Source organism: Eretmochelys imbricata, chromosome 14, assembly GCF_965152235.1.
Source record: "Eretmochelys imbricata isolate rEreImb1 chromosome 14, rEreImb1.hap1, whole genome shotgun sequence".
In the NCBI taxonomy this organism is placed as follows: Eukaryota; Metazoa; Chordata; order Testudines; family Cheloniidae; genus Eretmochelys; species Eretmochelys imbricata.
Window position 1 is genome coordinate 29,361,432 of NC_135585.1, and position 118,147 is coordinate 29,479,578.

General features: G+C 51.3%; 1 protein-coding gene and 1 pseudogene across 1 annotated transcript; one reads left to right on the forward strand and one right to left on the reverse strand.

The window, feature by feature from the left end:
* LOC144274974 (olfactory receptor 10C1-like) overlaps nt 1-7,599 on the forward strand; it is a 16,597-nt pseudogene extending 8,998 nt beyond the window's left edge.
* A 5,217-nt stretch (nt 7,600-12,816) lies between these two features.
* On the reverse strand, nt 12,817-85,873 carry LOC144274975 (zinc finger protein RFP-like). The gene is given in 10 exon segments (XM_077834063.1): nt 12,817-13,088; nt 67,155-67,658; nt 69,791-69,946; nt 72,373-72,423; nt 74,667-74,782; nt 75,341-75,363; nt 78,042-78,272; nt 81,003-81,098; nt 85,467-85,609; nt 85,612-85,873. Coding segments are annotated over 10 exon segments (1,854 nt in total).
* Between the last annotated feature and the right edge of the window lie 32,274 nt (nt 85,874-118,147).

Consider the following 118,147-nt stretch of genomic DNA (forward strand, 5'->3'; position numbering starts at 1 on the left):
GTGTAATGAGGAGAACACAGAATTAAATGTTAATACATTGGCACCACTTAATTCTAGACTTGTTCTAAAACCTGCCTCCTCCTTTTGGCCAGCAGTGTAAGGACTAGCTGGAGAATCCAGACCAGGGCTTCAAACTGGATTTGATATTTTGGAAAGTGGATTAGATTCTACTTCAGGTAAAATGATAATCATAGAACCATGCACTCCAGCCTAAACCCTAAGAAATATTGAAATCCTAGGCATGAAATAAAACCAGTATAAACCTCTCTTCTCCGCCATCTTTTCATGCACAGTTTGGGACATTGCAATCCTAATCCGCATCCCCATCCTCCGCCACCCTAGATTGCCCTGCAAGTTAAGCATGTGCTCAAGTATTGTGGGGAATTGGGGTCTAAATTGCTAGCAGTCTCCTGGGGGCAGCTACCATTTTGTGCTCACTTCTAAAACAAAATTACTGAGGCGATACACACACTGTGCTCTCTGTCATGGATACTTTATTTTTATTCCTTCTGTTGCTGTTTGCCTTTAATATAAAATAAAAAAAGTCATTGAGGCTGAGATTTTCAAAGCTGTCTAAGGAATTCAGTCATCCAATTCACAATAAAACTAGTGGGAACGGTGTGTTCAAATCCCCTAGACAGCTTTAAAAGGCTCAGCTGGAAAGTATATGCTTACTCTTTGTGTATGGGAAACAAAAGAAGTCAAAGTCTTAGACAGAACTTCAAGATCACAGGTCAAGGCAGGGGAATTAGGGGCAGGATTGCTGCTGTGGTTGGTGAGCTTTGGGAAATGTTTTTAATTATGATTTTAGTTTTGTCTTTTATATATCTTTACAACAGACAGTAGCTTCATGGAGCAGTGGAACATGTTCTGCTTTGTGGACAAGTAGTTGATAAATTGAAGAGGTTCAGAGAAGAGCCACAAGAATGATTAAAGGATTAGAAAACCTGCCTTATAGTGATAGACTCAAGGAGCTCAATCGATTTATCTTAACAAAGAGAAGGTGAAGGGGTGACTTCCATACAGTCTGAGTACCTATATGGGAACCAATATTTAATAATGGGCTCTTCAATCTGGCAGAGAAAGGTACAACATGGTCCAATGGCTGGAAGTTGAAGCTAGACAAATTCAGACTGGAAATAAGGCATACATTTGTAACAGTGAGGGTGATTACCCATAGAACAATTTACCAAGGGTCATGGTGGATTCTCCCTCACTGACAATTTATAAATCAAGATTCAATATTTTTCTAAAAGTTCTGCTGTAAGAATTATTTTGGGGGAAGTTCTCTGGCTTGTGTTATACAGGAGGTCAGACTAGATGCAGTGGGGGAGTTGCAGTTTCAAGTTGCAGTGGGGGAGGTTTAGATTGGATATTAGGAAAAACTTTTTCACTAAGAGGGTGGTGAAACACTGGAATGGGTTACCTAGGGAGGTGGTAGAATCTCCTTCCTTAGAGGTTTTAAAGGTCAGGCTTGACAAAGCCCTGGCTGGGATGATTTAACTGGGAATTGGTCCTGCTTCGAGCAGGGGGTTGGACTAGATGACCTTCAGGGGTCCCTTCCAACCCTGATATTCTATGATCACCATGGTCCCTTCCGACCTTGGAATCTATGAAACCTGAGAGGTGGCAGATCTCTGTTCAAATCCTTTCTCCCCCTGAGCCAGAAGGGGGACTTGAACCAGTGTTATCCTACTACCCCAACTACATAGCCTAACCACTGGGTTAAAAGTTATGAGGGAGGTCCTCCTCTTGCCCCAACTCCAGCCATCCTTGCTTTGCATAAGATCGCCTAAAAGGGCCCAATCTGGTAGGTGAGCTCTGACCATGTTTACCAAATTGGGCCCCACAGACAAATGAGGCAGAGGACTGGTTATCTCCTCCCAGCTCGTACATCGCTCTGGGGCTCAGGTGTCTGTGTGGTTGGCATTGGGCTGCGGAGCACATGCCCAGAGGCACCTTGGGAACTTTTACTGCAAAAAAGCAGGAGCCCAGACTGCGTTTGACGGCAGCTCAGCAGCAGTTTTGTGAATCCCAGAGGGGGCCTGACTCTGGGATCTTCAGGGGCCTAAAGTGGTAGTTAGGTACCCAAGTTCCTTTGTGGATCTGGGCCTTTTGGATTTTGGCCCTTCCCTGTTTAGGCGATTTTGAAATCCCACATGGGACCTCTCTGCATCTTTAGGCTCTGAAATACCTTTGAAAAGCTGCCCCCTGTCTCTGGGTGTGTCTGCTCCCTGTTTGCAATATGGGGATCACAGCGCTGCCTACATCACAGGGGAGTTGTGAGGCTAAAGAAATTGTGTGAGGCGCTTACTCCAATGTAGGCCATAGAAGTACCTCAGAGAGAGCGAAATAATGAGGTTCCTCATGGGTAATAAGTTCAAAATCAGCGATTTAAGGACTTTAGTCCCATTTTCCAAAAAGTTTTGGGGATTCCTGTCTTCCAAAGCAGACACTTCTGTCTTCCATTGGAAACCCAGTTTTTTAGTGAAAAAAGTTTTGATGGAAAATTTTCCACTATCCCTTGTTCAAAACAGCTGTCCCTGGAAACTTTGACCCTGACTATCAAGCTGTATATTCTCCACCCCAAAGAGAGAAGAAAAAGTCTTTGTCTCATCTATGAGTCCCTTACGTTGCAAGGATTCAATGCATCAGGGAACCTGTCTCAATGGAGGCATAAAAGAACTTAAATACTCAGACTCCTCAAGGTGTGGCTTCTTCAGAGTTGCTCAACACGCTGCTCGCAAGCTTTAAAGCACATGATTATATTAGATTAAAATATTTTTTTAAAGTCAATGTTTTTTCTACACGTTTTTGCTTTTTAACCAAGCACATCGGTGCATATCTTTAGCTTGGTCCTTTTTCTCCACTGCTTTGTACCTTTGTGTAGTCATTTCTATGTGAGCAATGTGAGTGGTGACTGGGTATGGAAACACTCCTGCTAGTACAAGTGGGTAATTCTGATATGGAGTCATTTTGCACTCACCTTGCATCGGTATAAATGACTACACATGGTACAAGGGAGCAGGGAGTCAGCTGCTGGTGTGTTGTTCCTCTCCCCTTACCATTCTGTTATACTAAGGAATAATTTATAATTAATAGCTGGAATTTCCAGTGGAACCTAAGGGAGTTACCCACCCAACTCCCCTGAACTTCGAGTTCTGTGCCTGAAAAAAATGTAATCAGGATCTTGGCTGCTAAGTACAGTCTTACTGGGTCTCTAGGAAAGTGATTCATAGATACTAAGGTCAGAAGGGACCATTATGATCATCTAGTCCGACCTCCTGCACAAGGCAGGCCACAGAATCTCACCTCCAACTCCTGCAAAAACCTCTCACCTGTGTCTGCGCTATTGAAGTCCTCAAATCATAGATAGATGGATGGATGGATGCAGTGTTTGTCGAAGCCATGTCAGTCCCAGGATATGAGAGAGTCAAGGCGGGTGAGGTAATATTTTTTATTGGACCAACTTCTGTGGCAAGAGAGACAAGCTTCTGAGCGTCCACAGAGCTGCTCTTGATGGCTGGGAAATGAACGGAGGCTGGGTCTGCGCTACGGACCTCACAACGGCGCAGCCGTGCCGCTAAAGCTGTGCCGCAGCAAGGTCTCCCGCCCAGCCGCTCTTCTGCCGGCAAAATCAAACCACCCGAACAAGCGGCGGCCGCTTCGGCGGCAGGAGAGTGTCTCCCGCCGACATAGCGCTGTTCACACGGGCGCTCCGTAAAACTTTTGTCCGTCAGGCCTGGATATTGTTTTCACACCCCGACCGACAAAAGTTTTACCAACAAAAGTGCTAATGTAGACAAAGCCAGAGAGTGTCACAGATAAATACAAAGTGGAGCAGATTGTTCGGCATAAGCAGTTAACACACATTTCAAGGGACCATTCAAAGTGAAGTGGCTCGTTACTACCCCTCCAGTCACAGGGAGGAAAGGAAGGGGGTGGAAAAAAGCAGCTGGGGGGGTGGTGGTTAGTGGGGGTCACAGATTGTTGTAATAAGCCATACATCTAGTGTCTCTGTTCAGTCCATGATTTTGAGTGTCTAGTAAAGTTATGAATTTAAGCTCCCAGGATTGTCTTTTGAAAGTGTTGTGCAGGTTTCCTTTGAGGATGAGGACTGATAGCTTAGACACAGAGTGATCACTTTGTGAAAAGTGTTCTCCCACAGGGGATGGGGTGGTTTTGTCTTTGATCATTTTTGTTTTGACTTCATTAAATCACTAAATGCTCCATAGCGATCACTGTGCTCTCAGATGAGCTCTCACAGGAAAATGGTAGCAGGTGCGGCTGGAGCTCAGGATATGAAGTCTAGTGAGGTGGGTGGGCTAATTCTGCTGACCCGGGCTGGGAGACTCACTCCTGCTTGCTCCAAAATGCTGTGTAGACACATCCAATGTGGTCTGGCTGGTATCGGAGCCAGGGATATCAACCTCTGTAACCTGACCTGGGGAACAGGAAATAAAGCCTGGTCTACTTGGTGAGACAGAGCAATCCTCTCCTCGTTTTACAGAGCAGGGAGATTCAGGCTGACGTTCTCAAAACAGGCCACGTGCTTTAGATGCCTCCTGTTTTGGATGTCCAAGTTGTGACACATTGAGCCTGGCTTTCCAACTGAAGTCACTGGGAGCTGTGGGATCTTAGCGCCACTGCACATAAAGTACCAGATGTCCTACACTGGGCATCCACAAATGAAAACACCACTGAAAATTTGTTGTATCAGAGATTATGTATATATGTATATAAATTTCTTATACGATTCACCGATGTCACGGTGCGGGACTCACCCTGTGTCATTTCCTGCTGGTTGTCTTTGGGAATTAGCTCTTCCAGCCTCCGGAGCGCCCTCTGCAGGCCAGGGTCCCGCTTGCCACTGGCCCCCATGTCCCTCCCGGACCACGGTGCCCCTTTACCCGGGGTGCTGCCCCCTGCAGTACCCCACAGATTTGGGTCTCCCCTCCCCAGGGAACCCCCACCCTCTATCCCCACCTCATCTCCCCAGCTCCTCTGGCCTTTCCCCAGCCCTGCTCCACCTCAGGTACTGTGGTATGCTCCCCAGCAGCCAGGCCCATCTCTCTCTACAGCTAGAGGAGACTCTCTGCTCCTGGCCTACTGCCCTCTTATAAGGGCCAGCTGAGCCCTGATTGGGGTGTGGCCACAGCTGAGCCTGCTTCCCCCAGTCAGCCTGGGAACTGCTTGCTCCCAGCCACAGTCCTGGGCTGTTTTAAGCCCTTTAAGGCTGGAGCAGGTGACCACCCTGCTACAACCCAACTTAACCAGTTAATGAACCAACCTGATAGCTTTCTTTGACAGGGTAACAAGCCTTGTGGATAGGGGGGAAGCGATAGCTGTGGTATATCTTGGATTTTGTAAGGCTTTTGATACTGTCTCACGTGACCTTCTCATAAACAAACTAGGGAAATACAATCTAGATGGAGCTACTATAAGGTGGGTGCATAACTGGTTGGAAAACCATTCCCAGAGAGTAGTTATCTGTGGTTCACAGTCATGCTGGAGGTGCATAATGAGTGGGGTCCCACAGGGATTGGTTCTGGGTTGGGTTCTGTTCAATATCTTCATCAGTGATTTAGATAACGGTATAGAGAGTACTCTTATAAAGTTTGCAGACCACACCAAGATGAGAGTGGTTGCAAGTGCTTTGGAGGATAGGATTAAAATTCAAAATGATCTGGACAAACTGGAGAAATGATCTGAAGTAAATAGAATGAAATTCAATAATGACAAATGCAAAGTACTCCACTTAGGAAGGAACAATCAGTTGCACACATACAAAATGGGAAATGACTGCCTAGGAAGGAGCACTACGGAAAGGGATCTGGGGGCTCATAGTGGATCACAAACTAGATATGAGTCAACAGTGTAACACTGTTCCAAAAAAACCAAACCTCATTCTAGGATGTCTTAGCAGAAGTGTTGTAAGCAAGACATGAGAAGTAATTCTTCCACTCTACTCCCAGCTGATTAGACCTCAACTGGAGTATTCTGTTCAGTTCTGGGCGCCACATTTCAGGAGAGATGTGGACAAATTGGAGAAAGTCCAGAGAAGAACAAGAAAAATGATCAACGGTCTAGAAAACATGACCTATGAGGGAAGATTAAAAAAAACTGGGTTTGTTCAGTCTGGAGAAGAGAAGACTGATAGGGGACATAAAAGGTTGTTACAAGGAGGAGGGAGGAAAACTGTTCTCCTTAACCTTTGAGGATAGGACAAGAAGCAATGAGTTTAAATTGCAGCAAGGGTGGTTTAGGCTGGACATTAGGAAAAACTTCCTAACTGTCAGGGTGGTTAAGCATGGAATAAATTGCCTAGGGAGTTATGGAATCTCCATCATTGGAGATTTTTAAGAGCAGGTTAGACAAACACCTGTCAGGGATGGTCTAGATAATATTTAGTCCTGCCATGAGTGCAGGGGACTGGACTAGATGACCTCTCGAGGTCCCTTCCAGTCCTATGCCTCTGTGATTTTATTATCTCCACAGATAGAAAACAACTGTAGGACATGGCTAGCAGTAACCACACAGTTGTGATACAGTTCTTCTTTGTAAAAAGAAAAGGAGTACTTGTGGCACCTTAGAGACTAACCAATTTATTTGAGCATTGGTTAGTCTCTAAGGTGCCACAAGTACTCCTTTTCTTTTTGCGAATACAGACTAACACGGCTGTTACTCTGAAACCAGTTCTTCTTTGTGGCTTTTTCCAACATCCTGGAGCTCCAAGTTTCACTTTTTTTTTCTGGTGCTGCTGTTGTACCTCATCACCATGGTGGGCAACATCCTCCTCATCACGATCACGGTGGTGGACCCTGCCCTTCAGTCCCCCATGTATTTCTTCCTTTGGAATTTGTCCTTTCTGGAAATGGGTTATACTTCGTCCACTACCCCCAAGATGCTGGTGAACTTATTCTCCGAGGACAAGAGTATTTCCTTCCTGGGCTGTGCCACACAGATGTATTTCTTCTCCTTCCTGGGGATCACTGAGTGTTGCCTGCTGGCTGCCATGGCATATGACTGTTACATGGCCATATGTCACCCACTGCGCTACACGACCATGATGATCAGAGGTGTGTGTCTCCAGCTCTCAAGTGTGTCCTGGCTCATCAGGGTGCTGGTGGGAGTCGGGCAGACAACTTTCATATTCCCTCTGCCCTACTGTGGACCTATTAGCATCAACCACTTCTTCTGCAACCTGCCCCCGCTGCTGAAGTTGGCCTGCACGGATACCTACAGGAATGAAATAGCTGTTTACACCATCTTTGCCACCTTCATCATGGTCCCCTTCCTGCTCATCCTTGTATCCTACATCCGTATCCTCCACGCTATCCTCACTATTCCGTCAGTCGCGGGCAGGAGCAAAACTTTCTCCACCTGCTCCTCCCACCTCATCGTGGTGACCTTGTTTTTCGGGTCTGGCATCGTGAATATCTGAAGCCCAAATCCAGCTACTCACTCGGCAGCGACAAACTGCTTTCCCTGTTCTACTCAGTGGTGTCTCCAATGTTGAACCCTTTGATCTACAGCCTGAGGAACAAGGAGGTAAAGGAAGCCCTGAGAAGGGTGATGGCCAGAAAAATATTTATTTGAAAAGTGGGGGGAAAAATATTATTTTAATAGTCTTGTGATGGATTTGGAGTTGCCTGTTGTAGCCTGATCTATGAATCGTATATTAATTATATTGATTACTTAAGAATTCCCAGTTATCACTCTGAGGTATTGAAGGTTCTTGTCCCAGTATCAGGCCCAGTGTTATTAAAGTTACTGTTCAGTTGGGAACGCCGATGTCCACGGTTGCAACACTCACACTTTAGGAACCCTTCTGTCTTTGTAATCGTTTATTAATACATTCAGCAAAGTCACAAACACTCTAACCCAGCAAGGTAGACTGAAATAATACATACTGTACATCTGAACATCCATATACTCCCACCATCCCTTGCAGAACAACCAGAAATGTTAGCCATTATCTTCCTCATCACCATCACCTTTCTCATTAGCACCAGTGGCCATCATCCTGGCACCTCCCAAGGGCTACATCTCTCTCTCCCCCTGCACAGAGGCTGGGATACAACTTTTATAATATGTTATGTCAGGGGTAGTCAATAGGTGGACTGCGGGCCAAATTCGGACTGCCAGATTTTTTTGAATGGACTTCAAAATCTTTTAAATTACTTGTTGTTGTTATTATTGTTACTGTGGTGTGAAAAATGTTTCTCTGAAGTCTGGACCTTGACTATACCTTGACTAAGAAATTTGAACTTTGACAAAAAATAATTAACAATCCCAGTCTTAAGGATACAGGCCTGTAGGTTCCTTGCATTACTGCTGAATAAAATAAATGCTAAAGCGAGCTCTATGGGCTACACTGTAGAAGTCTGTGAATACTGTATGATGCTTGTCTGAATATTGTACAGATGTTTTTGTATGCACCTATTGGGTTAATTCAACAGCCGGGTGTTCAGGAAACGACCTAGGAAGATGGACAATAGCTCAGAGAAGAGCTCCTCTGCAAACACCAAGGACAATTAACGGTGACATGCTACCTCTGCCCACCCATGGTGGGCCTGCTAGCCCAGCTTTCCCAGGACTGCATCCCTCCTGAATAGAGGAGAGCCTGGTTTGTTGAGATGGTTTAGAGGGTGCAATTGCCTCCTGACCTCCAGAGGCTGGGGGGTTCTTCGAGGAAGCATAGCCTGCCTTGTCTCTTGCTGTGCTGTGTTCCTACTGTTAAGATTAAACAACACTGTTTTAAGAAGGCTGTTTTGGGTCACTGTTATCACCGCAGGTCACGGGTCCCCAAGTGGACATGCACTTGTACTGAGTCCAGTCAGACCTGCTGAGTAATGCTGGATGATTTTAAATTTGGTTTAGAAAGAGCTCAGCAGACCCTGGCTTGCCAGATCTCACCCACTGATTGTCAAATTTCTCAGACTTACTGTAAAAGAAAAATAATAATACAGCCAGCTCTTGGGGGGGGGCGGAGGGGGGGGGAGCAGCTTTGGGGGATGCCACAAAATGAGAGAATGATTTTGCAAGGTTTTGAGAAAGACATGGCTGAACAGAGATCAGCTTTCAGAAGAGCAAGGGAACCTGCCAAGCAGCGAGGGCTCAAATATTTGATAAAGTTTCCAGCTCCGTTTCATGTCAGGGCTCGTGAGGAAGTGCATCAGTTCCAAAAGCCACAAGGCTCGGAACATTTTGTAACTAGCCTAAAATGAATCAAGTCCCTGTTCTGTTCTAAACCACGTTTACTTGGCCTCCGTTGATGATATTGCAATCTTCAGAAATGCATGGACAGGGCATAAGGCTCACAGAGAAATTGTGCTGAAGAGACTCAAAGGGTTTGTCCACTGCAAAGAAAAACCCACGGCTGGCCCATGCCAGCTGACTCAGGCTCGCAGGGCTCGGCTTGTGGGGCTGTTTCATTGCAGTGTAGACTTCTGGGCTCGGGCTGGAGTCCAAGCTCTGGGACCCTCCAATCTTGCCGGGTCCTAGAGCCTGTGTTCTAGCCTGAGCCTGGAAGTCTACACTGCAATGAAACAGCCTCACAAGCCCGAGTCGGCTGGCATGGGCCAGCTGCGGGTGTCTAATTGCTGTATAGACATACCCAAAGGTGCCGGTCTCACAGTAAAAGTGTCAAAATGCAAGATAGGGGCGAAAGTCCCTTATCCAGGCCATTGGCAGGACGGGGCCAGATTTGCCAGAAACCCTTACAAGTGGACTCCATTGTTAACTGGCCTGTACCCTGAACCAAAAAGCAAATTCAGTCTTTTAAAGGCTTGCCGAATTATTACCAAAGACTCATGGAAGGTTTCAGCAACATTGCGACTGTGATGACAGATGTCTGCAAAAAGACACAGCCTGCCAAGGTGGTTTTGACTACAGCCTGTCAGAAGGGCTTTGCTCAAGTGAAAAGACTTCTGTCAGCGACACTGGCTCTAGCCGGTCCAAATTTCGATAAAATGTTTGAACTCTGCACAGATTCATCAAGTACAGGCCTGGGAGCCGCACTGATGCAAGCAGGCAAGGGCAATAATAAGTGTCCTATTGCTTTTTTTAAGTAAACAACTGACCCATCACTGAACAAAATTACTCAGTCATCAAAAGGAAATATGAAGTTGTGGGGCAACTAAGGCTATAGCTACTGCCCAGGAAGTTCAGAGTCCTAACAGACCATTCTCCACTGGCAGGGCTTCATGGAACAGAAGGTACCAGCTCCAGACTGCAACGCTGGAGTCCAGACATTCATGAGTACGGTATGGAAACTGCACACGTGAAGGGCAAGGAAAATGTGTGACAGAAGCACTGTCCAGGCATGAGGGTTCTGAGCCAATGCATGTGGATTAGCCAGTGGCTAACCCTACTGCCTCAGTGAGAGTGGGGGAGGTGTGAGCCAGGAATCCCATGGTGCCAAGCGGCAGAGGGGTTGCCTAGGGTTTTATGGGAAGCCCCTGGGTTGGATATCTGCATAACTCTTCACCCAATGGTGGCATGTGAGGTCTCTACCAAGAGCCGGCAGCCCACTAGGCATCCTAATCGGTGTGAAATGTGGGTGTGGATAATATTGAAGGAGTCGTGTGTCCATACTCAAAACAATGTCTTTAAGGTCTTGGCCTTAAGGCAGGTCATGTGGGTCGGAGGTGTTCCTACCAGGCAGGGGGTAACTGTGACCTTAAGAGCCCCTGAGTCAGCAAAGGGCCCTCTAGACTGTAACTCGCAACAGGCCTGACACACTCACTACACCCAACACACCGTTGTCGTCATGTGTATCTAAGCGGTGTCACGTTAGGTATCGTATGCAAAATGGTGACGCTGCTCCCGAAAATCCTTGTGTTCTGTGTGTACGGGTTGTGTATAGCAAGTTATGTATATGTGCGGGAAATATGTTCTTAAAATGGCATTTGGAGGCCGTACAGAATCCAGGTCTGCCCTAGACAAAGGAATATGGATTTACCTGTCTGATCGGCTTAATTACAGGGAGAGGACAATAAAAGGACATTTCCATATGAGGTAAACAAAGCAATCAAGCTAATGAGTGATGGAGGAAACAATGTAGTGAGCATACTGGGGGTCCGAATCTGCACCTCAAGGAAATCTTTCTAACTCGTGAGACAGACAATGGACTTTGGAAAATACAAGCAGGAGCAAAAAGCCATTCTAGTTATCCCTCAATTTGGGGACAAAGATAACAGCACCCTCTGATTCTGTGGAAGTTGGATCCCTGGCCTGGAGGGCTAAAGATGCTGGTAACTTGATGTGAGTGAGAAAACTGCTTAGGCAAAGATTGTAACTTACTAAGATTTAAGTTTTAGTCACTAGAAAGCATGGTTTGGTTTGTTCTGTTTGTAACCAGACCTGTATCTTTTTCTCTTGCTTAGTATCATTTACATTTCTGTTCTTTGTTAATAAACTTATCCTTAGTTTTACAATAAACCAATTCAGTGCTGTGATCTTGAAGTGAAGTGTGAGTCTTCAGCTAAACTAACAGTCTGGTGTGTGCGCTGCCTCTTTGGAATCAGTGAACTCAATAATTTCTGAGTGTGCAGTGACAGGGACTAGACACTGCAGGGATATGTCTTTGGGGAACTCAGGAACTGGAGGTCAGTGATGGCTACCTGCAAGGCAAGGTTAAGATTGGCAGAATCTTGAGGCGTTTACTATGAAGCAGTCAGATGGGTGTGGGAGGGAGCAACACACAGTCTAACCTCCAGCAAAGTTCACTCTTGCTAAAGCGGAGGGGTGACACAGTGGCTTATGGTTCTGGGTTCCCTGAGCAGACCCTTATCTCCCTGTCTGGACAGGCAGGCAATGTGTATTGTACGCTTCTCGGTGTAGGCCTATTTGCATACTGAGCCAGATGCAAATTGAGAGAGTGCAAAATCTACAAAGTAAATCTGCAGGGTGAAACAAAGAGTGGAGGGGGTGTCCTGTTTGTGAATAGGATCAAAGGATTGGGCTGGTGTATCAGGGAGTGCAAAGAAACTCACTGAGTCTTTCCCCTGGGAGAAAAAGTGACCGCGCATTTGTTTAATGAAAGCAGGGTCCCAGCCAGCCTGACTGTAAAGCGCTGCAAGGATTCAGGGTGAGAAACACTCTACAAGACACAAGAGTATCTTGGGAATTAAGTCTAGGCTCTAGAATGTATGTTATGTATATAACCCTTTGTTTCCATTACTTCTACTTTCTGCTCTTTGGATCTCTGTGCTTTGTTCAATTAACATCTACTTGTTTAAACTATAAACGTATCTAAGTGCTGTGTGTTAAGCGGAGTGGTGCTCTGAGGTGGAGCTGATAACCTGGGCTGCACTGATCCTTTGGGAGCAGCCAATCTGTGCCTACTGCAAGTGTCCAGTGGACAAGGGGCTGGATGCTCCAGGGAGATGCTCGGGGGTTGGAGAGTGTCTATCACTAACCTGCAGAGTGACAGTGGGGCCTGCATAGGCCTAGGGGGAGTGCATGTGTTGCCCTTGGTCGGTGGAGATGGGGCGTTGACCCCCGGCAGGCACAGTCAGGGTCAAGAGGTTGTGTCAGTTTTATTACGGTAGCACCTAGAAACTGTATTCACCCAAAATGACTTGCCCAAATTGTGGGAGTTGTGAAAAGAACTCAGCGCTCTACAGCGCAAGGTACCATCAGCAAGGATACTGGATGGTAGCACACTTTTTTTCTCCCCAACATTCTCCCCAAGGCCGCCTGCACCCCTTTGTTCCTCAGGCTGTAGATAACAGGGTTCAGCATGGGCGTGAGGACAATGTACACCAGGCCGAACGGCCTGTCTCTGCCCCCTCCATAACTTGACTTGGGTCAGAAATTGATAACACTCATGGATCCATAGAATACAGTCACCACCACGAGGTGTGAGGAGCAGGTGGAGAAAGCTTTGCCCCTTCCCTCAGCAGAAGACATCTTGAGGATGATGTGGGCATAAGACACAAGGATCAGCAGGCCAGGGGCCATGACCACCAACACGACCACCACAAATATCTCCACCTTGTTCTGGTAGATGTCGGCGCAGGCCAGCTTCAGAAGAGGGGGGGATGTAGCACAAGAAGTGGTGAATCTCAAATCACTAACATCTGGGTCAGAGGAGCAATGGGTCAGAGGAGACTTAAGTGTATAAAATAATTAATGGTTTAGAGGCAGTAGATTAGGCCCTTCTGTTCTCCCTGTCTCATAACACAGGAGCAAGGGGACTGTGACCCAGGAACCCCTTTGGTGCCAAGTGGCAGAGGGCATAGGTTTTTACAGGGATCCATTGGGTTGGATATCTGCATAATACCAAAGGGTGACATGTGAGATTACGAAGAGCCAGCTGTCCACTGGTCATCATAATCACTGCAAAATGTATGTACGGATAATATTTAAGGAGTTATGTATCTCTACTAGGCAAAGAAAAACACTAAATCCTTCACTTGGGAGGCAACTGACAGTGTATTTGCTTCAGGAAACCTGGGTCATGGCCAAGGCTAGCTGTAATGCTCTGCAAGCATTTTGGGGTCAGCAATATTCTGCAAGACATGAGAGTCTCCTGTTAATCAAGTCTGGGTTCCAGAACGCAGGGTATGATTTTGTTTTATATGTAACCATTTGTTCCCAATACTTTTACTTGCTGCTACTTGACTTTCTGTGGTTCGGTAAATAACGTTAGACTTCTTTTGACTGTAACCATATCTTAGTGCTGTGTGTCAAGCAGAGCCATGATCTGAGGTGGACCTGGCTCGGGTGTTGGAGTGAGCCTGTCGCTAACCTGTACAGTAACAGCGGGGCCTGCATAGGCCTAGAAGGGAGTGGTTGTGTCACCCATGACCAGTGGATTTGGGGAGCTGACCCCCGGCAGGCACAGACTTGGCTTTCCCACACTAAGGGCAGGTGGCAGTGGTAAAGTGCAGGTGGTAAAGTGCCACGGGATGGACAGTCAAGTTTTCCCACAGGGCATCACAAAGGGCTAGAACGGCTACCGCTGGGGAGGGTGCTAGGAAACCTGGCACAGGCTGGTTTGACTTAGGTTTGCGTAGTGCAGCACAGATGCCTGAGCACTGGCGTGAGGCCCGGGTCAAGAAATTCTAAACCTAAGCTTAATGTGCAGTGTGACGAAGTGGGACTGTTCTCAATGTTTCCTCTGAATAGTGTGGGGGTGCCTCAGTTTCCCCTATGCAGTTCTTAAGTATCTAGATGGTGGGATAAGGGTGTATGATCGTTGCAGAGCCCTAGAGGGCAGGTGTGTGCAGGGGTCTGGACATGGATGGACGGGCCCTTCCCCCCGCCCCCCCCAAGGTGAGAGCTAAAGGGTTGGAGAACAAAGGAATCAGGTGACCTCCTGGCCCAGGAAAGGAACAAAGCCCAGAGGAGGAGGGGCTGGAGGGAGTTTCAGTTTGGGGCTGCTGGGGAGTGGAGTGAAGTGCAGACGTGGTTGTCTGGCTCACTGCCTCCCAGAATGGACCCAGCTGAGGGGTCCTGGTCCCTGCACCTGCAAGCTCTGTTTTAGACCATGTTCCTGTCGTCTAATAAACCTCTGTTTTACTGGCTGGCTGAGCGTCACGTCTGACTTTGAAGTTGGGGTACAGGACCCTCTGGCTTCCCCAGGACCCCGCCTGGGCGGACTCGCTGTGGGAAGCGCACGGAGGGGCAGAGGATGCTGAATGCTCCGAGGTCAGACCCAGGAAGGTGGAAGCCATGTGAGCTGTGTGTCCTGCAGACAGTCTGCTCCCAGAAAGGAGACTTCCCCAGAGTCCTGACTGGCTTCATGGGGAGCAGTTCCAGAGCATCGCCCAGGGACTCCGTGAAGACTGGCGGCAGCGGTGGGATGTACTGCACCCCGTGGATGGCGCTTCCTGCAGTAAGTGACTGGGGAGCAGTAAAACGAAGGGGGATTGACGAGGACCAGGCGTGCTGAAGGCTCAGAGAGGAGCGGTTTCAGGGGGCGGTTAACCCCTGGGAGTGTGACCAGAGAGAAGGACTGTGCAGTAATGGGGTCCCCCTGGGGACTGCGGTGAGCAGTCTCCGGGGCGGAGGAGCCTGCGGCTTGGCCCTTGGAGAGAGAAGGACTTTTGCAGTAACAGGGTTCCCCTAGGGATTGCAGCGAGCAGTCCAAGGGGCGGAGGAGTCTGCAGCTCGACCCTGGCAAAGAGGTGGTGACCTGGAGAAGGGCTGGCACACTAGGGGTTCTCCCTGGAAACCATGGGGAGCTGAGAGCACACAGGCCTGTGAGTCCGCAACAACTTGGGAAGAGCGGAGTGATGGCCTGTCACTATCTCCTTAAGAAGGACATTGTAACCCTGTGCAGAAAGAGAAGGTTGAGCATTGGAAAGTTCACCAAAGCACAAAGAAAAGGAGTACTTGTGGCACCTTAGAGACTAACCAATTTGTTTGAGCATAAGCTTTCGTGAGCTATAGCTCACTTCATCGGATTTATACAGTATGCATCCGATGAAGTGAGCTGTAGCTCACGAAAGCTTATGCTCAAATAAATTGGTTAGTCTCTAAGGTGCCACAAGTCCTCCTTTTCTTTTTGCGAATACAGACTAACACGGCTGTTGCTCTGAAACCCACCAAAGCACAGTTAATCGTGCAGCTGGAGGAGGAGGATCACTCTAAGGGACAGATTCCTGACCCCAACTGGGGCTATAGCAGGATCTGGGAGCAGCTGGAGTAGTAGCCAGGCATCCTCAAGACTCCAGTCCCTGACCAGACGAGGGTCTTCATGATCGGGTTCCCCATCCGGGGATCGGAGACGGACGGGATTGGAGCTGAGTCTGAGAGAGCAAGAGGACTGTGAGAGACAGCGAGAGTCCAAGAAAGAGCTGCAGAAGCAGCAGCAGCATGAACTGGCGATGGTGGAGCAGAGAGGCAGAAGGGACCTCCCAGGGGTGGGTGGGGATAGACCCCGGGGTGCCAGTTCCGCAGGAAACCTTGAGATTCAATTGCTGCCCCTGGTTAAGGAGGGGGGGGATGTGGATGCCCACCTCACTGCCTTTGAGCAGGCTGGAGATTTGAACCAGGGGGACCCTGCGGAAAAGCCCCGGTGTCTAGCTCCCTTGCTGGGCCCCAAGGCCATAGGCTCCGTCAGCCAGATGAGTGGGGTGGTGGACAGGCTCCCACTCCTCACCCCAACCTATATGTCTGTGTGGAGTTTCCTGGGGCCAGGCCCCTCGGACCTCCAGTGGGAACGGAAGGTGATGGTCAGTGGAGAGACATTCCTGGAGTGGCGAGATCCTGGGGCAGAGAACTGTTGTCAGGCCCGTGGTGGTGCAGCCTCAGATGCTGAGGGGCTGTGTGAGGGTCCCAGGGATGAAGCCCCTCTCCCTCCCTATGGCCCAGATCCCTGTGCATACCTAGGAGGGGTGGGGCTGGCTGGTCGTTGGGGTTCCCCAGGATACCAGCTGCGAGACCCTGTTGTGGGGTGACTGTGTCTCTTTGGGACAGGATCCAGGCCCTGCTCCTGTAACTGCCAAGGGTTTGAATTTGAATCCAGGGAACCAATTGGTGGAGAGGGAAATGGTCAGTGAAAATGCAGATGACCTGGCTGGCAGCAGGGAGGAGCTGCTAGGCTCAGGCTACCTGCATTCCTGTAACCAGCCCCTGGGGCTGGGTGGGACCGAGAGATGCTCCCCGCCCCCTTGCACACTGGAGAGGGGGCTCACGCTGGCTCTGATGCAGTGAGGAAAGCAGCGAGCTTGCTGCCTACTCCACTGGGATGGCAAGGGCAGAGCTGAGCACAGTGGGAGCTGAGACCCCAGCTGAGTGGGGGGAGACACAGGCAGGGCAGGGTATCTGTTGGGAGTGGCAAGGTGCTTGGTAAGAAAAGTCTGGATGAGCCAAGGCAGCCTTGTGAGCTGATGGCTTTGTCTAGTCAGAAGTGTGGAAGCCGAGGAGAGTGGAAGATGAGTGTCCCTGGACCTTACCTGTTAGCTGCGTGGAGAAGTGTGACAGTGAAGGAAACGGTGCCTGTGTCTGTCAGGGGTATTGACTTGCCTATGGAGGGAGCTACCCTGATCTCCAAGCAGTTGTCTGTGACCAGCCTTGTGTGCTGGGACAAGGGGAATGAGATCCCAAGCTGTGTGTCTGGTAAAGGAGAAAGTGTGTCCGGCTCTTCTTTGTCTGTGGAGCAGACAGAAGGGGCCTTTCAGCCTGTGATGGTTGAGAATAGTGCAGTTGTCTCAGAGTTGGTTCTGGATTCAGCTAAAGCCCAGGAAGGGAATGGTCCTAAGTTTGTGTCTGCTCGGGAGAATGGCCCTGTAACTAGGTGGAATCCAGTCCGTGTCTATGTAAAATGCCAGAACCCAGACAATTCTGATGCTTGTATTCTACCTGTTGCTAGTGGGTGGCAAAGGGAAGGAGAATGCTTCTGATCTTTCATCTAGGAAGTCTGTAAGTTTGCCTGAAAGGGGATTGTGTCGGAATCCGCCTGACGGGCCAGAGGTAATTCTGGATGTAAGTGAGACCCAGAAAGAGTCTGTTGTTGCTCAGGAAAGTGTTCCTCTAGAGCAAGCCCTAGGTAAAGAGGGTAAGAGCAAAAAGAAAAGGAGTACTTGTGGCACCTTAGAGACTAACCAATTTATTTGAGCATGAGCTTTCGTGAGCTACAGCTCACTTCATCGGAATTTCTGTGGAGGGTGAATTGTTGCATAGAAAAGCCTCTAGGGAAAGGAGTCCTTATGGAGTCTTTGCAAGCAGTTTACTGCAGCTGAAGAGTGTGAAAGTGATTTAATCAAGAAAGTTTCAGTTCCTAACAGCCAGAAGTTTTCTGTTGTGAATGAAGCCCCTGACTTTCCTGTTGAAAGATCCAGTGTGGATAGCTTTGAGAAGGTCTCAGATGAAGTGAAAGCTGTTAAGAAAGTTAAACAGTCCTATAACCCAGTGGCTGTGTTTGGCCAGATTGTTGGGGGAGACAAGGTTGTTGAGAAAGGAATGTCTCCATGCTAGTTCTGTAAGTGAACAGTATGTGGCCCAGGTCAATATGGGGGCTCTTAACCAAGAGAGCCTGAATGGCAGCTCTCCAGACTGGAGCGCTGGGAGAAAACCCGATCCCAGTTTGACCCCAGGGGTTTTGGGGTGGCCAAAGGGCACAGGCCGCATAAACTTTCCCACATGCGGCCTGCGAGTGCTATCGTCCACCCCCGACCTAAGGGAGGGCGTGAAACTGGAAGGGCCTGGTGTAACTCCCACTAAGGAATGGGAGAGATGCTGGGGCATCTATGGGAACGTTGGTGGCTTCGAACTTCCCCAGGTCACCGGCTAAAGTGACCCCGCTCAGTTCGATCTCGAAGGGGGGAGAGATGTGACGAAGTGGGACTGTTCTTAATGGTTCCTCTGAATAGTGTGGGGGTGCCTCAGTTTCCCCTAGGCAGTTCTTAAGTGTCTAGGTGGTGGGATAAGGGTGTATGATCAGTGCAGAGCCCTAGAGGGCAGGTGTGTGCAGGGGTCTGGACACAGAGAATGTCTGACACCCTGTTTCCTGGCAACTGTTGGCCTGGGCCCTTCCCAACTGCAAGGTGAGAACTAAAGGGTTGGAGAACAAAAAAATCAGATGACCTCCTGGCCCGGGAAAGGAACAAAGCCCAGAGGAGGAGGGTCTGGAGGGAGTTTTCAGTTTTGATGCTGGCTGGGGACTTGGAGTGAAGTGCAGACGTGGTTGTCTGGCTCACTGACCCCCAGAATGGACCCAGCTGAGGGGTCCTGTTCTCTGCACCTACAAGCTCTGTTTTGGACCATGTTCCTGTCATCTAATAAACCTTCTGTTTTACTGGCTGGCTGAGAGTCATGTCTGACTGCGGAGTTGGGATGCGGGACCCTCTGGCTTCCCCAGGACAACGCCTGGGCGGACTCGCTGTGAGAAGCGCACGGAGGGGCAGGGGATGCTGAATGCTCCGAGGTCAGACCCAGGAAGGTGGAAGCTATGTGAGCTGCATGTCCTGCAGACAGTCTGCTCCCAGAAAGGAGACTTCCCCAGAGTCCTGACTGGCTTCATAGGGAGCAGTTCCAGAGCATCGCCCGGGGACTCAGTGACACCCTGTCCAAGGGATGGACCCCTTTCTCCAAGACCAGGGAGGTGGCAGAGCACAGACTGGTTTATGACATATACAAAACCTTTGCTGGTCAGCCCTGAACTCTGAATTCCATGATTCATCTTCTTCTGACACTTAATAGCTTTTCTATTTTAGCTGTAGCGATCCTTCAGACGCTCGGGCAAAAGGCAATCCCGCTTCCACATGGCACCTCAATTTCTCACTCTCTAAAGTGGGGATAATCCTGACCCACATTCAGAAAGTGGTTGATCTTCTCTCTTTCTTCCCAAGTCTCTGCCCTCCTTGCCCAGCCCCGGCCTCTGTCCTGTTCCCCAAACTTCCATGCCCATGTGAGTGCTTGTCTCACCCCCCTCCTCAACCTGCAAGGTCTCCTGCCAGCAAAGGAAAGGTGCATTCTGCAGATCTGGAGCTGCATTCGCATGTCCTGAGGGCTGTCCTGCACCACGGTCACCACGGGCAGGTAGGTCATCAACCTCCATCTGTGCCCCAGGTGCAGGCTGGCCTCTGGTTCCTGCTCCCTCAGGCACCTGGAGATGCTGAAATAGGGCTGGGGTTGGCGGAGCAGGAGAACACCCCATGAGGTTAAGAAAAGGCAGTGAGAGCCTTTTCCCTCCCTTGGAGATTAAGGTGTCCCTCTGTGGGGACTCCCTTCCTGGCAGATACTGTGCTTTCGTTCCTGGACACTGCCAGGAGGCTCAGCTCCCAACCCTAGCAGCTTGGCTGTTCCATTCCCTACTGTGTACCGAAACTGCCTTTAAAGGACTATCTGAGCCCCTCCCAGGCCTGCTCCCATTGCGGGTCTCTCTCCTGGCTGAGCACAGGCTGTCCTTATATCACCCACCAGGCATGGATCCTAGTTCCATGCTGCTCCTTCTCATGTGACCCCTGCACTTATTCCCTTCACCTGGGGATAGGTTCAGTTGAGCTACTACCCCTTTCATGGCCATCTCACCCTGGGACAGCCTGAAACTGGAAACCTGTGCTCCAACAGTAACTGTTTGCTAGGAAAGGTGCTGAAGACACAATGGAAGAGGAAATCCTTTGGACTGGATTGAAATTATATCAAAGGAAAGTGAATGAGAGAAAATGACCAGCATTATCCTCCGAGCGAAAGAAATAATTGAAAGTCAGAAAGGACCATTCTGTCCATCTTCTGTGTAACACAGGCCTTAGAACGGCACCGAGTGCTTCCTCCAGAAAACCCATGACATGGAACTGAGCCAGAGCACATCTTCTGGAAAGACATCGACATGCATTAGAACCAGCTGGTCAGAAACAATCTTTCTTCTGCAGCGATGTGAAGTTAAAGGGCAGGGAGAAGAAGAAAACCTCGACTCGGGTTGTTACTGGAGCTGAAGCAGAGAGGCCAGGACAAACACAGCTAGGGCCCAGGACTGACTATCAGAAGATCTGCCGTTTTCTCTTCCTGGCTCTTTGACCATGAGCAAAACTCTTTGCTTCTGTGTGCCTCAGTTTCCACAACTATAAATAAAGCTACTCAAGGTTATGGTTTTTTCCCTCCTGTTTTGCAAGCTGGGGCACTTAGATACATTTGGGGCCTGCTATGGTACCAGTCTAGAGTGTATCTCTATGCTGATGACCCCCACATGTAGATCAGACCCGATGGATAACACAAGCTCCTAATGACAGGCTTCAGAGTAGCAGCCATGTTAGTCTGTATTCGCAAAAAGAAAAGGAGTACTTGTGGCACCTTAGAGACTAACCAATTTATTTGAGCATAAGCTTTCGTGAGCTACAGATCACTTTATCGGATGCATAAAGTGAGCTGTAGCTCATGAAAGCTTATGCTCAAATAAATTGGTTAGTCTCTAAGGTGCCAAAAGTACTCCTTTTCTTTTTACAAGCTCCTAAGTTTGTTCTGTGCTTAGCCCCAGGGGAGCAGTTGGGCTGGGTGGCCTTTTCTCGCTGTGCAATGTGGAGCAGGTTCTGGGCACTAGGGATATAAAGAGACTCTCAGGGACTAATTCTTGAAAATAAATATCAATGAACTGCACCCCAGTATAAAATCACTGCTGCTAACATTGGTGGGTGATAAAATAGTAGCAGAGTGGTAATTAATGATGAGGAGAGGGCAGTGACACAGAGCAATCGGATCCCTTGATAAGCTGGACCCATTCAAAGAAAACAAGTTTGAAAAGAACCAATTGAAGGGTCCTATACCTACCAACAAAGCATGCAGGCCACACCTACAGAAGGGGGAAGTGTATCCAGGAAAGCACTGATTGTGAAGAGGATTTCGGGGCCATGCTGGGCAAGCCATTCAACATGATTACCCAGGGGGATACTGTGGTGGACAGGGCTAAAGCCATCATTAGATGTATGAAAAGAGCAGTGAGGAGCATAGGGAGGTGACACACTATGAGGAAGACTGATCATGGAATACTGCATCCAGTCTTGGCATCCACCTTTGAAAAAAGATTTGGAAATATTGGAGTTGGGGCAGCAAAAAGCAATGAAACATTTTGAGGGCTGGAGAAAAATGCCTGCCAGTGAGCTATTGAAAGAGCTCAGCCTGTTTAGATGATAAAAAAGATCGGGAGGTGACATCATTGAAGTGTTGAAGTGACTTCATGGAGAGAAAATATCGGGTATGAAAGGGCTCATTAATCTAGCCAAGAAAAGCATAACAAGACCCAGTGGCTGGAAACTTAAGAGACCAATTTGTATTCGAAAGAGGGCACACATATTCAACAGTGAAGATGAATCACCAAAGGAACAAACTAGAAAGGGATGTGGTGGGAATTCCCCACCTCTTGATGTCTTCTAATGAAGACGAGATGCCTTTCTGGAACGTCTGCAGTCAAAAACTAGCTCCTATGCTCTCCAGAAAGCATGTGATATGCAGGGGGTCAGATGGCATGCTCTAATTGTCTCTTCTGTCCATAAAGTCTGCTCATTTATGAAAAACTGAGCGTAGCATGGGGAGAAGCCTCTGATGTTTTACTGTGTTCGGCTTGAGCCCCGAACAATGAACGCTCATTGCGTGGGGTGATCCAGGGGAAGCGGCTGAAACATCCAGTGTGGCTGGACAGGGGCAGGACATCAACACTGCAAGGGAGGGGTGGGTGTGGCAGTGACATCACAAGGGCCTTTGGCAGGACCTCAGCCTATTGGACAAAGGTGGTGGGGAGGCGATGATCTCACAGAGAGATCTTGACATCAGCCAGGCAGGACAGGGGTGCAGGACAGGGGCAACCTCGGAGATCCCTGTGGCTTTGCTTCAGCACGTCTCCTTCTCGAGGTCTCTCCTGGAGGACTGAGAGAGCATTCACTTGCACGTTCGCGAGCGCAAGGAGGACCCTCTTCGGAGTTTTCTCCTTTTCTTTTAGTGGTTTTGCTCGAAAACAGACGTCCCTGTATAGAAGGTAAGAGCCTCGGAGAGGTTTGGAACCTGTTCAGTCTGATCCATCAGGAGCCGGCTGACTTTTAGGAAAGGAAAACACTAGATTGTGGGGGCAGCATTTTATTTCCGACCTAGGACTTTGTCCCTTCCAATTACTGGGACCATTGGGGTTTCTCCTTTTTGTTTTCTCTTTTCCTCTGTCCCTCCTACCTTTCTCTTCTTGCTTCCTTTGTGCTTTTCCTCTGCTCTCCTCCCACCACCAGGAGCTCTGTGTGTGGAGTGGGGGCCGGGGGGGGGGAAGCGGGTTGTGGGAGGCCCACACAGAGAGGTGAGACTGGAATAGTGCTTCGAGAGTGATCCCCTCGGTGTTAACCAGGGCCATTCTTTGGGCTATTTGATGAGAACCCTTAGCCTCCCACCCCTCAAAGTCTCAACCTTGATTGGCTGAGGAGGGGGCTATTGACAGGGAGGAGACTCTAGTCTTTGTTGTTCTCTTTTATGACCAAGCAAATAAGTCACAACCACTTAAATGTTTGACCAATGTGGATGCTGCTCTCCATTCATTGTCTCAGAGCAGTTCATGATCCTCTCCAACATTCCAATTCTTCTCAAATACTTGCTGAATAATTACTATGAACAATTGCTGGTCTGTAGCTCATTTGAGAGCAACTCTGCTACTGACTGGCTGCATCAGCTAAGACAAGTCCCTGCTCCTTTCTCAGCCTTCGTTTCTCCTTCTGTCAAGAACGAATAACAATCCTCTCCCACCTACCTCGCCATGGGTGGATGCTGGGGATCCACTGAAGAGTGTCACTCGGAGCAGTGCAGACTAGGGGTGTCCTATCACACTGAGCCATATCCGATTATGACCTAATATTCTATTGGTTTTGTATTTTATTCTTTTGAAATTGTGAAGAGCAGCAACTACTTAGCTCAGACTGAAGCATCTCATCTAATTTTCTAGATCATAGTTGGTTTCAGAGTAGCAGCCGTGTTAGTCTGTATTCGCAAAAAGAACAGGAGGACTTGTGGCACCTTAGAGACTAAGCAATTTATTTGAGCATAAGCTTTCGTGAGCTACAGCTGTCATGAGCTACAGATGCATCCGATGAAGTGAGCTGGAGCTCACAAAAGCTTATGTCAAATAAATTCGTTATTCTCTAAGGTGCCACTCCTTTTTCTTTTTGCTAGATCATAGTGTCTCCCCTTTGTGAACGACGAGACAGTTAAATGCATTGTGACAAACAGGAGATGCTCTTGTTTTGCAAGCAAATATTTTTGCAAAGAATTTTCATCCTACTTCTTATGATTTCAAGAAACAAAGTGGTATCGTCTGAATGGATTCTCTGACAGAAAACGGTTTCCATGAAAATGTTCACACCTCATTTCCTGCGCTTTATCCCTGCCTCCGGGGGGTTGTTGTCTGTTAGTTCGAACAGGAGTCAGGACTGTTGTCTTCTCTTTCTGGCTCCGTCACCGCTTTGCTGTGTGACACCTTGGGTAGGTCCAATGGGAATAGGGTCAATTCTCAAACTCCAGGCAGCAGGGAGCCTGGGTGAGATAAGGGATGTTAAGGCCGTCTGCGAAGGAGAAAGGGATGTTTCCAGGTGTTGAATGTCAAGAATTCTAAACTTTGCTCAAATAGCTAGTCTCGAGAAACAAGAACTAGTTGGGGCCAAACTTTAACCATTGTCTTTTTTAAAGCCCATTCAGGGATGTGAGTCCCAGAGAGCCATAGAGAGGGGGAGCAACTTGCCCAAAGTCCCACAGATCAATAGGCAGCAATGGAAGCAGGAGTGACACTCCCTCTCAAAGGCAGGGGGAGCAGACATTAGGGCCTGGTTGCAATTGCCAGCTGTGGGAGGGAGTGTGCGACAGTGGTTAGTGAAGGGGTCCATCCATGGCTCTGACACTCAGTGTGACCCTGAGCTGGTAGCTGAGGCCCGTTTGCCATCAGTAGGGTTGGGGTCCCATGGCTACAGCCCAGTGGGTTTGGGAGGCTCCAGGAAGGTGTGTAAAGTGCTGGGATGTCAGGATCCCGGAGGCACTGTCACCTCCGCCCTAGGGCAGTGTTCTGCACCCCCCTGCTGCTGGCTGAGTTTCTCTGTCCCTTGGCAATCAGACAGACTCTTGTTTTCACAGCCAGTGGATCGCCCTAGTGTCATCACCCTGCCTGCTGGCTGGGCAGGGTAACTCCTGAGGTCACCATCCTCTCCAGCCTGCCTTGGGCTTGGAGAGTGAGGAGGAGGACGAGGGACGTCTGCTGACCCTGAACATCCGCCATCCATTATCCCATCACTGAGAGCAAGTGAGTGGCGTTCGGGTTCCTCGGTGGCTTCCCCTGTCTGTCTGGGGAGAGGCAGAAACGGGGAGAGACTATCTCCAAAGGGGGATTTCCTTTGCAAACAGCCCCCAAGAGCCCCTCACTCTTAGGCCAGGCAGAGGCTTCTCCAGAGCCGTCTCCAGTGTGTTTGGAAAGGTTCCAGCAAGGGGGCTCCTAGTCCTTCCCTTGTGGGACACTGTTCCCCAGGCTGAGAGTCTCGGAGCTGGGCCAGACCCTGTGAGCTGCTGAGCCTGGAAATCAATGGGGAACGAGGAGGGCCCTGCTCTTCCTGTGCCGAGGGTCTTTGTGACTTTGACGTGGGGAATGGTTTCCCAGGAGAAGTCCGGACTCCTGGGTTCTCTTCCTTCTCTAGCCTAGGTGGGAGAGTGGCCTGGGATGACAGGAGGGGGCTGCTTGTCCAGAGGAACCGATGGTCTTTGGGACTGACCCCATTGCTGGAAAAGGATGAGACTTCCTGGATATTGCAGCAGCAGGGATTAGGAGGGGGAATGTTGGGAGCAGATCATGCAATGAACTCCTGCTAGTGTGTGTAGATGGCACGCCCTGCACTCCTGTAGGGGCAGAGGGGGCTGCTGTGGTTGGAGGAGGGAGGAGGAGGGACGGAAAAGGCCCATGAGTGAAAGGCTGCCTTGAGCCCAGACTCACACCTGCTCCCCGCTCTGTTCCAGGATGGCCAGGCTCCTGCGGATGTTCAGGAGGAAGGCTCTGCAGGTGGCCCCAGAGCCTGAGGGAAGCAGCTGCCGACTTCCCAAGGGGCAGAGCAAGCCCTGCGTCCCCGCTGGCGGGGAAGCAGGTCCCGTCCAGGCCAGACGGCGGAAGTGCCCAGCCTTCTGGAAAAGGAACCCGGCTCCCAGCGCAGGCGTCGAGCTGGGAGAGGCCCCGACCAGGCCCCAGTGGAGCTGGCCCACGCTGCGGTTTGGCAGAAAGGACCCAGCCCAGGAGGGGCGCCGGGCAGGGTGGCTCTGGGGCTTGTTGTGTGGGCAGCAGCGGCCCCAGGAGCCCAGCCCTCCTTCCCATCAGGGGGCATCGCCCTGCCCGCTCACTGAGGACCTTCCAGCCCCCGCCGGCCAGGAGGTGGAAGGTCCCTGTCCCAGCACCGGCAGCTCAGCAGGGGACAGCGGCAGCACCTGGGCCTCTGGCAGCAGCCAGGCCGATGGAGGCCACTGCTTTGTTCCAGGTGAGGAGCCGGGCTGGGCTCCAGGAGGGCTGAGGATGGGATGTGAACACCCTGGGCCCAGACACTCTCCCAGTGATATGGGTGGGAGGTCCCCAGCCCAGGTGTCTGGCCTGAGCCACGCGAACCCCACTGAGAGCAGCAGCCGTCACACAGCTGCCCCTTCCGCACGGGGACCTGGGGGTGGGGGTGTGAAGAGCTGCTTTGGTCCTTGCTGCTCCGGGGCCGGGGGAATCGGCACCTCCCCTGCAGTCCTGGCCAGTGGAGGGGGGCTCTGCTCTGGGCTTCTGAAGCTGTTGGGGGCTGAAGGCATCCCTGAGAGGGAGGTTTGGGGCCCAATCTGCCTTGGGTGCCTGAGGTGGGAAGGGGGGTCTTGAATCCTACTCTGCCCACCACGCCCCTGTCCTTCCCTCCCTGGTGCAGAGACCCCCCTGGATTCGGAGCAGGAGGAAGGGGTGGACATGGCCAAAGATGAAGCTGCTCTCAAGCTCATCCGAGAGCAGCTCCAGTGCAGAGATAAGGTACAAATGTTCCCCACCTGAGCTGGAACCAAGATTGCCCTGTCCCTTCCCAGCATCCCCACCCCCTGCCGAGGGTCTTGTCCCTCATGATCCACCACCCCTGATGGGGCCCTTTTAAATCCATGATGTGGGACCCCCAAGATGGGGGTGTTTGTCCCACAACAGCCCAGGTCGTCTCCCCCCACAGGCACTGTCCCAGTTCCTGATGCTGCTTGTGCAGGAGTGGTGGGGGATTTGGACAATAGGCGGGTCCCCACAATCCCCCATTGAGGTCTGAGCCTTGGAGCTGGTTTGGGTGGGGCAGGAAGGTCCCTAGCTAACAGGTTCTCTCTCACTATACCCCACTCCCTGTGGATCCAGGATGAGGGGCAGCAGCTCCTGTTCCTTCAGGCCATCTACCCCGCATGTCTGTCTGCATGGGAGAGAGGGCAGGACACGCTGGAGCCGCACTGCTGCAAGGCGGCTGTGGTGAAGAGGATTGTGGTGAGTGAGACACGCCATACAGCAGCTGGAGGGAGGAGAGAGACATGGGATTGGCAGGGGTATGGCCAGGCTAATGCGTGGGGGCTGGGTGGTGTTGGAGGGGGCAGCAGAGGACAAGGATTGCTGGGGCTGAAGACTTGGGAGAAGAGAAGGGAGAAATTGTGAGATTGGTCAGTAGTGGGCAGGGGGGGAATTGTGGGGCTGGAGGGCAGCTGAGAGTTGGGGAGAAGGAATCACATGGTTCCAGCTCGGTCGTTGGGATGGGGCTGAATGGGGGCAGTTTTGACAGGGAGGAGGAGAGAAGGGGATTGGGAGTGAGCTGGGCAGGAATCCGGGAAGGGGGACAAGTCTGATGGGCAGGAAGGAATTGGAGGAGCGGGATGTGGTGGGGGATCCTGCTGGCCATGTGGGGCACTGGCTGTGTCATCTTCTCACTCGGAGGTGTCAGTCGGCCTGAATCTCACACTCTCCTTTGTCTCCTTCGCGACTCACAGGAACTCATCGAGGAGCTTCCCGATGACTCGTCACCCAGCGCCGTCCTCGCCCACTCCCTGGCTGCAGTGGGCTACCTCTGGTACCGAGACAGCCCCACCCCGCTGGCTCCCCTCACCCCAGTGCTGCTCAGGCCCAAGGCTGGGAGTCACCGTCACTGTCCCTCCCAATTCACCTCCCCAGAGTGGCTCCTCTGGCAGAGATGGTGGGGTGGGAAGGTTCACTCTCTCCATGACAGGGACCTTTGGGAGGGGCTCACTCCTGGGCTCAGATACAGGAGGGGCAGCAGGCTCCAGGGAACAGGAGCTATTCCTGTCCTGCCACTGTCTGTCTGGGACGCCTTGGCCTTGTCATTCCCTAGCTAAGTGCCTTAGTTTCCTTTCTCACCAGCCTGTGCCTCTATCCCTGTGGCTTGGTGTCCGTGTTGGTGACAGTCCCACCCCTGTACTGCACAGTCTAATACCAGCTCCTCTCTCTTCCCAGCACCATGAAACCTGCCCTGGAGCCAGCCCTAGAGACCCACCTCTTGCGAGCTGCCCTTCACTCCGTCTTCACCCTGGGCAAGGAGAAGGACACCACCGGTATCCAGGTACCTCCTCCTCCTCCATCCTCCTCCTCTTCCAGAGTAGTCCTTGGTCCCTGCTCCCTTCATTCGCTGGAGCTCCAGCGTTAGGGGTGGGGTAGCGGAGATGGAACAAGCTGCAGGGTTGGATCCTTCCCTCCAGCAGGGAAGAGATTACCCCTCCCTGGGGGATTTCTTTCTTTCTTTCTTTCTTTCTTTCTTTCTTTCTTTCTTTCTTTCTTTCTTTCTTTCTTTCTTTCTTTCTTTCATAAGCTGTGTTTTTCCCAGAAGCCCAGCTTCCATCCATAGCAACTTGGCTGTTTCATACTCTTCTGCCTACAAGGCCCTCTGCAGAGACCTGCTAAGCTCATGAATCAAACGTCCAGGGGTCATCAATTCTTGCAAATTGCCTGCAGTGCAATGTGAAGGAGAGAGGCCGGGAGATGTTTTTGGGAGTCTCCCCAGTGCTTCCCAGAGAGCCCTCTTCCCATCCTGTGGCAGGTGTAGGCCCAGGTTCCCTAACTCTGACCCATGCTTTGCAGGCTCTGCACAAAGTCATCCCAGAGGTCCTGGATGCCATGCTGGGGAACCTGCTGGCAGAGTCCCCAGACACAGACAGGCTCCACTTCATCTTGGAGGTGAGCCCCATTTGACTGTAACTCTTTGGGGGACTGATAAGGAGAGACTGGAAGATGCATTTTCTACTCTGTCCTCCTAGCTGGGTCCCCAGTGGGCCGTCCTTGGTTGGGGAGGTCAGTGCAATGTAGTGTCAGGTCCTTTCTTCTTGAGGGACAGAGGAAGGAGCTGGGACTTCAAGCCAGAGCTCTGCCTGGTTCTGCTGAGCACTAAGCACCGGGCTCCTGGCTGTCTTGGGGAGTGAGAGTCTGAAAACCCACCTTTCCCCCACTCCTCCAACACACAGAGCCCATGAGATTCGGGAGATGGTTCTCAGAGAAGAGGCACATGCTCCTTCCTAGAGAAACAGGAGGAGCCCAGGGAATCAGCCCTTCCCTCTGATCTGCTCTGAAATTCCTGGGGGGGTTGTGCTCTCAGTCACTCCCTACATCCCCCCAAGGATTTGCGTAGCAGGGAAAGGCTGAGGGTTCAGTCTCCTTTCTGGTGAACTGTTCAGGAATCAGGAGTTCTGGGAGGATGGGACCAGCCCTGACCCCGAACATTGTCCCAATCTAGAGAGAAGCTGAGAAGTTGTGACCTGAAGGGTACAAGCTGCATCCTGGGGGAAAGAATCCCCTTCTAAAGCTCTGCCATCAAGGACTCAGCTATTCCCCCCTGTGCAGAATGTCTCAGGCCCCTGGGGCTGGGGGCAGGGGGCTCATTTGCAAAGCAGGTGCAGCTGGCCACTGAGTCTGACCTGCCTCCTTTCCCCACAGCATGTCAACCTCTGGGTCGTGTCCAGGGTGTCCCAGGAGCGAGCCAGGGCTATCAGGAGCAGCACAGCCCTGCTGAGATACACAGTCACCCTCCCTGAGTTTGACGTAAGTGAGCTCTGAGCCCAGCTTGCTGGCTCCAGGCGGAGGTGGGCTGGCTCCAGCGGGCTACAGGATCTGCTGCTGCTGCCAGGGCTGTGGCTTAGGAGGGTTCTTCATGGGGAGGCAGAGTCAGAGCAGGACTGAGCTAGGCTTGAGTCAAGTTCTTCTTGTCCTGGTTCAGTGTTGTCCCTGGGCCTTTAAGGGGACCATGCTCCAGCCCCTGCTTGGCATCCCAAAGCAGCTCTGGGCTCCCTTGGCAGCAGAGCAAATGAAGGGTCGATCTCACGCTCCTCTCCCCCAGCATCTCCTGCAGAGGGGCTAAGAGGAAGGAGCCCTCTGGCCCAGGGGGGACAAGGAGCTGACAGAAAAATGCTGATGGAGTCCCCTCTGCTCTCCCTTCCATTAGATCTCAGCCGAGTTCCCTCGGATGGGGCACCAAGTGGCCCAGCTGGCTCTATTTGTCAGCGATCCAGACAAGGACATCAGCCGGCAGGCCAGGGAGGGGACTTACCGGCTCTACCAACTGCTGCTCCAACAGAGGGGTAAGGAACCCAGCTGGGAGACAGACCCCAATAGGGGACGAAGAGTGACCACAGGTTGATAATGGGACCCCAGATCATTTCTCTCAGACTGACCCCATCCGGAGGACAAGTCTCTCTCTGCCTCTGTTCTTCTCCACTCCACTGTGCAGCCACCAATGGGATTGGAAGGACACAGAAACTGCCACCAGAATGAGGAGAAAAGTCTCTCTCTCTCTCTCTCTCCTCCAGGCCTGACCATAGATGAGGCGGAAGATCTCTGGTGCTATGACTGGCACCAGGACAGCAGGCTCTTGGGCTACAAGAACACAGCCAGAGTGGGGGAGGTAAGGGCACTGTGCCAGGGCATGAAACAGCTCAGGGAGTGTGGCTGGCTGGGTTCCCTGTAGTGGATGCCTCCTGGAGACAGGAAAAGAGCCCGCTCCTTATTTCCAGCTCAGAGATCCCCATCCAGCAACCAGTGGGACAGGCTGGTGCTAAAGGTCCCACATTGGAACCTCGCTAGTTGCCGTGATTTGAGGAGAATCCCCCGTGGGTGAGTTAAAATAGGATTGTGGCCCTGGGTGTCTCTCTGCTCCTTGTTCCCCTGGCTGATCCCCAAGTGTCTGAGAGGAGAGCACTGGCTCAGTCAGTCACGATTGCTTGATCAGACCCTTGTTGAATTCCCTGCACCCTGTAGAAGCAAAGAAAGGAGGTGGGGTTTGCCCAATTCCATTGCCAGTCAGGAAGCAGAATGTCCCAACCTGGGAACCGGGTAGGGGACATAGTGAGCTCCAGAGCCAATATGGACCACATGGGCCCCGCTCATGTCTCCAGACCTGGCCAGGGAATGGCAGAATATCTGGACCTCAGCCACTGTTCCAAAGAAGCACATTGTCACTGAGCCAAGTTGCGGCTACTTGCCGTACAAGTAGAAAATCAAAGACACCCCCCACCCCCGTCTCACAACTGTGGTGAGAATATCCAAACCTTCGAACACACTGTAACACAGTGCCCCCAGACTGGAGTCAAAGGTGAAATGGGTGATTTCCACAACATCACAGAGGAGGCCTTGGAATGGCTCCTGGATGGACAAGGGCATCTACAGAACGCTGCTCCACAGACGCCCTGTGAGAGACACTGTGTGAGCTTGTCCCGCCTCCCACAAGCTGAATTGCTGCAGCGGAAGAAAAGTCTCCGAGTAGCGTCTGGGATGGGGACTGGGCCATGAGTCTCCTTGTCCTTATCAGGCTGCAGGTTGGATTCCCCTTGAAGAAACCAAGGAGCTGCAGAGGCCATAGCCAGCAACTAGAGAAATCAGTTCGCTGGGGGAAGAGACCTTTGGTCTGTCAGCTCCAACCCCCTCCCCCCACAACAGCACACACAAACTCCTCTAGCCGCTGAGGTGCAGAAGATCTCTCTGCTGGAAGCAAGACAGGGTCCCCTGTGGTCTCTGTGCCCTGCACAGCAGAGTGGGCCTGCTCACACACGTTAGAGATCCATTTCCAGCTCCATCCTGGCCCCTGCCATAAATTGCCTTCCCGAAAGAGCCACTGGAGGCTTTGGTCCCTCAGCATCTGCCACCTTTTAATAAAGGGGCTTCCCTGAGCCCTGGGACCCTGAAAGCCTCCTGGGGAATGAAGTGCCTTGGCCACAGCAGCTCTCTTCCCCGCCCTTTGGGGCACTAGACGCCATTGTACTGCCAGGACTTGGAGGCTGGCTCTGGGCAATCTGCTCAAACCTCGTGTCCTCTTGGTTTTAGGTCTTTGGAAAATTCTTCTCCATCGAGCAGAGAAGATCCTTCCTCCGGACAGCAATGCTGGCCATCCACGACCCCATGCTGCGTGTCAGCCAGGCTGGGCTGGTGCTTGTCTACTCCCTCCTGGGGGAAACCCAGCAACTGATGGGGGACACGGTAAGCAGCTGCAATCAACTGAGGATCTTGGGGTGGGGCCCAGGGCCTCATTCCCATCCTATTGGCATTCGCTGGCATGGTAGCAAGGAGCCTAGTGGGGACTTCTGGACTTCATGGACTTCTGTTCTTAGGATGTGGTGCTCTGCTATCACTCCTGGGAAGGACAGGAGAGTCCCCTAAGTGCCCTCTGGGAACCTTTCCTGCCCCACAGAGCTGCACCCATTTCCCCATGGCCTAGTGTCCATGTCACCTGAGCCACCATCGAGAGTTGCTCCCATCCCTGGCAGCCTGGGAGGCCAAGGACTGACTGGTGATGGCGACTGAGCAAGAAGGGCTGAGGCACATGGGTGTGGGAAGCTGGTCGTGCTGCTGGTAGGGCTGGACCCGCTTTTGAGAGATTGGGAGGATTCAGTCAGCAGGGGATGCTGACCTGCCCCGTTCACCAGGGCTGCCATCAGCTTTCGTCACTGAGGTGACTTGGGGAAAGGTCTCAAGCTCTCCCCATCCCACTTCACTGCTGCCAGAATCCCTCCCGCCCCCCGCCACCCTTCTAGAGCCCCCTCTCTGCCCTACCTGGGTGGGGATGGAGGTGGCAGTGGAGGAGAGGGTTCTCTGAACTTGAGCGGTGTCCCCAGGTGGGTTGGAGGTGGAACAGCTGTCAGGGGCACTGATGGGGAGGTGGCAGGAGCTCACCCGACAAGGAGGGGGGTTGGCACTGGAGATCACTAGAGAGGACAGCAAGCCTCCATCCTGGGGGTCAGGAGGGTGAATCCACCACTCAGACATGAGCAGCTGCTGGGTGGAAATGATGGTGCTGGTTCCAGGTGCCCTTCATCCTCCCTGATTCCCGGGGAGTGTCTCAGTCTCTGACATGTTCTCCTTCCCCTGCAGCACGAGGATGTCACAGCCAAGGTCATGGGCCAGCTTCACATCATCCGGCACTTGCACCAGATGCCCGAGGCGCTGCAAGGGCTGTGGCTCATCTGATGCTCTTAAAGGTTCCCCTCCCTGTTCATCAAGTCCCGCTCCCTGCTGCAGGTACTGCTCTGTCTCACTGTAAATGGGGGGCTAGTGGAAGCGGATATGGAGGCCCCTGGCACTCACAGAAACTCTCTCTCCTCTCTGTGGAGCTGGGTCCTTCCCTCGGCCCCCTAATTCCTTCATCTGGGGCAGGAGCTCTTTCCCTCACACCCACATCCCTCCCCTCTTTCCTTGATGTCACCCCCATCCCATTCCCTGTGCTCCCAGGCAGAGATCTTCCTGTCCCATATGGCGCAGAAGGACCTTTGGGTCAGGGCTACAGACTGTCTGCCCAACTGAAGCTCAGGAAGCTCCACATTTGAGGAGGTGAGGATGGGACAGAGGCTCCGGGCTAGCTTCATCTCCTGCCCTTTATTCTTCCTTTGGCCCTTCTCTGGGCTCTCAGAGTCTGACATGAAGAGGAGCCTCCTCCCCCCCGTGTCTTCTAGGCCCTGGGGTGTGTGACAGCCTCCCAGATGGGTGCAGTCAGAAGCTGAACCACCTCAGGGAGCAGTGGGGACACTTTACCTTGTCCTAGGAAACCAAGCAGTGGTAGTTCTCAAAGAGGCTGAGAGGGAAAAGCCCGCTCCCTCATGGAGGTAAGAGCCATTGACTTCTTTGGGCATATGGATTTCTTGGGGGAGAAATAGGATCCCTGATGCATAGCCTGGCTGGGAGCTTCCCCCATCCCTGGGACAGAGACATCTCCATCAATGTGCCACCCTTGTTTTTTTATTAGCGAGAGGCTCCCCAAAGAACTCCTCAAACCTGTTCTCCTGGGAGCGTTTCTGGGAGGAGGTTCCCATCCCTCAGTCTCCAACTCCATCATGCAGTCTCTTTCACCTAACATCTCCGCTCTCCAGCTCCACTTCCCACAGCGGGACAAACAGACCTTCAGCTCCTAGAGAACAGACTCTGACCTCCTTCTGATCAGCAATGGGGTTTCACCATCCCCTCAGCAAACCTGTCAGCCAGGCTGGACCGGATTGGAAGGAGGAGGGTATCTAACAGGGTGGCTTGGCCTATGGCTGCCTAGCCTGGGGCTAGGCCAAATTGATGACCAAGTGAGCCCCACCTGAGAGGACACAAGGGAAAACAGCAGCAAAAGTACAGAAGCAGAGCGAGCTGTTCAGTAGACGGCCTTGGGCCAAATCCTGGAGTCCAGGGTAGGACTGGCTTCTCTCACCGTCCCTAAGGAAGGGGACATAGAAGACCCTAGAAACCCAAGAAGGGCAGGTCGAACCAAAATCAGGCTGAGGAAGAGCTCCCCACGAGGGCGGAAGGCCTTGTTTCTGTTCAAGACATTTTTGGACTTTGTTTGCAAGGAGCATGACCCAAGAAGGAGTGGAGTAAAGGACAGTCACCTGGTTGGAGAGCTGAGTTCCCAGCCAACAAACTGCAAGAGTGAGTATCAGCGGGGTTGCTAGCCCAGCTAGAAAGCGGTGACATGAGGCCTGGTCAGCATCTAGTGGTGAGTTAACTCTGGTACACACCCAAAGTGGCTGTGTCTGGAGTCTTGTGTAGCCTCTTCTGTGGAAAGTTGCCATGGGTCAGTGGGGCTGGAATCTCTCCTGCTCCTTTGGTCTCTTTGGGCTTCACATGAGATGTCTGGTGAACTGCCCTTGGACTCTGGGCCCAGCACCGCTCAGAAATTATTCACTACCTTCAGAGAGACAGGGCACAGCTCAGCCTGTTGGGTAGGCTGGAGACTCACACTTCACTTGAACACACAACACTGAGGTGGTTTGGGAAGCATAGTAAAGAAGAGATTTTTTAAGTGATACTAAGCAAGAGAAAGAGACAAATTTCAAACAGACAAGCAAAACACAACACACTTTGTAGTGACTAAAATTGAATCTTAACAAGTCACAATCTTTGCCTTAGCAGTTTCCAGGCTAACATCTCAGCTTTGCTAACAGACCTTCTTTGATGTCCCTGTAGGGTAGAAAACTTCTCTGTCAAATCCGCTGATTTGATTGCTTCATCTTCTGGTTTCAGACCCTCTCTTCTCCTTCTGGGGTGCCTGGACCCTGATTGTAACATCTCTCTGGCCCAGCCTCTTACACAGATGTGTGCTGCAGCCAGCCCAGCGCAGGGAGCAGTGGGGACAGATGATCTCCTCCTGTCAGACCAAGCAACATGGGTCCCATTGAGGCTTAGATGGAAGATCCCAGGCATCTCCTGGAGGTAAGAACTGTCCACTCTTCTGGGCACTTGCAGCTGTTGCAAGAAAGAGGGGGCTCCTGTTCCATAGCCTATTTGTCCTCATGACTGTGTTTTTTTCTTCTCAGCGGATGCGTCTGGGACCCTGGAGACTGTTTCATGCAGGAGGTTTGAGCCGGGAGAGATCACTCACTGTCATGACCCATGGGTCATTAACCCAGGTCTGCAGGGTTCCTGGGAGCAGCCACCCTCCAGCATGCCACCTGGAAGACTACGAAAAACTGCTTACCTAGGAACGACAAAGTTGAGACCCAGTTTGAGGCTCCTATTGGCAGAGTCCCAGAGCAGCTAATCGGCCCCCGGGACCTCCTTAAACCAGCAGCAGGAACAAGAAGCTGTCTGAACAGCCGCGCTCCTCCCCGGCTCTGGACCGTGTGTTGGCTGTTCCTGCTCCCACTCCCCAGGCTTGATTTCCTGGCATCCGGACTCGGGGTGACTCATCTGATTTGAAGTTCTGAACACAATTTGGTTTTTTGCTTCTGCTCTTCCAGTGTCCTGACCCAGCTGACTCTCGACTCCTGTCTTGTGAGTGTGGACTCTGCCTCTTACCACTAGGTCTGGCTGCCCATGACCCAGCCATGACACTGACTTTTCTTCAAATCCTCCAATGCCCTTTTCTGCTCTCCAGCTCTGCTCTCCCAGCAAGACACACCAATCCCTTGGCTCCCAGAGTCCTGCTTGCCTGCTAGTCAAGGGCTCAGGGGGAATGCTTGTCTTGCCTCCTCCCTGACCACAGCTGCTTTTCCTCGGCGACTCTCCCTAGCGCAGAGGAGAATCCGTCCTGGCAGCAATTCAGGAAGTCACAGAAGGGATGGTCTGCTCAGCTCCCTCTGCAATGCCACTGCCTGAGACCATTAGGAGTGGGTGCCCAGTGACTGCGCCGGCAGCTCCTTGAGACACTCCTGGGGGCAGGGTAGTCGTGTTTCACGATGACCGCGGGAAGCCAAGCAAAGAGTGCGGCATTGAGGAGACTCTTCTGCTGTCCCAAAATGTTTCTGTTCTCCTGCACGGTCAGACTGTGGGGCCAGGTTGCAGAATGGGGAAGAGCTGTTTGGTGATGAGTCAGAGGATTCACCATACAGGTGGCTGCAGCTGCAGAACCTGGAGTCCCTGTGGTAGGGTTACCATGCGTCCGGAGTTTCCTGGACATGTCCGGCTTTTGGGGTTTTCAATTGCCCTCCGGGAGGAATTTTTAAAACTCTCACAAGGTCCAGGATTTCCTTCCCAATGCAGCACTCTGAGGGTAGGTGCAGGGGGCGGGGGGGGAGCTGCATGCTCTGCGGGGGAATGTGGCACTGTGTCTGGCTCCGCACCCCAGACACAGTGCTCTGAGCAGCAGGGTATTGGGGCCGGGGGGCTGGAGAAGGGGCATGGGGTCCCAAGGGACAGTCAGGGGACAGGGAGCAGGAGGGGTTGGATGGGTCAGGGGTTCTGGGGGGAGCCTGTCAGGGGGTGGGCATATGGAGAGGGGTCAGGGGAGTCAAGGGACAGGGAGCAGGGGGGGTGGATGGGGCGGAGGTTGGGGGGGGAGTCAGGGGCAGGGAGCAGGGGGCATTAGATGGGTTGTTGGTTCTGCGGGGGCAGTCAGGGGACAGGGAGTGGTTGGATAGGTGTGGGAGAGCCGGGGGTCTGTCAGGGGGTGGGTGAGTGGATAGGGGGTGGGGCAGTCAGGGGACAGGTAGGGGGTGGAGTTCTGGGGGGGCAGTTAGGGTGGAGGGGTCTAAGGAGGGGGCAGTTGGAGACAGGGAGAAGGAAGGCTTAGATAGAGGGCAGGTTCCTGGGAGGGGGCGATCAGGGGACAAGGAGCAGGGGGGGTTGGATGGGTTGGCGGTTCTGTCGGGGGCAGTCAGGGGGCAGAAAGTGGGAGGGAGGAGATAGGGGGCAGGACTACCACTCCCCCTCCCCCCCCCGGAGTGTTGTCTTTTTTTGAAAGTTCAAATATGGTAACCCTACCCTATGGGCCCAGCCTCCACTCCTGAGAGTTCAGGCGAACCTCCCCCTGTTCTCAGGGAGTCTTTGGCTTTGGCGGCTGGGCCTGCCTGCCGAGACAGAGGACTCAGTGTTTCCATCTGGCTGCTCAGTTGCAAATGCAGCCATCCAAAGACGTGAAGAATGAAAGCGAAAGAGCAAAGCTGGACCCTCCGCTGAGCTCCTGCAATCAAGTGAGCCCAGCCTGGGAGAGACGAGGGAAAGCTCCAAGGTGGCTGGTGGCTGCAGGGAGCTAGGGGAGGAGAAATAAATAGTTCATGATGAATCCTGAGGGCTTTGTCTTCTGTGGTGAGGGGTTTAAAATGGGTCTAGTTACTATCACATTCAACTTTACAATCACTGTGTCTGATTGAAGGGCAGGTCTGGAAAGGTCAGAGGTCACTCGAGGAGCTTCAAGTCTCAGATTCTGTCCCTATTGCCTGCTTTGACCAGCTGATCTCAACCCAACACATCCCTCAGGTGCTCGCAGTGGTGAGCTTTTCCTTCTTTTTCTGGATTAGCCGCCAGCATGGGGACAGGATACATGTGGCCAAGAAAATGGAGAGGCATGGGGGTCACGTGCAGAGGCATGCAGATAACTTGCAGAGTTGCCTGTTAATGCAGCTCCCATGGGGGAAGCAGACAGGGTTCCGTGCACTCCGGGGCACCATTTCCAATTTTGGTGATGGTGGGAAGGATAATTTCACCCTGATTCCAGGGGCTACTTAGGCTCCTGAAAACTCTAGTGTTTTGACAGACAACTTAGCAATGAGCTGACAGGAACACTTGCCAGACTGCTTTCTGGGGAAGACAGCTATAAGAATGTATCCAGGGAATGGTTCTGTATCTCTGAGCTGTTTGGACACTTTCAGGGAACATTCCCCATGCAAGACAGAGATCCCCAAAGTTATCCTGGGTAACCCTGAGAGACTTATGGAAAACAAGCAGATCCCACATCTCTGCTGTCACTTTGCACTGACAAACTCGGACTGTCCGAACCTGTTCATGTATTTTACCTGCTTTAATTTCTCAAGAACTTTCACTTATAAAAGAAAGAAAAATAAATGACGTAGTTACACCGATATAGGGCTGTAGCGTAAACCCGACCTCAGAGTTGTCCCATTGAAATGGAATTATTCACAGCAGTAATTAAAGTGAAACATGCACGTAAGTGTTTCCAGGGGCAAGATTAAGGCCACAGCTTATGAGAGGTGCAGACGCAAGAAGAGAAGAGCTGTGCAAAAACTGAAATGCCACTTGGAACCTGGCCCAAACAATGCATCACGAAAAATAAACTCATTTTGTTATACAGTAGCAGTGCTGGTTCAAAAGGGTTTTACACTGACAATGCAACCTTTGAACTAAAAATGCCACTTTGGATTACATTGATCATTTGAAAAAAGTTCCCTTTTTAAAAAAACATTTTGGATTTCTCTGCCCACTTGAGAGAGAACATGGAGTTTTTCCCACCAAAACGAAACAAAAATTTGATAATTAAAAACATTTCCAAATAAGTTTGAAGACTAGGGGCGGGGGGGAAGTGGTTTCTTCTTCAATTTTCATGAACCTCTCCACCCTCGCTATTTTTGACCAGTTCTAATTGTGAATAAATGTCTGTCTGTACATGAATGATAAATATGTCTGCTACTGAAATATTTACAAACAACAGCTCTCATCAGGAGCACTGAGGTCACATTACGTAGAGAAACACCCAGGCCTGCAGGGTTCACATTCTCCAAGACATAAACCGCCCCAGGACGGGAATGTCACACACAACACAACATGACTGGCACGGGTTTGTTAGGTGTATGTTTTGCTGTTGCTGGCAAATTGTGCTTTTTTGAGGGGGGGGGGTGTTATATTTGAAAGGAGTTCTTCATCCTCTCCCACTCTCATCCAGGGGTGCCGGAACAGGGGAGACCAGGGCCCACCACTTTTTACTGGCCATAAGTGCGAGCGACTGGATGATGGGGCAGAGAAGGGAGCGGGGGGGGCAGTGTTTTGGGGGCAAGAGGCGGCGTGAAGTGGGAGCTAAGGGAGAAAGGGGTGGTTTGTGGGGGCAGGACCTCGAGGAGAAGGGGTGGCACAGGGGCTGGGCCACAGTTTGGGTGCCAGCAGCCCCCCCACTTTTAGGAACCTTTTGCCCTTCCTGCCCTCATCCCACATAAATTTGTTGCAGTAAGAAAACTTTGAGCAACAAGGAGACTTAGAGACCCACAATATAACCGCCAAAATCCTCACCCGCCCCTCGAGCTGGGCAAACAGAATTTTTTGGTCGCTGGCAATTCCAAAAAAGAGATGGAAAAAAACGAGTTTCAGGTTGAACAAAACTAACAATTTTCCAAATTTTTGATGAACCAAAAAGCTTTAAAAAAAACCAAAAAGACCCAGGAACATTTCAAGGGTTGTAACTTTTTGAATTTTAAAAATAAAACTGAAGGACATTTTTAAACAAAAAATTGTTTCAAACTGAAAAATCAAAATGGTTTGTTTGGAAAGCGTCTAAAGGAAATGCTTCGACTTTTTAAGAACTGTGGGGAGGGTCTGGACGTGAACAATTCAGCAGACCGCATATGAATTCGCAATCAGGTCTCCTTCACCATTCTCCAGGGCTGGGTCTCGATTACTGTTTCTGGTTCCCTGGGCCTGGTCCCCGTCCCTGTCACACACTGCGGGGAGCTCAGATTCCTGGGAATCCTGCCGACTTCCAGGCTGCGGGGAGGGATGAGTCAGCAGCTTCCTGAAGACGAGTTGCGAGTAGGCAAACACTTTCCCTTTACCTTTCCAAAACCCACATTGGTATAGTGAGACTAGCTCCCCCACCGCTGCCACCACTCCACGCACCAGGAGACGATTCCAGGACGCTGGCTCTGAAACAAAAGCGGGAGAAAGGCCCCATGACTAAGGGACTCCGTTAAATCATCCCACTGCTGCCATGAGGATCCCAGAAGATGAAGACGTTCCTGGGATACAGGAAGAGCTGAGTTGGGTCGAGTGCACATGGGCACCACTCAGAACAGCGGGAATGAGATCTCCAGGCTCATTATCCCCATCGGCCAACCTGACGGAGGGAGAAAGGTGAGCCCAGCAAAGCAGCCCCTGTTCCAGAGTCTGGGAACTGTGATTTTTAAGATGCTCCACAATGGGGTCCCTCAGGTCTTAAGGTTAGAGGGGACGGTTAGGATCATCTCCAGCGTCACCTGAAGCGTGGGGAAGGGCTAGCCATGGTGGGAAGGGTGGGGTTTGAAGATGTATCCATGAAAATGGGGGGTGGGGTCGCTAACACATTGCTGACGGGTGCGGGGCACGATTGGTTTCTTTGCCTTGAGGACGGGGCTCAGCTTTTAAAAGTTTTGGGAAGAATAATTTAGTCTGAGCCCTGGCATAACCCAGGCCAGAGAATGTCACCTACTGATTCCTGCACCCAGGCCAGTGATTTGTGGCACTGACTTGGCATTGAGAGGGATTTTATCATACGCTGAAATCCAGCTGCAGAAGGGAAAGGGCATTAGAAGCTGAAAGACCCCAGAAGTGGCTCTGGTTTTCTACTCGAAATAACCACCCGGGGCTGATTTTCCCCAGCCCAGCGCCTTGCAGTCATGCACCCAACGCCTAGTGAGTTCACTGTGCAGGCAGGCTCCCAAATCCAGACAGTGGCACATCACATCCGCTTTGCCCTGGTGTCAGGGAATGCCCTGAGCGCCCATCCTGCAAACACGTACGCACCTGAGCCCTCCCACTGCGATCCAAGGCTACTCCTACGGATGGAGTTAAACACATGGCTAAAGCGTTTGCAGAGGTTCCAGAGAGCTGAGGCTCCATGGAAAAGGAACATTACTTCAGTTATTCCAATCTTGGGTTTAGGAGATGCTCCTGCCCCCCACTCCCTTCACAGCTGAGTCTCCCACCCAGTGGAATTCTCCAAGGAACTTCCCACTCCGAGACCCTACACACTGTGTCCAGCGCTAGCTGTCCCTCTGGCCCAATCCCATGCTTCAGGACATAGCCTGAACGCCACCGAGGTCAGTAATTAATTCCCCACCTGCATTTACAGCGTGGTAAAACTAGCCATGTATGTTACAGCGGGTTCTCGCTTTTCCTGGAAGCATCAGATATTGTCCCCTGGGCTGGACCAGACAGGACAGCAGCCTGAAATGCCCTGCGGCATTGGCTTGAACTCAGACTGACCCTGTGGAAAACAGGCTACAGCTCCCTTTAAAAAAAAATAAAATAAAAAATGAATTCAGAAGGAAGACTAGAGGTAAAATTTCCAAGTGCACTTAAGTGACTTTGGTGCTTTTGAAAATTGTGCCCTCTAAAATCAGTAGCGGCCACTCCTATAAGCTGTCAAGTTCTGGCCCATTCCTGTAAGTTTGGGTTTGTGGCGTTTTTAACACAAGCCGCATTACATGCCACAAAGAACCCTGGGTGGTAAATTTTAAAATACAACAAGAAAAACAGGAAGAGGAAAAATATGCTCCACACATGCAAGTTGATCAAGTTAGTGTTGTCACAGGAAACTTAACTTGTGTGTCCGAACCGTACAACATTACTGCTGCACTCATATTGGTTTTGCATCTCATTATTTTTAAATAGCAAAGAGAAAAAAATAATGGGCTTAATAACGGTGCCATCTGGGCTTTGACTTTTACCAACTCTCAACAGCAGAAGAAAGATTGGGGTTCTCCATTGCTTTATGCCTGGGTCTGAATTCTCAGCAGTGCCAAGTTTTCACTTGGCTCAGCAGAGAGGAATGGGAAAAGGGGGCTTGAAGTCACCCTTTTGTTCCCCCCAAGCTTCGGCTGGCTGGTGCCTGAAATAGCACCTGACATAAAACTTAGAGCACCGTTGAGGTTGCTCTAAGTTACACTGGCTGTCGTGGCAGCAGTTCTGAGCCAGCATTATGCACCACACTCTCTTTGCTACCACACCACGTCCCCAGACTAAAGATTGGGAGGAGGCAGGTGACATAGGGAGACACACCAGCTTTGTGCTACCGAAGAATTTCTAAGCTGCCCCTTATGGGCAGTTGGCATGAGGCCCAGGATCAAACTCCTTGTGCCGTGATGGGTGGGTGAGGGAAGAGTTCTGGGCCCCAATCCAGCCTCACCCTGATCCTGGTGTGTGTCATTTACACTAGTGCCTGCAGTTCTTTTGGTATTTCATGCTCACTTTGCATTAGTGTAAAGGTGACACAAACAAAGTGCAAGGCAACAGAGAGTCCAGCCCCCACCCTCCCCCCACACTGATCACTTTCACTAGAAGTTTCAATTGCAACCAAAATTGTGGCGAGATTTAAAAAAAAAAAACAACCCAGAATCACAGGAGCTCTGGTAATCAAGTGATCCATCCCCTGTCACCCATTCCCAGCTTCTTGAAAATATAGACTAGGGAAACCATCCCTGCCCATGCTAGCTAATAGAAGTTGATGGACCTGTCCTCCATGGACTTATCTAGTTCTTTTTTGAACCCTGTTATAGTCTTGGCCTTCACAACCTCCTCTGGCAAGGAGTTCCACAGGTTGACTCTCCATTGTGTGAAGAAATACTTCCTTTCGTTTCTTTTAAACCTGCTGCCTATTAATTTCATTGGGTGACCCCTGGTTCTTGTGTTATGAGAAAGAGAAAACAACACTTCCTGATTTACTTTCTCCACATCAGTCACGATTTTATACACCTCTATCTTATCCCCCATTAGTCATCTCTTTTCCAAGGTGAAAAGTCCCAGTCTTATTAATCTCGCCTCACACAGAAGCTATTCCACGTCCCTCATCATTTTTCTCATCCTTTTCTGTACTAATGGAGGCAGCAAGGCCTAGAGCGCTGGACTCGGAGTCCCGTTGCTGTGGGAAGTGTCTGTACTGAAGGGCTGCAGCAGCTATCGTGTTTTAAGTGCAGACAGAGCCTGAGCCGTAAAGCAGGTTCCTTCCCACCTCCTCCCTTTGCAGAAAACACCCCCTCGGTTTAAACATCGACAGAATCCTCATGCAAAGCGATTTCTTCTCCAGGCCGTCTACAAGCCTCTCTCCTTGCAACTTGGAGAAAACGGAAGGGATGACAAACGGTTTTAAGATGCTGCTGCTTACTTCCGCCTAGCACCTGTTTCTTTTAACGGTGCACCAGCCTGTCATGGAATGACCTTGCTAAACTGGTTACAAATTCCAGAAACCCGTTAAGTACAATACTTAGATTAATTGGACTGTTAAGTAAATTATTTGACAGGGCCTAAGCAACTCCCTCACCGAACCTGGACAAACAGGAGCTGCCTGTCTGAGAGCATTCAGAAGAATGGACTGACTTCTTTTTTTAATGATGGAGAATTGAACAGGGCTCTCCCAGCTAAGTGCTCTGACCACAGGGCTGGGTTAGGAAGGCACCTCTGCCATTTTGCATGGAGCAAGGCAGGTACCTAACTTATTCCTGCAAGATATGACTTAAGGAGCATCTAAAATACCTGACTGCAAGAGAGGGGTTTCCCGGGATCACAAGCCACAACAAGCATCGAACACAGAAAGGGGCAGGGCTTAGGACACACCCTTCTCATCGACATCTCCCATTGGCTAGCATAGGTGGCTCCTCACCAGAGCATGCTGGGTTTTGGGGATCACAGTTTTCTGCCCCTGAACTCATCCCCTTAATTGACACTCTGCACTCGCGTTGGGAGGCCCCAAACACGGCTCCTCAATCAGCCAAGGGCTTGTCCTTGGCCGTAGCCAACTCTGCTGTGCCAGCTCCCCGTGGTCCATTTTTGGCCAACAGTGGCACAAGCCATCAGGCCGTCTGAGAAGACCCGGAGCAACTGGACGCTGCCCTCAAGCTCACACTGACATCAGTGGGAGCTGGGATGGGCGTGTGAAATTCAGGCTGGGAGGAGAGAGGCTACTGGGGAAGGAAATCTCCCATCACAAGCTACTTACCATCCCCTTTGGTCTCATCACGAGCTTCCTCCTCAGCACCGGAGGTCCCAGACACAGTAGGTGGGAATGAGCTGGGCTCTGGAACGAGACAATAAGGAGGAAAGGGTTGGTGAGGACTCCCTATACCACATGCCTGATTCTCCTCTTCTTGCCTGCACTGCAGAAGGTTGGCCTAAGGGGGGAGGTGCTGATCTAGGAGCCAGACGTGCCTGGTTCAATTCCAGCCTCTGCCCTGGAGCCCTTTGATTATCTAGGGCCAGATACTCAAAGGTATTTGCATTCCTGAAGATGCAGGTAGGTCACTAATGGGATTTTCAGAAGTGACTAACTACCATCTTCAGTGAGAGTTAGGCAGCTGCATGCTTTTGAAAATGCCTCTACATGCCTATTTGCAGCTTTAGGTGCCTAAATACCTTTGACAATCTGGCCCTTAGGCCCAGATCCTCCAAGGTATTTAGGTATCCGATTCCCATTGATCTTTGAAGATCTGGGCCTCAGAGACTAGGGTAACAGTGGCCAGAGATAAAACAGGTCACGGCATACCACGTATTTCCCAGGGATTTCAGCGCAGACCCTTCACTAATGTTTGTTCCTGATCCCGCAGTCAGACAGAGCCAGCGGTATGTTAACGAGCAGCCCGATGAACAAAAGGCTTGCTAGCCACCATAAAAATAAAAGGTACCCCGTGGCCTATACAACACATGCCACTTTCCCTGCAAGCCCTTGGTGTGCTTGAAACCTTGCCTGCACTGCAGCAACTTTGCAAATATGGGCGGCAGGTATCCTAGGCAGGGGGAGCCTGTGACTCCCCAGACAGCCTACCATGGCCCTGCCCACGCTCCGCCCCCAGGCCAGGCCCCCTCCTCCTCTTCCCAGCGCTCTGCCCTGCCAGGTCTGGGGACACAGCAACCGCGCTGCCCGGCACTGGGGCCTGGGGCCATGGTGGGGGTGCTTTGGGCTCCTGCAGGGGCAAGGGGGCAGAAGGGGAGGGGTGGGGCCTTGGGCACAAGGGAAGGGGCCAGGGACTAGCCTCCCCGGGGGGCTGGGTCACTAGCTGACCATGTTTGCAAAAAATGTTCATTGTTATTAGAGTCAGTGGTAGGAACATCGGTGGGCCTAGTGTAGACAAGGCTCCTGCTCTGGCACAACAGGATTTACACCTTTCTGCTTCTCTGCCCTAGCTCTAATGTCAGTCCCGTCATTGGTTATAGCAGCCTGGGGGCTGCTCTAGTGTGTGCCGGCTGGCAGGAGGCCCTCAGGGACCGTCCACCCACTGAGAAGAGCCAGACTGCATTGTGGTCTGGCTAGTTCCTCTCCTCATGCATTCCCACGTGACACGCCCCTTGGGCTGGGGCTGCAGAGGAGATGGCTCTCCCAGCTCAATGTCTGCTGGGGTCTTCCATATTCTGGGAGTTTATAGGATGTTTCCACAGGCTTTACATGTCCTGAGAAGTGCAAGGGGAGCAGTTTTTTCTGGAGTCACTGGGTGCACAACTTACCCATCACGGTAAAGTTTACGACAGCCACACACTTCCTGTACATTTCACCTTGAATCCAGTTAACCCTTTCAGCCCCTTTGCTCATGTTCTCAATCTTGAAGTATCCACCGGAAAAGGAGAGTGTCTCCTTGAAGGAACTGAGGACTGTTTGGGAGCCCCCATCAGAGGAGTAAATGACATCTTCCCACGACGAAGTGGAGGTGTTCTATTTCTGCACAAAGAAAGACGTCTCTGAAATGGAGCTGGCGTTCAGTATGGAGGTGTTCACAGGGCTGCCTTTGGGCTCAGCCAACTGGACCATTACACAATCTTGGCGAGCTGTGAGATTTCAAACAAGTAGTATTTTAGTTTGGCTTGACAATCCTGGGTCAGGGACTGACGTGGCGGGGGGTGGGAGACAATAAAGGGAAAGGGTCTGAGAAAGGGCGTCTCTTACAATAAATCGTTCCATCAGTCACTGGTTAAGTGAGATGCTTTGTAAATGCTCACAGAGAGGCTCTCCCACCAGCTAAGAATTTTTGACACTCTGGCTCCCTGCTGGGACCAGCTTTGCTATTCACTTGCAACCAGGGTGGATAAAAATCAATGATTTAAAAAAAAAATCAAAAAAATTGGATTTTTTTGATCAAATGTTTTTTGCCCCTCCAAAAGCTATCTAAAGATAGTTTTAATTAAGATACATTCTAGCTCAAAGATCTCTCATCATGGAATAGGGAGGATAAATTCTAATTCTATAGTATGAGACAATATATTCATGTAATGTTTAAGAAAAGTTTTGTAAATGAGTTCCAATACTTCATGGATTAAGGACCCAATCTTATGGGGTTCCACAGGCTTCTGTATAGATTATGTAGGTTAATCTACCTACCTACCCAATGGGATTCAGTGCTCAGTCTGGAAGATACCATCAGAGAGGCTTAGTTTTGCAGTTCTCAAACTGAAAAGGAGTACTTGTGGCACCTTAGAGACTAACCAATTTATTTGAGCATAAGCTTTCGTGAGCTACAGCTCACTTCATCGGATGCATACTGTGGAAAGTGTAGAAGATCTTTTTATACACACAAGGCATGAAAAAAGTACCTCCCCCCACCCCACTCTCCTTACAATGTGTATGATAATCAAGGTGGGCCATTTCCAGCACAAGTGTGTGTGTGGGGGGGGGGGCGGGGTGGAGGGTGAGAAAACCTGGATTTGTGCTGGAAATGGCCCAACTTGATGATCACTTTAGATAAGCTATTACCAGCAGGACAGTGGGGTGGGAGGAGGTATTGTTTCATGATCTCTGTGTGTATATAAAGTCTGCTGCAGTTTCCACGGTATGCATCCGATGAAGTGAGCTGTAGCTCACGAAAGCTCATGCTCAAATAAATTGGTTAGCCTCTAAGGTGCCACAAGTACTCCTTTTCTTTTTGCCTACAGACAGACCCTCCCCTCCCCCCCCCCAGATGTTCTTGTTAAACTCTGGATTTGTGCTGGAAATGGCCCACCTTGATTATCATACACATTGTAAGGAGACTGGGGTGGGGGGAGGTATTTTTTTCATGCTTTGTGTGTATAAAAAGATCTTCTACACTTTCCACAGTATGCATCCGATGAAGTGAGCTGTAGCTCACGAAAGCTTATGCTCAAATAAATTGGTTAGTCTCTAAGGTGCCACAAGTACTCCTTTTCTTTTTGCGAATACAGACTAACATGGCTGTTACTCTGAAAAAAGTTCTTAAACTGTGGATTTGTGTCTCCAGAGGTAACATGCTTGTTAACAGCAAAAATGTTTTCAAATAAATAAATAGAGAGAGGTGAGAAATAACAGACCTCAACTCTATTGTCCCTCTGCAAATTTGTGTACACAGAGTCAATCCCTTACCTCTCTCTAAAAGTGCAAAGTTTCAAAAAGTTCAATGAATAGAAGATTGTTGGGGGCGGAATCGATCTGGGCAAGGAGAAGTCTGGAGATAAATGTGAGAAGGGAGGGACATATGCTTGTTTTGTTGAAATATTATCTGTTTGCTGTTGAAGAAAAAAATCCAGAATACTTAACGTTGTTGTTTTAATTAAAGAAAACAATTTAAATGTCTGTCTGGTGATGTTCTCCTCCTGTTACAGGCTGGCAAGAAAATCCTCCAGATATTAACGATTAACCTGTTGAATTGGAGATATTTATGAAGTCATTGGGAGGTGAACTATCTGCTTCAATTACCTTTGGTAAATGACATTGTTCTACCAATAAAATAAAAACCAGCAGGATCTTATTAAAGGGGAAACGGCAAAATACCACATTTATTGTGAATACAGACAGAATCATAGTAAGCAGTTAGTTATCGCTGTAACATTCCATTCAATCTCATATTTATTCACAACATTCTTTCATACAAACACACACACACAGGTTCTGCAATCTCGAAGGTCACCGGCATCTGGAACAACAAGAGTCCCCCACTCAGCACCTGCTGCTCCAGCCACAATCCCACTAGTCACGGGAAAGGAAGAAAAAAAAGCTCTGGGAGGGCCAGAGAAGCAGAATCCCTCTCCCACCCTGCAGCAGCCATATGGCTTCAGGGGGTGGGGAGAAGGTGAGAGCTCCTTGTCCCCCCAGCACACAGAGCAGGGCAGGGTCTTCTCATTTCCCACCCGCCTGCCAGCCACAGGCAGATACGGGAAGCAGAGCTCTGAGCTGGGGACAGGGACAGGAATCCCAACAGCTTCCCTTCGTATTTCACAGCAGCCTCTGGCCAGTGGGGTCAGGCTCCAGCACTGGGAGTCTGGAAAATGTTCCAAGCCCTGTTTTCCTGTTTCATAAATGAGGAAAGTTCCCCTGCTGCCAATGGGCCTATTCAGAAAAGCAGCAGGTGTGAGGATGGAGAGATGCAGGCCTGGTAGTAAAGGCTGATTCGCTAAGAATTTAGGTGTATTCTTATCACTTGGCTAGTTCTAGCGGTATAAAAGAAAGAATCAAAATCACTGTCTGCGGGTGTAAGGTCCTTCTCTTACTGTGACAGTCTGAGGCCCTGTGCTTAGGCTAAGGCCTTTGGCTAAGCAGCAGAGGCAGCCATAAGCCGGGAAGCGACTGGTCACCTCCTCACATTCCAACCTAGTCACATTGAAATAAGGTGCTATTGGACTGTTAAGAATACAATCCTCTCCTGATAGTGCCTATCGCCTCCAGAAAAAGGGAAGTGCCTAGAAAATGTAAAAGGAAACTTAGTTTGATAGCATCCTGTCTGGCAAGAACCCACTTATCAATAGCTGGGATGGGAAATCCTCACTTCTGTATTGTTTTGTCATTATAAAATTCCCACTTTGCTTTTGTTTATTTGCATGGTCTCTGTCTGGTTCTGTGATTGTTTCTGTCTGCTGTACAATTAATTTTGCTGGGTGTAAACTAAGGTGGTGTGATATAATTGGTTACATAATCATGTTACAATATGTTAGGATCGGTTAGTTAAATTTCAGGAAAATGATTGGTTAAGGTATAGCTAAGCAGAACTCAAGTTTTACTATCTAGTCTGCAGTCAATCAGGAAGTGAGTGGAGGGGGGAAATGGGAACAGGGAATGGGGGTGGGGAAATTGGAATCATGTTTTGCTAAGGGGGGAAATGGGAACAGGGAATGGGGGTGGGAAAATTGGAATTATGTTTGGCTAAGGGCAGGAATGGGAACAGGGACACAGGTAAGGCTCTGTGGTGTCAGAGCTGGGCAGACACTAAAGAAGGAAACTGGAATCATGCTTGCTGGAAGTTCACCCCAAGAATCATCAAATTGTTTGCACCTTTGGACTTCGGGTATTGTTGCTCTCTGTTCATGCGAGAAGGACCAGGGAAGTAAGCGGGTGAAGGAATAAGCCCCCTAACAGCAGGCTTATCACACCCTGTTTCCTCCCTGCCTCTCCCTTCCACCCCCTCCCCCCTAGCAGCTCCCTTAAAATCCCCTACCTGAGCTGCCTCCATCACAGCCATTCCCTTCCCTTTCTCCTGGAAGATGGGTTGATCTGGAGCGAAATCTGGATGTGATTTCTCAGCCTGTCGGGGTGAGAGGGGCGATGGGGGAGGTTTCAGAAGGGGCTTGAGTCCATTTCACACCCCGATTTTCCCCCAGGCTCTTTCCCTTGAGTCAGATGCTCTGGACTTTGCCATGCTGGGAAGAAACCCAGTTAGGTTATTACCACCCAGGCCAGCCCCCTCCCAGCAGAACTGAACCCACCGGGACACTTTGAAACTCTCCCTGTAACAGTGTCTCTGAGCCAAATGCTGGAAAAAGAGCAGAACCAGAAAAGCCACTTTTGGGGATTCCCTCTGACACCGTCCCCAAAGGCAGTGCCTGTCCCCCCACTCTACAAGCAGTGCAGGGATTCCAGGCAGTCAGCAACTGGCTTTTCCTCTCTCAGCTCCTCTCCTTGTGCCCAGGAGAGTCAGTCTGCCCGGGATAATGCAGGGAATGGATCTGGGTAGGTCTGGGAACTTCTCTTCCTGCTGCTCCTTCCAGTCTCTCCACTCTCCCTTTTTATCATCTTCCCTCTCCCTGGAGAACTGGTGACTGCTCCATTGACGTGGGCCTTTGCTCTCCTTAGGGAGATCAGCCACTGAGACTGCTAACAGGGGTTTGAACTGGAACTGTAGCAGTATCCATGAGGACAGCAGCTCTGGGACTCACAGACACACGGGGAGCCCCTCCCTCCTGTACTTCAAACTCGCCAGCAGGTCCCTTTGTGCAGAGTCACTTTCCTGCCATGTGGAGGAGCAGAAACTGCTCCCTGTAGGAATTTGCTACTTAGGGTGCACTGAGCATGCTGAGGTGAACTGAGCACACTCAGTAACATCTGCTGAAGTCACTGCCCTTCACCCTGCCCTTATTACCCATAAGATTCTGCAGACTGTTTTTACAGGGGTTAAAAAGGAGGAAAGGGGGCAAATCGGAGGAGGGAGGTGTTGGCCAGATTCTGAGCAGGGGGCAAAAATTCATTGGTCAGGAGGGTCAAGCAGCTGGAAGCAGGGTTAGGATAGGGGCTGAAGGGCAAAATCAGGGATGGGAGGGAAGGAGCTGGGGTTAAGCCCAGGGGTAAGGCGCTGCCAGAAGGTAACAGAGGGTAAAACCCTGGCAGAGGCAGGGGCAGACGGGGTAAGAGTTACCCCGGTGGACTGAGACACCAGTGTTTCCAAAAATAGGGTGTGTGTGGGGGGGAGAGGGTCTTTTTTATTTCTCCTCTCACAGACAGCTCCTGTCAGCATGGGTTTCCCAGGGCTGGGTTCTTAAGGGCACAGGTATCCCAATGACTAGCCACTGGAGCTCCTCTCTGTCTGATGTAACCTACTAAGGTGCTGCAGGAGACTTAATTCAGTGAAACAGGGACTTCCCTCCCCCCCGCCCATTCTTTCCCCGCCCCGCAGTGATCAACCAGTTACCCGCAGTGTTGCCAATTTAGTCATTGGTTGGAAATTGGAATAGAAATTGAAACATTAATGCACACTTTAAAATACACATACAGTGTATGATCAAATACTTGTACCTGAAAGTATAATAGGTTTGAAAAGTCTGAACAAAGACTGGCTTCCTCACACAGCCATTGTTTTTTCTGACGTCGGCACATTGGTTTCGGCAATGTTGGCCAACCTTATCATTTAAAATGATGATTTGTAAGCAAGGTGTGAATGAGCTCTCCCCTGACAGCGAGTGATGAGCCAGGGGTAGGGGGAAGGCTTCAGGACCAGACTGTATTTACATGAACTCACCTACTCTGCTGAGGTATCCAGCAGACAGAGCTGCGGTGCCCAAGTGATCAATTTTGGCTGGTGTTGGGAGTTTCTGTACTAAACATTTTTATTATAATTAATTTTTGCACAAGAACGTAAGAACGGCCAGACTGGGTCAGACCAAGGGTCCATCTAGCCCAGTACTCAGTCTTCTGTCAGTGGCCAACTCCAGAGGCTTCAAAGGGAATGAACAGAACAGGCAATTATTGAGTGACCATCCCCTGCCGTCCACTCCCAGTTTCTGGAAAACTAGAGGCTCTCAGAGCATGGGGTTGCATCCCTGCCCATCCTGGCTAATAGCCATTGATGGACACATCCTCCATGAACTGATCTCGGTCTCTTTTGAATCCTGTTCTAGTTTTGGCCTTCACAACCTCTCCCCCCGCCCTCCCCACCCCGGCAAACAGTTCCAGAGGTTGACTGTGCGTTGTGTGAAGAAGTCCTTCCTTTTGTTTGTTTTAAACCTGCTGCCTATTAATGTCATTGGTGACCCCTTGTTCTGGGTTACATGAGGGAGCTTATTCACTTTCTCCACACCAGTCAAGATTTTATAGACCTATATCATATTCCCTCTTAGTCCTCTCTTTTTCAGGCTGAAAAGTCCAGTCTTTTTAATCTCTCCTCCTATGGAAGCTGTTCCATACTCCTCATCATTTTAGTTACCTTCTCTGTACCTTTGCACACAGTATTCAAGATGTGAGTGTTCCACGGATTTATAAAGTAAAAGTGGAGGAGCTTGGTTTGCCAGACTGACCAGCAAAGCCAATGCTGACAAACTATGTGAAAAGGCTGCAAAACACCAATCCTCTAGACTGCATCGACATGCAGAAAGCCTCATAAGCCAGTCATTGCCAAAGCTAATTTGAGAAGAATTTAGTGAGGTGTTAAGAATGCTGGAGACACACCACAGTTTATGCGAACAAACATGGCTGTCACATCACACTTTCTCTTTAAGCAAGAGTTACCACATTCTACAAACTGGGGGCCAAGGTTAAGTGCACTGTCCAGCTGACAAGTACAGTACATTGACTTGATTCTTACATCTCTACAACAACTTTTGGATTCTATCAACCTCTACGTTGCTTTTACAGATGCCTGTCTTATAAAACACCGACAGTTGAGTGGAGTGAGGCACTCCCAGCAACGGGGCTGCCATGTGATCAGGACAGAATAGAGAATATGAACACAGAGTGGAATATCACATGATGAACAAATGAAGATTTGATTTCAACTTCTTCATCATCATCATCACTAATGGTTCGACCCAATTTTTGTGCTGTGTTTCCTGGGATGAAAGAAGTAGGAATTCACTTCTTCCTACTCTCAGTCACAAGAGCTACAGCTGAGTGTTCTTGTTCCTCATTGAATAGAATTGTGTGTTCTGAAAGAAGTCGTCTTCTGTCTGATCATGAGCATACCTTGAAGGAAGGAAGTATCTGACACATGAGAAGCCTCCAAAAATGAATGCCCTGCATTTGAGAAGTTCATTAACAGAGTTTGCACAGTAGGCTTGTATAGCAAACTTTAATTTGTGTGAGGATTTAAAAATGAGCTAAATCTAATAAAATGGTTGTGAAATATTTTTCAGTTTTTACTAGGGTGCCATACAGCCCACCTTCACCCTAACAATCTCACTGGTCATCGGTCTTCCCCCCTCCCTCCAGAGGGGCAGAAGGTGATACATCTTCGAGCAATGGTGGTAGGTGCGGTGTTTGTGCTGGTGGAAGCCAGGGGAAGCCCTGGGGCCACCAGGAGCACTGGGGAGTGAGGGTTGCCCTCACCAGTACAGAATAGGTGTAGCAGCATACACTCCACACAGTGCATGGCTCCTCTGGGCTGCTCAGGACAGCTGGCAGTGCCTTCTGCCCCCACCCGTTTGCCATCAGGGTATTTCGGCAGCAGCAACATTGCGGCTTCCACATGCATGGGAGTGTTTGGGGAGGGAAAGGACTTCTTGGCCCTCTTCTCACCTCCACCACCACTAATGGCTCTGTGTGATGGCAGCCATATTTTGACCCTGTAACAAATAGATAGGAATTGTTTCTGCCAGGAAAAATGTCAGGGGAGCATAGATTGTCCTCAGTAAGGGAAACAGGAAATCCAACATACTTCTCTCTCCTTTCTACCCAGCCCCCAGAGACTAAAATACACCTGCATGAAGACAAACCCATCTGGCTCATCTTTACCCTACAGATTTCAAAATCCCTGTCTGAACAAGCCCTTTCATCGCCAGTGAGACATTACCCCAGGAGCTGGCAGGAATCTACCCTCCCTTGGATCAGAACCTTTCTCAGTCAAGGCACCAGGACAAGGGCATTGCTGCCTGGGCCTGCCCGCTGAGCTGATGAACGGTCACGGTCAGAAATCGTACCAGCCCAGAGTTTAAATTATCCTCCATGTGTCCCGCCTCCCACTACAATGAATCCAACCCACAGTTGCACGGAAATATCAATATCAGGATGCTACATTGTTAGCACAGTAAGTGACGCTGCAAAATGAGTGGTGTTTCAATGACCTCCCTATTTTTTACAGTCCTCTATTAAGAGGTAATTGATACATCTGTACACCAGGCAGGATCGTTTGGAAGCCGACGATTTTATGCTTCCATCCCTTGCCACTGTCAAGTTTTAGCAAATTACGACAAGTCAGCCCACAAGAACAATGTTCTTAGGTATGAGTAACTGCTACTGTTAACAATTTGCTACCTCTGTCCCAGAAGACAGGAAAGGTGAGTAGCTAGCTGACTTAGCTAATTTCTACAGATAGCAGTTTCTCACACTATAGGGTGTGAGGAACTGCTATCTATCTGTAGAAATTTGCTACAGTTTTTAGCAAAGTAGGACTTGTCTGCTACATGTAGCAAATTCCTACAGGGAGCAGTTTCTCATACTACACCCACCCCAGCACTTTGCCCCAGGTCTCTCCCCTCACCTGCAGGCTCCGGCTCAGGGGCTGGTGTCAGCAGAGCCTGGGGCTGCCCCGGGGCTGGTTCCAGGCACCGGAGAAAGTCCCCACCCGAGCGGGGCACTGAGGGGGTTTAACAAAGGTCGCTCCTCTGCTGGATAAGCAGCAGCTTCTCAGTTTGGGTTCCCAGGTCGAAATGCAGGAGGCAGCTTCTGATCCAGGCAGCTCAACTCCAGAGCTGTATCCTGAGCAGAGAGACACACACCAGCAGCCTCCTCCTCCCGCTTAGCAAGAGCTGGAGTCTTCTGGTGGCAACACCTGATGAATGAGTTGCCCTGGACTCGCCCTGCACCAGGGCCAGCTCTCGTTTTTTTGCCGCCCCAAGGGGGGGGGGGGAGTGCCCTCCCTTCAGAAGTGCCGCCCCCCTCCAAGCGTGGCCCCTTGAGAAGTGCGGCCCCAACCCGCCTCCTGCCCCCTCACACATCCCTGCCCCCCCTTCAATTCCCCTTATCTACACCCCACAAAGCCCTGGCTGGGATGGTTTAGTTGGGATCGGGCCTGCTTTGAGCAGGGGGCTGGACTAGATGCCCTCCGGAGCTCCCGACAACCCTGAGAGTCTAGGATTCTCCAGACCCCTCCCGGCTGCCCCCACGTGTTGCCCCAGCGCGGCCCCGCCGGGCTCCCCCGCCCCGCACACCGGGAGCTCCCGCAGCTTTCCTGGGCCCGGGGCAGGGAATTGCAGCCAGCTCCGCGGGGAGCAGCCCGGGGCCAAACCCGCCCCCTGCACCCCGGGACGGGGGGCGGGTCTCTCTTACCTTCCCTCCAAGCGGGGCCCCCCGGGGCAGGGACAGGGGCCCGGCCGGGAAGGGGCCCTGGCCGGGTTGGGGGCTCTGCCCTGGGGGAGGCTCCCGGGGAGCAGCGGGCAGGGCCCGGCTGGAGGTTCCCCTCTCCCGGCTACAGCCCGGGCTCCGGGCTCCCAGCACCAGCCACCGGGGCTCGGGGATCTCGCCGGCAGCCTGGGAGCCAGAGTCCCCGCAGCGGCTGAGACTCACTTCCTGCGGCCGGGCCTGAGCCCCACAATCCTCCCCCCAGAGCTGCCCCCCAGCCGCTCCTGGGTCCTAGCGATCAACGCAGTCCCCTGCCCCAGACCCTGCCCCCTGGGGCCCCACCTCCCTTGGGCAGGGGCAGCTTCTCCCAGCCCTATGTAGGCGACCTGCCTAGAAGCCACAGGATCACTGGGGGGACAGAAAGGAGACGTGCAGATCCCGGGGCGGGGGGAGAAGGGGGGTTTCTAGGGAGACTCCAGGTAGTTCCAGAGGATCCAGGGGTGACGGGAGCCGGGGACACTCTGTGTGTGATCCACTCTGGTAACAGACTGCACAGGGAGCAGGTGGTCAGAGCTGGTCTCTTCTCTCCACACCAGGCTCACTGGCGACCAGCCCTGGGCTCCCAGCTCTGCTCCCTTCGCTCGGGTCATGGAGCTGTCAGAGCTTTGCCCCTGGGTTCCTCTGGTTACCTGTAGGTCCAGATGAACCCACCCCTGGGCTCTATTTAAACGTCCCTCCTGTCTGCCCCCTCTCAGGGATCCCCTCTGCCCATGTCCTGGCTGGCTCCCCCCTGTGGGCACTGACTGCAGCTCCCCATCGGGCACCTGGATGTCAGCAGCGAAGCTCCTGTTGCTCTGGGTCAGGGACTGGTGCTCTGCCCACTCAGGTTTGTCACCTGTTTCCCCTTCATCATTTTCCAATTGTCACCAAAATCATCCGCCTTCTCCTGATGGCCACCTAGAAAATCCCCTGAAATGTTGGAATTGATCTGCTGCAGCCATGGAAACAGACCAGTGCCACTGAGTTAAGTGCTAGGCCAAAAATAAATCAAGATATTCAATAGCACTCTTAGGTCATGGCCACTGATGCAGCCGTGCCCCAGTTAGCTCTCTGGTGCAGGGGTTCTCACAACAAATGTTTTGGTGGTCTCACAGCATGGCCACCAACTACCACTGGTGGCCACTCTGACAATTTGGTCTAAAATACTTAATTAACTTTAGGAATAAATAAATCTGCCCTTATCCATGCCCAAATCATTGCAATTTATTGATGTAGGGTTGTTTTCATACTCAATAATAAAAATAATGTACAGTTGCCTCTGTTCTTTACTGGACCTACACCAAATAGAAACACAAGTAAGGTGCTTTGCATGTTCTTGTCTCTGTTTAATTGTTGTTTCTTTTGCTTTTTTGGTTGCTTTTTTAAAGACTTGCTAGCGAGTAAGTCTGCTGCTGTGAGAAGTGATGTTTGTACGTTTGTTAATAACACGTCTCACAGCAGGAGACTTGCTAGCGAGCTGGGAGGCAGTGAAAAGTGATTAACAAACATCCAAATATCACTTTGCACAGCAGCCTTCCTCAGACCCCGCAAGCTGGGGGACAAATTAAGCCCTGGATGGGAGGTGGGCAGGGTGCAGGGCTGGCCTGACCATGAGGGGAACTGAGGCGGCCGCCTCAGGTGCCAGACTGTGGGGAGGCACCACTAGGACCCAGAGTGTAGAAAACTGTGTCTGCTGCTGGTGCATCTGTATTCTCTGCTCGGGATGCCCAGAGATGGGGGAGTGCTGTGCTGGAGGAAGGAGGGCACAAGAGACCTAACAGGCAGGCAGGAGAAAAGGTGAGAGGGAATAGCAGAAAGCAGCAGGAGCTGCAGGGAGAAAGAGGAGAAGGAGCCTCTTATGTACCTCTCTAGCACCCCCAGGAGCCTGGACTGATTAACCCCAGCTTCTCAGGCAGCTTCCTGTTTCCTGCTGCTTCCCTGAACCCACCTGGGGAGAACAAGCAGTCAACTGAAGCAGTAGGAGCCAGTTAGGCCCTTAAGATGCTGATATCTTCCCTCACTCAGGCCTGTTACCAGCCTGCTTATTTTTCCCCTTCCACTGAGTGTTGAGAGCCACTATAGCTGGCACAGAACAGAAGTCATGAGTGAAAGAAGAAAACGCCCCCTCTGGGGCAGCACTCAGAAAAAGAAAGAAAGTGAAGGAAGCTTTTCTATCTAAGCAGGAAGGAGCTCTCCTGAGATACACAGACACAAATGTTCACGGTGAGCCTTCCGGCCCCAGTGAGGATGTGAGTGGTGAGGAGATGCCTGATCTTCCAGTTAGTCAGAGTGCAGGTGACCTGGCAGCTACTGCAGCATCCATATCTCCATCTCAAATGGATGTAACCATGCACATTCCTGAAGAAAAGTGTAGATCAGAGAAAAGTGTGGTGGAGGCGCAAGAAACAGCTCCTGCTTAAGTTCCTTAAGTCTAGATGATCCAGGACTGTGGACCCACTTGAGCAGTAACCCGAGGGACTTCCTTGTACTGCATTGGCCTCAACAAGTGAAAAACTTCATGTTCCCCAAAGACAATGAAAAGAGAAGTTTCCATCCAACACTTTACTGGTGTGAAATCCCCAATGGTGACAAAGTGGAGAGGCCATGGCTTATGTACTCAAAAACCCAGAATGCTGCATACTGGTTTTGTTGCAAACTCTTCCCGTCTAATGTTCCAGCCACATTGGGTTCTGCAGAAACAAAGGACTGGAAAAATCTGGCTAGAAATCTGGCATGCCATGAGAAGGCAGCAAATCACCAGAGAGCATTCCATAGGTGGAAAGAGCATGAGATGAGACTAAGGTTGAAGGCCACCATAGATGATCAGCATCAAGAGAAGATTGCATCAGAGTGTCTTTACTGGCAAAATGTTGTGAAAAGGCTCATTGCCATTGTGAGAATGCTTGCTACCCAAAACCTAGCACTGCGTGGCACTTCAGATCAGCTGCATGTGCCAAACAATGGAAATTAACCTTAACTGACCTTAAAATTGTGGAGCTGATGGCTGAGTTTGATGCTGTATTCCAGGAGCAGCTAAGAAGAGTCACCACCCAAGAAACATGTACACACCACTACCTTGGAAAAACAATTCAACATGAGATCATACAGTTACTGGCAACAAAAGTCAAACAGAAGATGGTGGCAGATCTGAAGTCAGCAAGATATTACTCTGTTATTCTGGACTGCACACCTGACATCAGCCATACAGAACAAATGACTTTAATGGTGCGTTTTGTAACAACAACAGAATCTAGTGAAAATGTCCCTGCAATGGTGACTGTCAGAGAGCATTTTCTAGAATTTATTGACATTGATGATACCACAGGAGCTGGTATGACAGATGTGCTTCTTAAAAAGCTGGAAGATACGGGAATTGCGATAGCTGACATGAGAGGTCAGGGCTACGATAATGGTGCCAACATGAGAGGAAAGAACAGAGGAGTACAGACACGGATCCGAGAGTTAAACCCTCGAGCTTTTTTTGTCCCATGCAGTTCTTATTCATTGAACTTGGTGGTCAGTGATGCAGCATCAGCTTCTAGTGAGGCTGCTGAATTTTTTAATGTAATTCAAAGCGTCTATGTATTTTTCTCGGCATCAACTCATCGATGGCAAATTTTGAAGCAACATCTGGGAACATCCTCTCTGATACTGAAACCACTGTGTGCCACTGTGACGAAGCGGGACTATTCGTAGTGTTTCCTCTGAATATTGTGGGGGAGCCTCAGTTTCCCCTAGGCAGTTCTTAAGTATCTAGGTGGTGGGATAAGGGCATATGATCGTTGCAGAGCCCTAGAGGGCAGGTATGTGCAGGGGTCTGGACACAGAGAATGGCCAACACCCTGTTTCCTGGCAACTGATGGCCTGGGCCCTTCCCCTCTGCAAGGTGAGAACTAAAGGGTTGGAGAACAAAGAAATCAGGTGACCTCCTGGCCCGGGAAATGGACAAAGCCCAGAAGAGGAGGGGCTGGAGGGAGTTTCAGTTTTGAGGCTGGCTGGGGACATGGAGTGAAGTACAGACATGGTTGTCTGGCTCACTGCCCCCCAAAATGGACCCAGCTGAGGGGTCCTGGTCTCTGCACCTACAAGCTCTGTGTTAGACCATGTTCCTGTCGTCTAATAAACCTCTGTTTTACTGGCTGGCTGAGAGTCACATCTGACTGCGGAGTTGGAGTGCAGGACCCTCTGGCTTCCCCAGGACAAAGCCTGGGCGGACTCGCTGTGAGAAGCGCACGGAGGGGCAGGGGATGCTGAATGCTCCAAGGTCAGATGCAGGAAGGTGGAAGCTGTGTGAGCTGTGTGTCCTGCAGACAGTCTTCTCCCAGAAAGGAGACTTCCCCAGAGTCCTGACTGGCTTCGTAGGGAGCAGTTCCAGAGCATCACCCAGGGACTCCGTGACAGCCACACAATAGGAAAGTCGAGTGGAGGCGATAAAGCCTATCAAACACCAAATTGGGAAGATAGATGATGCCATAGTTGCTATTCTGGAGGATAATGCTATGACAGGAACTGTTTGTGGGAGAAAAGTGGCAGAGGGAAATGGAATCACCAGCAACATACATAACTTCAAATTTCTGTGTAGCTTAGTGTTGTGGCATGACATAATGTTTGAAATAAATGTTGTAAGCAAGAGACTCCTGTGACGGTTCAATATAAGACAGGACACGGCTTTAGGGAAGCAAGCAGGCTGGTCTGCTGATGGGATCGCCCCTGTCAGCTTTCCCACCTCTTTTATTTCTCTCCCCCCCTGCGCATCACATACCCCAACCGACTGCAAAAGGCATCAACAAAGGAAATAATATGACTTTGATTAATATTCCTATTTACTAGCCTCTATCTACTACAATCTTTATTCTCAGGCCTTGAGCTTCGGCCGAGGAAGCTTCCCACGGCTGATGTCCTTATTTTGACTTCCCAGATGGTCCATGTTTTCATGGTCCATGTCCTTGGACAGAACAGAGCAATGTGTGCATTGCTCCTACACAACAGTCAGGGTGTGCCATGACTGTTTCCAGGTGCATGAACGCTACATGAACCCTTCAACTCCAAGGTGTTGACCTTGACATATCTGGAGCAATGGAACAACTGGACAAAGCAAAGTCATACCGACAGTTTTACCGCTCAGATGAGGGATTTCAAAATGTTTGAAAAGTGCAGAGAAGTTGTTAGAGGAACTTGACACTGAAGCTTTTTTCCCACCCATTCAAGGATACAAGAGTCACCGCAGAAGAAGGCATTTTGATGACGAGGCACGGGATAATCCCATCAGAGACCCCAAACAACAATTCAAAGTTGAATTCTTTAACCAGGTGCTAGCTTGTGCAATACAGTCAGTTGAAGAACATTTCATGCAGCTCAAGGAACACAGCAGTAAGTTTGGGATGTTGTATGATATTCCAAAACTCCTCACTGTACCTGAAGAAGACCTACACCAGCAATGCAGGGCACTAGAGACAGTGTTGACACATGATGACATGCGCGATATTGATGCGAGTGATTTAGGTGATGAACTGAAAGCCCTTTCAAGATACATTTCAGCAGGATCAACTCCAAAGGCTGTCCTGGAATATATGTGCACAAAGAAGATGACCCACCTCTTTCCAAATGCTTTTGTTGCTCTGCGCATACTTCTAACACGTCCTGTAGCAGTTGCCAGTGGAGAACGCAGCTTCTCCAAGCTGCAGTTAATAAAAACACATCTGTGCTCCACAATGACACAGGAGAGGCTGGTCGGCCTTGCAACCATCTCAAGAGAGCATGAGCTGGCCCAGACGGTGGACCTTCAGCAGGAAGCAGTTCAAATCTTTGCAGCCCAGAAGGCACGGAAAGCACCACTTTGATTATTCAAACAGATAAAAATGCCAATGTTCACTCTGCAGACAAGAAAAGTTACATTTGCTGTTCAGGCATTTGAAAGTTAAGTGTTGCTTAAAATTTTTGAACAAGGCATTTTAAGTTGTTAGTTCAACACTACGAACTGCTGCCTGCACAATTTGCAACCTGTAGTTGCTACTGACATCTCTATTCTCCCTTTTACTGCCATGAAACAATTTGCTGCCTTTGCCTTTCCCCATCCTGCCGTCCAGAGGGAGCATTCCCATCGCAATTTGCTACCTGTCACCTTTCCCCATCTCCTGGCCCAGGTGTAAAAGAGCGCGATGATGGGGGTTCCCCTATCACAGTAGTGCTACCTCTCCCTTTCCTCATGCTCTGGTCCAGGGGCAGCGCGTTATGACAGACGGGGGCATTCCTGTCACCATTTGCTAGGAGTGTGACATTTCTATTTTAAATCTGGACACAAATAAAGTACCTCTGTGATTGGGAAACATGTTCTACAGCATTAAACCTCAGGGCAAGTGTTTGTAAACCCCAGAATGAAGGCGGTGTTATTTCTTATTAGTCTCGGTCCATTACAGATTAGAACACAGAGTTTAATCTGATCAGGGTTTACATTCTTGTAGTGTATTTCGCGGAGCCCCCCATGCCCTCCTCCAATATGCGATAAAAACTCCATCGGGGTTGAAAATATTTACCAGAGCTCCACTCCGGACAGCTCCAGCTGAATTTAAGCCCTCAATCTGAAAATCAACCCCCTGTTCGCCTGTCTCCCATTCTCATCCTCAGGGTTGGCTGCGGTGGCCCATGACTCCAACTCCTCCGGTACCCATGGGGCTCGGGGGTGGCATGGCATCACCGCAGAGGACAGCGCGCAGCTTCTTGTCAAAGCTGCATGTTTGTGGAGCCGCATCAGATCGACTGCTTCCCTCCCTCGCCTCCTGGTACGCCAGGCGCAGCCCGTGGTTGTCACATGGCAGTGCTGCGGGACCCTCTTCTAGCCCTTCTCCCCCACACTCCGAGCAATCTGCTCATAGACGTCCACATTTCTACGCTGGATCGGAGCCCGGCCTGCACAGCCTCTTCTCCCCACAGACCCAGGAGATCCACCACCCCTTGAGCGGTGCTGGCAGCAGAGCATTGGGAGCCTGGAGCCTGCTCAGCTGGGCAGTTGCTAGGTGAGCTCTCCATGCAGAGCAAAGAGGAAATGGAATTTCAAAAACTCCCAGTCCTTAAACAGGAGGGGCTTGTTCCTGTGACCCTGGCTGATGGGCAGCGGAGTTCAAAACAGTGACCACAGTGGGTCACAATGGGGCATTGTGGGACACCTCCTGGAGGCCACTTAAGCTGATGTAGGCAACGCAGCGTATACACTGCCACTGCGTTGACCTAACTATGTCGACGTAAGCGCCGCACCTCTCTTGGAGGGGGAGTTATTCAGTCGACGCAGCAGGCGAGTTAGGTCGGTGGGAGGTACACTGTAGTCTGGACGCTGACATTATTAGGTCGGCGTTTAAGCTGCCAGACTTCGACCTAACTCTGTAGTGTAGACCAGGCCTTAGTTGCTTAAGTCCCTTTGTGAATCTGAGTCTTTCTTTTAACGTTGCTCAAATCCTTTCTCTTTCCAGTTTAGTAACTTGGAGACTTGTGTAAACAGTAGGGAAAAAATGACACCCAGTGAAATCCATTTATTGGCTTTCAGGGGCAGAGTTTTAAGATATGATCTCGGAGGCTGAAGAGAAAAGAAAGGGAAGATTTTCTCAGTGAAAGAATAATTGAACATGAAGATTGGGGTCTTGTTATCAGCATCGTAAAGTGCCACTTGCCCTGATAAAGCCTGATCTTTGTGAGTCTTATGCTCAGAGTCACAGAGGTACGTGGGTAGGTGAGAGCCTGGAATTGCTTCCAGCAGAATCTCAGAGCCCAGATGCCCTCTTCAGGTTTTACACAGAACCATCTCTTTCTCTTCACTGATGTTCTGGCCACACCAATGGTCCAGCTTTCCCTATTCCCCACCTCCACCTCCCAGTGATGTTTCCCTGCCAGGAATCCTTCAGAGCCCAGTGCACACAGCAGAATTAAATCTGTCAGAATTGTTGGGCAGGCCCTGTCGTGTGTGTTCATGTCTGACACTTTTCTGATCCGTAGACAGGTTAAGGTGAGGGTGAGCTGTTCCTGGATCCCATGCAACCTCTGCTGGGGACGCAAACTCCGTATGCAGTAAACACTGGGCTTTCCCTACACCCTGGAAGAGACTCACATTTGCTGCGCTGGAATCAGGCCATAGTTAAAGTTACAGCCCCTGCAGGCTATGGTAAGAATTGTAACCCAGCATGCCCTAGGAGTGGTGTGAAATTCACAGGGACAAGCTTGACTAAATGCTGGAGCTAATGTTGTCAATCTCTAGTGTCAGCTACAGCTCAGAAAATCCCCATTAGGATGCTAGCATTTTTAAAAGACAAACTCATTAGAAAGCCAGGGGAAAAGAGAGAACAGTTACACCAGTGAGGCCCTAGTGAGCACTGTGTGGGCAGATGCAAAATCATTAGTCCATCCATCTGCAGAGCAGCCTTAGAAAGACTAGGCAATAGTGAACAGCCATGGGGCAGCAAGACATAGCTCCGCAGGCCCAAACAAACATCTTAAGGCCAATCTGTAAACAGGAGTTTCCTGGGCTCATCTTCCTGGCCCCACTGCCCACCTCCCCTCTTTTCCCCTGCTCGACTTACATCTGACCTAGTTCTCTCTGGATTCCCTTCAGAGAGGCACCTGAGAAAGATTCAGCCATCCCCCAACCCCTTGTTCTGGGGAGAAACAAAGTGAGTGTCAAAGCCTTGGGGTTGGGACCAAGTAAAGATGCTTCTTTCTGGCTGCTCTGTTTCAGTTTAATAACCCAAATCCTGCCCGTGTGGCCAGTGGCTGAAAGTCCATTGGGGAGCTGCTCAGGGGGCTGCATGAAATGCGCTGGGATCTCAGCCTGGTTCTCGGGGTGTAGACGTCTCCATCACACGCCGAGGTAACCAGCAAACTCTCCACTGATCGTGCCCCTCTGTGCGAGGCTCAGCGGAGAGGTCAGGGACTCAATGGACCGTGCAGACAGAGCTCCTCTTTCCCCTTTAGAGAGAGATTCAGCCCAGGTCAGGGCACAAGACCAATGGCCCAGGAAAGTGTATGTGAAGGGAACTGGTACTGGGACCCCTGCCTTGTACAGGGGTTACACAGAGTCTCCCAGCTCCCTTGTCTATTCCAGCTGCAGGAGGGGGCATCCTGGGACAGACTGAGGGGGCCTCGGAGAAGCAGCCACCTGGGCCCAGAACATGTAATGTAACCATGGTGGGAAAAGGGCAGTGACTGGAGCACCGCTGGGGACCCGTCTGGTTACAAGGATGGCTCTGCAGAGGGATACAATGTTGCAACAAGATGCAATTTCCCTTCCTCGCTACTCTGAGTGAAGGCCACATGAAGATCATCCAAAATTCGTCTCGCCAAGCACAACCCTGCAGTGTCCTCCTTTCTGATGCACCCCACCGCGCCCTCCCCTCACTTCCCAACAGGGGGCGATTGTGAACGTGGAACCCCACCAGAGCCCTGGACAACACAAACTTATTTCTTGTCCTCCAAGCAAGCCAAAGGAGGTTGCCTTGCCCTGCCCTGGAAGAGCCCAGCTAGCTTACAGATGGGGAAACTGAGGTACAGAGTCTGTGTCATTCACCGAGCCTGCCCATTCTCATCAGCCACCCCAGTCTCAGCTGATTCTGTGTTATCAGCGCTGCATGTCTGCACCATGCACAGAGCATGGCTGCTCCCACCCCACTTCCAGCACCTCGTGTCTCTGCCAAGCACTAGGCATGACTGTTTGCAGCTCCCCCCGCCGCAGTCCGTGCTATGTCCGTGTCATGCCCCAACTCTGCACGTTCTCAGCGCTGTGTGACTGCCATGCCCCAAGTTGGCCGGCTGTCGGCTCTCCCAGCCTGCTCGCACTGCTGTGTGCCTGGGACATGCACAGAGCCGACCTATTCTCAGCTACCTCCCCTGCCCCCAGTCCCAGGGCTGGGTGTCTAGGACATGCTCCAAGCCTGAATCAACTGCACCCTTGTTTCAGTGTTGTGCAGCTGGGCCATTCACCACTGGCCTGTGGGGCTACTTGAGCTGGTAGGTTCATTTCCAAAGGCCGCGGGGTTCAGTGATTGAGGTGTGGGTCTGCTGTATTTGACGGAGACCTGGCACGAAGGTGTACGTTTCTAATGGTGAGAGTAATTAAGTACTGGAGCAATTTGCCAAGGGGCGTGGCAGAGTCTCTGTCACTAACAAGTTTTAAATCAAATTCAGAAAAAAAAAATCAAAATGATGCTCTAGGAATTATTTGGGGTAAGTTCCGTGGCCTGTGTGACACAGGAGATGAGAAAATCAGTCTAGAAGATCACAGTGGCCCCTTCCGGCCTTGGAATCCATGAAACATCGTCCCAGCTTTGTCTGAGTTCACCTTCTGCAGCCTCTTACCACATCTGCAAAGCACAGGTACCTCCCCCAGGGTGCGAGGCCTCAGCCAAGACAAACTGCTGAGAAACCGCCGCAGAAGAGATTGAGTTCTTCTGCCTTCCAGCCCCGGGCCTGCTCCAGGGTGTGCTGGGAGTCTCCCTCACCCAGCCCTGGCCAGGATTCTGCTGGTATTCCAGCCTAGCTCAGTTTTGGAAACAGCTCATGTTGGGAGGGGCTGCATCTCACGCACCCCTTGACCAAATGACTCCAGATTTGTACCCCTGACCCTTCCCACTGTCCTCAGGTGGTGGATCAAGTTTCTAGCCCCTCAGACTGCGAATGTGAACTTAAAGAAAAAGGGATAATTTGGTTTGGGAAAGAAACGCTGCTGCAGCACCATGGTGCGGCCACGTGCCAGCCCATAATATTACTGCAGTTGATCATATGAGCTGGCTACTTTATTGCCAGTTTCCTTCTGTTCCTCGGCAGCTGGAAGTTGCCAACAGATTTCTTTCACAGTGAGGATGTTGTTGCTTCTTTTCTTGCCCAAGGAAAGCATCGCTTGATGCTTTGATTTTATTTACTCTTTCCTCAAGCTTTGCTTTTAGAGCTTTCGCTTAAAGTTACCCAGCTGCTTTTCTTCAAGCCCCTTCAAGGCATTTGCTGGTGGGTCTGTCTAGCCTTTCAGGGCAGAGCCGTGCAGATCTAGTACCCTTGTGACAAAGTCCAAGACCAGAAGATTGAAATAAACTTTATTCTGTGAATTTACTCATCTGAATCTACAGCATCCAAATAACTAAACAGAGCAAAATAGGAGCATTGAGCTGGGGAATTGGAGGGAGAGGGAAACACCACTATGGTTTTTATATTCAGAAGTAAAGAGCAGAGGACTTTGATGGATGACCTGAAATGAGTCAGAACTTAGGCCAGGTCTACACTATAAACGTCCATTGGTAGAACCATATCGTTCAGGGCTGTGAAAAATCCACACCCCTCAGTGAACGCAGTCATACCGACTGAACTCCTGGGGTAGACAGTGGTACGTTGACGGGAGAGCTTCTCCCCTGGACATAGCTACCGCCTCTCAGAGGTGGATTAACTACACTGATGGGAGAAGCTCTCCTGTTGGCATAGGAGCGTCTTCACTTAAGCATTACAGCGGCGGAGCAGCACGGGTGCATTTGTTCTGCTGCAGTATTTTAAGTGTAGACCTGCTCTACCAGAGGCAGGCTCTGCTGTGACCCTGAGAATGGCTCCTGGTTGGCCAGTTTTTGTGTGCCTGGAGGATCACAGAGTTACAGAGACAGGCATGTAAGAGGGTCGGGAAACTCCTGTCACCAGTATAATGCTAAGCAAGTCAGTCTTGTCCTCTCTCATCATTTTATTGTGAGTCTCGCAGCACTTGGTGTTTTTCTTAAAGTCCCAGCAGCTGGAGTAGGTAGATTGCAAGGCAACCTCAGATTATACTACAGATACATTTCCACCCTTCACATTTGTGTAGCAAAGATTGAAAATCGGAAACAAGAACACCCCAAAAGCTGGGAAACCAGAAGGCAAAGAAAATGACACAATATTGAAAAAGATGTTGCAGCCAATCTCATGATTCTGGGGGGCCTGACACACTTTTTGAATGCTTCAGGCTGGCAAGACTGTGATTAGAATGGCAAAGTGTGATAGCTGTAATTTATATATTACCTCTGTCTTTGCTCTACTTTAGATATCTCATATTGAGTGATCCCTACTCCTCTGTCATAGGGATTAACAATATGTCGGCCAGTGAACACATAACGGTATGCTTACCAGTGAACTCAAATTCTACACGCCGGCTCCCAAAGAAGGGGATGATCTTCCCAGGGAAAGAGGATGTGAAAGTAAAGATCGTCTCTCTGCCAGAAGATGTAACGTCATAAAATGTAACTTCCTCCCCTTTATAATCCAGATAAACCCCAATGTTACTGGGGCTATGAGGTAGGGCCAGAGCAGTCTCAGGGGAGGTGAGGGCCGAGTACTCATTCTCTGTACTCTGCAAAGCCCAGATCCCCTCCTCTGGTGTATGGCTTTTCGCTCCCTCATGTATCACAGACTCTTTGGCAATGCCCAAAACCCAATTACGTTTGTTCCCCACCTCCACTTGCCAGTAACACCTCCCTGAGGTGAAGCCCTTATAGCCCAGCACACAGGCAGCAGGGTAAAGCCTGTTCTGTGTCACTAAATATCCCGTGTCTTGGTATTTCTGTATCACACTCTCATCTGTGGACACGACGGAACAGGGAATCCCCAGGTCTGGATCCGGAGTGGCCTGCACTGCACGAGGGGAGAGAGAGGCAGGAGGAGAGTGTTAAGTACCCAAAGCACCTCCCACCCGCCGATCAGCTCCTCCCCCTCCCTCCCAGCGCCTTCCTCCTGCCACGGATCCATTGTTCAGCGGTGGGCAGGAGGTTCGGGGGGGGGGAAGAGGGAGGAGTGGGGGCAGAAAGAGGCAGGGGAAGGGGGCAGAATGGAGCCGGGCAGGAAGAGATGGGGCCGGGGTGGGGGCTTGGCGGAAGGGGTGGTGTGGGGGTGGGGCCCGGGGCAGAGCAAGGGTCAAGCACCCCCTTGGGAACTGGGGAAGTCGGCACCTCTGTGCAGGCTAAACCACTCCAGTGCTGAGAGTGAGAGAGTCTGAGGCCAGAAGGGACCATCAGGTCATCTAATCAGACCCCCGTATATCACAGGCCACCAACTCCACCCAGCACCCACCTAACGCAACAACCAACATTAGCTCAAAGCCTGACAGCCTACAGCCGACCGTGCTATGATGTGCCACAGGCAGAGAAGAGGAGGCCCCGAGGGTCACCAGTGCCCGAGGCCCCCGCAATGCAGGGAAATGATTCGGTGAGATACCCCCAGATAATCCTGGCACATCACCCGCAGCCACATGCTGCGGAAGAAGGTGAAAAGCCTCCCCCCGAATGCCACTGCCAGCTTGACCTGAGGGAAAATAGCCCTCCAGTGCCTTCCCCAATTCCCCCATGAAAGACAGACCGGGTACCCCACGAATCACTGGGAAAGAAACTCAGAATAGCTGGTCAGCCAGGGGATGTACTCCCAGAGTCCTAGAGCCACAGCAGCACCCGTGAGGACCCAGTAAGTGAGGTCAGGCTCAGCAGCATGGCTCCTTGCACCCAGCCCAGGCTAACCTGGGTGCTGAGCCCCAGGGTTCACTCTGCAGTGCAGACAGACCCTTACGGGCAGAGCTCAGCCCTGGGGGAGGTTAGGACCATTTCTCAGGCTCCCCAGTAGCCATGGACTGGCTGGGGTGGGCCCTGAGTGTCAGTGTTGGGGAGCTGCCTGTTGGCTGAAGCTGAGCAGGAAATTCCCCATGGTTCCCGCCAGGCATCAAGGAGGTATTGTTAGGAGGGTGTGAGAAACTGGGATTTTTTTGCAATTTTTTAATGAAACCTATATGTGCCTCAGTTTCCCAATATGCAGCATTGTTACCCAGTGGGTGATATGGGAGTGTTTGCTCTCAGGGCAGGCTAAGCTGCCCATGTCACTGTCTGGGGCCTGAGGTCCTCAGCAGACAATGGCAAATCCAATTGCCCGGACATGGAAACATAATGATCAGCAACCCGGAGAGCTACGGCCTTCCCCGCCTCTGTGGCTGAGCTGCATTGCCCCGGCTCGGGAACAAAGGACTAGAGGTGGGGGAGGGGTGAAGCGGAAGTTACGTGCTGGCTGCAGGAAGCAGTAGGGGGGCAGAGAAGCGGACTTCCTGGGGGGTGCTTGACCCTCGCTCTGCCCCAGGCCCCACCCTCACTCCACCCCTTCCCCCGAGTCTCCACCCTACCCCACCTCTTCCTGCCCCTGCTCCTCCCCCTGCCCAAACAGTTGATCATGGTGGGTAGGAGGCACTGGGAGGGAGGGGAAGGAGCTGATTGGCAGGGCCACCAGCGGGTGGGAGGGGAGGAGGGGGAGGATCTGATCCACGGGGCTGCCGGTGGGTGCTGAGCACCCACTATTTTTTTTCCATGGGTGCTCCAGCCCCGGAGCACCTACAGAATCGGCGCCTATGGTGGGGGGCACACCTGGGAGTCTGAGAAAGCAGATCAGATGGACAGGGAGACAGAGCTTGAACCACAGGGTTTGCACTGCAGGGCTGGGCACCAGCTCCCCAGAATGGACTATACTGTAACCTGCATTTCTCTGAGCTAACTAAGGTCTTCCTGTGCTTTGGTGCAGAGCAGGGGACTAATAACCCCAGGGGCTTGACAGTGACGGCAGTGGCTGAGTGTCACTGCAGGTGCTTGCAGAGCTGTGCTGCTCCCTGAGATCACAGAGGGCTCCCGCAGGGGTCGGTCTCAGGTGGACGCACTGAACACAGCTCATGTTGTGAGGCAGGAGAGCTGAAGGCCCAGAGGTCCAGCCTAAGGAGTCGGTGAAGCCACGTGGCTTACCCTGGAGGAAGAGGGGGCTGATGTTGGGGGTCTGGCCCATCGAAGGGGCTCCTCCCAGAGACTGTTCCAAAGCGGGGGCTGCAGCACGAATCCTGTGGATCCGTGGCAGAGGGGATCTCGGTCTCCTCCCCCGATCCCTCGCCCTTGCTGGGGGTGCTCCACATCCAGCAACAGAACAGAGCAGGGGAGGCAGCAGACAGCAGTCAGAGGATGTTAACAGGGACTCCAGCTTCAGCTTTTCATGCATTTCCATGCTGCCCTATTCATCCCTCATCTCCTGGTGGAAAGGCCCCAGCCCCAGAGTACAGCACATGGGGTGAGAACCCCTCCACCCACTTGGACCAGGAGAAAGTAGCGAGCAGCCCTGCTGGAGAGACACTGGGCTCTCTGGTGCACTGGGAATTCGACTTCTCGGTGGCACTAAATGTCCACACCCGAGGGATGTGTAACAGTCATCCAATGCACTACACGCATTTCGGGGAGGGAGCATGGTGTAGAGGTTAGAAGCCAGGACTTCTGGGCTCTATTCCTCACTCTGCTACTGACATGCCGTGTGACCTCAGGCATGTCCCTTCCTCTCTCTGCAGTCCAGCTTCCCTTTTTGTCAAATGGGCATAAAAGATGCCAGGTATTCAGATGCAGTTGTGGGGGGCCAGATAGGGAACTGTGAGATCCGAAGAGAGCCCCTTGCCCAGCTTCCAGTGGTGCTCATGGGACAAGGATGGGGACACAACACGGTTGCAAGTGTGGTGTTCAGTAATCTTGCTGGGAGCATGATGTTTGAATGAAACCCTCTTTATCCAGGGTTCTGTATCACAGAGCTTCTGCTATGCTCCTCCTTCCTGTCTGGGAAGCCAAACCACTTAAAGGGACAGTTCCCAGTACCACAGGGAGCACCAACCCCCAGGGAGAGACAATACTCCTTGAACGATGGCTAAATTCATGGAAGATAGGATACTAATAGCCACTGATGGACCTGTCTTCTGACAGTGGCCAATGCTAGGTGCTTCAGAGGGAATGAACAGAACAGGCGATCATCCAATGATCCAGCCCCTGTTGCCCATTCCCAGCTTCTGGCAAACAGAGGCTAGGGACACCATCCCGGCCTATCCTGGCTAACAGCCATTCCTGGACCTATCCTCCATGAATTTATCTTGTTCTTTTTTGAACCCTGTTAGTCTTGGCCTTCACAACATCCTCTGGCAAGGAGTTCCACAGGTTGATTGTGTGTTGCGTGAAGAAATACTTCCTTTTGTTTGTTTTAAACCTATTGTCTATTAATTTCATTTGAAAAAAGAAAAGGAGTACTTGTGGCACCTTAGAGACTAACAAATTTATTTGAGCATAAGCTTTCGTGATCTACAGCTCAAAGTGAGCTGTAGCTTATGCTCAAATAAATTTGTTAGTCTCTAAGGTGCCAAAAGCACTCCTTTTCTTTTTGCGGATACAGACTAACATGGGTGCTACTCTGAAATTTCATTTGGTGACCCCTAGTTTTTATGTTATGAGAAGAAGTAAACAACACTTCTTTATTTACTTTCTCCACACTCGTCATGATTTTATAGACCTCTATCATATCCCCCCTTAGTTGCCCCTTTTCCAAGCTGAAAAGTCCCAATCTCATTAATCTCTCCTCATATGGCAGCTGTTCCATACCCCTAATAGTTTTTGTTGCCCTTTTCTGAACCTTTTCCAATATATCTTTTTTGAGATGGGGCAACCACATCTGCACGCAGTATTCAAGATGTGGGCGTACCAGGGATTTATATACAGGCAATATGATATTTTCTGTCTTATTATCCATCCCTTTCCTAAAGATTCCCAACATTCTGTTTGCCTTTTTGACTGCCGCTGCAGTCCTGATTCTCTGCCTGCTTCAGACTGGCCTTAGCATGGTCTCCCCGCAAGGGACTTTCTACCAGCTGGGGATGGATAGAGCCCAGCACATGAGTCCATGCTCCTGACGCAAGGGTGAGAGGGAAGTATAGCATAGGAACTGGTGGGAGACACTTCCTTAACTCTTTATTTCCCAGTTTTCAGAGGTTGAAATATGGGTTCCTTTCAAGTTCTGGGAGAGTACAAGGCACTGATGGTCAACCTGCACTCTGTGTTAATGATGTTTTCCAGTAGTGAAGCTTGTCTTTCATATAAAAAATAAAAATAGAGCAAATTTCTAGTCCTTATAATTGCCGAGAGAAGCAGAAAAATGTGACCTGAGTGTGCCCTAAAGGCTGATTATTGGACCTAAAAAATGTACCCTACTTTCCAATTGTAAATAGTATGTGCACGTTCATACATCACTGAATGGGAATGGGCGATGGGCTAGAGGATTCCCTGTTCTGTTCATTCCCTCTGGGGCACCTGGCATTGGCCACTGTCGGAAGACAGGACACTGGGCTAGATGGACCTTTGGTCTGACCCAGTCTGGCCGTTATGATATAACGGTTCCTTCTAACCTTGGAATCCAAGACTCTGTATTGGTGGAAACCTCTCTTGTTTGAATTCAGAAGTGTCTTCTAAAAAATTAATCAGGAGATTTTAATTAATAATTGTTGTAGGAAAATATCCTTATGGAAACTTACCCTCTTTCTCTGCCTTGGAGATCAAAAAGTTCAGTTGATAGGGCAGGGTCTCTAGAGGAAGAAAAGATCAGAGGAGAGGTGATTTGCCCCTTTCTTGTAGGAAAAGAGCCTCATGAAAACGGGGCTGGATTCACAAAGAAACTTAGACAAGCTGACGCTTAGCATCACAACACCCAACGCTTAGGCACCTAGAAAGTCACTGTGATTCACAAAGCCAGAGTCAGGCTCCCAGGCAATCTGCACCATGAATGGGGAGAGAGATGCGCCTTGGAATGAGCTTCATAAAAGCCAGCATGCTAGGCGACTCCCTGCTTACGCCAGCCAGTGGGAAATGCCAAGGTGCGGGGGTGTGCTAAGCCCCGGCCCGCTCAGGGAGTTCGGCGACCAAATCTGGGCAGCACGTAGGCGCCTCCCTCGGCTTGGGATTCTCAGCTGCGAGCCCTCTCTTGATGACCAGCACCTGTGCCATTTTTTTTGCAAGAAGCCTGGCAGGGGAAGGAAACCCACCTCACTCATAACTTTTAGCCCTGTGGTTAGAGCACTCAGCTGGCCTTTGGGAGACCCCTGGTTCAAGTCAAGCCTTGAGGGAGCAGGGATTTGAAATGGGATCTACCGCCTCTCAAGGAGCACCCTAATCTCTGGGCTGCACGATTGTCTGATGCGGGGTGCCCACATGCTCTCCTGTGGGAGAGGTTCCACTGGGGATAATCAATAATTCATTGGGCCAGAGGCAGAGAGAAATCATGAGAACGTCCCAGGTGGTTAGAGCACGCTCTTGGGAGGGACGCCCAGAAGCCTGTCCCGCTGCTCAGTTATTTATACACAGTGGATCAGATTCAAAAGGGGCAACAGAGAGGCCTATATCAGACCCCTGTTGGAATCCCTTCTTCCCCTCGGGGGGACAGAGGATTGGAACTGGGGATCTCCCACACCCCAGGTCAGTACCCTAATCACAGAGCTATACATTATAAGGGAGCTCCTCTTTCCCTAGAGCCTGGTTCTTTTGGGTAAGTTCACATATAGGGCCTGAGTCAGTAAGCGTGCTCAGAGCAGGCATTTCAGATTGTGCCCCTGTAGGTGAGTTAGGAGGAGGAACCCCTTTCTTTCCCCAGTTCGTGTATCTCTCTGGGGCTTAGGTGTCTTGGTAGCTGGACTGGAACTGCAGTGTGAATGCACAGAGGCAGAAACATAGGTGCCTAGGGGACTTTTACCGCAAAAATAGAGGTGATGAGTAATTTTAGGCACCTACAAGGTTTGGTTGCAGCTGAGTGGGGGTCTTTGTGAATCCCAGTGTGATCTGATTCTGGGACTGAGGTGCCTAAAATGGCAAGTAGAACCCCCCACCCCCACCCCGAGTCCTTTTGTGAATCTAGCCCATACCCTTTCTCTCTGCATTGGAGCTCAGGTCATAGGGCCGGGTCTCAAGAGAAAGGAAGGATTGGAAGAGAGGTGATTTCATGTTGTCTTGACTCTGGTGACATTTCTACCGTTAATTAATGTAACCGTGATTAAGAGAGACAAGCTTTGGAGCTTACTCAGAGCTCTTCTTCAGGTCTGTGTAGCTCGAAAGCTTGTCTCTGTCACCAACAGGAGTTGGTCCAATAAAAGCTATGTCCTCCCCAACCCTGTCTAATATCCTGGGGCTGACACGGCTGTTGTAGCACGGCATGGAACCGTGTTGTAATTCTGAGAGACAGCCCAAAGGAAAAGACCACAGAACGAGAGGCAGATTGGAATGGGGAGACCTTTCCAGTGAGACCAAACTAAAGTGAAATCATCGTCCAAAATATATCGTCCATCTCCTGCCTTACTCCAACGATCTCAAAGCACTCGGTGGCATTCACTAATTAGCACAACAAGGTAGGTTGGCCATTATTTCCTCCTTTTTCAAGATGGAGGAACTTGAGGTACAGAGTCTGGGATTTTCAAAAGGGCTGAGGCCACGTGGTGGCCAACTCCCATTGACAGTCAGAGAGAGATGGGGCCTAAATCCCTTCGGTCCCTTGGAAAATCCCAGCCATGGAGGTGAAATTCAACATTTTCGAAAACATCTGGCGATTGTGTGTCTCTGAAATGCTGAGTGGCCAATTTTGACACCCATGGTTGGGTCTGACACAATCCAAGTGGAGGCCTGGCAAACTGGCATCAGCCCTGAGCCCTCCCCATCCCACCCACAGATAGTCTAGCTGTGACGAGCTGAGAACTAATAGGCCAGAGTCCAACTCCTTCCACAGTCAGAGGCACATCTCGATGTGCCATCGCCATATCATGAGCCCAAATATCTGTTAAGTTACCTTTGAATTTCTTCAGAGTCTCCTGTAGACAAACATTTCTTTGGGAAGAGACGCCAACTCTCTCGCTCACATCCTGTGACACAGCCATTGGTTTCTCGAACTTCACCTTCTCACACCTGGGGAGGAAGGGGGAAACACCCTAAATCTTTTCTTTCTTGAGAATGAGCTACCAGAGGCTGCTCTCTTGTGGGCTCAATGAGAGCCTCTAACTCCCACTGGTGAGACAATTCATCTCCTCACTGGAGTTTTTAAATGCCTAGCTCCTCCAATGGGAGTGAAAGAGAGTAAGGGGTCCATAGGCTGCCCCTCAGAGAGAAGGGCCTAATCTCACGGGAAAGGATGCTCCAGTGGTTAAGGGGTTGCTGTAGGACTCTGGAAACCTATGTTCCACTCCCTGCTCTGCCACAGCCTCCCTGCATGACCTTGGGCAAGTCACTTAAGGCTTGATTTTTAAAGGTGCCTCCTGGGATTTTCAAAAGCATTTAACCAAGTCAGGCTCCCAACTGCCACTGATCACAATGGGAGGTGCCTATCTTGCTTAGCTGCTTTGGAAAACCCCACCAAGTGCCTAGCTCCATCTCAGGTGACTAAATGCTCTGCAAAATCTGACCCTGGGGGGGAAATCCCCTTCTAGCATCACGACGCGTGAGGGGGAGTGGGAAGGAGTCACGTACCTGCTCCAGGTGCTTTTGATGTCCTAGAAAAGAGAAAGAGAGTTCAGTCCCAAGTGCCACAAGATGGGGATCGCTCCTGCTCTGCAGGGGACTTGCTTTGCCATCCCTAGTTGAGCTCGAGATGCAGTTCTCTGCAGTTAGCAACTTCAAAAGTCCATTCACAGATTTCGATGGAATGGGACCCCTAAGCACACACCATGACTGTGGGTTTTCTCCTTCTAAATTCTATTTTGCCTGTGCCAATGGCATTTGCTCAAACAGACTGATCAGACGCATGAATCCCTGACTGCCACATGCAACTGCTGTGTCCAGAGCCTTTGCCTTTCTCCATGTATGCAATTCTGCTCAGCAGTTCTGGAAGCTGGATTCATTCTCATTTCTTAATAGGCCCTGCAAAGAACTTTGCTTTCCTAATCTCCCACTTCCTAGAAAGTGGAGTTGTGCCTTTTATTGCTTTCATATCGTTAGGGCCCTTCATTTTCAGTTTTTATTTTAATTAATTTTTCCTGGGATTTTATCAGTGTTTATTACCACAATAAAAACAGGTGCAAATCAGTGCAGAAAACTATTAAGTTTTCTGGTTAAATATCGGGGTTTGTTTTGGTGGATGGAAAGACAGGGAGAAAAAGTATTCAGTAGATGAATGCTTTGAATTCTGTTCATCCCTGTGGTTTGCTGCAGAACTAAAACAGAACTCAAAGCACAAGGGCCCCCCTGAGATTAAGAAAACAATATATCTGAAATCCCCAAATAAAACGTTTCATTTGAACGAACAGGTTACTGGTGTAGAATCATAGAATATCAGGGTTGGAAGGGACCTCAGGAGGTCATCTAGTCCAAGCCCCTGCTCAAAGCAGGACCACTCCCCAGCTAAATCATCGCAGCCAGGGCTTTGTCAAGCCTGACCCTAAAAGCCTCTAAGGAAGAAGATTCTACCACCTCCCTAGGTAACGCATTCCAGTGCTTCACCACCCTCCTACTGAAAAAGTTTTTCCTAATATCCAACGTAAACTTCCCCCACTGCAACTTCAGACCATTATTCCTTGTTCTGGCATCTGGTTACCACTGAGAACAGTCTAGATCCATCCTCTTTGGAACCCCCCTTTCAGGTAATTGAAAGCAGCTATCAAAAAATCCTCCCCCATTCTGCTCTTCTGCAGACTAAGCAATCCCAGTTCTCAGCCTCTTCTCATAAGTCATGTGCTCCAGCCCCCTAATCATTTTTGTAGCCCTCCGCTGGACTCTTTCCAATTTTTCCACATCCTTCTTGTAGCGGGGGGCCCAAAACTGGACACGGTACTCCAAGTGAGGTCTCACCAATGCCGAATAGATGGGAAATGATCACGTCCCTCAATCTGCTGGCAATGCCCCTACTTATACAGCCCAAAATGCTGTTGGACTTCTTCACAACAAGGGCACACTGTTGACTCATATCCAGCTTCTCGTCCACTGTAACCCCTAGGTCCTTTTCTGCAGAACTGCTGCCTAGCCATTCGGTCCCTAGTTTGTAGCAGTGCATGGGATTCTTCTATCCTAAGTGCACTTGTCCTTGTTGAACCTCATCAGATTTCTTTTGGCCCAATCCTCTAATTTGTCTAGGTCCCTCTGTATCCTATCCCTACCCTCCAGCATATCTACCACTCCTCCCAGTTTAGTGTCATCTGCAGGTGCAATTGCTGAGGGTGCAATCCACACCATCCTCCAGATCATTAATGAAGATATTGAACAAAACCAGCCCCAGGACTGACCCTTGGGGCACTCTGCTTGACACTGGCTGCCAACTAGATATGGAGCCATCGATCACTACTTGTTGAGCCCGACAATCTAGTCGGCTTTCTATCCACCTTATAGTCCATTCATCCAGCCCATACTTCTTTAACTTGCTGGCAAGAATGCTGTCGGAGACCGTATCAAAAGCTTTGCTTAGACCCATTAGTCTATAAATATTCACCTTCGATAATTGGGCCACACCATTTGCAGCGCATACGCTCAACTTCATCCTTTTCTCCTGTTGTTGTTTCTTTAACCCTCTTGAATACTTCCTTGTGTTCTGAAATGTATTCTGATGTAGATTTTCATTTTCTTCCCATTTTAGTGCGTCAAATCTTTAACCCATTGTCTACTAACAGTTTGAAATGTCTACTTGGTGGGCGTGTGTTTTATCAGTAGGTTCAGACGCACACGCACTTCAGAGCTTGCGTGCGTGCCTGTTGGTTTATTGTGTGCATCTGCTAGAACAATACGTTCTTACTTCAGCAGGCAGCTTTGCATATACACACAGACTAATGTATTATCGGAATACAGAGATCTCATGCAATGTATTGTATTTTCTTAATAAAACAAGTTTTTTGTATATATTTGAATGATAAAAAAGTAGGATGAAAATCAGAAAAACCTCAATAATACTTTTTTGTAAAACCCAGACATTTTTTGGTAAAAATTGGTTTAAACTGAAAATGAAGGGGCTTACACAGGATGTCTCAAAAAGGCCTGAACCATCTGCCTTTAAAACAGCAAAACTGTTTCCACATTGGAAATATTAGAAATGTCACATTTTGTTTTCCCTCACTTCGCTAAAGGACACACTGACAGTCTCCATTGTGGAGTAGGACCTCTCCAAGAACTTAATAAACTCCAAAGCTAATCAATCAGAATCTCTCCCTTCCCTGGGCAGAGATCTGGGTGTCTCTAACTGTCTCACCTGCAGGAATTCACTTGTTGGCTGCTGACACTTCTCTTCTATCTCACTGATCAAGTCACCGAGACGGGAAATCTTTTCAGACAGTTTGGTGACATTTTCATCCTGTATCTTCACAATTTCCTTGTCCAGCTCTTCCAGTTGGGCCAGCAGGAGTCGCTCTTGCTCATCCAGGAACAGCCGCAGTTGCTCAAATTCAGACATGATCTTCTGCCTCTCAGCTTCTATCTTTCCCTATAATGAAGGGACACAAACAGGAAAGGACAGATCAAGGACAAGGGTTGCCAGATGTCCAGTTTTCAACTGGGAAGTCCAGTCAAAAGGGAAACCTGGCAGGGTCCGGTCAGCACTGCTGACTGGACATGAGAAGTCCGGTTACCCACAGTAACTGGCTTCCACCACCAGAGGGCGAGAAGAGCAGCAGCTGCTGCTGGAGCCTGGAGGAGCACTCAGGGATGGCTCTATGGGGGGGAGAAAAGTACCGGCATCTCCCCCATCCTGCTCCAATCACCCCTCCGCCCCTGGAGCGTGGCTCTCCCTCTCCCACCCTGCCCCAGTCACCTCCACCACACCCCTAGAGCTCTGCTCAGCTGGCAGGGGGAGGGAGGTGGAGAGAGCAGCAAGCAACAGTGGGAGAGGGACAGAGGAGTGGGGGGCGGGACCTCGAGGGAAAGTGGCGGCAGGGCACAGGGCAGGTTCCAGTGCTCAGCATCCGGTTTTCACAAATGAGAAAGTTGGACATCCCAGACTCTCCCCATGTCCCTGATAGGAACAGTTCTTAGAGCCCTCTTTTCATATCAACCTACTACAAACACATGGTTGAGATTTCAGGAGAATATGCCTGACAGTCTCTCAGCTGGCCTGAATGAACAACATGTTCCAAAGTGCCTTCGGGACGTACGCCTCCAGTTCCCATTTTCAAAAGGTCACTTTGGATGCTAAGGAGCCTAAATTTCTTTGAAAGTGACTTTTGAAAATAGGACAGCTCTCCCTGCATTTTAAGCCCCTAAATACCTTTGAGAATCTGGCCCTTAACACTTGCAAAATTGTTAACCCTAGGCTCCGAAATCACTTAAGCACTTCTGAAAATGGCACCCAATCTCTCTAAAATGATGAGTTTTCAGGTCTGAGTGGCTTAGTATATTCTGTTGATCATCTAGAATCTTCCAATAGCAAAAAGGTTGGAAGGGGGGAGGTCTGACTCAGAATCAGAAATACATTGGCAGAGAGTTGTGGAGAAGACTGAAGAAGGAAAGGGTTCTGCTGGTTATCCACATAAAACCCCAGTTACAAAACACACCATGCAAAATGCTTCTTCTCCAGCTTTTGCATGTTTCATCTGGCATTCTGTTAATTACACTGTCCCAGAGGAAACCAGTTGTGCCTGGTGGAGATTCAGGAGGAAGATTTCTGAGATACAAAACAGCCACTGGGTGCCTAAGTCCTACTGACAGTCCATGTGAATTAGGCACCTATTCACCATACGTGCCTTTGAAAATCTCCCCTGAAATCAGTGTTTGTAGCTGGATGTGTGGGGAATAAGATCAGTGCTTTGAGTTGAAACTGGAAGCCAGTGGAGGAATCAGCCCAGAGGGATGATAAACAAAGATAAACATGATCACACCCTGCAAGGGTGTCTCAACAAGAGACAAAGTGCTTGAGGTTATCAAGATGATGTTTAAAAAAAGACGTGAACGGTACAGAGCAGAACAGTGGTTCTCAAACTTTTTTTTACTGGCGACCCCTTTCACATAGCAAGCCTCTGAGTGTGACCCCCCCTAATAAATTAAAAACACTTTTGAATATTTTTAACACCATTATAAATGCTGGAGGAAAAGCGGGGTTTGGGGTGGAGGTTGACAGCTCACGACACCCCATGTAATAACCTTGCGACCCCCTGAGGGGTCCCGACCCCCAGTTTGAGAACCCCTGGAGTAGACGTTTCTGGATACCAGGGAATAATGTACGGATTATCAAGAGGAGCGAAGTTCGGTTTCAGATCGAGTGGCGTAAGGAATACATACTCTGCAATATCCCCGATTGGGGGTAAGAGGTTAAGGGGTCAAAGTACAGACATTGAGACATGAGGGTACGTTGTTCATATAATAGCTATGTTCAGGTGTGGTATATAATGGGCGGATACAATCATGAGGATGGATTGACCCTCATTTTGTGAGATTTAAAGTTCAGTGAGTTTATGGTTCCAGTTCATATGGTCCAACGGACAAAGTCTCTCGGTCCCCAATACATCACAGCTAACCCTGATCTGAGCTTGACCTTGCTCCCAGTTAGCACATTTTATCTCAGTTTAACTGGACAAGGTGAACCCTACACACCACACTAGGGTCAAATTAAACTAGGTTCAAAATGTTTGCCTGTGAGGGCCTTGCACCAGAACAAAGACATTACATTAAAAAGTGATTTAAGGTACATCTGTACTACACAAATGTTGTGGTGGTGTGTAGAGGACGTACACTATATGCACCCGCTAACATGGGCATAAATAGCAGTGTAGATGGCGAGGCATGGCTTAAGCAAGTAGAGTTGCGATATGCCTGAACCCTCTGGGTATAAACCCTACACACAGGACTCTATACGCCTCCAAGCAGGGCCTCCCCCATCTACACTGAGTGTCCCGATGCTTCCCCAGTGCCAGAGCCTTTCCCCACCACAGGAAAAGGCTCCAGGGAGTGGAGGAAGGCTCCGGCTGCTCTGCTGCCTCCCCCCGCTGGAGTCTTTTATTCACACATGTAGCTACACATGACAGTGTGGACACAGCCTGTTTCTCACTGTGCTGTGTAGCTACACATACCCTACAGGATGCCCCCAGCGGTGTGCCGTGTAGATGTAGCCATAGCTAAATCAAAGCAGTGCTGCGTGTAGACAAGGGCTGACACTCTCCCCACAGAGAGAAATATCACCCCTGACTGATGTAACTTCTGGACCACAACAATGGGGACCTACCAGATATTCCTGGCTTTGCGTCTCTGCATCCTGTTTCCACTCCAGAAGTTCTCCTCTCTCTTGCTTCAGTGTGTTCAACTGGGTTTGAATTTGTTCCTGAGGCAAGAAAAGCAATGTTGGGGGTGGGGGGGATGGTCAGCCTGCTTAGGAGTCTGTCCTCTGTGCAATTTATATACATTGGAGTGCTGATTTCATTATCTGAAGCTGGGATTTTCAAAGAAGTCTCATGAAGTTGGGTTCTCAACTACCATTGATTTTCCATCTCCCTCTCAAGTTGCTCCAGGACGGTGCTCATGGCAATGTCACAACTGACTCTTGAGAGGTGGGAGACTCAAATCTCTTCTCCTCACCAGGCAGAGGGAGAACTTGAACTGGAGTCTCCCACATACAAGGTGAGTGCCCTACCCCCAGGCTAACGGTTATGAAGAAAGTCTTCAACCTAGGGGTGACAGTGGACGAGAAGCTGGATATGAGTCAGCAGTGTGCCCTTGTTGCCAAGAAGGCCACTGGCATTTTGGGATGTATCAGTAGGGGCATAGCGAGCAGATTGAGGGACGTGATCGTTCCCCTCTATTCGACATTGGTGAGGCCTCATCTGGAGTACTGTCTCCAGTTTTGGGCCCCACACTACAAGAAGGATGTGGATAAATTGGAGAGAGCCCAGCGAAGGGCAACAGAAATGATTAGGGGTCTGGAACACATGAGTTATGAGGAGAGGCTGAGGGAACTGGGATTGTTTAGTCTGCAGAAGAGAAGAATGAGGGGGGATTTGATAGCTGCTTTCAACTACCTGAGAGGTGGTTCCAGAGAGGATGGTTCTAGACTATTCTCATTGGTAGAAGAGGACAGGACAAGGAGTAATGGTCCCAAGTTGCAGTGGGGGAGGTTTAGGTTGGATATTAGGAAAAACTTTTTCACTAGGAGGGTGGTGAAACACTGGAATGTGTTACCTAGGGAGGTGGTAGAATCTCCTTCCTTAGAAGTTTTTAAGGTCAGGCTTGACAAAGCCCTGGCTGGGATGATTTAATTGGCGATTGGTCCTGCTTTGAGCAGGGGGTTGGACTAGATGACCTCCTGAGGTCCCTTCCAACCCTCATATTCTAGGATTCTATGATTCTTCCCCGGCCACGTTGTGCAGAGCAACACAGGTGCAGAACTCCATCTTGCATGAAACAGCTTAGGTAGCTAAACCACTCGACTCCAGGAGAGGGGTTCCCAGGTGTGGATCAGAGACAGGCCCATTCCTACACCAAACTCTGAGGGAGTTGGGGCTTAGGACACCCCCCTCTCATCAGTATCTCCAGAGGGCTAGTCTCCTCAGCTAGCATGCTGGCTTTTGTGGATGCCTCTCTCCCCCCAAATGCCTAATTCAGGATTTGTTGTTCCAAACTGTACCAGATGACTGGAGGATAGCTGATGGAAAGCCAGCTTTTTTAAAAAGGCTCCAGAGGAAATCCTGGCAATTACAGGCCAGCAACCATAAGGGCATGTCTGATTGTCAGATGTTGGGACTGGGCAACAGGGAATTAATCCTTTGGTAACTGCCGGGTTCTGTTCATTCCCTCTGGGGCACCTGGCATTGGCCACTGTTGGAAGACATGATACTGGGCTACATGGACCATTGGTCTGACCCAGTGTAGCCGTTCTTATGTCCTTAGTGATTTTCTAGGTGCCTAAAAGTTAGGTATTGCAGTGCTGAGCATCACAACACCCAAGTGCATTTGGGGATTCGGGCCTAAATCTCCTTTGCAAATGGGACTTCGGCTCTAAAGTCAGTTGGTGCTCTTGAAAATGTGCTCGAAGGATCTTCTTCTGTAATTCACCGGGGGTGAGGTGTTGCAGAGCCACAGAGAGGATTTAAAAGCACAGCTCCCGTTCATTTCATGGCAGCTGGGCATCTCAGGCCCCATTCTCAGCCCTGCTTACTTTCCTTCTATGCTGTATATGTCATGCTGCCAGGGAAGAGAGAGGCCTTTGGGGGCACCAGACCTAATATAGAGACTTAGGGACTCTGTCTAGAACAGCTCTTTGCCTCCAGCAAATCCTCCAAGTGCTGCAGGGCAAAGGGTTGAAGTCGTATCCATTTTGCAGCAGTGTAGGTTAGGGTGCCCTGCTCCCAGGCAATGACAGAGAAAACTATATGAAGAAAGCTGGACATCAGAGACTTAAAGCTGAGCAACTTAAAGGGAAGGGAGTTTTGGTAAGAATGTTTAACACACTGTTAAAAAAAAATAGTACATTAAACTCCGCTGCCTAATGAACACTTGGGAGAAAGAGACTCCTGGTTAAAAATCCAACACACTCACAAGGTGCATAAATATTGTGCTCGATTGTTCGGCATGGGGGAAAGGGCTTGTTCAACATGGTCCTGGGAATCAGCCATTTTCTTCCTTTAATCTTATTGTGGCACTACTACAGCCCACTTCGTCCTTACAGCTAGCGCGGCGTACAGCACAGCGGATTCTGCCCCGAGGGGATTGCTCTGTCCAACAGGCTTTTTAAGGTTCCAATCCACTCGGGCTTCGTGGGCCCTAGAATGCTGCAAAACTTCAAAGGTTGTATGGGCAGGACGTGAGCCACTGGTTCAGGGAGGCTAACCCCCAGTCCGGCCCCTTCTGCCAGAGGCCCCCCCAGACCAGCCACGGGGGAAGAGCTGCAGATCCCCGGCAGGAAGCAAGAAGGAATCTGAGGGTGGATGGGGCCACGCAGGGCTGTGCCTCCCCTGGCCCGTCATACCCGTCACCCTTGATTTCTGCTTCAGGAGCAGCAAAGTGACCATCCTTCAGCAAACCCGGGAAAAAGGGAATTCATCATCCTGGTTTTTCCTTGAGGAAAAAGTTACACAGATTAACCTTTGTTTCTTAAACAGAAATCTTTCAGGGCACCTTATGCGACAGAAAGTAGCAGAGAAGAAACTCCTTGAGACCACTGCTGACCATGTGTTATTTTCCTGTGGCTCGCCTGAAAGCAGCGGTCATCAGCTGTGAAATGCTCAAGCTGGGGCGCTACGCCTCCAGTCTGCAGCTGTGCTGAGATGTTGGTAATGTGATGGTAGAGAACTGCATGACAGGAGTGATGAGAGGTGGTGTGGTCGAGTGGCTAGGGTACTAGGATGGGCATGGGGAGGCCAGGGTTTAATTCCTGGCTCTCCTACTGAGCTGCTTTGTGAGCTTGGTTAAGTCACTGCTGCTTCTGTGCCTCTGTTTCACTCCCACTCCTTTGATTTGTCTCCAAGCATGCCCACCAGATCAGGCCCCGTAGAGGAGAGAAGCAGAATGCCTGGTTTTCCCCAGCTCATGGATTGCTCTGGGTGTGGCCAGGAGACAGGCAGCCAGATGCCATGGGGGGCAGCTGTGCACATGCCCAGAGACAGAAACACAGGCACTGAAAGAAGTTGTACCCTGAATACACAGGCACTGGGTGAGTCTGGGCTCCTCCATAATGACAGGTTTCAGAGTAGCAGCCGTGTTAGTCTGTATTCGCAAAAAGAAAAGGAGTACTTGTGGCACCTTAGAGACTAACCAATTTATTTGAGCATAAGCTTTCGTGAGCTGCAGCTCACTTCATCGGATGCATAAAAGTGGATTATCATACACATTGTAAGGAGAGTGATCACTTTAGATAAGCTATTACCAGCAGGAGAGTGGGGTGGGGGGAGAAAACCTTTTGAAGTGATAAACACCCATTTTTTCATGCTCTGTGTGTATAAAAACATCCTCACTGCATTTTCCACTTTTATGCATCCGATGAAGTGAGCTGTAGCTCACGAAAGCTTATGCTCAAATAAATTGGTTAGTCTCTAAGGTGCCACAAGTACTCCTTTTCTTTTTGGGCTCCTACAGGAATTCTGGGGATTGCAGTGGAGCCGAAAACTGGCATTTAGGTGCCTAAACTCCAGATTTATCCACTTAAATCTGGGGTATAGACACCTTAAGTACCTTTCAGAATCCCCAGCCTTTGTCTATCTTGACTGTTTACATCAGTGGTCCCCAAACTGGAGCATGGAGGAACATTTGAGGGAGCATGGCAGGGCCAAGACCAGCCCCCACAAGGGGCAGGAAGGGAGTGCCCCTCAGATCTGCTATGGCCCCCTTGGCCCTGGCTCCTACCCCAGCTCCACTCCCAGCCCCAGTCTTGACCCTGGCTCTGCTCCCAAACCCAGTTTGAGCCCCCGACTCCCGGCAGCCCCACTTCCAACCCCAAGACACCCCCACAGCTGTGGCCCCAGCCTCTGACTGTGGCCCCACTCACAGCTCCTAACCGCAGCTGCGGGTGGGGGGCCATAGCCAGGGTAAGGGAGAGCCTGAGGGGAAAAATTTGGGGACCACTGGTTTAGACTCTCTGTGTGTTTGTACAGAGCCTCGCACAACAAGGGCCCTGATCTCGGTGCCTTTAGAAGCTATTGTAATAAAAATTGCAAACATGCCCAAACCGAAGTAATTACCCTGCACAGCAGATTCCTACCTTGTAGGCCTGGGCAGCCTCCTCTGTGGGGACCACCCTGTGAGTACGGTGAGCCTGGGACTCTCTGCAGATCACACAGATGAGCACTTGGTCCTGGTTACAGAAGAGTTTGAAAGGCTCCTGGTGCACCTTGCACCAACTTCTCCTGCTGCTGTTTGGAAACTCAGCTGCTTGGCTATTTCCACAAAGTTCCCCAGTTGTCTGTTCGGCCTGAGGGTCCTCTGGGGAAAGGTCTCTCTGCACTGAGGACAGGAGACAGCTGTATCCGATCCCTCCCAGCACTGGGCGATGCAGGCTTGGCAGAAACTGTGCCCGCAATCTAAAAACAAGGGATCCTTATAAAAACTCAGACAGATGGAGCAAGTTGCTTCATCTCGGAAGCTTTTCAGAGGATTCACTGCAGCCATGGCTCCCTGCAGACAGTGTCACAGGGATCTAAAATGTGGCTTAACCCCAACAGGGCGTTTTCACGTGGCTTCTTTGGGGGCTTTTTTGGCTGCTTTTTTTTTTTTTTTTTTTAAATGTCCTGCCGGAGAACATGATTGTCTCCCTGTTGCCCAATCCCTCTCCCAACACCCAAAGCAAGCAGAGGGGAAGAAACCAGGACTCTGAGACTGACAGTGCCCAGGGCCAATGGGGGAGAGGCCAGTGCGACAGGTCAGCCCGATAGGGCATTACAGATGAAGGAGGGAACCTGGAATCCAGCTCAGTCAGCTGTGGCTTGGGTTCCTCTTCCCTAAGTGAGGTCCTCGCGGTGAGAGTGTTGCATGCATGCGTGTGTGTGTGTCCGTGCCCTGCAGTGCCTACTCTCTCCCCACCGCCTGCCTCCTGCCTGGACTGCTCAGGGGGTTGGTTGAGCTGATAACAGTGGGCTGTGGTCAGTGATCTTTCTGTTGGTGCATTACTGGTGGTGGTGTTGCACCTGCATGGGGGAGGGGGGACGCAGGCAGTGGGTGACAGGGGGTTGCAAAGCTGGGTCGGGCTGCAGCATAGCTTGGGCCAAGTTGGGGCCGGGGAGGACTGGGGAGTGGCCAGGCTGGGTTTGAGGGTTGTGGGGGGAGGGAGTGGTGTGCACAGCACCACCGCTGTTGGCCAGTGATGCTTGGGGCATTTCTGGTGGGGTGGTGCGCTGTTGAGGGGGGTCTTTTGGGGGTCCGGTGGTATTACGGCTGTACTAGCGGTCGGCCACTGGCATGACGGACATGGACCGGTGCCAACCCAAAGCAGATTGGCTTGTTTTGGGTGATTTGGAGGGGTGGGGAACGTAGGCAGAAATTAAACCTTGTCTGTCTGAGGAGAGAAATGAAACTGATGTGTAAAAAGTTGCTTAAATCCGCCTCCAATTTTGCTTTGGTTTAGTGTCTATAATGGGGCTACTCAGTCTGCTGCCTCAATTTTGTCACTGCAACAAAGTGACGCTGATCCAGGCTGGATCAAATCCAGGGCCCAACTACACCAGAATCCTGTCTCCAGCAGCAGTCGGCACCAGGTGTCTCTGAGGAAGATGGAGGAACCATACAGTCGACAGATTCTACACACATAGTAAACCCAGGCTCAGATTCAGGTTTAAGGCCAGACCCCTCTCTGGACCTCAGTTTCCACACCTCTAAAATGGGGTCAATGATAGTGACAATGATAGGCTCAGCTCCCAACCCTAGCAGCTTGGCTGTTCCATCCCCTACTGTGTACCGAAACTGACTTGAAAGGACTATCCAAGCCCCTCCCAGGCCTGTTTCCATTGTGGGTCTCTCTCCTGGCCGAGCACAGGCTGTTCTTATATCGTCCAACAGGCTTGGATCCTAGTTCCATGCTGCTCCTTCTCATGTGACCCCTGCACTTATTCCCTTCACCTGGGGATAGGTTCAGTTGAGCTACTACCCCTTCCATGGCCATCTCACCCTGGGACAGCCTGAAACTGGAAACCTGTGCTCGAACAGTAACTGTTTGCTAGGAAAGGTGCTGAAGACAGAATGGAAGAGGAAATCCTTTGGACTGGATTGAAATTATTCCAAAGGAAAGTGAATGAGAGAAAATGTCCAGCATTATCCTCCTAGCGAAAGAAATAATTGAAGGTCAGAAAGGACCATTCTATCCATCTTCTGTGTAACACAAGCCCTAGAACGTCACCGAGTGCTTCCTCCAGAAAACCTGCTACGTGGGACTGAGCCAGAGCACGACTTCTGGAAAGACATCTCCATGCATTAGAGCCAGCTGGTCAGAAAAAATCTTTCTTCTCCAGTGACGTGAAGTTAAAGGACACAGAGAAGAAGAAAACCTCGACTCGGGTTGTTACTGGAGCTGAAGCAGAGAGGCCAGGACAAACACGGCTAGGGCCCAGGACTGACTATCAGCAGATCTGCCGTTTTCTCTTCCTGGCTTTTTGACCATGAGCGAATCTCTTTGCTTCTGTGTGCCTCAATTTCCACAACTATAAAATAAAACTACTCAAGGTTATGTTTTTTTCTCTCCTGTTTTGCAAGGAGGGACACTTAGATACATTTGGGGCCTGTCTACGCTACCGGTCTAGAGTGTATTTGTAAGCTGATGACCCCCACATGTTGTTCAGAAGCTGTGGATGACACAAGCTCCCTATGTTTGTTCTGTGCTTAGCCCCTAGGGCACAGCTGGGCTGGGCGGCCTTTTCTCGCTGTGCTGTGCGGAGCAGGTTCTGAGCACGAGGGATACGAAGGACTAATTCTTGAAAATAATTCGAGGACTAATTCTTGAAAATAAATATCAATGAATCCTAGAATATCAGGGTTGGAAGGGACCTCAGGAGGTCATCTAGTCCAACCCCCTGCTCAAAGCAGGACCAATCCCCAATTTTTGACCCAAATGGCCCCCTCAAGGATTGAACCCATAACCCTGGGTTTAGCAGGCCAATGCTCAAACCACTGAGCTATCTCTCCCCCCAAATAGAACTGCAACACAAATAAAAAATCACTGCTGCTAACATTGGTGGGTGATAAAATAGTAGCAGAGTGGAAATTAATGATGAGGAGAGGGCAGTGACACAGAGCAATCGGATCCCTTGAGAAGCTGGAGCCATTCAAAGAAAACAAGTTGGAAAAGAACCAAATGAAGGGTCCTATAGCTAGCGACAAAGCATGCAGGCCACACCTACAGAGTGGGGAAGTGTATCCAGGAAAGCACTGAGTGTGAAGAGGATTTAGGGCCATGCTAGGCAAGCCATTCAACATGAGCACCCAGGCGGATGCTGTGGTGAACAGGGCTAAAGCCATCATTAGATGTATGAAAAGAGCAGTGAGGAGCATAGGGAGGTGACACACCATGAGGAAGACGGATCATGGAGTCCTGCCTTCAGTTTTGGTGTCCACCTTTGAAAAAAGATTTGGAAATATTGGAGATGGGGCAGCAAAAAGCAATGAAATGTTTTGTGGGCTGGAGAAAAATGCCTGTAAATGAGCTATTGAAAGAGCTCAGCCTGTTTAGATGATAAAAAAGATCGGGAGGTGACGTCATTGAAGTGTTGAAGTGACTTCACGGAGAGAAAATATCGGGTATGAAAGGGCTCATTAATCTAGCCGAGAAAAGCATAACAGTGGCTGGAAACTCAAAAGAGACCAATTCGTATTCGAAAGAGGGCACACATATTCAACGGTGAGGATGAATCACCAAAGGAACAAACTAGAAAGGGAAGTGGTGGGAATTCCCCACCTCTTGATGTCTTCTAATGAAGACGAGATGCCTTTCTGGAATGTGTGTAGTCAAAAACTAGCTACTATGCTCTCCAGAAAGCATGTGATATGCAGGGGGTGAGATGGCATGCTCTAATTGTCTCTTCTGTCCAAAAAGTCTGCTCATGTATGAAAAACTGAACGTAACATGGGGAGAAGCCTCTGATGTTTTACTGTGTTGGGCTTGAGCCCACAATGAATGCTCATTGCGTGGGGTGATCGAGGGGAAGCGGCTGAAACATCCAATGTGGCTGGACAGGGGCAGGACATCAGCACTGCAAGGGAGCGGTGGGTGTGGCAGTGACATCACAAGGGCCTTTGGCAGGACCTCAGCCTATTGGACAAAGGTGGTGGGGAGGCGATGATCTCACAGAGAGATCTTGACATCAGCCAGGCAGGACAGGGGTGCAGGACAGGGGCAAGCTCGGAGATCCCTGTGGCTTTGCTTCAGCACGTCTCCTTCTCGAGGTCTCTCCTGGAGGACTGAGAGAGCATTCACTTGCACGTTCGTGAGCGCAAGGAGGACCCTCTTCGGAGTTTTCTCCTTTTCTTGTAGTGGTTTTGCTCAAAAACAGACGTCCCTATAGAAAACGGTAAGAGCCTCGGAGAGGTTTGGAACCTGTTCAGTCTGATCTATCACGTGCCGGCTGATTTTTAGGAAAGGAAAAGACTCGATTGTGGGGGCAGTATTTTATTTCCGACCCAGGACTTTGTCCCTTAGAATTACTGGGGACGTTGGGGTTTCTCCTTTTTGTTTTCCCTTTTCCTGTCTCTCCCTCTTTTCTCGTCTTCTCTTGCATCTTTGTCCCTTTCCCCTGCTTTCCTTTCACCACCAGGACCTGTCTGTGCATGTGGAGTTGGGGATGGAGGGGGGGCGGGGGGCGGTTGCATTCCAACTCTCATTGCGGGAGGCCCTCCCAAAGACATGTGGCTGGAATGGTGCTCTAAGAGTGACTCCCTCCGGTGGTGACCCGGGACATCTGGTGAGAACTCTCAGCTTTCTGCTTCTCAGAGTCTCAATGCTGATTGGGGGAGCTTGGGGCTATTGTGAGGGAGGAGGCTCAGGTCTTTGTTACCCTCTTTTAAGACCAAGGAAATAGGCTGTAACCAAACATGTATTTGATTGCTCTTGCCGCTTTTCTCCATTCATTGTCTTTGAGTAATTCACGATTCTCTAATGGGCTAGTTCTTCTAAAACACTTACTAAAGAATTAGGTTTTAATAAAGCCAAATGCAACCCCATAGCTCCAGTAACAAAGGAGTCAGGTGGCACCCTACAGAATGGGGGACAATCCGAAGGAAAGCAGTGACCCTGAAAAGGATTTCGGGACCATAGTGGACGAGCTCCTCAACATGATCTGTCAGTGTGAAACTGTGTTAAAAAAAGTTAAAGCCATTCTTGGCTGGATAGAGTAGTGAGGATGGAAAGGGAAGTGAAAGAGCATTGGTGAGACTGATGTTGGAATGTTGAATCCAGTTCTTGTGTCCACATTTTGAATATTATGTTAAAACAATTGGAGAGGGTACAGAAAAGATTTGTAAGTGAGTGATGGGGATGATGCCTTCTAATGAGACATTGAAAAAAGCTCAATCTGTTCAGTATATACAAAAGAAGAAGGAGAGGTGAGTTGCTTGACTTCATGGAGAGAAAATGTTGAGTGTAAATGCCTCTTTTTATGTAGCAGAGGCATGACAAGACCCCATGGATGGAAGCAGAAATCAGAAAAAGTATAATGACAATAAGACCCAGATTTGTAAGAGGGTGGTTCATCATTGGCAGAAAGAATCAAGAGAAATGATGGCTTCTCCATCTCTTGATCACTTTGAATAAAGACTAGATTCCTTTCTGGAAAACGCTGAGTGAAAGAAAAGCCCAGCTCTTCTGACATACAGGAGGCCTTAGGATACGCAGGGGATCAGATTAAATGCTGTAACGGTTCCTTCTGGCCATAAAGTCAACTAACTTGTGAAAACCTAATTGCGGCCTGGGGAAGAACCTCTGTGTTCGACTGTGTAGTCGGTGTCACCGCACAAGGAAGAGTCATTGAGTGGGATGATCCAGGGGAAGCAGCTCAAACATCCAGTGTGGCTGGACAGGGGCAGGACATCAGCACTGCAGGGGAGGGGTGGGTGTGGCAGTGACATCACAAGGGCCTTTGGCAGGACCTCAGCCTATTGGACAAAGGTGGTGGGGAGGCGATGATCTCACAGAGAGATCTTGACATCAGCTAGGCAGGACAGGGGTGCAGGACAGGGGCAACCTTGGAGATCCCTGTGGCTTTGCTTCAGCACATCTCCTTCTCGAATTCTCTCCTGGAGGACTGAGAGAGCATTCACTTTCACATTCGTGAGAGCAAGGAGGACCCTCTTCGGAGTTTTCTCCTTTTCTTTTAGTGGTTTTACTCGAAAGCAGACATCCCTATATAGAAGGTAAGAGCCTCGGAGAGGTTTGGAACCTGTTCAGTCTGATCCGTCAGGTGCCGGCTGATTTTTGGGAAAGGAAAACATTAGATTGTGGGGGCGGTATTTTATTTCCGACCTAGGACTTTGTCCCTTAGAATCACTGGGGACATTGGGGTTTCTCCTTTTTGTTTTCCCTTTTTCTCTGTCCCTCCTACTTTTCTCTTCTTGCTTCCTTTTTCCTTTTCCTCTGCTCTCCTCCCACCACCAGGAGCTCTTTGTGTGGAGCGGGGGCCGGACGGGGGGGCGGGGTGGGAGGCCCACACAGAGAGGTGACACTGGAATAGTGCTCCGAGAGCGATCGCCTCGGTGGTAACCAGGTCCATTCTTTGGGCTATTTGTTGAAAACCCTTAGCCTCCCACCCCTCAAAGTCTCAACCTTGATTGGCTGAGGAGGGGGCTATTGACAGGGAGGAAACTCTAGTCTTTGTTGTTCTCTTTTATGACCAAGCAAATAAGTCACAACCAGTTAAATGTTTGACCAATGTGGATGCTGCTCTCCATTCATTGTCTCGGAGCAGTTCGTGATCCTCTCCAACATTCCAATTCTTCTGAAATACTTGCTGAATAATTACTATGAACAATTGTTGGTCTGTAGCTCATTTGAGAGCAACTCTGCTACTGACTGGCTGCATCAGCTAAGACAAGTCCCTGCTCCTTTCTCAGCCTTCGTTTCTCCTTCTGTCAAGAACGAATAACAATCCTCTCCCATCTACCTCACCATGGGTGGATGCTGGGGATCCACTGAAGAGTGTCACTCGGAGCAGTGCAGACTAGGGGTGTCCTATCACACTGAGCCATATCCGATTATGACCTAATATTCTATTGGTTTTGTATTTTATTCTTTTGAAATTGTGAAGAGCAGCAACTACTTTGCTCAGACTGAAGCATCTCATCTAATTTTCTAGATCATAGTTGGTTTCAGAGTAGAAGCCGTGTTAGTCTGTATTCACAAAAAGAACAGGAGGACTTGTGGCACCTTAGAGACTAAGCAATTTATTTGAGAATAAGCTTTCGTGAGCTACAGCTGTCGTGAGCTACAGATGCATCCGATGAAGTGAGCTGGAGCTCATGAAAGCTTATGCTCACTAAATTGGTTAGTCTCTAAGGTGCCACAAGTACTCCTTTTTCTTTTTGCTAGATCATAGTGTCTCCCCTTTGTGTACGACGAGACAGTTGAATGCACTGTGACAAACAGGAGATGCTCTTATTTTGCAAACAAATATTTTTGCAAAGAAATTTCATCCTACTTCTTATGATTTCAAGAAACAAAGTGGTTTCGTCTGAATGGATTTTCTGACAGAAAACGGTTTCCATGAAAATGTTCACACCTGATTTCCTGGGCTTTATCCCTGCCTCCGGGGGGTTGTTGTCTGTTAGTTCGAACAGGAGTCAGGACTGTTGTCTTCTCTTTCTGGCTCTGTCACCACTTTGCTGTGTGACACCTTGGGTAGGTCCAATGGGAACAGGGTCAATTCTCTAACTCCAGGCAGCAGGGAGCCTGGGTGAGATAAGGGATGTTAAGGCCGTCTGTGAAGGAGAAAGGGATGTTTCCAGGTGATGAATGTCAAGAATTCTAAACTTTGCTAAAATGGCTAGTCTCGAGAAACAAGAACTAGTTGGGGCCAAACTTTAACCATTGTCTTTTTTAAAGCCCATTCCGGGATGTGAGTCCCAGAGAGCCATAGAGAGGGGGAGCAACTTGCCCAAAGTCACACAGATCAATAGACAGCAATGGAAGCAGGAGTGACACTCCCTCTCAAAGTCAGGGGGACCAGACATTAGGGCCCGTTTGCAATTGCCAGCTGTGGGAGGGAGTGTGCGGCAGTGGTTAGTGAAGGGGTCCATCCATGGCTCTGACACTCAGTGTGACCCTGAGCTAGTAGCTGAGGTCCGTTTGCCATCAGTAGGGTTGGGGTCCCATGGCTACAGCCCAGTGGGTTTGGGAGGCTCCAGGAAGGTTTGTAAAGTGCTGGGATGTCAGGATCCCGGAGGTGCTGTCACCTCCGCCCTAGGGCCGTGTTCTGCACCCCCCTGCTGCTGGCTGAGTTTCTCTGTCCCTTGGCAATAAGATAGACTCTTGTTTTCACAGCCAGTCGATCACCCTCGTGTCATCACCCTGCCTGCTGGCTGGGCAGGGTAGCTCCTCAGGTCACCACCCTCTCCAGCCTGCCTTGGGCTTGGAGAGTGAGGAGGAGGGCGAGGGACGTCTGCTGACCCTGAACATCCGCCATCCATTATCCCATCACTGAGAGCAAGTGAGTGGCATTCGGGTTCCTCGGTGGCTTCCCCTCTCTGTCTGGGGAGAGGCAGAAACGGGGAGAGACTATCTCCAAAGGGGGATTTCCTTTGCAAACAGCCCCCAAGAGCCCCTCACTCTTAGGCCAGGCAGGGGCTTCTCCAGAGCTATCTCCAGTGTGTTTGGAAAGGTTCCAGCAATGGGGCTCCCAGCCCTTCCCTTGTGGGACACTGTTCCCCAGGCTGAGAGTCTCCCTGTGAGCTGCTGAGCCTGGAAATCAATGAGGAACGAGGAGGGCCCTGGTCTTCCTGTGCCTAGGCTCTTTGTGACTTTGACGTGGGGAATGGTTTCCCAGGAGAAGTCCAGACTCCTGGGTTCTCTTCCTTCTCTAGCCTGGGTGGGAGAGTGGCCTGGGACGACGGGAGCGGGCTGCTTGTCCAGAGGATCCGGTGGTGTTTGGGACTGACCCCACTGCTCGAAAAGGATGAGAGTTCCTGGATATTGCAGCAGCAGGGATTATGAGGGGGAACGTTGGGAGCAGATCATGCAATGAACTCCTGCTTGTGTGTGTAGATGGCACTCCCTGCACTCCTGTAGGGGCAGAGGGGGCTGCTGTGGTTGGAGCAGGGAGGAGGAGGGACAGAAAAGGCCCATGAGTGAAAGGCTGCCTTGAGCCCAGACTCACCCCTGCTCCCCGCTCGGTTCCAGGATGGCCAGGCTCCTGCGGATGTTGCGGAGGAAGGCTCTGCAGGTGGCCCCAGAGCCTGAGGGAAGCAGCTGCCATCTTCCCAAGGGGCAGAGCAAGCCCTGTGTCCCCGCTGGTGGGGAAGCAGGTCCCGTCCAGGCCAGACGGCGGAAGTGCCCGGCCTTCTGGAAAAGGAACCCAGGTCCCGGCGCAGGCGCCAAGCTGGGAGCGGCCCCGACCTGGCCCCAGAGGAGCTGGCCCAGGCTGCGGTTTGGCAGACAGGACCCAGCCCAGGAGGGGCGCCGGGCAGGGTGGCTCTGGGGCTTGTTGTGTGGGCAGCAGCGGCCCCAGGAGCCCAGCCCTCATTCCCATCAGGAGGCATCGCCCTGCCCGCTCACTGAGGACCTTCCAGCCCCCACAGGCCAGGAGGTGGAAGGTCCCTGTCCCAGCACCAGCAGTTCAGCAGGGGACAGCGGCAGCACCTGGGCCTCTGGCAGCAGCCAGGCCGATGGAGGCCACTGCTCTGTTCCAGGTGAGGAGCCAGGCTGGGCTCCGGGAGGGGTGAGGACGGGATGTGAACACCCTGGGCCCAGACACTCTCCCAGGGATATGGGGGGGGTCCCCAGCCCAGGAGTCTGGCCTGAGCCACGCGAACCCCACTGAGAGCAGCAGCCGTCACACAGCTGCCCCTTCCACACGGGGACCTGGGGGTGGGGGTGTGAAGAGCTGCTGCCATTTTGGTCCTTGCTGCTCCGCTGCCGGGGGAATCGGCACCTCCCCTGGAGTCCTGGCCAGTGGAGGGGGGCTCTTCTCTAGGCTTCTGAAGTTGTTGGGGGCTGAAGGCATCCCTGAGAGGGAGGTTTGGGGCCCCATCTGCCCTGGGTGCCTGAGGTGGGAAGGGGAGTCTTGAATCCTGCTCTGCCCACCACGCCCCTGTCCTTCCCTCTCTGGTGCAGGGACCCCCCTGGATTCGGAGCAGGAGGAAGGGGTGGACATGGCCAAAGACGAAGCTGCTCTCAAGGTCATCCGAGAGCAGCTCCAGTGCAGAGATAAGGTACAAATGTTCCCCACCTGGGTTGGAACCAAGATTGCCCTGTCCCTTCCCAGCATCCCCACCCCCTGCCGAGGGCCTTGTCCCTCCTGATCCACCACCCCTAATGGGGCTCTTTTACATCCATGATGTGGGACCCCCAAGATGGGGGTGTTTGTCCCACAACAGCCCAGGTCGTCTCCCCCCACAGGCACTGTCCCACTTCCTGATCCTGCTTGTGTAGGAGTGGTGGGGGATTTGGACAATAGGCGGGTCCCCACAATCCCCCATTGAAGCCTGAGCCCTGGAGCTGGTTTGGGTGGTGCAGGAAGGTCCCTAGCTAACAGGTTCTCTCTTGCTATACCCCACTCCCGGTGGGTCCAGGACGAGGGGCAGCAGCTCCTGTTCCTTCAGGCCATCTACCCCGCATGTCTGGCTGCACGGGAGAGAGGGGAGGACACGCTGGAGCCGCGCTGCTGCAAGGCAACTGTGGTGAAGAGGATCGTGGTGAGTGAGACACGCCATACGGCAGCTGGAGGGAGGAGGGAGACATGGGATTGGCAGGGGTATGGCCGGGCTCATGGGTGGGGGCTGGGTGGTGTTGGAGGGGGCAGCAGAGGACAAGGATTGCAGGGGCTGAAGACTTGGGAGAAGAGAAGGGAGAAATTGTGAGATTGGTCAGTCGTGGGCAGGGGGGGAATTGTGGGGCTGGAGGGCAGCTGAGAGATGGGGAGAAGGAATCACATGGTTCCAGCTCGGTCGTCGGGATGGGGCTGAATGGGGGCATTTTTGACAGGGAGGAGGAGAGAAGGGGGTTGGGAGTGAGCTGGGCAGGAAACCGGGAAGGGGGACAAGTTTGATTGGCAGGAAGGAATCGGAGGAGCGGGAGGTGGTGTGGGAACCTGCTGGCCATGTGGGGCACTGGCTGTGTCATCTCCTCACTGGGAGGTGTCAGTTGGGCCTGAATCTCACATGCTCCTTTGTCTCTTTCGCGTCTCACAGGAGCTCATCGAGGAGCTTCCCGATGACTCGTTACCCAGCGCCGTCCTCGCTCACTCCCTGGCTGCAGTGGGCTACCTCAGGTACCGAGACAGCCCCACCCCGCTACCCCACCGGCTCCCCTCACCCCAGTGCTGCTCAGGCCCAAGGCTGGGAGTCACCGTCACTGTCCCTCCCAGGTCACCTCCCCAGAGTGGCGCCTCTGGCAGAGATGGTGGGGTGGGAAGGTTCACTCTCTCCATGACAGGGACCTTGGGGAGGGTCTCACTCCTGGGCTCAGATACAGGAGGGGCAGCAGGCTCCAGGGAACAGGAGCTATTCCTGTCCTGCCACTGTCTGTCTGGGACGCCTTGGCCTTGTCATTCCCTAGCTAAGTGCCTCAGTTTCCATTCTCGCCAGCCTGTGCCTCTATCCCTGTGGCGTGGTGTCCGTGTTGGCGACAGTCCCACCCCTATACTGCACAGTCTAATACCAGCTCCTTTCTCTTGCCAGCACCATGAAACCTGCCCTGGAGCCAGCCCTAGAGACCCACCTCTTGCGAGCTGCCCTTCACTCCGTCTTCACCCTGGGCACGGAAAAGGACGCCACCAGCATCCAGGTACCTCCTCCTCCTCCATCCTCCTCCTCTTCCAGAGTAGTCCTTGGTCCCTGCTCCCTTGATTCGCTGGAGCTCCAGCTTTAGGGGTGGGGTAGCGGAGATGGAACAAGCTGCAGGGTTGGATCCTTCCCTCCAGCAGGGAAGAGATTACCCCTCCCTGGGGGATTTCTTTCTTTCTTTCTTTCTTTTTTCTTTCTTTCTTTCTTTCTTTCTTTCATAAGCCATGTTTTGCCCAGAAGCCCAGCTTCCATCCATAGCAACTTGGCTGTTTCATACTCTTCTGCTTACAAGGCCCTCTGCAGAGACCTGCTAAGCTCATGGATCAAAGGTCCAGAGGTCATCAATTCTTGCGAATTGCCTGCAGTGCGATGTGAAGGAGAGAGGCCGGGAGATGTTTTTGGGAGTCTCCCCAGTGCTTCCCAGAGAGCCCTCTTCCCATCCTGTGGCAGGTGTAGGCCCAGGTTCCCTAACTCTGACCCATGCTTTGCAGGCTCTGCACAAAGTCATCGCAGAGGTCCTGGATGCCATGCTGGGGAACCTGCTGGCAGAGTCCCCAGACACAAACAGGCTCCACTTCATCTTGGAGGTGAGCCCCATTTTACTGTAACTCTTTGGGGGACTGGTAAGGAGAGACTGGAAGATGCATTTTCTACTCTGTCTTCCTAGCTGGGTCCCCAGTGGGCTGTCCTTGGTTGGGGAGGTCAGTGCAATGTAGTGTCAGGTCCTTCCTTCTTGAGGGACAGAGGAAGGAGCTGGGACTTCAAGCCAGAGCTCTGCCTGGTTCTGCTGAGCACTAAGCACCGGGCTCCTGGCTGTCTTGGGGAGTGAGAGTCTGAAAACCCACCCTTCCCCCACCCCTCCAACACACAGAGCCCATGAGATTCGGGAGATGGTTCTCAGAGCAGAGGCACATGCTCCTTCCTAGAGAAACAGGAGGAGCCCAGGGAATCAGCCCTTCCCTCTGATCTGCTCTGAAATTCCTGGAGGGATTGTGCTCTCAGTCACTCCCTACATCCCCCCAAGGATTTGCGTAGCAGGGAAGGGCCGAGGGTTCAGTCTCCTTTCTGGTGAACTGTTCAGGAATCAGGAGTTCTGGGAGGATGGGACCAGCCCTGACCCCGAACATTGTCCCAATCTAGAGAGACACTGAGAAGTTGTGACCTGAAGGGTACAAGCTGCGTCCTGGGGGAAAGAATCCCCTTCTAAAGCTCTGCCGTCAATGACTCAGCTATTCCCCCCTGCGCAGAATGTCTCAGGCCCCTGGGGCTGGGGGCATGGGGCTCATTTGCAAAGCAGGTGCAGCTGTCACTGAGTCTGACCTGCCTCCTTTCCCCACAGCATATCAACCTCTGGGTCGTGTCCAGGGTGTCCCAGGAACGAGCCTGGGCTATCAGGAGCAGCACAGCCCTGCTGAGATACACAGTCACCCTCCCTGAGTTTGACGTAAGTGAGCTCTGAGCCCAGCTTGCTGGCTCCAGTGGGAGGCGGGCTGGCTCCAGTGGGCTTCAGGATCTGCTGCTGCTGCTGCCGGGGCTGTGGCTTAGGAGGGTTCTTCATGGGGAGGCAGAGTCAGAGCAGGACTGAGCTAGGCTTGAGTCAAGTTCTTCTTGTCCTGGTTCAGTGTTGTCCCTGGGCCTTTAAGGGGACCATGCTCCAGCCCCTGCTTGGCATCCCAAAGCAGCTCTGGGCTCCCTTGGCAACAGAGCAAATGAAGGGTCGATCTCAAGCTCCTCTCCCCCAGCATCTCCTGCAGAGGGGCTAAGAGGAAGGAGCCCTCTGGCCCAGGGAGGACAGGGAGCTGAGAGGAAAATGCTGATGGAGTCCCCTCTGCTCTCCCTTCCATTAGATCTCAGCCGAGTTCCCTCGGATGGGGCACCATGTGGCCCAGCTGGCTCTATTTGTCAGCGATCCAGACAAGGACATCAGCCGGCAGGCCAGGGAGGGGACTTACCGGCTTTACCAACTGCTGCTCCAACAGAGGGGTAAGGAACCCAGCTGGGAGACGGAACCCAATAGGGGACTAGGAGTGACCACAGGTTGATAATGGGACCCCAGATCATTTCTCTCAGACTGACCCCATCTGGAGGACAAGTCTCTCTCTGCCTCTGTTCTTCTCCACTCCACTGTGCAGCAACTAATGGGATTGGAAGGACACAGAAACTGCAACCAGAATGAGGAGAAAAGTCTCTCTCTCTCTCTCTTCCAGGCCTGACCATCCATGAGGCGGAAGATCTCTGGTGCTATGACTGGCACCAGGACAGCAGGCTCTTGGGCTACAAGAACACAGCCAGAGTGGGGGAGGTAAGGGCACTGTGCCAGGGCATGACACAGCTCGGGGAGTGTGGCTGGCTGGGTTCTCTGTAGTGGATGCCTCCTGGAGACAGGAAAAGAGCCCACTCCTTATTTCCAGCTCAGAGTTCCTCATCCAGCAACCAGTGGGACAGGCTGGTGCTAAAGGTCCCACATTGGAACCTCGCTAGTTGCCGTGATTTGAGGAGAATCCCCCGTGGGTGAGTTAAGATAGGATTATGGCTCTGGGTGTCTCTCTGCTCCTTGTCCCCCTGGCTGATCCCCAAGTGTCTGAGAGGAGAGCACTGGCTCAGCCAGTCACGATTGCTTGATCAGAGCCTTGTTGAATTCCCTGCACACTGTAGAAGCAGAGAAAGGAGGTGGGGTTTGCCCAATTCCATTGCCGGTCAGGAAGCAGAATGCCCCAACCTGGGAACTGGGTAGGGGATAGAGTGAGCTCCAGAGCCAATATGGACCACATGGGCCCCCCTCATGTCTCCAGACCTGGCCAGGGAATGGCAGAGTATCTGGACCTCAGCCACTGTTCCAAAGAAGCACATTGTCACTAAGCCAAGTTGCGGCTCCTTGCTGCACAAGTAGAAAATCAAAGACACCCCCACCCCCGTCTCACAACTGTGGTGAGAATATCCAAACCTTCGAACACACTGTAACACAGTGCCCCCAGACTGGAGTCAAAGGTGAAATGGGTGATATCCACAACATCACAGAGGAGGCCTTGGAATGGCTCCTGGATGGACAAGAGCATCTACAGAATGCTCCTCCACAGACGCCCCGTGAGAGAGACTGTGTGAGCTTGTCCCGCCTCCCACAAGCTGAATTGCTGCAGCAGAAGAAAAGTCTCCGAGGAGCGTCTGGGACGGGGACTGGGCCATGAGTCTCGTTGTCCTTTTCAGGCTGCAGGTTGGATTCCCCTTGAAGAAACCAGGGAGCTGCAGAGGCCATAGCCAGCAACTAGAGAAATCACTTAGCTGGGGGAAGAGACCTCTGGTCTGTCAGCTCCAACCCCCTCCCCCCCACAAGGCACAAACAAACTCCTCTAGCCGCTGAGATGCAGGAGATCTCTCTGCTGGAAGCAAGACAGGGTCCCCTGTCCTCTCTGTGCCCTGCACAGCAGAGTGGGCCTGCTCACACACATTAGAGATCCATTTCCAGCCCATCCTGGCCCCTGCCATAAATTGCCTTCCCGAAAGAGCCACTGGAGGCTTTGGTCCCTCAGCATCTGCGACCTTTTAATAAAGGGGCTTCCCTGAGCCCTGGGACCCTGAAAGCCTCCTGGGGAATGAAGTGCCTTGCCCTTTGGGGCACTAGACACCATTGTACTGCCAGGACTTGGAGGCTGGCTCTGGGCAATCTGATTGATCCTTGTGTCCTCTTGGTTTTAGGTCTTTGGAAAATTTTTCTCCGTCGAGCAGAGAAGATCCTTCCTGCGGACAGCAGTGCTGGCCATCCACGACCCCCTGCTGCGTGTCAGCCAGGCTGGGCTGGTGCTCGTCTACTCCCTCCTGGGGGAAGCCCAGCAATTGATGGGGGACACAGTAAGCAGCTGCAATCAACTGAGGAGCTTGGGGTGGGGCCCAGGGCCCCATTCCCATCCTATCAGCATTCGCTGGTCTGGTAGCAAGGAGCCTAGTGGGGACTTCTGGACTTCATGGACTTCTGTTCTTAGGCTGTGGTGCTCTGCTATCACTCCTGGGAAGGACAGGAGAGTCCCCTAAGTGCCCTCTGGGAACCTTTCCTGCCCCACAGAGCTGCACCCATTTCCCCATGGCCTAGTGTCCATGTCACCCAAGCCACCATCGAGAGTTGCTCCCATCCCTGGCAGCCTGGGAGGCCAAGGACTGACTGGTGATGGCGACTGAGCAGGAAGGGCTGAGGCACATGGGCGTGGGAAGCTGGTCTTGCTGCTGGTAGGGCTGGACCCACTCTCAAGAGATTGGGAGGATTCAGTCAGCAGGGGCTGCTGACCTGCCCCGTTCACCAGGGCTGCCATCAGCTTTTGTCACTGGGGTGACTTGGGGAAAGGTCTCAAGCTCTCCCCATCTCACTTCACTGCTGCCACAATCCCTCCTGCCCCCCGCCACCCTTCTAGAGCCCCCTCTCTGCCCTACCTGGGTGGGGATGGAAGTGGGGGTGGAGGAGAAGGTACTCTGAATTTGAGCGGTGTCCCCAGGTGGGTTGGAGGTGGAACAGCTGTCAGGGGCACTGATGGGGAGGTGGCAGGAGCTCACCCGACAAGGAGGGGGGTTGGCACTGGAGGTCACTAGAGAGGAGAGCAAGCCTCCATCCTGGGGGTCAGGAGGGTGAATCCACCACTCAGACATGAGCAGCTGCTGGGTGGAAATGATGGTGCTGGTTCCAGGTGCCCTTCATCCTCCCTGATTCCTGGGGAGTGTCTCAGTCTCTGACATGTTCTCGTTCCCCTGCAGCACGAGGATGTCACAGCCAAGGTCATGGGCCAGCTTCACAACATCCGGCACTTGCACCAGATGCCCGAGGCGCTGCAAGGGCTGTGGCTCATCTGATGCTCTTAAAGGTTCCCCTCCCTGTTCAGCAAGTCCCACTCCCTGCTGCAGGTACTGCTCTGTCTCACTGTAAGTGGGGGGCTAGTAGAAGCGGAAATGGAGGCCCCTGGCACTCACAGAAACTCTCTCCCCTCTCTGTGGAGCTGGGTCCTTCCCTTGGCCCCCCAGGTACCTTCATCTGGGGCAGGAGCTCTTTCCCTCACACCCACATCCCTCCCCTCTTTCCTTGATCTCACCCCCATCCCATTCCCCGTGCTCCCAGGCAGAGATCTTCCTGCCCAATATGGTGCAGAAGGACCTTTGTGTCAGGGCTACAGACTGTCTGCCCAACTTAAGCTCAGGAAGCTCTACATTTGAGGAGGTGAGGATGGGACAGAGGCTCCGGGCTAGCTTCATCTCCTGCTCTTTATTCTTCCTTTGGCCCTTCTCTGAGCTCTCAGAGTCTGACATGAAGAGGAGCCTCCTCCCCCCATGTCTTCTAGGCCCTGGGGTGTGTGACACCCTCCCAGATGGGTGCAGTCAGAAGCTGAGCCACCTCAGGGAGCAGTGGGGACAGGTCCCTTGTCCTAGGAAACCAAGCAGTGGTAGTTCTCAAAGAGGCTGAGAGGGAAGAGCCCGCTCCCTCATGCAGGTAAGAGCCATTGACTTCTTTGGTCATATGGGTTTCTTGGGGGAGAAATGGGATCCCTGCTGCATAGCCTGGCTGGGAGCTTCCCCCATTCCTGGGACAGAAAAATCTCCATCAATGTGCCACCCTTGTTTTTTTCCTAGCAAGAGGCTCCCAGAGAACTCCTCCTCCAACCTGTTCTCCTGTTCTCCCGTCCTTCAGTCTCCAACTCCATCATGCAGTCTCTTTCACCTAACATCTCCGCTCTCCCGCTCCACTTTCTGCAGCAGGACAAACGGACCTTCAGCTCCTAGAGAACAGACTCTGACCTCCTTCTTATCAGCAATGGGGTTTCACCATCCCCTCAGCCAACCTGTCAGCTGGGCTGGACCGGGTTTGAAGGAGGAGGGTCTCTAACAGGGTGGCTTGGCCTATGGCTGCCTAGCCTGGGGCTAGGCCAAATTGATGACCACAAGTGAACCCCACCTGAGGGGAAACAAGGGAAAACAGCAGCAAAAGTACAGAAGCAGAGTGAGCTGTTCAGTGGACAGCCTTGGGCCAAACCCTGGAGTCCAGGGTAGGACTGGCTTCTCTCACCATCCATAAGGAAGGGGACATAGAAGACCCTAGAAACCCAAGAAGGGCAGGCCCAACCAAAATCAGGCTGAGGAAGAACTCCCCACGAGGGTGGAAGGCCTTGTTTCCGTTCAAGACATTTTTGGACTTTGTTTGCAAGGAGCACGACCCAGGAAGGAGTGGAGTAAAGGACAGTCACCTGGTTGGAGGGCTGAGTTCCCAGCCAACAAACTGCAAGAGTGAGTATCAGCGGGGTTGCTAGCCCAGCTAGAAAGCGGTGACACGAGGCCTGGCCAGCATCTAGCGGTGAGTGAACTCTTGTACACACCCAAAGTGGCTGTGTCTGGAGTCCTGTGTAGCCTCTTCTGTGGGAAATTCCCATGGGTCAGTGGGGCCGGAATCTCTCCAGCTCCTTTGGTCTCTTTGTGCTTCACACGAGATGTCTGGTGAACTGCCCTTGAACTCTGTGCCCAGCACCGGTCATAAATTATTTGCTACCTTCAGAGAGACAGGGCATAGCTCAGCCTGTTGGGTAGGCTGGAGACTCACACTTCACTCGAACACACAACACTGAGGTGGTTTGGGAAGCATAGTGACAAAGAAGAGATTTAAGTGATACTAAGCAAGAGAAAGAGACAAATTTCAAACACACAAACAAAACACAACACACTTTGTAGTGACTAAAACTGAATCTTAACAAGTCACAATCTTTGCCTTAGCAGTTTCCAGATGAACATCTCAGCTTTCCTAATAGACCTTCTTTGATGTCCCTGTAGGGTAGAAAACTTCTCTGTCGAATCCGCTGATTTGATTGCTTCGTCTTCTGGTTTCAGACCCTCTGTTCTCCTTCTGGGGTGCCTGGACCCTGATTGTAACATCTCTCTGGCCCAGCCTCTTACACAGATGTGTGCTGCAGCCAGCCCAGCGCAGGGAGCAGTGGGGACAGATGATCTCCTCCTGTCAGACCAAGCAACATGGGTCCCATTGAGGCTTAGATGGAAGATCCCAGGCATCTCCTGGAGGTAAGAACTGTCCACTCTTCTGGGCACTTGGGGCTCTTGCAAGAAAGAGGGGGCTTCTGTTCCATAGCCTATTTGTCCTCATGACTGTGTTTTTTTATTCTCAGAGGATGTGTCCGGGACCCTGGAGACTGTTTCATGCAGGAGGTTTGAGCGGGGAGAGATCACTCACTGTCATGACCCCTGGGTCATTAACCCAGGTCTGCAGGGTTCCTGGGAGCAGCCAGCCTCCAGTACGCCACCTGGAAGCCTACGAAAAACTGCTTACCTCGGACTTACGAAGTCCAGACCCAGTTTGAGGCTCCTATTGGCAGAGTCCCAGAGCAGCTTATCGGCCCCCCGGGACCTCCTTAAACCAGCAGCAGGAACAAGAAGCTGTCTGAACAGCCGCGCTCCTCCCCGGCTCTGGACCGTGTGTTGGCTGTTCCTGCTCCCACTCCCCAGGCTTGATTTCCTGGCATCCGGACTCGGGGTGACTCATCTGACTTGAGGTTCTGAACACTGTTTGGTCTTTTGCTTCTGACCACTAGGTCTGGCTGCCCATGACCCAGCCATGACACTGACTTTTCTTCAATTCCTTCAATGCCCTTTTCTGCTCTCCAGCTCTGCTCTCCCAGCAAGACACACCGATCCCTTGGCTCCCAGAGTCCTGCTTGCCTGCTAGTCAAGGGCTCAGGGGGAATGCTTGTCTTGCCCCCTCCCCCACCACAGCTGCTTTTCCTCGGGGGCTCTCCCTAGCGCAGAGGAGAATCCGTCCTGGCAGCAATTCAGGAAGTCACAGAAGGGATGGTCTGCTCAGCTCCCTCTGCAATGCCACTGCCCGAGACCATTAGGAGTGGGTGCCCAGTGACTGCGCCGGCAGCTCCTTGAGAGACTCCTGGGGGCAGGGTAGTCGTGTTTCACGGTGACCGCGGGAAGCCATGCGAAGAGTGCGGCATTGAGGAGACTCTTCTGCTGTCCCAAAGGGTTTCTGTTCTCCTGCACGGTCAGACCGTGGGGCCGGGTGGCAGAATGTGGAAGAGCTGTTTGGTGATGAGTCGGAGGATTCACCATACAGGTGCAACAGCTGCAGATCCTGGAGTTCCTCTGGTCGGGTTACCATGCATCCAGATTTTCCCGGACATGTCTGGCTTTTTGGGTTTTCAATCGCCCTCAGGGAGGAATTTGTCAAACTCTCCAAAGGTCCAGGATTTCCCTCCCAATGCAGCACTCTGGAGGCCGGGGGCGGGGAGCTGCGTGCTCTGCAGGGGAGCGCGGCACTGTGTCTGGCTCCGCACCCCAGACACAGTGCTCTGAGCAGCAGGCTAAGGGGGCCAGAGGGCTGGAGAAGGGGCATGGGGTCCCAAGGGACAGTCAGGGGACAGGGAGCACAAGGGGTTGGATGGGTTAGGGGTTTTAGGGGGAGCCTGTCAGGGGGTGGGCATAGGGAGAGGGTTCGGGGGAGTCAAGGGACAGGGAGCAGGGGGGGTTGGATGAGGCGGAGGTTTGGGGAGGAAGTCAGGGGCAGGGAGCAGGGAGGGTTAGATGGGTCGGGGGTTCTGCGGGGGCAGTCAGGAAACAGGGAGTGGTTGGATAGGTGTGGGAGATCTGGGGGTCTGTCGGGGTGGGGGTGCGGATAGGGGGCGGGGCAGTAAGGGGGTGGACTTCTGGGGGGGCAGTTAGGGTGGAGGGGTCTAAGGAGAGGGCAGTTGGAGACAGGGAGAAGGAAGGCTTAGATAGAGGGCAGAGTCCTGGGAGGGGGCGATCAGGGGACAAGGAGCAGGCGGGGTTGGATGGGTTGGCAGTTCTGTGGGGGGTAGTCAGGGGGCAGGAAGTGGTAGGGAGGAGATTGGGGGCAGGGCTACCACTCCCCCCACCCCCTCATTGGAGTGTCCTCTTTTTTGAAAGTTCAAATATGGTAACCCTACCCTATTGGCCCAGCCTCCACTCCTGAGAGTTCAGGCAAACCTCCCCCTGTTCTCAGGGAGTCTTTGGCTTTGGCGGCTGGGCCTGCCTGCCGAGACAGAGGACTCAGTGTTTCCATCCGGCTGCTCAGTTGCAAATGCAGCCGTCCAAAGACGTGAAGAATGGAAGCGAAAGAGCAAAGCTGGACCCTCCGCTGAGCTCCTGCAATCAAGTGAGCCCAGCCTGGGAGAGACGAGGGAAAGCAGCCAAGGTGGCTGGTGGCTGCAGGGAGCCAGGGGAGGAGAAATAAATAGTTCATGATGAATCCTAAGGGCTTTGTCTTGTGTGGTGAAGGGTTTAAAATGGGTCTAGTTACTATCACATTCAACTTTACAATTGCTGTGTGTGATTGAAGGGCAGGTCTGGAAAGGTCAGAGGTCCCTCGAGGAGCTTCAATCTCAGATTCTGTCCCTATTGCCTGCTTTGACCAGCTGATCTCAACCCAACACATCCCTCAGGTGGTAGCAGTGGTGAGCTCTTTCCCTCTTTTTCTGGATTATCCGCCAGCATGGGGACAGGATACATGTGGCCAAGGAAATGGAGAGGCATGGGGGTCACGTGCAGAGGCATGCAGATAACTTGCAGAGTTGCCTGTTAATGCAGCTCCCACGTGGGAAGCACGGTAGGGTACCCTGCACTCCGGGGCACCATTTGCAATTCTGGTGATGGCGGGGAGGATAATTTCACCATGATTCCAGGGGCTACTTAGGCACCTGAAAACTTTAGTGTTTTGGGAGATAACTTAGCAATGAGCTGACAGGAACACTTGCCAGACTCTTTTCCAGGGAAGACAGCTATAAGAATGGATCCAGGGAATGGTTCTGTATCTCTGAGCTGTTTGGACACTTTCAGGGAACATTCCCGATGCAAGACAGAGATCCCCAAAGTTATCCTGGGTAACCCTGAGAGACTTATGGAAAACTAGCAGATCCCACATCTCTGCTGTCACTTTGCACGGACAAACTTGGACTGTCCCAACCTGTTCATGTATTTTACCTGCTTTAACCTCTCAAGAACTTTCATATATAAAAGAAAGAAAATTAAATAAATGACGTAGTACACCGATATAGGGCCGTAGCGTAAACCCGACCTCAGAGTTGTCCCATTGAAATGGAATTATTCACAGCACTAATTAAAGTTAAACCTGCATGTAAGTGTTAAGCCGAGATTAAGGCCACAGGTTATGAGAGGTGCAGACGCAAGAAGAGAAGAACTGTGCAAAGACTGAAATACCACTTGGAACTTGGACCAAACAATGCATCATGAAAAATAAACTCATCCTGTTATACAGTAATAGAGCTGGTTCAAAAGGGTTTTACACTGACAATGCAACCTTTGAACTAAGAATGCCACTTTGGATTACATTGATCATTTGAACAAAGTTCCCTTTTTAAAAAAAAACATTTTGGATTTCTCTGCCCACTTGAGAGAGAAGGTGGAGTTTTTCCCACCAAAACGAAACAAAAATTTGATCATTAAAAACATTTGCAAATAAGTTTGAAGAATATGGCGGGGGGGAGGGGGGAGTGGTTTCTTCTTCAATTTTCATGAACCTCTCCACCCTTGCTATTTTTGACCAGTTCTAATTATGAATAAATGTCTGTATGTACATGGATGATAAATATGTCTGCTACTGAAACATTTACAAACAATGGCTCTCATCAGGAGCACTGAAGTCACATTACGTAGAGAAACACCCAGGCCTGCAGGGCTCACATTCTCAAAGACATAAACCGCCCCAGGACGGGAATGTCACACACAACACAACGTGACTGGCCCGGATAGGTTAGGTGCGTGTTTTGCAGTTGCTGGCAAATTGTGCTTTTTTGAGGTCGGGGGGAGGTGGGGGAGGTTATATTTGAAAGGAGTTCTTCATCCTCTCCCACTCTCCTCCAGGGGTGCCGGAACAGGGGGGACCAGGGCCCACCACTTTTTACTGGCCATAAGTGTGAGCGACTGGATGAGTGGGGAGAGAAGGGAGCTGGGGGGGGGGGAGGGGGGGTTGGAGGCAAGGGGCGGCGTGAAGTGGGAGCTCAGGGACCAGGTGCTGGTTCCATGTGCCCTTAATCCTCGCTGATTCCTGGGGAGTGTCTCAGTCTCTGACATGTTCTCGTTCCCCTGCAGCACGAGGATGTCACAGCCAAGGTCATGGGCCAGCTTCACATCATCCGGCACTTGCACCAGGTGCCCAAGGCACTGCAAGGGCTGTGGCTCATCTGATGCTCTTAAAGGTTCCCCTCCCTGTTCAGCAAGTCCCGCTCCCTGCTGCAGGTACTGCTCTGTCTCACTGTAAATGGGGGGCTAGTGGAAGTGGAAATGGAGGCCCCTGGCACTCACAGAAACTCTCTCCCCTCTCTGTGGACCTTGGTCCTTCCCTCGGCCCCCCAAATTCCTTCATCTTTGGCAGGAGCTCTTTCCTTCACACCCATACCCCTCCCCTCTTTCCTTGATCTCACCCCCATCCCATTTCCCGTGCTCCCAGGCAGAGATCTTCCTGCCCCATATGGCGCAGAAGGACCTTTGGGTCAGGGCTACAGACTGTCTGCCCAACTGAAGCTCAGGAAGCTCCACATTTGAGGAGGTGAGGATGGGACAGAGGCTCTGGGCTAGCTTCATCTCCTGCCCTTTATTCTTCCTTTGGCCCTTCTCTGGGCTCTCAGAGTCTGACATGAAGAGGAGCTTCCTCCCCCCATGTCTTCTAGGCCCCAGGGTGAGTGACAGCCTCGCAGATGGGTGCAGTCAGAAGCTGAGCCACCTCAGGGACCAGTGGGGACACTTCACCTTTTCCTATGAAACCAAGCAGTGGTAGTTCTCAAAGAGGCTGAGAGGGAAGAGCCCGCTCCCTCACGGAGGTAAGAGCCATTGACTTCTTTGGGCGTATCGGTTTCTTGGGGGAGAAATAGGATCCCTGCTGCATAGCCTCGCTGGGAGCTTCCCCCATCCGTGGGACAGAGACATCTCCATCAATGAGCCACCCTTGTTTTTTTCCTCGCAAGAGCCTCCCCAGAGATGTCCTCAAACCTGATCTCCTGGGAGCATTTCTGGGAGGAGGCTCCCGTCCCTCAGTCTCCAACTCCATCATGCAGTCTCATTCACATAACATCTCTGCTCTCCAGCTCCACTTCCCGCAGCAGGACAAATGAACCTTCAGCTCCTAGAGAATGGACTCTGACCTCCTCTGATCAGCAATGGGGTTTTACTATCCTCTCAACAAACCTGTCAGCCTCTGAATGATGAAGGGCCTGAATGTCAGAATCACCAGAACCAAGAAAATTCCAACTGCAGCCAGTCGAGCCTTTGTGAACTTAGCCCACCTGGAAACCAGGTCTGAAATGGAGAGGTCTGAACTCATGGACTCATAGATTTTAAGGTCAGAAGGGACCATTATGATCATCTAGTCTGACCTCCCGCACAATCCAGGCCTCAGAATCTCACCCATCCACACTTGGAATAAACCCCTAACCTGTGTCTGAACTATTGAAGTCCTCAAATAATGGTTTAAAGACTTTAAGGTGCAGAGAATCCTCCAGCAAGTGAACCGTGCCCTATACTGCAGAGGAAGTTGAAAACCCCCCAGGGACTCTGCCAACCTGCCCTGGAGGAAAATTTCTTCCCCAGCCCAAATATGGCCATCAGCTAAACACTGAGTATGTGGGCAAGACTCACCCCCTCAACCCAATAAGAGCAGGGCTGGGCAGAGCAGGTGTGTAACAGGGAAAGGAGAGTGCTTTCCCCTGGGCTGCAGAGCCTGGGGCTTAGCTCACCTGATTACAGAATGAGTCCTATCTCAGAGGGACTGTGTATTGGTCCCAAAAGAACCAGAGTTCAGCAGTGATAAAGCTCAGCTGGGCTATGAACTGGAATGAGAACTAGGTTGGAAGTTGAAAGCCGCAAGGAAAGCCGAGAAGGGAACTTGAGAAGAAAGGTAGGATGTGCCCAGGGAAACCTGCAGCAAAGAGAAAAGAGCAGACGTAGCTGTTGAGTACAGAGGCCTGGGCTGCTACCTGTGTCAAGGTGGGAGAGGGTTCCTCTACTGTCCCCAAAGAAGGGGGCATACATGCACCCAGAGAGGGTTACCAAGCCCAGCAAGGGCGCTGCAGGCTGAGGCAGAGCCCCAATAATAATTCCCAACATGTTGTTCGCTTTTTTTATTAGCGGTGCATGTTAAGCTGATGTTTTCACAGAACCTAGCCCCGAGGACTCCAAGATCCCTTTCTTGCCAGCTAACAGCTAATTTAGATCCTGTCATTTTGTATGTATAATTGGGATTATATTTTGCCATTTGGATTACTTCACATTTATCAACACTGAATTTCATTTGCCATCGTGTTGCCCAGTTACCCAGTTTTGGGAGATTCCTTTGTAACTTTTTGCAGTCAGTCTTGGACTTCACTATCTTGTGTAATTTCATATCATCCACAACTATTGCCACCTCACTCTTTATCCCTTTTTCCAGATCATGGAGGAATATGCTGAACAGCACTGGTCCCCATCCAGGCCTTTGGGAGACGCCACTATTTACCTCTCTCCAGTCTGACAACAGATTATTTATTCCGAACCTTTGTTTCCTATCTTTTAACTGGCCTGCCTGGCAATGCTTTCAGGACCATCCAATGATCCTTAATTGAATTGAATGACAAGCCTTTTGTGATCTTAATCACCCTGCCTCTGTTTATAAACAAACTCCCAGGCTCAAAGGGGGAAGCTGGGAGCAGCACAGAACTTATCACACTCAAGCTGTGCTGAAGCTAGGAGCTTCATCTGGGCCTAGGGCATGCCCTGTGAGCAGGCCTCTGGGCCAAAACATGGGGGCAAGAGCCCTCCCCTGCTCCCCCCTAAACGGTGCCCCTATGTGGCCTAGGCAGGAACCACATGTCTCCTAACCTGCACATCCTGAGGATCCAGAGACCTCTCTCCAGATCCTAGTGCTTCCAACAACCCAGACAGCCTCTCTCCCTCCACCTCTTGCCAAGTCTACCGACAAGGGAGCGTTCCTGCTCCCTTTTAAATCCTCCCCCCAGTCTGTGCTTGCCCTGCAGGTGTGTTGGAGTGGGGCTGGCTGAGGCCAGAGCAGCTCCTTAACCCTTTGTTGCCCTGTTACAAGAGGTAAGGAATAAAGTCCTGCCTTCCCCAATTGCTCGGGGGAATCTACTCAGAGCAATCAGTGTAGGGCTTTATGCCTCCCTACAAACTGATCACTTTACATGGTGTGTCAAGAAGCTGCACACCCCTCGCCCGCTTTGTTTAGAGCAACATTAACTGCCAGAGGGACTTCTGCTCTCAATGTGCCAGCCCTCGGGTGACCAGATATAACAACTGTGAAAAAACGGGGCAGGGGGTGGGGGTAATTGGTGCCTATATAAGAAAAAGTCCCCTGAAATGGGACTGTCCCGATAAAAACAGGGCATCTGGTCACCCTAGACAGCCCTGAGGGAAGGATTCTGCGTTTCCCTTGCTCCAGTCCGGGCTCTGCTGCTGCGGAGCTGATAGGGAAGGCTGGCGGGTTCCTGGAGAGCATGCTGCCGCCTCAGCAACCCGCTGCCGCCATGGCCATGGGGACAGGGGCGGCAAGTTGTATGGGCCCATGGTGCCTGGGCTCCAGTAATCTTGAGGGCCTGGGCTCCCGGATCCACCCGGGTTCGGGGCCGGGTCGCTCCCTCGGCCCTGCCTGCCGCCCCCGTGTGCCTCCCCCGAGTGTCCCCTGGCCCCCACTTGCTGCTCCTGTGCACCTCCCCCGCCCAGCCCAGAGCATCCCTGTCTCTCCCATGCAGCTCCATGCTGCCTTCCTGCATCACCTGCCATCGCAGGGCCCTAGTGCCCCCCAATTACCACTGCCAGGGCAGACTGACCCTGAGCTTGCCCTTCCCCCTCAGACCCTTTCATTTTCTGGCAGAACCCTCCACCAGCACAGGGGGTCCCCCCGCCTGCAGTCACCGCTCCTGCTCCACGCTGGACAAGGGCAGCCCCACCCCCACCCCCACCCAGGCTTTCCCCCCTCGGTGACACCCACCACGGGGGAGACGAGTGGGCTTCCTGTACCTGAGAGGGGCCCTAGGAGCAAGTGCAGTGACAGTGGTGTGAGGTGAGTGTGGTGCGGGAGGGGGATGTGGGGGGGAATGTAGGGGGCCCACCCCCAGAGCTCTTTGCTGCCTGCATGGAGAGGGCTGGGGGAATCCTTCTCTCCGGCCCTTGCCCCGGGGAACCCTGTCTGCACCCCAAACTCCTCATCCCCTTCCCTGTCCCACCCCAGAGCCTGCACCCCCCACCCCCCGTTAAGGTTCCTTCACCACTCTGAACTCTGGGGTACAGATGTGGGGACCCGCATGAAATCCCTCTAAGCTTATTTCTACCAGCTTAGGTTAAAACTTCCCCAAGGCACAAATTCTTTGCCCTGGGACGGTATGCTCCCACCACCAAGTGATTTAACAAAGAATCAGGGAAAGGACCATTTGGAGTTCCTATTCCCCCCAAAATATCCTTTCCTGGGGAGGCTTGAGAACAATATCCTAAGCAATTGGTTACAAAGTGAGTACAGACCCAAACCCCTGGGTTTTAGGACAAGGGAAGAATCAGTCAGGTTCTTAAAAGAAGGATTTTATTTAAAAACAAAAAGGTAAAAATTACCTCTGTAAAATCAGGATGGAAGATAACTTTACAGGGTAACAAAAGATTCAAAAACCCATCAGAACTTCCTCTAGGCTTAGTTTCAAAATTACAAAAAACAGAAATAAACCTCCCTCCAGCCAAGGAAAAATGCACAAGCAAAAACAAAAGATAATCTAACATGCCTTGCCTGGCTTTTACTTACAATTTTTGTAATATGAGAGACTTTTTTTGGCGACTATAATGGAGGAGGGGTTTTCTGACCTGATGCTTCTCTGCTTCCCAAGAGAACACGCACACACACACACAAACACAAACAAAGCCTCTCCACCGCCCCCAGATTTGAAAGTATCCCTTCCTTCCCAGCTGCAGCTCTGTGGCTGCTTTGGCAAGGGAGAGCCCCCCGCCCCACCCCCCGTCCTTTCCAGCTCGAATTCAGGGGATACTGTGGTGGGGGAGAGAACCCCACTTCTTCCCAACCCCAGCTTGGGGGCTGCTGCGGTGGTGGAGAGAGGGCACATCCATCGCATCAGAAAGTTTAAGACTATGGATATTAAAATATGAGTTGTGTGCTTTTATGTGTAGAACAAAAAAAGTTTTTATTATTATTAAGGGTTTTATTTTATGTAGCACTGTGACGAAGTGAGACTGTTCTTTATGTTTTCTCTGAATCCTCTGTGGGTGCCTCAGTTTCCCCTATGCATTTCTTAAGTATCTTGGTGGGGGGATAAGGGGGTATGATAGTTGCAGAGCCCCAGAGGGCCAGTGTCATACCTTCAGCATAGACACTGGCTAATTCCCTGTCTCCTGGCCACTGATGGCCTGGGCCCCTCCCCTCAAGGTGCCAACTGAAGGTGTCAGAGAACAAAGAGACCAGGTGTCCTCCTGGCCGGGGAAAGAGACAAAGGCCAGAGGAGGGGCTGGGGAGTTTCAGTTTGGAGCTGGCTGGGGAAACGGAGGGAGGCGCAGACGTGGTCTGGCTTCCCTGACCCCCAAGATGGACCTGACTGAGGGGTCCTATTCTCTGTACCAACAAACTCTCTTTTAGACCGTGTTCCTGTCGTCTAATAAACCGTCTGTTTTACTGGCTGGCTGAGAGTTACGTTTGACGGCAGAGTTGGGGTGCAGGGCCCTCTGGCTTCTGCGGGAGCCCCGCGTGTGCGGACTCACTGCGGGAGGCACACGGTGAGGAAGGGGATGCTGAATGATCCGAGGTCAGACCCAGGAAGGTGGAAGCTGTGAAGCTTCTTGCCCTGGAGACAGTCTGCTCACAGCAAGGAACAACACTGGGAAAGATCATTGAGTGTGGTGTCCACACTGACAGTTTATTGCCAAAACGTTGCCACAAAAAGCTCTACGCCTCTCGTTGAGGCGGTTTTATTTTGCTGCAAAAACAGGAGACTTTTGTCGCTTGGAGTGACATTGCAGTGTGTTCACTCCCACAGTTTTGTCCCCAATCATAGACTCTCAGGGTTGGAAGGGAGCTCAGGAGGTCATCTCGTCCAACCCCCTGCTCAACGCAGGACCGATCCCCGACTAAATGGGACATTTCAACTTGAACGGTGCCCTGAAATGTGTGTGAGCTACGATAAACTATCTGTTCCACCTTGTACTTAGCTGTGATACCGAGTACATTTCCCAGACTGAAGAAGAGTTCTGTGTAAGCATGAAAGCTTGTCTCTCCCACCAACAGAAGTTGGACCAATCAAAGATAACACCTCACCCACCTTTTCTCTCTCTCTCTCTCTCTCTCAAAAAAATGTTCTGTTGTTTTCAGTTTTCTGTCAAAATCTTTGGAGGTGGTTTGCACTGTGCTCCTTTCTACTCAGCTGAGGAAAGAAAGAGGGGAGAGGAGGGGGGAGAGGAGCTCCTAGATACATAGATTTTAAGGTGAAAAAAATCCATTCTGATCATTTTAGTCACATCTCCCGCATAGCAGAGGCTGGAGCTTTCCAGCCAGCAACTCCCCCCTCAGGCCCATCGCCCTAGGGGGCTGGTGAAGATACCCTTTGGGGGAGCTCAGGGAAATGGTCAGGCCCCACTCTCCGGTGTCGGGGTGGCTGTCTCTATCCCAGCCTGGTGCGGTGATGAGGCCCCAGCAAGGAGGGGAGGGAGGTTGGAGAGCCAGCCTGCCCCACGCTCACCCCACAGCAGCGTCCTGTGGGGCTGGGCCCGGCGCCCTGCTCTGGCCTGTTGGCTCTCCCCACTCTCAGATTTGCTGGGCGGCTCATTCCAATGAGTGGGGCTCAGACCTCCGACCACCCCAAGGGGACAAGGAAGGGGAGGGCTAAGGAGGGGGAAAAAGGTCCCCAGCCCCACATACGGGTGAAGGTAGGATGCTGGATGTCAGGGTAAAGGGGTGAGGGGCCCCGTGGGGGGTTCCGGGGTGAGCCCCAGGGGACCGGAGCGACTGAAGAAGGGAGAAGGGGGTTGGTGTAGCCAGGAGCTGGGGGCATTCGGGCTGATGGGTAGGGTAGATGGACCGGGGTGTTGGGGGCCACAAAAGGGCCCTGGGGGGAGTCGGGGTGCTGGAGCAGTGGCAGGAGGGGCTGGGGTGAAGACAGAGGGAGGTGTGGGGAGGGAAGTGGTTTGAGGATGGTGGGGGATGGGGGCGTAGGGACGGTTTTCAGAGGTGGGTTTATTAGGCAATGGGGCTGGGGGGATGACGAGCAGCGGCGGGGGGAGGTCTGGGTGGGGTGAGGGGGTGCTGTCAGGGTGATGTTTTCTGGGGGTGTGTAGTTGGAGGGGTGTGCCATGAGGTGGATATATGTGGGGAGAAGGGGGTTGGTGTAGTGTGGTGGGTGGGGGATGTGGCAGAAGGAGGTTTTGTGGGGTTTTGGTTTCTCCAGGGGTGCGTGGATGTGTTTATTTGGGGATGGGGTAAAAGGGGTTGGATGGGTTTAAACAGGAGCTGTGGGGAGGGTTGGGGGTTATATGGGGGTCTATGGTGGGGGTGTTGGCTGGGGACTGCAGGAGGGTATTGGGGGGTCTATAGCAGAGGGTTGGTTGGGGGCTATGGCAGAGGGTTGGTTGGGGGGCTATGGGAGAGGTTTGAGGGGCACTGTGGGAAGGGATTAATTGGGGGGTCTATGATGGGGGTTTGGAGGGGAAAGGGAAGGGCGGTGGGGGGCTGGGAGCACAGGGAACCGTGTGGCAGTGCCGATGGCAGCAGTGGCTGTGTCTGTCTCCCTCCCTCCCCTGCAGCCCCTTCCCCCTCCCCTCCACCCCCTCCATCTTACTCCCCACACCGGGGACAGGCCTGGCACACTGGGCACGCTCAGGATGGACTCTGCCCGAAGCACCACACCGGGCCATGGGGACTCTCCCTGCACGTCCTCCTGCTGGGCAGCCAGCGGGCTCTCACCAAGCGGGAGGCTCACTCAGATCTGGCAGGGGGTGAACCCCCTCTAGCCCGAGCCCACCCCTGGCAACACCCCTGGCTTGTCCCGGAGCTAGAGAGGATCTTTTAGAAGGAGGCATCCAGCCCTGATTTAAAGACTGCAAATGACCCAGAATCCACCACAGCCCTGGACAAACTGTTCCAATGGCCAATTGACCTCACTGTTAAAAATGTGCCCCTTCTTTCTCACCCAAATTTGTCTCCCTTCTGCTGCCAGCCATTGGCTCTCATTTCGCCTTTGTCTAGGAGACTAAAGAGTCCCTGGCAACCATCAACCCCTCCCTGTAGGTACTTCAAGTCAACTCTTTGTGGAAGCTTTGCTCACCTTCTCCCTGTTCAGTTACATAGTTTGAGGTTCTTGAGTCTTTCACTGTAAGGTTGCTTTTCCAGATCCCCAAATCGTTCTTGGAGCACAGGTCAGCACCACCATGTTGTGCGAGGGACACTTGACAAAATTACTGGACTTAGTGACAGACATTGCAGGAAGGATTATGTCTTTCAGTCATTCAACCCAGATTCCAATTGCCATGGACATCACAACTCTGAACCATTTACCAAGGGATGTGGTGGAGTTGCCATCATCTGGAGACTTTACAGGAAGGCTGGAGTCTCCTTCTAAAAGCTACACTCCAAGTAGGGTCATAATTGATTGACTTTAAATAATGAACACGCCTTTAGAGCAGGGATGTCCTTGGGGAGCACTGTAACCCCTGAGGCTCAGAGTTATGGGGCAGCTGTGTCTGATTCAAAGAGAGGGGCTGAGAGCCCCAGTCAGAAGTATGCACCTCCCTCCAGCCCAGGATTTAGGTGCTGAACTTTTTGAGGGGGCAGGTTTGGGACACACTCCTCTTAGCATCTCCCAGGGGCTACCTTAGGCACCTGCCTGCAGAGCACTCTGGCTTTTGTGACTCCCAGTCTTAGTCCTGTCGCTCCCCATTCATTGTCCAGGGAGCCTGAGTATCTGTCTCAGGCATTGTGAACCCCAAGGGTGTCTTCCTTGCTGCTGACAAGCTTGGAGTTGCTCCACTCTACGTTCCTGTGTGAATCACAGAAATGCAGGGTGGGAAGGAACCTTGAGAAGTCCTCACTGCCCGGCGCAAGATGACCCCAGTGCCCTGCTATTGACACAACCTAAATCAGTGGTTTTCAACCTGGGATCCGCACGCTATGTCTAAGGTTTCCAAAGGGGTTTGCACCTCCATTCAAAATTTTTTAGAGGTCCGCAAATGAAAAAAAGCTTGAAAACTACTGACCTAAATGATTCTGTATTGGAATGGGTACTGACAGCAGTGAGATAGGATGTGAGAGTGGTCTGCGGCTTTAATGACGGGTAGGGAAAGCATAGGGTTAGTTGGTATCATGCATGCAACAGCGAAGGGATTGTTGTGACACAGGGGCCCCTTGGTGCCAACTGGCAAAGAGTTTGCTGTTTACAAGCAACTGCTGTCTCAGATCTGACAAACTCACTACAACTAATACATCTTTTTCAATGCGTTTATCCATAAAGGGTAGCATCCAAGGTGTCTACTGAAAGCTTGTAATGTACTGCTACTCAATTATTGCGAAGTGTACATATAGGGAATAATGTAGCTGTACTAAAAGTTTTGCCCTTATGGTCTTGGAGTAAGAGTTAGTCAGCAGGGAATCCTGTCTCGGTGATGGCCCATTTAACTGGGAGGGAGTTGTCATCCCTCCCTAGCTCATCTATTATGTAACGTTTCGCTCAATTGTCTACCAACCCAGAACAATCAACGGAAAGCCAAAGACACTATAAACATCAAAACCCCGTGGAAGCAAAAAAGACAAAATGACAGGGAGGGGATGGCCCTGTCTGGGAATAAAGACAAAAGACTGATTCCGTACATGACAGGAGAAAGAGACTGCACTCGTTCACTGAGGAGGTACCTGGCTGAGCAGGGGTACTTTATGAAAGACCAGGTCCTAGCTCCGTGGGGCCTGCAATCCCTGTGACAGACTGAACTTTGGGGTGA